Source organism: Cynocephalus volans, chromosome 6 (genome assembly GCF_027409185.1).
Source record: "Cynocephalus volans isolate mCynVol1 chromosome 6, mCynVol1.pri, whole genome shotgun sequence".
Lineage (NCBI taxonomy): Eukaryota > Metazoa > Chordata > Mammalia > Dermoptera > Cynocephalidae > Cynocephalus > Cynocephalus volans.
In genome coordinates this window covers 154,606,426-154,750,604 of record NC_084465.1, presented here as the reverse complement: position 1 = coordinate 154,750,604, position 144,179 = coordinate 154,606,426, and the positions used below count along the sequence as shown (strand labels likewise).

Sequence of the window (144,179 nt, the reverse complement as noted above, 5' to 3'; positions counted from 1 at the left end):
CAGATCAGTGTTTCCCACAGGAGAAATATGAGATGATTTTAGGCAGTACACAGAACATAGATGTTTTACATTTTAAGAGTTAGGTGTTTATTACAGCGTTGTGTTAGAAGCACATTAAGTAGCACATCAGACTTGAGTATTAAGAAAGTGAGTTGAAGACGTGAAACTGAATAGGAGGTATGCGAATGTCATGAAAATTGAAAGCAGTACTGGACTGAGTGAAGACTGGGAAAATCTTTGAGGTCTTTCCAAATTTGAGATTTTTGGTTCTTTGAATCTGGGTTTTAAATATGAAATGTTTTCCAGGTTTTGCAAGCAGAGAACTATAGGGGATATTCACAGCAGACGTAGATGCACAGTGTCATGGATGCTAAGGAGACACCTGCTTTTAACATTTTGGTGTCTACTCTGGGCAGTATGTGTGTGTATATGTATTTTTTCTAACAGAATTGGGAACATCCTGTACATACAATTTTGTACCCTGCTTTGTTCACCTGATCCTATAACTCTCTGGTCAGTGATCTTGTGCCCATTCTTGATTATTTTCACAGGATAAAATCCTAGAAGTGGGATCATTTGGTCATTATGTATGCATGTGTTTCAGATGTTTTATGTCTTACCCTATGCAACAGTGCCTGGCAGCACGACTGTGCCAGTTTAGGGTTCCAGTGGTGCTCGAGTTCCCTCTTCCTCATCTCCAAAGTTAAGTTCTGTTAAAAAATAGTTTTGTAGCCAATTTAATAGGAGAAATCTTGCTCTCTACTTTTGCTTTCATTTTGCTATTGATAAGGCTGAGGTTTTATGTGAGGTTTTTCTGTGTTCGTTGATCAGTTGTTTCTTCTTTTGTGACTGCCCTCCAATTTGTCTATTTTCTTCTTTGGGGATTTTATGGGTTTTTTTTTTCTTATTTATGAGTTCTTTGTATTGTAACGATATTAGTCCTTTGTGACGTGTTACGGATATTTTTCCTAGTTTAATACTTGCCTTTTATGTTTGTTCATGATAGCCTGACTTAACACTTTGTCTCGTTGTGAAGGCAGCATGTACTATATTTGATTGATTCTGTGGCACTCACGTTCTTCTACTTTAACTTTGAAAGCAGGTGTGACTTAATCTTCACGTGTCCTGCAGTCGCTGTCAGTCTTGTTCGAATTGTCAGCACCTGTCCACCTGGTTTCTCCTGTTTCTTATTCTTCTCAGCCCCCTGCCTGCTTTTCGCTCCTGGAGCACTCGAGACCATTTCCACCCCAGAGCGATTCTCTCTGCTGCTTCTCCTGTCTGGACTGCCTTTTGTACAGCTGACATTCCCCCATTTCCAGCACTCAGGTTGGCCACTTCCTCTTCAGAGAGGCCTCCCCTTCTCACTCTCATCCTCTATAGAGTCATATTCTCCATTCCTCCTGACCTTTTCATTATCTCTGTCCTTTCTCTTCTTCATTGCTCTATCCCTAGTGTCTAGCACTTAGCAGACGCCCAGTACATTTTGCTTGACTAAATCCATATATTGAATACTGTTGAATAATCCCGAGTTGAGAGGAACAGAAGCTGCTCTATGCTGTCCAAGAGGGCAGTAAGAAGTCCAGTAAGTTTTTTCCTCAAGATGGAGACGCGCTGATCAGTTTCTCAGCAGAGTTGCTGCACAGTGGAATGGGTGCCTTCCTTATGGAGTAGTCGGGCCGTGACTTGATGCTGTTGAAGTGGTTCTTGCCCTGGATGTTGGGGTTGGCTAGATGGCTTCTAAGGCCCCTTCTAGCCCTTTGCACTGTGGGATGAATGATCTCATCAGTGCAGTTACTGGTCTTGACATTCTTGTTTCAAGTGCAGCTATGACTTTTACCACCAAATGGCACCCGATGATTCCTTTGACATCAGTGTTTATCAACCTGCCACCCACAGTGAGAAAATACACTTTTCATTACACTTATACCCCACACACACGGGAACAAAAGTTTCATGAAGCAGCCTTAATCCTTACTATGTGTAACGCAGGTTTATATTTTCTATTCAGTCTATTTAATTGATTTTATGATATTAACACGTCACAACTCACTGTTCGAAAATCACTATTTTAGAGAACTGGACAAATTTACTGTTATAAAACTGTTAGTCTGCTGTTCCCTTGGACAGCTTATAGCCCATTGTGTCTGTTAATGAGTATTTTGCATGTTTCTGTGTTCAGTTGCTGTACTGATAATATGTGCTTCCCTATGGGTGTCTGTGGGTGTGCCAACATGGAAGAGACGGACTGTGGGAGGCATGTTTGTACAGAATTCAGTACCTATCGTAGTCAAGGCAGAAGTAAGCCTTGTCAGTAGATATAAAGAAAAAGATGTACTACCTGCTTCTGGGAACTTGGAATCTAGCTGGGAGACCTAACACACACACACACCCACCCACCCACCCTTAAATTTCAGTTTACTTATCAAGCAACGGAAATGAGGGTATTACTCGGGGTATCAGTTAGGATGCTTTAGGCTGTGTCGGGCTGGATCACAGACCCCTCAGCCTCATCCTGTGCAGGTCATGACTCAGGTAGTTGAAAAAAGATTTATCATACCCCCTGGTGACACACAATCCTTATACCAGTGCCACACAGGTTACTTATGTCCCTTAATTATCTGTATTGACCATAAAGGGGGACATCTCTAAAGTTTGTTTTTCACACCCACACTGCCATTTGGTTAAGTGCCTATGTGTCTTCCTAGGGAAGCACTTCTACTCGCTAACAGACTTCATTTATCACCCAGGTTCAGTGATGTTGAGTAATCAAAGGTAAAATGGGGAGGGCCTCTATGGGCCAAACTGCAAGTTCCCCTCCCCCTCTGCTCCACAGATATGTTCCCTAGCCAAACAACCCTCCTTGGACCAGGCACAGTTTATTTCCAGGTATTGGGTTTAGTTTTCTGTTGGCCCAAGAAATTATTCAGACAAACCAATGACAGCCTCCTGTGGGAACCAGGGGTCAGCACACCCTCTTGTTACTACAAAGCCTGCTTCCAGCAGCCCTTCCTTGTTCACTTGTCTGGAGTGTAACCCCAGTGTGACCCTGCACAGTGTGCAGTGTCCTCCTCCCCTGGGCCATGAATGTATGTGACTAATAAACTGCTGTGAATCTCATCTTTCCAGTGTTCAACCATCCCCTAAGTGTAGGGTGGGAATCACAGGGACCCCTCACCCCTACACCCCAGTGAGATGAGGAGGAGGTAAATTAAACACTTCTGGTCTAAACTTATTTGAAGGCATTATCCTGCTCTGATTAGGCTTATGGGCTTGAAGCTATTTGGGTAATAATTTGTTTGGATATGAAAGACATAGCATGTGGTGGCTGGAGAGGAGCCTGTGTGGGTGACTAGCAGAAGGTAATGCAAGGACTCGCAAAGACAAGGCCTTGAATATTGTGTTAAAGTTTGCATGCCAGGCAAATGGGGAGTCCTAAAATAATTTCAGGCAGGGAAATGAGATCATCAGATCTTCATTTTAGAAAGTTCACCCTCACAGTAGTGTGGTGAATGGATTCAAGGAAGGCCAAGAATGGAACCAGCAAGATCAGTAAGGAGTCTATTGCACCAGTCTGTACAAGAGACAGGAAGGGATAGACCAGAGCAGTGGGGACAGAAAAGAAGGGAAAGAATTAAGACATATTTGGTGGTTGATTGAAGAATATGGAGTAGGTGAGAAGGTGGGGTGTGGAGAGAAAGATACCATGTTTCTGAGGACTTTTGTTGGGATGATGGGAGGGTTGTATGTGAGAAACGCCCTCACCTGTCCAATGCCAAAGGATGGACATGGAGACATGAGGTTCAGTGAAGCAAGACTTTAATTACAGCCTTATAAGGTTCAGGTGTCTGAAGGGCAGGGACTTGGAAAAGGGCTGTAGCAAGCAATTTATTTCCTAGTACGTAACTACCTCCCCCCACTTCCTCATTGGCTGAGTACTACGGGGTGCACAGTCTTCCTGATGGCTAAAATTTATTACCCCCTTGCAATGCAAGGAATTCCTTTGTCTGGGGGCTCAGGACAAGCCTGTGAAAAAGGCCTGCCTAAGCCCTGTGACGGGAGAAACACAGGGAATGAAAAAACAATGGAGGGTGGTAACTAATTACCATCTCAATAAAACATGCTCAGATAATAGATCCTCTAAAGTATTCAAAAACCCGGAGTTGGCTAAGGAGAGAAAAAATTGTCAAAGGCCTGGTTTTGTAGAAGCAAAACTATCTCTATACCTTCAGATAGGTGTCACGGGCTGAAAAGTCTTATCTCTGGCACCTCTAAAGTTTGTTTACTTTATGAAGCCTCTAAAATGCAAGAGAAAGGGTTGGAAAAGCTGTCTCAAAATGTCTCAATTTGATAGTTTTTTATCTGCCATTTTCATCCAATTCATGTTTAGCTATTTTCACCCTTAGGATATTATGGTGAGAACATACATGATTCCTAAAAGTGATTGTACTTTATTTGTAGAAAATCATTTTTTTTTAAACATTTTAAATGCAGCTGAGATTTTTTTAAATGTTGATGCCAATTTTTAAAGAATTAAAAGAGGTGAAATAGTTTGGTGCAACTCTTGGGGTAATATATACAAGAAATTAGTCAATGACCTTTGGAATATTTGTATTTTCATCAATCCAGATAACAGGCTAATATGTCACATTCTTTCTTGTCAAATAGTACCATTTTCATTGAAAGTATACCTAACTTAAGGGAGGTATATTTGTCGAGCAAAAATTTAAAATGCTTAAATCACGGTAATGCCTTCCACAATAAATCAGAGAAATAAAATATTTTGTAGCCCCAACTCTTCCTCTAGAGTCCTGATCTCTCCCTCCACTTCTGATTTTGCATCTTGTTTCTTTTTCTGGTGACATTTGTATTTGAAAGTTTCTATTTATTATTTTCCATATGGCAACATCTTTGCTTTATATTTTATTTTCTATTTCAAAGTGAACCAATTTTTTTTTGTCATAGATCCTACGTTTGGAACCATATTTATATGAGTAAAATAAACTCACAAATTAAATAAACATATTACTCATTAGGAACCAATATATATTTTTAAAAGTATATATTTCTGAAGTTCTGATAGGATATCGGGAGTTCTTTAGTGTGGCAATTTCATTTGTAATTATATTTTACATGGCTTGATTAAGTAACAAGAAATGCAGGGAGTGTTTTAATGTGTTGACTAATCATTTTGCAGCTACTTTTAAGATTTTTTTCTTTGTCACTGAGTTTTAACAATTAACTAAGAAGTCTTAAGGAATGATTTTTAAATTAAAAAATTTTTTAATCCTGCATAATACTCACTAGAAATCTCTGGGTTAAAATTTATCATCCGTTCTGCAAAATTCTTTGCCAGTATCTCTAAATACTTTGAATGTTGCTTCTCCTTTATTCTCTTTCTTCTTTCCTGCTGGGACTCCAATTGCACATACCTTAGAAATTTTGAGCATGTCCTGCATGTCCCTTATGGTTTTGTATTTTTCTTCATCTTTATTTTCTCTTTGTGAATATTTTCTATTGATCTGCCTTCTTTTTCAATAATCCTATAAAATTTGCTCTTAAACTCATCCATTGTCAAAATTTCAGATAGTGTACTTTTCAATTCTGGAATGCCCATTTAATTTTTTATAGATTTCAATTCTCTGATAAGACCCTCTATTTTTTCTCATTTTTCTCTATTTCTTAAATATATTGATCAGTTATTTTAAAGGCTTAGTCTACCACATTAATTAGCTGGGTCACAGAAATCAGCCCACAACTTACAGCCAATTGATTTTTGACGAGGCACTAAGAACATACACTGGGGAAGAGACTGCCTCTTCAATAAATGGTGCTGGGAAAACTGGACATCCATATGTAGAATGAAAGTGACCCATAGCTCTTGTCCTGTACCAAAATCAACTGAAAATGGATTAAAGACTTAAGTAAACATCCTAAAACTATAAAACTCCTAAAAGAAAACAGGGAAGACACTTCAGGAAGTAGGACTGAGTGAAGGCTTTATGAATATGACTGCAAAAGCACAGGCAAGAAAAGAAAAAATAAACAAATGGGATTATATCAAACTAAAAGGCTTCTGCACAGCAAAAGAAACAATTAACTGAGCTAAAAAACCAACCTACAGAGTGGGAGAAAATATTTGCAAACTATGCATCTGACAAAGAATTGATATCCAGAATACACAAGGACCTCAAACAGTTTAACAGTAAAAAGAAATAACTCAATGAAAAAATGGGCAAAGGAACTGAAAAGGCATTTCTCAAAGGAGGATATATGAATGGCCAACAGACACATGAAAAAGTGCTCAGCAAAACTCAGCATCAGGGAAATGCAAATCAAAACCATATTGAGATATCTCACCCCGTTTAGACTGGCTGTTATCAAAAAGAAAGAATGACAGATGCTGATGAGGATACAGAGAAAGGGGAGCCCTTCTAAACACTGTCGATGGGACTGCAAATAGGTGCAGCCATTATGGAAAACAGTATGGAGGTTCCTCAAACAACTACAGATAGAACTGCCATGTAATCCAGCAATGCCACTGCTGAGTGTATACCCAAAGGGATGGAAATCATCATGTCAAAAGGTTACCTGCACTCCCATGTTTATTGCAGCTGTATTCACAATGGCCAAGTGTTGGAACCAACCTAAATGTCCATCATAATATGACTGGATAAGGAAAATGTGGTATATTTACACAATGGAATACTACTCTGCCATAAAAAAAGAATGAAATACTGCCATTTCACAGCAACATGGATGAAATTACAGAAAATTATGTTAAGTGAAATAAGCCAGGCACAGAAAGAGAAATACGACCTCTTCGCTTATAAGTGGGAGCTAAAAATAAACAAACAAGTAAATAAAATAAGAAAGAAAGATGTAACACTCACAATAATACATTGAACTTTCAAAAGGAGAGAACAGAACTGAGGTTACCAGAGGTGGGAGAGGGGCAGAGGGAAGGAGGTAAAGGAGGAATTGGTAAAGGGCCATACAAATCAATTACGTTGTATAATGTTGAATATCCTAATTGTCTTGATTTGAACATCACATATTGCACACAGGTATTGATATTCAATGCTGTACTCCACAGATAAGTGCAATTGACTGTGTTCCAATAAAAAAAAAATGTAGCTGGGTCATCTATGACTCTTTCTGTTGGTTTTTTCTCTTGGTTGTTGGTTACATTGTCTTGCCTCTTTACATGTGTGTAAGTTGACAGGGTGCGAGGCACTTACTTAGAGGATCTCAATGACATCTTTCACAATTGAGGGTGTCTTCTCAGTTAGGCACAAGGTGTGGGGGTTGACTGCCTACATCCACTGTTGGGAAAATATTTAAAAATAAAATCTTTTAAATAAGAAAACCTCCCCACAAAAGTAGGAGAGCAAAAAAGCCAGTTTTATTGTTGCATGTGCGTTAAATTAGACTGCAAGACACATCACAGGCAATCCACTACAAGATTGCAAAGACAGAAAGGTATCTCACCCTTTTATACAGCCAGATAGATACAGCCCATTGCAAACATGTGAACTCTATTTGTCTATTCAAGAAGAAAATGAAACTTCTCATATCTTTTCAACAAGCAAGAAGTTACATCTCAGAGCTAAGTGCTTAAGCTTGACCACCACAGGAGGCAGGGATGTTTATCTCTCAAAAAAATGACTCCAAGATCCCCATGAAAGGCATTCCTGGGCTGCAAAACTGGCAAGAGTCTCCTTTACCTTTTAAAAAGATTACTTACATCTCATAGAGGCATAGAGAGCACTTCCAATTTCCAGTTTTCTGAAGACAAGTGGGGGGAGAGAGAGTTTTATTTCCCTTATGGCACCAGGGAAATATTTATACTTACTTTTTCTCTTTTTAGATTGGTATTTACCCTTACGCCACTCAGAGTTGTGTTTGGTCGGGGCTGGGTTGCATCCTCAAAGGAGGAGGTAAAAGTCACATGAAAATTCAGGTGGGCTTTCAGACCATCTAACACAATAACATTCCATGAGTAGATGGTATTATCTTATTTTACTTTTTGTATCCATTTCATTGCGAGCAAGGACAAAAATGTAGCATCTATACTTTGCTTATCGAAACTGACAAAAGAGTGTTCTGCTTTTTTTATTAGTATTTTGTAAAGACTTTTTCTTAATTTGTGGGAAAAGTGTAATTTTAATATTTCTACTCAGATGCCAGTGTTTTGGATTTTTTTAGAGAAAATTTATTAAAAAAGAGTTTGTCCTTTTTTCCCAAATATTATTTCAAACAAAAAGACACCAAAAGACACCTCAAAACACCTGTAAAATTATTGCTTTTTTTCTCTAAGGCAGGTGAGGCTAAAAAAGGGAAGAGATTTGGCAAGTAAATTACAGTTTTGTGATTGCCCCCACTGCCTGACTGCATTCCCACGACTGCCAGACAAGGAGACAAGGGTCTCTCACACTCTGGTAGCATCGCTCAGCCTCCAGCTCTGGGGAAGAAAGCCATGCTGAAGGCACAAGGAAAACAAGTCAGTCTGGTCTAGAGAACCTCATTCAGGGAAACAGCACCAACACATTCTTAGAACACAGAAATAAAAAATAACTCCTTCAGAGCTACCTCACCTAGGAGCATTTTCAAAGTCCAAAATTAGTGCCATTCATCAGTGTCTCAGGTCCTGTGGCAGCATCTCGGTCACTTACTACAGGGAAAACAATGAGTTTCAAACTACTTCTATACATCAAAAGAATACATGGATAAAATATAGAGACATACAGACAACTGAGGAGCATAAATGAGTAGGATTGTTGCACCTAAATGAAAAAAAGGGGGACTCTCAGCCTCTGCACGAAGCAGTGGGTGCTGTATAAGTGAGAAGGCAGGAGCAGAGGGGTCGTGGAGCGCAGTGGCAGTTTGAGTTGCATAGACACTGTTGTGGCAAACCAAGCCTGAAGAACCACCTGTAAGGGGTGTAAACATGGATTCACAGTGTGAAATTCTGAGTGTTTTCACTTGTCAGAATGATTAAAGACTGGTTTGATGGTGCCTATTTGTCCATTGTAAATTCTCTCAAGCAAGGCTCAGAGTCCCATAGTTTCAAAGTAGGGCTTAGAAGCCCACGAAGAGGGCAATGCCCACCACGGAGAAATGATGCACAAGCTGTGAAAGTCTGGAGATTAGGCAACTAGGAAAGCACACAGAGGGGAAGTAATTTTCACCTGTCACAGCCTTCTCTGTGGTCATCACAATACCCAGTGCAGATGGCCTAAAGAAAGCTCCTGGATACTCAGAAAACTGACTTTATTTCACATACTATTTTAGTTTATGGGGATCTCATCTAGCATGTAACTGATTTAGAAAGTAACTCATGTTCATTTTAGTTCTCGATTCCGGGTCACCTTTAGTGTATGGTATTTAGTCGATGACATTTTCTAATGTCTGTTTTCATTTTTTTGTCTCTGGAGACTAAACTTTCTCTAAGCCGATTGCTTTTAATGCTTTTTTTCTCTGTGTCTGCTTCATTCTTGATGTTTTTCCTATTGGCTGTGCTGCATGAACAGGCTGTTGCTGCAATCTCAGCAAAATGATATTGAGGGAAACTGAGCTCAGCATATTGGCTCTAGACCCCTTTCAGCCCTTTGGACCTCTGAGCTATTCCATATGTCTGGAGAAGTTATTTCCACATCATCAGGTTGTATTTGGGAAAGGAATCCTTGAAAATATATTTTCTTTTTGTTTGATTATGGTTTAATATATTTTATCTTGGTTCCCTTGTGACAGTGGTAATGAAACCACATTTTTAAAATGTTTAAGAATAAATTGCAAGCAATGAGGAATGCATTTTCTAAATGTTAACAAACCAAAGAAAGAGTTGGATAATTTTTAGATGCGCAAGTATCTTAGTACATTTCAGGGGGAGGGAAAATTACTTTCCTTGTGAAGGAGAAGATTGTGTCATCGTACTTTGTAGCTGTTTTGATTTTCTGTAAACAAGATTATTTTGTATTTATGGCACAAATTTCTTAGCTTGGGGCGGTAGTAATTGTATCTTATGCTGTATGTTTCTCCTATTTTCCTCCTATATTACTGTTGAGTGGCAAACACGTAGAGGGGTACTTCAAAAAGATCGTGGAAAAATAGAATTAAGATGTAATAGAAATCTTTCCATGACTTTTCAACATACCCTCATATAAGAGAACATGTTGGATTACAAATAGGGAAAAGTATCAGGTGGGTTAGAAACCAAGTGTAATATTCAGTGAATTCAAAGGACACAGGCAGGTTAGGGACGGAAACCCTCAGTGGAACTCGGTAGTTCTGCTGTTGCTGAGATTGAAATTATGCTACTGGGGCACATTTCTGATGTGGTCACAGACATAAGAAAGTTTTGTCCTTCTGCAGTGTCGTCCTACTTACCATGTCTGATTTCTAAAACATCCTCCTGACCTGTGCATATTCTTTGGTTTTACTTATTTATCATGATCTATTGTTGCCAAGGAAGCAGGATAAGTTTTCCTTCTCATCAATGCTTCCCACTCCCAAACCATTATTTGGGAGACAATAAAACCAATTACTTATCTTCAAATATGTTTAAAATAATCAGTAATTTTTAGACAGCAAATTAGACATGGCATTTTTTTCAAAGTAAGAATTTATGATTGAACTGTAGAACTTTTAATTTCATTTATAAAATCTATTATTCCAGTTTCTTTTTAAAGAAGACTGTAGACTTAAACTTTCTGAAAATCAGCAACTCTTGGAAAGAAGTTATTTGTTTCTTTCATCCAGTCATTCCCTGGCAGCGTGGCTTGAAGCACGGGGAAATTGCTTTCATCCCTTTTATAAAATCTGATTGATTTGCTGGGGCTGCCTAAAGCCTCATCTCCACCTAAAGGGGAAGAATACAGGGATTGATCAGTCATGTTGCCAGGAGGACAGATAAAAGGAGTGCTGGCACACTGTAAAGCACCATTGAACACTGAGTCTTTACAGCCAGCATCTGAACACATGTCTAAAATCTATTCATTCTATGACCATCATGGCTCTTAGATTTAGACTTAGTGGGGCGGGGGGGGGGGGGAGAAGACATGAGTTCAAATCTTAATTTTTTTAAATACTATCTCTGGAAAATGTAAAAGCTATCTAAACTCTTTAAGGTGGAGTTCGATTCTTCGTGTATAAAATGAAAATAAAGATCACAGCTAATAGAGAGGTCTTAAGGATTAAATAACGGAGTACAACATTTGGCTAAGTGTAACAGCAGCAACAGCAACTAACATGTGCCAGAAATCAAAGTGTTTTCCTTGCGTCTAGCCATGTGTTATATATACTCAAAACATATTCGTTGTTTTACAATATTTTTCTAACAAACAAGAGACAAAATAAGTTTAGAGGAGCTTCTTGAAAAATAAAAATATAGGAGCCCTTTTATTTCATTATGTGCAGTAGAGTCTTTATATTCAAAAGAAGATTCATTAAGAGCTTTTAAAGCAAGGTAATAAGTGTAATCATGTACTTTTTAGGCAGTTTACAAGGAATTTCAGTAAAAATTATTTGGTAGATTCACGTGTAGATAAACCCCCCCTGCTCCAAACATGCACCCCTGATGGATAAAGTACGTCAGAGAAAAGCAAAGATAAATAGCCAAGATTATAAACAAAATGCACAATACCACCAAGACTGGGAGGTTGAAGTCATAGGACTGATGCCGGCCAGCTGGTGTCATCAGATCAATTCATATAGAGTACACGGGGGATGTGTCTTATAAAAGGCAGGTGTTAGTGCTTGCAACCAGGGCCAGGGTGGAACCTTCTACCTTCAAATGAGGCTGAAGGGACCAGCCGTCTGAGGCTACAACTTGTGTGGAACAACGGAACATGAGCAGGAGGAACTGAACCAAGCCAAGCCAATGCTGGTCCGTGGTGTGCCCAACACCAGCAAGGGTAGCTGGTTCTGGACTGAGAGCTTGGAAGCCTGGGGAGCAACTAACCCCCCAAAAGAAAAAACAGCATGCGCATGCGCACACACATGCACATACACTCACAGGTTGAAAATCCCTCTACTCAAATGAGCCTACAAACTAAATCTACAACATTTATACAGAAATATAATGCTAGTAAAGGAAAAATAGTGAAATTAAAACCAGAAAATTAGCTTAAGACTTGTAAGTTGAATTTATAGGACAGTTTGACAAGGTTTTTAACATCGGAATGTATGTAAACCTCAAGGACATAAGTGAAAGAGAGCAACAGCCATTAAAATAAGAAAATATGAACAGGATCTGAAACAAGAACAGCCTAACAGAAAGAGTGCCACGTAGAAAGTGTGTGTATTTTTAAGTGTGTGGAATTTGTAATAAAAACAAGTTCAATACTCAGCACAATAAAAAAGATAATGTGCGAAATGGTAGTGAGAAATTCATAAAGAATTAAACAGAAAAAGATTAAAATTTAAAAGATGAATTAAAAGATACAGGAAATGGTTTGAGAAATTTCAATATATAAGTAAGAAGAGTTATAGAAAAATAAATTGGAAGGAGTGAAGTGACATTGAAAAAGATAATTGCGAATTTTTCAGAATTGAAGAAAATATGCCTTTAAATCTAAACTGTAAATATATTTACTAAAATTAAACTTTAAGTTATAATGAAAACCCTTTGCAAATTAGAAATAGAGTGGCATTTTATTAACCCAGTAAATGAACTTAAAATAATAAAAATTAAAAAATATGTAGAGTAAACATTATGTTTAATGATGACATATTAAAAACTTTTTATGTAAAATCTGAAATGAAACAAGGGTGACTCCTATCCCTACTTCTATTCAAAATTGCACACAGGGTTTCACTGCATATAAACAGAATTCAAAGAAACTATAAGAAAACTCATTAGAATTATGAAGGGATTTCATGAGATTATTGAACACACAACTAGTAACCCAAAATCATCTGAAATTCTACACGCCATTAGACTTAATTCTTTATCTTCTTGTGGGAAACTTTGGTAATGTCTGTTTTATGATCATTTGAGACTATAGGTGTTTTTATTTGTTTGTAATACTTTAATACTAACCACAATGGCCTGCAAACCCTGGAGTCTGATGTGTACTAATTTTCCCTTCCTAAAGGAAGAGGGTCACTAATGCATGTTAGTAGGCTTCACCAACGGTGGTTACTCTCTTCGAATTGTTTTAAATATGTTTTAAATATAAAAGTATACCTAAAATTTATATTTAATTTAAAAAACATTTAAATAATATATATTTTATTAAATGTAACATTTAATGTATATAATTATAATTGTATAATACGTAATATACACTTAAAATTTTGTATTTAATTTTGAAAAGCTCTAGGTATGTTTAAAATTTAGAATATTCTTGTCCTGTTGCTAGTCTTAGTATGATGTTAGCTGTGAGGTTTTCTTTGATGGTATTGATCTGTTTTAGGAATTTCCCTTCCATTTTCAGATGAGGGTTTGGGTCATGAAAGTGTTTTGAATTTTGTCCAAACCTTTTCTGCATCTATTGAAGTAATCATGTTTTTGTCTTTGAATCTCTTAATACCGTGGTGTTACATTCATTAATTTTTAGAAGCTAAATCATGTTTACATTTCATGGTAGAGGAATCCAAACCGTGGAATCGTTACTTACTGGAGAATGTCTTGACCTTCTCTTTCAAAAACAAGAGTTTTCATTTTTTGGGGGGGGGGGGGATGTAAGTTTTGCATGTTTGCTTGAGTTTTCTCTTTAAAGATTTTCTTATTAACTTTCGCCTTCAACGTTCCTATTGCGATGTGACTAATTTTGGATCTCTTTGCTTTTATCCCTTGCTGAGCTTCTTGTTTGTGTAGACTTCTTTTTCTAATCAAATTTGAAATTTTTGGCCACTAATTTTAAGTGTTCTTTCTGCTCACTATTTCTTTCCTCTCCCCTTTTCTGGAACTACATTAGTGTGTAATGGTCCAATTGATGATTTCCCCCCAATTTCTGAGTTTACGTTTATCTATTTATTTTTTGCAGCAGCGGCAGCTTTGGGGCTTATGTTTTGGGGCATGCGCAGTTCCTTCTATACTCCCCAGTGAACTAAATTACTCTTCCTCTCCTATGCTGTAGCAGTCCCCTTCTCTAAGGAAGACAGGGACAGCGGCAGCGGCGGCAGGACCCTTCCCAGACGCCACCTCACTGCCGCATAGAGGCCGCCCCGCCCCTCACGCTCGGTGCTACCACACACGCCTGCCGCAGCCATCCGCCACCTGCCCCGGGTTACCGCGGGCGCCAGGCAGGAGCCGGAGGAAGCCGGAGCGGCGGGCGGTGCCGAGAGGGCGGCCGACGGAGCCCGCTGTGCGCCGGGGACTCCGACAGCTGCCGGCACCGCCTCCACGGAGCTTCTGCGTCCACCCGGGCAGCCGCCGCCCCTGGAACCGCGTGCTCGGCTTCCCGGCGGCGCTGGCCCGGGCTGCTTCCGCGGCGACGGGGCTCTTCGTCCTGGTCAGCGGCGGCACGAGTGGGTCCCACCGCAGTCCGCGAGCGCCAGAGCCGCCGCAGCTCGTCAGCCTCCTCTGCGAGGGCCCCCGTCCCAGTTCTGCTCCTGCCCCCTCTTCGTGGCCCGCTGCACCCGCAGAAGCGCATCCGCTGGCAGGTCCAGGTGAGGCCGCCCCGTCAGCCGGCGCCCAGGGCTGCAGCGTTCCCTGAGTCCCTCTCCCAAGGTGCAGAACGTCTCCTCCAAGCCACGATTCCACTGATAGTTCTAATTCCTTTTGCTGCCTGCATAGTGTCCAGTAATTTATCCAAGCCCTTCAGATGGTCCGCACACGCGCACACACACACACAAGTAGATCTAAGTGTGTGCACGTTATACAAGCCATGCAGGACTAGAGAGTCTGCCTGACCTTCACGTTTTCCAAGAAACGCAGATTTTACTTGAAATGGTCCTATTTAAAAAAATGCCAAGCAGAAAAGAGCTGCAGGGTAGATTCAGCTTTTCAGCCACCCATTTGTGATTTGAGCAATCATCTGTTTTGCTTTTTTTTTCTCCCCCAGCATTAGTAAATTTAATATTCATATAATAAATTTTTTCTCTGGAGTTTAAAAATCCCTTATTTAGCACAGAAACACGAACACTGCATGATCTCACTTCTACTTCGGATCCAAAAAAGTCAAAACTCATGGAAGTGAGTCACGGGTGGGGGTGGAGAGATGTTGGTCAAAGAGTACAAAGTTTCAGTGAGGATGTGTAACTTCTGGAGATCTATTTGAGCACTGACCTTTGTCAACAATTATCATACTTGTCTAAATCTCCCCAGTCCTCCTCCTTTTTTTAAAGTTAGACCTATCAGAGCTCCCTCTGTCTCTTCCCATCTGTCTCCCCCAACCCCTTTCTGTGATCAAACTGTTTCCACCTGCTTGAATTACTGACTTCATGTGACTTTCCCTAAATGCCATTATATACTCTTCCTTCTCATACTCTGCAGTATTACCTATTTTGATGTTAATACTAACCACATTTTATTCTGTTGAATAGAGGGCAGGGAAGCTGCTAAACATTCTACAATGCACAGAACAGCAGCCCCCAGCAAAAGTTATCTGGCCCAAAATATCAGTAGTGCCAAGGTGAGGAAATTCTGCTGTGAACAAATCAAATAATTCTAAGCTTTGGGTCTTTGTAAAGCCATGAAAATGTTTGAACTAGAGATTTCTGAGTACACCAAGAAGAAAAATAATTAAGAATAAAACTTGATTTTCCAAATTGAAATACACACATATACACACCCTATCTCTAACAAACTTTTAGACCCACATTACTCTCAACTTTTAATTCTTTCATTCAGGGTTTTTTTTTTTTTTTTGGTGATTTTCTTTGGTAGATCTTATATTTCCCCTAAAACTGAATAACTGCAGAAACCATCCTTCCATTATTCGCTCCTTGAGAAGGACGACCTCTCTGGGGTCCTCGTGGTTGTTAATGCCAGGTTGTATTTCCTCATAATGAGTTTTTAACATGGAAAAGAATACTGGAATTTTAATAAGTTGAAGGAACCTGGAAGATTCATCAGATTTTATTTACATTTGTACCTGGGCGGGTCACCCCATCAGGTTGGGTATCAAGGCAGAACTTGAGCCCGGATATTTTGATGCCCCTGTTGCTAGGGAGACGAGAAGGGAAGGGTGAGCTAAGGCCATGTAGGAGAGCTCCCACCTTTGTGCAGGTGTGAAGCTTGTTTTCATGGGTGTGGTTCCTTTATCGTCTATTTCCGGTCATTAATTCTAGTAATTAACTATTTTAATGCTGTGTGTGGTTTTGGGGAGGATTGAGGGATTGTTAATCATTTGCAAATCAGAGTTGTAGTGAATTAATAGCTCATTCATTTTGCTTTTTAATGCAAATTTGCAATCAGATCTTCTGATTCAAGATCTTTTATTATGAAAGTTGTGAGAAATGAGGTTAACTCTAAAGTGATGTCCAAAGAATTTTCTAAGGTGATGGAAATTTTCTTTATATGTGCTGTCCATTGAGTATGTCGGTATGTCAGCCACTGGTCACATGTGACCATTGAAAGCTAGAACTTAATTTTGAATTTAAGTTTTCATTCATTATAGCCACACACTGGCCAGTAGCTCTAGAAACTTAAGGGCACACATTTTTCTGTTGTAAGGCTCTATGGAGAATAAATTTTCCATTGTTAACTAAATCACCTGAGATTTTAAAAATACTATTCTCTAAAATACCTTATCTATTATAGAAACAAAAATCCTGATGGAATTTGAGTTGGATGAATGAGTTTGGGAAACAGCAGGAGAGGAATCCGTGGTCTTGGACTTCAAATATTTCAGGAGCACACAGTGCTTTGTGTGGTGTATTTTAGGAGAGAGAGTGCAGAGTTGGTGCTTCTCTGCTTCCTCCTCCGTGTGCTGTAGAGGTCTGAGGTGGCGTGGGAGGTTCATCATGGGGACTCAGCAGAAGTAAAGAAGCTTTGGCTAATAGTTTCCATCATGAAACAGGTGGTCTGTTTAGACCCAGTCCCAGTGGTTGTCCTGACGCTGTGTGCGGGACACATTGTGTGCAGGACACGTGGCAGTTATCCCAGGGTGAAGGTGTGTCCTAACACAGCCCCAGACACTGTGTGCCTCAGCAGGGAGGGAGGGAGTGGACAGGTGGGTGAGGGACAGTACTTGGCTTTTATCTTTTTACAGATCCTTCTGTATAGTTACCTGTTTGGTACATTTGGTCTGTTTTGGAGAAATTGTTTTGGTTGCCCTGAGGGTGGGCGGCTTCTCCCTGTCTCCCTCCTTCCCACCTTTTCGCTTTCCTCTTCTCTTTTTCCCTCTTTCCCTCTCTTCCTTCAAAATACCATCCCAGGGGTCAGCCAGCTTTGTGTATTTTCAGCAGGGTGATCTTTGAGCTTGACAAGAATCAAAAATTAATTTATAATTCTAGATGGGATCAGAAGTTTACTTACAGGATATGACTGAAATCTGACTCCCCGTGGAAATTTCTTACAGGAGCATGTGGTGCACATTTTATTAAGGTGCTTTTTGACTGTGCTGGGCGTTTCTCACATCTGTAGCTTTTTAGCTTCTGTACAATCATGTCTGCCTGTTGAGCATGCTGCTGCAGTTTGACCCCACACCTGATGGAGTTTTCTTCTCATTTGCAGAGGTTGCACAGAGCATGGAGGATCGCCATCAAGAAGTGATCAGCTTCCACAGAGAGAACGGTTTCCGTGGCTTGGTGGCATATGACTCCAATTAGGCACTGTGCAACATTCCTGCTATTTCAGTGCCCATGCCCCCGAAAACTGAACCAGAACGGGAAAAGTCCCTCAAGAAGCCAGTATCTGATGCATGCAATTGCCAGGCAACCGGACCTGAATCCAAATGTTTTTCTATTTTTGCTGCTCTGTTAGGTAGGTGGAGCAGTGTGAAAACTTAATTTTGTTTTATAAGGGAGTTATTATACCATGATCATATTGGTTTTTAAAATATTTCATCCGTGCTTGCGTGTTTTCCATGCACATCTTAAATTTAAGAGAACCAAGGAATGGGCTCTTCCTTAGTGCTCTTTATGTGCTGCTTTCGTTCTTAAGTGTAGGTTTATTTGGTGTTCTATCTGGACTGAAAAACTAATTTTATGAATAAATTCACTTAATATTTTGGAAAAATAACATTTCTGAATCAAACATGTTAGCACATGCTCACTATGAAAATTAGACATTTAAACCTTTGGCATGAGTTGTGTTAGAAAGAAATAGAAGCAAACGTGCTGTGGTGTTAGCACTGTTACATTTTCCCCTCATTTTCAGGATACTACTTTAAAAGACAACGAAAATAATCTAACTTACCTTGTTTCCTACACCTACATTTTAAGTAAATGGTATAAATGTCTTTAAAAATTCTGTTGGAGGAATTCCTTTTGCAAAATACCCAGAAAGGACAAAATCATGTCTTAATTAAGATTGTGTATATTAATTTCTCTTACTTAAAGATAATTTTCCAAGCGGTAATTATCTGCCTGTCACTTTCTGTCTGCGTTGTGTCGTTATTTTCTTTCTCTTCTCTTCTGTCCATTACTGTTTCTTGTGCTCTGAGCTGTGCCTGTCTCTAGCTACTTTAATATCCAGCCCCAATTTGCTGAGAGTTTTTAAGAATTGTGTCCAAATATAAGTAAATGTTATATAGTGAGGCACTCCTGTGATTACAGTTCAGGATTCTGATGGGACTTGGGGCTGTTCTGGGCACACAGGCCTATTTCTGAAAGCTGTGTGGTCTCCAGTGAAGTTATTGTGATTGCTCTGTTTGTATTTTGTAGAGGTGAGCAGCTTGATCTGGTCCTGTTTGATTTGAATTATATTGTGGGTTATTTTATAAAATTCTCAGTTATCAGAAAGATTTTTATAAACATTCCAAAACAATTTTACATGATTAGAAATTATGGTGAGTGGGTCACAAGTTTTATATATTATTTTTGGTAGTGATTCAAGTTTTATTATATAAAAGTTAACAAAATCCTGATTTTACAAGTTGTCTTTGTTTGCTTGGATCTAATCTTGAATATGGTTTCTTAGGCAACTCTTGTGATTTGGGGGATTTCAAGGACTAAAACTGATCAAAACATATTTTCAATACTAAACTATAAAATGCTATTCCCTCTGAAGTTTAAAGTGAGAATGTGAGGGTCATGTTGTATGGAAAGTTCCATATTTGCTTAAACGCTATGCAGATTAACTTCAGCATATTAGTTGACTTTCAGTGAATGCGAAAATGACATGCTCTTAGAGTACGGATGCCTTAGCTAATTCGCAGTATGGAAGAATATTTACCTTATTTAAGAAACTTGAATATAATTCATGAGAGAGAATGTCAGCTCAGTTTTCTAGCTAATAATTTTGTGAAACTTTGAAATAAATGAAAAACAAAATCAGTGTTTCATTAAATTAATTTAGGGCTTAGAATCTCTTCAGAATTTTAGGGAAGTTATAGATGAGCTCTTAATTGGGTGAGCTTTTTTATTTTAGATTTTCTAAATGTTTCCATGTCCTCAAATAGAAAGCGTATTTTTCTTTTGCCTTCTGTTATAGAAAGTATAGCTATGTAAGTTATTTTGTTTTAGCACAGTTACATGGACTATTCATTTAAGTCTTTGACCCAAGTTTTCACAGAGACTAATACTGATGTTCGAGTTGACTTGATATTTTTCAAATTGAAGATTCAAAAAAAATCTCAGACCCTTCATACTTCACGGTAAAATTGTGTTCAAATAACACAGAGCTGAGCACAGCAACTGTGGATAGCTGTGGCTTAGCTTTGCTGGTCTGGACACACTGATAGTTCAGTACCTCTTGTGTTATGAGTTTGTGTGTTTGAAATATTATCATGTAACAATGTTGCAGATGATCTAGTAACTAATGAATGAATCTGCTGTCTTAATGCAGAGGCGATTAAATCATGTTATACAGTCACAGTTATTTAGGAGATTACTTTTAAGCTGTGTTGAGATAACTAGCATACTGAAGATGTTAGTGTATCAGGCATTCAAGTACAACCATGAAAGTAGAGTATTCCCCCTGAAATGTAGTTTCTCAATCGAATACGGCTCTTGTTTGTAGACTGACAGCGCACTGGCAGTAGGATGTACAGCTTAATGGTGCTCATGAGTATTGTTGTAGGGTGTGATTTGTCACATTCGTGGGTGGTGATGGAGATTATGGGAGGAGGGTGTTGATTCACGTTATTGACCCACAGCCATTTTAGGAAAAAATGATATTTTGAGCCACAGCTGTTGCATGAGCAAATGAAAACTTGATTCTACTTGGCATTTGGCATCCTGGCATTATCCGACTGAGCTTTTACAAACTGGTATTTATTTTTGATACTGTGCTGGGAAGTTGCTCAGGTTTTATGCAGTCCTTAGTTTGAATGCTCTTGGAAGTATACTGGAAATTCACATACTTAAGGCCCCTGCAAGGAGTCTCTGCCTACTGTATGTAGTTTAAGTTAAAAGGTGGAATATTCTCAGTTTCTGTTTGGAAGTTTTATGTGCTGTATCAACAAGCAGAGGTGATCTATGCAATGAGATGAACACATGCGATGATTTTAAAAGTTTCCATGTGTCACTTATGATGAATCCTTTTACGTTATCCATGTTTATATTCTCGATAATCACATTTTCCTTGATGAAGATCTGGCTTCCTTTCTGTGCAGTTTACTTGGTCCAGAACATACACTAGCCTCAATCAAGGTACAGATTTCACCTCATTTCTAGTATTCATAATAATCAAGTACTGATTTTGCTATTACCTTAATAATATAAATTAAGTCCTTTATTACAGAAGAAAACATGTTACAAAGTTAGCAGTGTACTGTTGTTCCTTAATTTCAGTGTCTGCACTGCCTTAAGAAACAAACAACCCACCCATCCACCTTTTTTTGTTCCCAGCACCTATATGTTAGTAAGTTTATAAATGTCCTTGAAAATTTCCTTTGAGGAATTCTTCATGCTGTATACCTAGATAGGAGGAAACCTTTAAGCTCAGTTGTTTTATATTTTCTTAAAAATATTAGTTTCTTAAATAGGCATTATAATCATTTGTCGCTTAGATCAACATATTTTAGCATAGTGTAATAAATTTCACAACTTTTTTACTGGTTTTCTGCAATTATAAAGACGTCTAATTTAGGGTTTAAAGCTTTTTGGATGATGGGGGAGACCCAAACTCATTAGAGAAATGGTCTATGTGTCGTGTTGTATTAACACTTAATCTGTTTTCTTGTCTTTCTCCCTTTGAGTCCCTTCCTGTGTGCGGTAGTAGTGAACATCAGAGAAGAGGCACTTAACTCTCATTTTCTACGTGGGAAGGTTTGTGTGTTTTTGTGAGCATAGCAGTAATGAGTGGGATTGGTGTGTGCCGCTAGGACATTTGGATTTGTTAGTGACTCCTGTGACTGTAATTATCATTTGGTAGGTACATGTGCCTCTCCTGACTTGGGGAATTGGGAATATGGGGACTTAGACTTTGTATCTGCTTCCAGCTCTGGGACTGGCTTCCTCACAGTGAAGGGAGGAGGTTCAAGGGAGTGGTTTCTGCAGGCACACTGTCCTGTACAATTCTGAATTCTGTCAGATGCCCTCCCTCCATAAACTGTGTCAGTTAGTTTCAACTTGAAGTTTTTCTTCCTACATTTTAATTTACACTTAACTGCGGTGATTGCTAGAAGTTCAAGTGGAATTCTTTTCCCACTTGTCATTTTGTTGCTTGCTGTTAAAAGCTTTTCTTTTTCATCTCTTACTGCTGTGTTGTCAAATGTCTTCCTTTTTACTTGTGTAGTTCTTGGTATGGGCTGTTTTTAATGCCTGTTCATAAGTTAGTTTTTCTCCTTTTATTAGAAATTACTTGTTTTCATTTTTTCTTGTCTTTGAAGGGGAAAAGCTTCATATTTGCTATTTCCCTCCTGTATGATTTCATGAACAGACTGGTCTATATTCTTGATCCTAAGCTCCCTGTGATACCTGATTGCAGTGCAGACTGGGAAAGTGCCATCTGTAATCAGCCGGACTTCAAATTACTGCACCTGTGCTTATTAGATGTGTTCAGCATTATGCTTTTAAAAATCGGGACACATGGCCCATCCCGTGGCCCATTTGGGAGAGTGTGGTGCTGATAACACCAAAGCCATAGGTTCGGATTCCTATATAGGGATGCCTGGTTCACTCACTTGGGAGAGCCTGGTGCTGACAAGACCAAGTCAAGGGTTTAGATCCCCTTATCAGTCATCTTAAAAAAAAAATCGGGACACAAAGGAAGGTTTGTTTTTTTAGAGGATTTATTATGTATATGATTCAGAATCCTCGGTATGTTTGCAACACTGGATTTTTATTTTTATTTACTTATTTCGTGAATAAGTAGCATTCTTAGACTCATCTTTTAAGCATGTGTCTTTACCCACTTCCCTACATGCCTTACATCCATTCACTGTGAATTTTTGATTCTCCAGTATTATCCATCCAAGGATATCAGTTAAAAACCACAAAGTCATCCCTCACTGTCCACAGCTCTGGTAATTCCAAAAGAACGGCATGTCTGCTTTGGGGCTCTGTGGGCTAAGAAGCACAAGAAGAACCTGGAATGATTAGGGAGGACAGATGAGGTGATTAAATCATTGGCTAAAACAGTGACAGGCCGTTTCATGTCATGTGTACCATTCTAGGATGGACTGGGTGGGGGAGGAATTGTCTAGGATGCGGCCAGCTCTGTAAAGAAAGAAAGAAAATAGTTATGTGTTACCCTGTCTTCCAGGGGCCTGGCTGTTGAGGTCCCTCTCTGCAGTCCTGGAGGTCCCAGAGGCTGGGCTGGAGCATAGGCCTGCTCAGCCCAGGTCTTGCTGGACAGAGAGCCTGGAAGCAGCGGGAGGCTGAGCAGCTGGGCCAGGGGAGCCCAGACCTGAGGCTGCATTTCCCTTACATTGCTTCAGGTAAGTTCTTCTGTTTCTTTGGTTGTAGAAACTTAGGAGAATATTTCAGTTATCTATAAAAGTTGAGATATATACCTAGCATGCTGTATTTCCAAACAATGGAGAACCCTCACTTATTTTGACTTTTTTTCATGGAAGTATTTCTCAAAACAGTTGTACATCTAATTACCAAGATAAGTTGAAGATCTTTTCAATGTGTTTTTTGACTCTGTAATAATCATGATGATCCATTATTGCACTTTCAATAAGGAATAGTTTTGGCCTCTTGAAGATGCCCCCACTCCCTGTTCTTCCATGGGCTGCTGTGCTCCTTTGGTTTGCTTTAGTGTTGGCAGAGTGTTCTAGAAGAGAAAGGGAAGGCCACAGGCAGCCTGGAATTCAAACGGCTGAGCTGGGAGAGCACAGGCCTTGGAGTACATGAGCCTGACCTCTGCTAATAGCGCCTTAGGTTCCTCCTGTCCCCAGGGCTGGTCCGGCCACTGTGCTTGGGTATCAGGACAAGCAAACTCAGGATAGGGGGTGTGAGACTGTGGCGGTCAGCCCTGCCGCAGGGCCTCCTGACCACAGGTGTGTGCTAAATGAGAGCTTTTCTGTAAAGTGCGTTTGGGGTTTTTTATTTTTCTATGACTTTGTGCCCTAATCAATTAAGGGAATTTTTTATTTTGGGTAGGCAGTTTGTTTTACTTTTCAAAAAATGTTTTATAGGTGTTTTCTGGCTTTATTTTTTTTTAAATATGAATTCTTGAAGCATCTCGTTTTCTTATATTCATTTTAATGGTTTTGTGTTCCCAAACATAACACTCAATTTCATGTATTTTGAACCTCTGTCCCTGTCGGTTGTTTGTGACCCCCAGTTATTGCCAGCCACTGAGTCCTTGAGCCCCTTCCACTGTCCTAACCTCAGATGCCCAGCTTGAATGTTTTGTGCTGCCTTTTTCTTTCCCCAGAGGGACTAATCCTCCCCCCTTGGGTCCTAACACTTTGAGCATTTTTAAATTTTAATTTTTTAAATGATACATATTTATGGGGTACAGTGTTGTTTCAGTACATGCGTATGCATGTTATTGTGTAATGATCCACTTAGGGTGCGTAGCATGTACATTACCTAAAGATTTATCATTTCTTTGTGGTGATAACATTCAAGGTCCTTTTCTTTAGCCATCTTGAAATATACAATACAGTATTATTAGTTGCAGTCACCCTAGAACACCAAAACCTTGTCCTCCTTTTTCACTGTCAGTGTGTACTCATCAACCATCCTGTTCTCATCCCCTCTTCACCCCTCCTTTTCCCAGCTTCTTGTAACCACAGTTCTACTCTTCTATGTGAACACTTTTTCAGATCCTCATATAAGTGAGATCATGCAGTATTTGTCTTTCTGTGCCTGGCATACTTCACTTAACATAATGGTCTCCAGCTCCATCCATGTTGCCGCAAATGGCATCTTTTTTTTAAACGTGTACCTGAATAATCTTCCGTTGTGTATATGTACCACATTTTTTATCCATTTATTTGTTGATGGACGTTTTAGTTAATTCCATCTCTTGGCTATTATGAATAGAGCTTCAGTGAACGTAGGAGTGCAGATATCTCTTTGACATACTGATTTCATCTGTTATATATACCTAATACTGGGATTGCTAGATCCTAATGTAGTTCTCTTTTTACTTTTTTTGAGGAATCTTTGTATTGTTTTCCATTATGACTGTACTAATTTAAATTCTTACGAACAGTGTGTGAGTATTCTCCTCTCTCTGCGTAATCACCAACGTTCATTTTTTAGTTTTTTTTTTTTTTTTTTTCTTTTTGGTAATATCCATTCTAACTGGGCTCAGGTGATATCTCATTGTGGTTTTGATTTTCATTCCCCTGATAATTAGTGATTTTCAGCATTTTCTCATGTACCTATTGGCCCATTTGTTTGTCTGTTTTGAAAAATGCCTATTCAGGTGTTTTGCACATTTTTAAATAGAATAATTGGTTTATTTCCTCCTGGGTTGAGTTGCTTATATATAGTCTGGATGTTAGCCCCTTGTCTGATGTGTAGTTTGCAAAAACTTTCTCCCATTTTATAGGTTATCTCTTCATGTTGTGGATTGTGTGTTTTGCTGTGTAGAAGCTTTTTAGTTTTATTTCTTTATTTTTGCTTTTGTTGCCTGTGCTTTTGAAGTCTTGTTGAAAAGACCTTGCCCATTTCAGTTTCATGAAGCATTACCCCAAAGTTTTCTTCTAGTAGTTTCATAGTCTAGGGTCTTAAATTTGTCTTAAATCTATTTGAGTTGATTTTTGTGTATGGTGAGTGATCGAAGTCTCGTTTTAATCTTCTGCCTGTGGATATCCAGTTTTCTCATCACCATTTGACGAAGAAACTGCCTTTTCCCCAAATGTATCTTCTTGGCACCTTTGTCAAAAATCATGTGGCTGTCAACACATTGATTTGTGTTTCTATTTTCATTTGCCTCCAAGAGTTTCTTAATTTTAAAAATATTCTGCTTTGACCTATTGTTCAGAAGCATGTTGTTTAATTTTTATGTATTTGTAGAATTTCCAGTGATTTTTCTGTTGTTGAGTTTTAGTATTTTTAGTTTTGTTCCATTGTGCTTGGGAAAAAAGACTGAATATCAATTTTAAAAATAGTTTTTATTACTTGTTTTGTGACATATGTTGTTTCTTTTGGAAAAAGTTTCATTTCGTTTGTATTCTATAGCTGTTAAATAAAATTTTCTCTAACTGTCTGTTAGGTCCATTTAGTTTATATTTTAATCTTGATGTTTCTTGGTTAATTTTTTGTTTGGATCATCTATCCATTGCTGAAACTGGGGTGTTGAAATCCCTGTTATTGAAGTCTATGTCTCTGCCTTTAGATCAATATTATTTGCTTTGTATATCTGGGTGGTCTGGTGTTGGGTGTGGATATATTTACAATGCTTTTGTCCTCTTTGAATTACCCCATTTATTAAGTTTCTGGACTTAAAGAATGTATTATCCAATAAAAGTATAACTACTGCTGCTCTTTTCTGGTTTTTAATTGCATGGAATATCTTTTTCCATTCTATCACTTTTAGCCTTTGTGTGTATGTTTGGTTGAGGCAAGTTCCTTGTAGACCTCATATACTTGAATCTTGTTTTATAAAATATCCAGTCTCTGTCTCTTTTAATTGGATAATTTAATCCATTTACATTTGGAGTTATTATTGATAGATTAAAAACATAAAACTGTTATTTTCCTGTTTTCTGGTTGTTTTCCATATTATTTTTGGCTTTTTTTCTCTCTTACTGTCTGTCTTTGTGATAGTCATTTCTTCCTAGTAGTGTATTTTTATGTTGTGATATTTATTTTTAGTGTATCTGTAATAGTTTTTTACTTTGTGTTTACCATAAGTCTTACCAGAAACATCTTATAGTTACAGCAGATAATTTTAAACTATAAAAACTGATAACAATTTAAGTTTCATTGCAAAAAGAAATAAGATTTTTTAACTCTACACTTTGACATCATTCTTCACCACATTTTGACCTTTTCATGTCTCCATTTACATCTTTCCTGGCTCTTATACAATTTTCATAGTTGTTATCTTTAATGGGATTGTCTTTTTGTCTTCCTTCTGAAGACATCCTATAAGTTTTGGTATGTTTTATTTTCATTTTTATTTCTCTTTATTTTCTAATTTCCCTTGTGATTGCTTTTTTCAGAATGTGCTGTTTAATTTCTACGTATTTGTGAGTTTTCCTATTATTGAGTTTTAATTTTATCCTGTTTTGTTTGGAGAAGACACATAGCATAATATCTCTCTTTTTAAGTCTATGGAAACTTGTTTTGTGGCCTTAAATGATCTGTCCTGGAGAATGTCCTATGTGCACGAGAAGAGTGTATGTTTTAGTGTTGTCGGGTAAACCGTTCTGTATCTCTCTGTTACATATGGAGGTCTCTGGCTTACAATGGTTCGTCTTACAATTTTTCTACTTTTTGATGGTGCAAAAGTGATACATTCAGTAGAGGCCTGTTCTCCTTTGGGGGAACAGCTTGCCGGTACAAGGATCTGAACTTGTGACCTTGGTGTTTTAAGGCCATTATGCTCTAACCAACTGACCTAACCAGACAACCTGGTCTCATTCAGTAGAACCTGAACTTTGAATCCCCACACAACCATTCTGTTTTTCATTTTCAGTATAGTACACAATAAACTACATAATATATTCAACACTATGATAAAATAGACTGTGTGAGATGATTTTGCCCAGATGTAGGCTAATGTAAGTGTCCTAAGCACTTTTAAGCTAGGCTGGGTGTTACAGATTGAATTATGTCCCCTAAGTTTTAGGTATTAGAAGCTTGATCCCCACTGTGACTGTTCACCAGTACTGGCTGTCCTGTGGTCAGCGCCTCCTTCCAAGGATGCTGCAAGGGACAGGGTGAGGTCCTCAGAAGGACCATTGGAAACGATCATCCCTGGCCTGGCCCTCTGAGCTGAAGGCAGCCCTCCCAGGCCTGTGACCCTGGAGCTGGAGCATGGCCTTGACATGTCCCCTCCAGGCCTATGAACAGGGTGGGATGTGTGCAATGACAGTGTCCCCAGGCCACGCAGCTCTTTTTTTGCTCTGAGCTGCACAGTTCTCCCACATCCCACCCTTGGTCCTTTGTGTGCCTCTACTGGGTGTGACCGCACACATGGTCATGCCCAGGGGGTGCAGCAGGTGGTCCGGGCAGGGGCTGTCGGTGCTACTGGTGGCCTGTCCTCCCACTGCTCTGGACCGGAAGGGTGATGTTCCATGTCATGTCACCCAAGTGAGCTGAGAGGGGTCAGCAGGGCCTATGTCCATCCCCAGTCGCAGGAGAGAGGGACCCAGGGCAGACAAGTGTGTCCCTGTGAGAGTTCCAAGGTCACAATTCTCCCCCTGGACTTGGGGCCAGCACTGCTCCCCCAGACTTCCTGAGCTCACTTTGTGACAGATGAGGCTTCTTGACTCTGACATTCCAGGCCAAGGAGAATTGGCCTCTGTGGACCCATCCCCTGTGACACACCAGGTTCAAGGTCGAGGAAAAGCAGGGGAGATGGGTGAGCCCCACCCCAGGTGGGGTCTTCACGGGGTTTGCCCATCGTAACTAGTAATGGTTGCGTCATGAAAATGAGGTGGAGGGAGGGACTCCAGGGTGAGGGCGGGTCTGCAAGGCCACGGTCAGCCTCCTGCAGTCCCAGTCCCTTCTAGAAGCTGCACTCAGGAAGGGCTGACCCCTTTTCTAAGCCCCACAGGGAACAGACAGAGCCACTATCTCTGAGGAGGAAAAACATGTATTAGGAAACAGTGCATATCTTGGGGAGGATACATCAGCACAAAGAGGGACTGGTGACGTGCGGGAAAACAGATTATTTGAGTGGGGGCTGAAGGTATTCTGGGGGAAAACTTTTCCTACCCGGAAAGGGGTGAGAAGTATGAACTGGTTGACCAGACCAGACACCTCTCTGAAGATGACAGTGTCTAGGGCAGTGAATGGAGCAGCCTGAGGCTCTCACCGCCAGTGGCCTATGCTGGCAGGGACTCTTCCTGGGAAGTGGGGCCCCACTGCTGTTCCCATCTCTGATCCACCTGTACTTGAATGGATGGCTGTGACCCACTGGAGTGGCATGGTGACAGCAGGCCATACCTCTCACCACTGTTCTTTGCTCTGGGTAGGAGGGACCCCTGTGGTGGCAGGAACGCCCTCCCACTGGGGCTGTCAAGGCAGAAACTTCATGGTGAAGCCTCATTTTCTCCTCTAGGATCTGTCCAACAGCAGTCATGAGTGCCTGGGCTTCAGCCACGCAGTTGTCCACAAACAGTCCGCTTGGGACTGGTACCCAGCTCCGGGCAGGGGCTGATGCTGGCTTGCCTTTTTGCAGGGGATCTTTCTGCCCTTTGCCTTTTGCACTGGGTACAATCCACTGAAGAAAGCGCCTGATCCTTTTCTTGAAGTGGCTTTCTGGAGTCTCCTGTCCCTTCTCTGGTGGGAGCTGGGAGGACTGGCTACTTAACAACTTTACTGACTTCCTGTCCTTTGCGGGGGGGCTTAGTCCTAAGAGTGTTGGTTCATGCGTTCCTTGTGTGAGCCTCCTGTGGCCCCCTCTCTGGTCAGTAGGGCCAAACATCTGGCTCAGGCTCTTCTGTGGTTTCTGACATTTTGGGTTCCTGGGCCCCTCCTGCCCCTGGCTGCTCCTGGACATAGCTGGACTTGTACTCAGGTCTAGGCTGCCTCTCTCAGCCCCCAGCACATTCGCACTATGACAGGTTGTGCCCCTGGCATTACGTATGAGGGGCTGAGAAGGCCTCCTGCCCTCTTGTCCTGTCAGAGGGTCCTCTGAGGACCTGCACTTGTCACCAGATTTGGTCTCTGTGTTGTATGCAGACCTCTGGGCTTCCTTACACACAGGCAAGGGGACAGGGAGAGGATGACACAGGGTGGAAAGTGACGTTTTTGCTACCACCTTCTCTCCTGGATCTTTGTGAGGAGGTTCTCCTGGGATATTGGCAGCCTCAGTTCTGGATTTGGCCCCAGGTTCAGTGGTGGCTGATGAGGGAAAGGCAGGCAGTGGAAGGGACAAGCATTGAGCTTTTTGTACCTTAAGATATGGGGGCTTGTGGACCTTGAGGGTCCCGCCCCACTCGTGGCTTGCCTGAAAACTTTTAATATGTGCTTCCAGCACCTGTTGAGTGTGCACATCAAGGAAGGAAAGGTGCTGGGAGGTGTTTACGTGGGACACCTTGCTCTCAGAGGGCGCTAGATTTCCAGTTTCCATGTGAGTGTTTGAGTTTTCCAGAAACAAGACATGGCCACTAGCAAGACTGGGATGATGAACACCCACAGGGACCATGCCCTCATTGACCTCCCGCACTTTCCTGGGCAAACAGACTTCTACGATGTCTTCTAGATGCTTCATGTCTGGGCTCCTTGGTGAGTCCTTTCCTGAGTCACTTCCCAATGGCATCATCCAGTCCCTTTCTGACTTTTTCTCAGTGTTGGCCCCTGGAACTATCCCTGAGCTGCTTTCCGAAGCCCTGGGTAGATGTTCTAGGACCCTCCACAGACAGTGTTTTGTGTCGTTGCTTGGGATCTCCCCAAGATGGGATTTGGCTGGGCCCCTGGACTCCATTTTCTGCATGTTCTGGCTGCTCCCACCTACAAACACAGAGGGCTCGTGCCTGTCCTTTACTCGAGAAGTCCCTGGGAATTCATCCTGAGGCTGTATCAGGTCTGGAGATACGTGGGGCCTGCGGGACAGTCCACAGCAGTGTTGTGTGTACCTCTGCTGAAGGTCCTGAGGCTGTATCAGGTCTGGAGACACGTGGAGTCTGGGGGACAGCCCACAGCAGTGCTGTGTGAAGCTCTGTTGAAGGTGTTTCTCCAGTTGCTCCCGGAGCTCAGGGCTGATGAATTCCCCTGGGAGGAAGGAGACTGACTCGTTTTCTTGGGAGGCCTCACTGTCAGGGGTGAGTTGGCTAAAAGCTTCCTGAGGGTTCTTAACCATGGTGGGTAAATCCTTCCTACTTTCTTTTTCCTTCTTTGAAGGGTGACAGTCCACGCGTGGGATAGAAGTTGGGATAAGAGGTTGGGCCTGCTGCTGGTCTGTAGGACAAGCTGCTCCCCAGGCCACGATCGGTGGTGAGTAGCACGGTGGGATGGGGAGACAGGATGAGGTGTGGGGCTGGCTGTGGGTCTCAGCCAGAGGTGAGGGCTGGGACAGCGGCAAGGCTTGAGTCAGAGGTTGGGGTTGGGGCACATGGGGGGACCAGATTGGGGGTTGAAACAATTGTGGAGATAGTTGAGTCTGATTTTGTACTGGAAAGGAATGAGAGAGTTCATTGAATAAAACAGAGGGAAACTCCAGTGGGGAACCAGAGACCCTGATTGTCGCCACCAGGGACTCGCTGTGCAGAAACGGGAGGCCCCAGTAGAGCTGGCTGCTTTTCCACTGTAAATGGTCCTCCAAGACCTTGGGATCAGAGAGCTGCTCAGGACCAGGCAGCTGCTTTGGTTTGTCTTTCATGCCCCAGAAGGGTTGCGGGGTTCTTGTGTCCTGCTCATCACCCAGTGATTTTAATGTATTCCCCAGAGAATCCAGGGAATACTCTGATTTCTCTTTTTCTTTGTCATTCCTGATCTTCTGTCCTGTTCTCTTGGTGATTAGCCTCTCCAATAGCTTCTGGATATTAGGGTTGACAAAAGAGGGGCCACCAGCCTCCAGGTGGCTTTGTGTGGGGTCTCCCGAAAACGGGGCCTCTGGTGGGTGGTGGGAAACACCCTCTTGATGGGATTGACCCTGTGACGAGGTGGGGAGGCACGAGACCTTGGCAGCCACCTGCCACCAGGAGAGGGCTGGGATGGGACAGCTTGGGTGACTAAGGCTGGAGATCGCTGGGATGGGAGAAGTCAACCAGCAGTTGTGTGGAGACAAGCTCTGTGGGGTGGAGCCTAGCGGGAGTGCCATTGAGTTCAGCTGAGAAGTACTCAGGCAGGAGTCTGCTGGAGGCAAATGGGAGGCCACAGGGTCAGGGGTTTGTGATGGGGGAGGGACAAGTGTGAGTGGCGGGGTTGAGAGGCTGTCGAGGGGGAGCAAAGGCTCTGATGGCTGAGAGGCACTCAGGGGTGAGCATGACTCAACAGAAACGGTGGAAGTCCTTTGGCCTGGTGACAGGGTGGAGGCCACAGGTAGAGGACACTCGGCCAGAGGAGCCTGGACAGTGAGTGGGGATAAGGTGACAGGAGCAGAATCTTCCACATTCTCCCTGCACGGCTGGTGGGCTCTGGCAGGTGCTGGTTTGCACACCTCACCTGGAGGATTAGGGATCTCCGCCAGGTGGCTGCAGGAGACAGGACGCAGGTGCTGTAGCAAGGAGCAGACAGGCCAGGAGCGGCACCTGCACCCCGGGCCCCTCCACTGCCCATGCACTGGCTTCACAAAGCTCCTGCCTCCCCTGCCCCAGGGTTTTGGTCACATCCCATCCCCTTTCTTGGACTCTTTTCCCAGGTCAGCCCCAGGCTCTGGGGTCACATCATAGGCCCTCGTAGGAAGGAGGACATGGGAGAGAAAAGGAAAGTTCCTCACCTTTGCAGAAGTGAGATCAGGCCCAAAACCTCCTTCAGTTCCCCCAGGCCATCTGTACAGGCTGAAATGAGCAGACTTGGTTATGGTGGAGGGAGGGGCCTGGGCATCTTACAGGAGGCTGAATGGAATGTCCCTTTCAGGGAGATTGGGAGATTAGACTGTGGAGCCCCAGCATCAGTGTCCAAGGCCATATGATCTTGGGCAGTGACAGTAAGGTGCAAAGATGGGCAGCGCTTTGTAGTTTACAAAGTGATTCCACATCCAGCACCCCATGGTCCTCACAACCACTCTCTAGGGGAGGAAGGACAGGGTCATGGCAAGGAGGAATCAGCCTTGGCAAAGTTAAACAGCATGCCCACAGTTGGGCCCGAGGCCCCACCTCCAGATCCAGTACGGTTGGTCCACTACCCCCCACCCCTGGCCCTGCTGGGCAGCACCCCTTCCCTGGCCCATCCTAGCTTCCTTCCCAGCACAGAATCTGAGAAGTACCCCAGGTGCTGATCTCCTTCCCAGGGCCCTCCCTTTCAGGCCTCTGTAACGACATCCTCAGAGATGTAGCCCTTGTCACTCAGGGACACGTGTGAGGTCAAGTTTCCTCTGGGGCTCCGGGGGAAGGGCCGAGCCTTACCTTGTAGAGCGCCACTCTTCCTGCTCCTGCTGCTCCTTGTCTCCACCTGACACTGAGACAAGAAAGAACGAGGGGCTGGGACCCGAGTCTCACTCTCCTCCCCCTAGACAAGCTGCAGACGTGCAGTGTTCTCAGACAACACCACGTTCTGCATTTAGCTGATAGAGCTCTGTGCTCTTTTCTTGCCTTTTAGTCATTTTTAACGTGTATGTATAAAAAAATATTTCCTGTTTTCCTTTTGTGAAAAATGCAAAGAGGGGTTTTCTACATGAGATTCATTGTGGATGTCCTCAGTTCCTCTGCTTTGGATACCCAAAGGCTAGACCTGCATCTGAGCTGTTACGTAGGATTCTTTCTCCTCAGGCTGGAGACACCTCCATCCTCTGATGAGAGGCTGTTAGGAGCACAGCAAGGCCCTTAGATGAACCTGATGTGGAGGCAAGTCTTGGCCCAAGGGGCCTGTCATGGGAAGGCATTGAAGAGCCAGTGCTCAGCTCTCCTGCAGAGATCTCAGCTCTCAGCAATCCCAGCCTAGGCCACCAAGTTGAGTCTTAGTGTCTGCCCTTGCTCTGGCTTTTCTAGCTCAGCAGCACAGCTGTTCTGAGAGCTTTGGACAGAAACCGTAGTGCCCACTCTTACCCTTGCCCTGCCTGTCCCTAGAAGGATGATGTTCTAATCTTTCCTGACATTTCCCATCTCAGAAATCTCTCTAGGTGATTTGGAAGAGTGGAAATAGTAATAGGAAGGAAAGAGAAACTCATTGTCTGTTGGGTTTGTGCAGAGGTTTGCTTACCTTCCTCGTGTTTCTCTTTTTCCTATTTGATGGTAAGGATCCATCCTTCTGGAGACAGGGGAGTAATAGAAGAAAGAGCCCCACCCCACCCAGGAAGGCAAAGGTGATCTCCACCACCCAGGAAACGGAGCTGGGGCTCAGCCATGTGGCACTAACGCTCTTCAGAGTGAAGAGAAGATTCTCCATCTTCTGAATCGCAGTGCTGCCTTCAGGCAACTGAGCCCTGGAAGTTCCCTCTGGTTCTAAGGTCCAGGCCTGCATCACAGAGCTGTGGCGTCATCACAAAGAACTCCTGAGGGTGGGGTCGGGGGCAAAAATAGGAAGAGGCTGAATCAGAGCCCCTCGCCCTCCCCCCTGCCCAGCAAGTCCCTCCATCCTCCTGGGCCTTCTAGATCCCTCCTTCCAGCTCTACCTGCTCAACCTGTCACAGATAACCTTTCTCAAGTTTCTGTTCTTTGCTCTCGGAACCCAGATATTACCTGCTTCCTTGGAGATCTCCACTTGCGCTCCATCAGTTTCATAGTTTTTGATAATTTGGAGTTGTCCTTGAAATTTTTCTTATTTTCCAGGGATTATTACTCTCAGGATGTCCTCTCTTTGCAACTTCCACTTTCCACATAATATGTTCTTGCCTTGCATCAACTTGGATATAGAACTTAAATTTCTTTTATACTTTAGCTTTGTTTGAATAAAATTTTTATAATTGTTTGTTTCAATCTTTACTGTCTTCAGCTAGAGGGACTTAACAATACTTTATTATATGAAATTCACAAGGCTCAATAAGTACAGAAAATTGAAATGAAAGCTTCAAAGCACATTTTTCATACATTTCTTGTATTTTCGCTTCTAAAATCAATAAAAGTTACAGTAGACAAGGAATTTGGGAACATTTTATTTGCACACATATATACCGCCTTGATAAATCAATTCAGTATTTTCAAATCTAAGAATCCAGCATTATTTGAGTTCCAAGACCTGCCTTCAGTATTTCTTGTAAGGTAGGACTGCCAGCAGCACGTTGTTTTAGTCTGTTTATCTGGGAATTTCTTTTATCTTTTTTTCATTTTAAAGGGTAGATTTGCTGGACGTGGAATGCTTGGTTGACAATTTTTTTCTTTAAGATTTGAAAGTGCCATCTCACTGCTTTCCCCCATTGTTTCTGATCAGAAGTCAGTGGTTAACCTTATTGTGTTCTTTGTACAAGAAGAGAATTTTTCTCTTGCTGCTTTCAAAATTCTCTCTGTGAAAACACTTTGAGTATGATGTACCTAGGAGTGGATATATTTGTTTTTATTTTACTAAGGGTAAACATTGACTTTATAGATTAATGTTTAAAGTCAAATTTACGTTTTCAGTTACCAAGTATTTCTGCAAGTATTTTATCCCTTTTCTTTCTTTCTGAAACTCTTTTTCCACATATGTTGGGGTGCTCGATGATGCCTCGTGGGTCATTTTTCTTCGATCTCTTTTTTTCTTTGTCCTGATTCAGATCATGTATTCTTCAAGTTTACTGATTCTTCTGCCATCTCAAATTTGCTGTTAAGTCCATCAGTGAGGTTTTTATCTGTCATTGTACTTTTTAATGGCAGAGTTTCTGCTTTTTTAATAAATAATTTCTAGCTCTTTATTGGGTTTCTGTGTTTGTTCAGTCGCTGTCATTACACTTTCTTTGAGTTCTTTAAGTATGGTTTCCTTTACTTCCTTTAAGTACTTACACTTGCTGCTTTGAAGTGTAAGTTTTTGCTAAATACAACATCTGCGTACACTTAAAGAAACTTTCTGTTAACTGTTTTGGTTTTCTCCGCAAAAGTGTGGGTCACACTTCCTTGTTTCTTTTCATGTTTTATGGACTTTTCATTAAACATTGGATGTTTTAGATCATAGCAACTCTCCATTCTGATTTTTTCCTCCTGAGAGTTGTTCTTGTTGTTTTGTTTGTTTGTTTAGTAACTTGCTTGTACTAAATCTGTGAATTCTGTTAGCAATGTATAGCGGCAGGTGTCTCTGCTCAAATTTTTGTCTTGTTTTTATTGTTATATACATGGCTTCCCAGGAATTACCCGTTTGTCTGCATGCATGGTATTTGGTCAACAGTTGTCTGAATTTGTACTCAGACACCTTGAGTCAGTGAATCTGCCACTATTTGCTTATGATCTGTGTATGGACAGGGAGTGCGTTCAGAATCCCAGTGTCCCTGGTGTTTGTCTTCTACCGGGCTCTCCTCCTGCCGTGTCTTCTCTGCACACACACTCAGCTCCACCATTAGTCAGGGACGTATGGGTGGTTTGGGCAGGCTCTGGTCTCTGATGAGACTAGTAGAGCTGCTGGTCCTTCCTGTTTGTTTCCAGCAAATCACCAGTTTGTCTGAAAATTGTCCAAATTGTATGAGTCCCTCTGGCTATGACAGCAGAGCTGCTGGCTTCCTGGCTTTCCCCAGCCTGACTGAACTACCATACCAACGGAGCTGGGGCCTGTGGGCACTGTTAGCAGCCCCTGGAGGGAATGCCACAGTCTTGAATTGTTCTTGCTTGTAGTTCAGTAGTTTTCATGAGTCATCACTCCTCAGTTTGTTGTGATGTTTTGGTCAATTACCAGAATACTGAAATTGTTGCTTTTGGCAATTTTGTGCAGCTTTTTTACCTGCTCTTTGGGGAGAGAATTCGTTGATATCTTCATCCCGTCATCCAAAACTTGTGTTCCCCATGGGTACCCCATCCTGTTGTGTTTTTCTTAATAGACTTTCTTTTTTAGAGCAGTTTCAGGTTTACAGCAAAATTGAGCAGTAAGGACAGAGAGTTTCCATTTATTTTCTGTCCCCCTCCCACCCCACCTCTGTGTCTATTGACTTCCTACACAAGAGTATTACATTTTTTACATTTGATGAACCTACGTTGATGTATCAATATCACCCAGAGTCCATAGTTTACATTGGGGTTCCCTCGATGTTGGGTTTTGACAAATGTATAATGACAGATAATCCACCATGACAGTAGTAGGCAGAATATGTTCACTGTTCTAAAAATCATCTGTGCTCTATTTATCCCTCCTTCCCTCAGTCCCTGGCAATCACTTATTTTTTTACTGTTTCATAGTTTTGCCTTTTTCAGAATGTCATGTGGTTGAATCATGCCATATATAGCCTTTTCAGATTGGCTTCTTTCACTTAGTTATATGCTTTTAAGGTCCCTCTGTGTCTTTTGATGGCTTGATAGCTCATCTCTTTTTAGCTCTGAATAATATTCCATTGTGTGCATGTACCACAGTTTGTTTATCTGTTAACCTACCAAAGGAGTGCCGATTCTCCCAACTTTCGACAATTATGAATAAAGCGTCTAAAAACAACTGGGTGTAGAATTTTGTGTGCACAACAGTTTTCAGTTTTTTTGAAGAAAAACCAAGGGGTGTGACTGCTGAGCCACACAGTAAGAATGTTTAGTTTTGTAAGAAACTGACAAACTGTTTTCCAAAGACGCTGTGTACCATTTTGCATTCGTACTAGCAACTAATGAGAGGTCCTGTTGCTTCACATTTTCACCTGCATTTGGTGTCAACATTTTGGATTTTGGCCTAATTGCGTGTGTATTGATACCTCATTGTTGTTTCAGTTTGTAATTCCTTAATGACATATGATGTTGAGCATCTTTTCATATGCTTATTTGCCATCTGTATACCTTCTCTGATGAGATGTCTGTTCAGGTCTTTTGCCCAGTTTTTAGTCAGGTTGTTTTCTAATTGTTGAGTTTTAAGAGTTGTTTGGTTATTTTGGATAAGAGTCTGCTAACAGGTATGTCTTTTGGAGATATTTTCTCCCGTTATATGGCTTGTCTTCTCATTCTCATTGACATTGTCTGCCACGGAGCAGAAGTTTTTAATTCCAATAAAGTCTAGCTCTTTAATTCTTTCTTTTATGGGTCTTTGGTGTTGTATCTAAAAAGTCATCATCATATCCAATGCCTTCCAGATTTTTCTCCTGTGTTAGCGTGTTGAAGTTTTATAGTTTTGCTTTTACACTTAGGTCTTTGATGTATTTTGAGTTAATTTTTTTTTAATGGTGTAAGGTCTGGCTCTACATTCGTTTTTTTGGCATATGGATGTCCCGTTATCCAGCACCGTTCGTTGAAAGGATGTTCAACCACTGTTGTGTTTTACATTTAGGTCTGTGATTCATTTTGAGTTAATTTTTGTGAGTAGTATAAAGCCTATCACTAGATTCTTTTTTTGGCATGTGAATGTCCTGTTGTATCAGCACCGTTTGCCAAGTGGCCTATGCTTGTTCTATTGTGTTGCCTGTGCTCCTTTGTTAAAGATCAGTTGTTTGCATTTAGTGAGTCTATTTCTGGGCTGTCTATTCTGTTTGATTAATTAATTTATTACATCTTCAATACCACACTGTCTTGATTACCATTGTTTTGTAGAAAGCCTTGAAGTTGGGTACTGTTAGTCCTCCAACTTTGTTCTTCTCCAATATTATTTTGACTATTCTGGTATTTTTATCTCTCTCTGTAAACTTTAGAAGAGTTTTTTGGTATCCACATATTAAGTTGCTGGAATGTCGACTGAGATTGCATTGAATCCATAAAGCAAGTTAGAGCTGACATCTTGACTATATTGAGACTTCCTATGCAGCAGGTAAGTATGAAATATCTCCCCATATGTTTAATTTTTTGATTTCTTCCATCACATTTTTAGTTTTTCTCATATAGGTCTTGTACATATTCTGTTAGGTTTATATCTAAGTATTTTACTTTTTGTGTGCTAATATAGATCACATAGTGTTTTTAACTCTAAATTCCAGTTATTCTTTGCTGGTTTATAAGAAATAGATCAGATCAAGTTTTTGTATTAATCTTATATCCTGCAATTTTGCTATAATTGCTTATTAGTTCAAGGCATTTTCTTGTCAATTCTTTTGGCTTTTTTTTTTTTTCCATCCTGCCGATGTTAGTATACACTCTATTTTGAGAATGAAACCAAATAATAAGCAAAATATCTGAAGAATTTCAAATTGTACTGCAAAGAAAGTCCTGGCTGGTCCATTCTGGGAGTAATCTAACTTAAGCTGACCCTACCACTTGCTGAGTATGATCCTCTCTGTCCACGGGGCTGCAGTACCACTGTCTTGCTCAGTGTCTGCTATAGCAAGTCGAGACTGTACGTGTGGCTCTGCTGTCCTTCCTTGGGCTGGGATTCATTGGGTTAGTGGTTTGCTGCTGTTGTCAAGACTGTACCATCACTTTAAGGTGCCACATGTCAGCATAGCTTACACTGTAGTCTTTTAGCCCTTTATCCACCTCCTGTTTACTTAAATCCACTCCACACTCTTGAGTCAACCAGATTGGATCTTGTTCAGGCATTCCCAGCAATTTTTAGAGAACAAACCTGTCGATGCTGATCACTCGTGTGTCCAAACTCCATTTGGTCATCCAGGGAAACAGCAGTCTTGGGGAAAAAGGCATCAGTATCTTCTTGCACCATGTCCTGCAGCGTGTGTGGCCAGGGGGCGTGCTGGCCAAGTGTAGGTTGAAGAGGTGTTTGAGTTCTCTCAGTGTGAGAACAAAGTGTTTGTGAAAGGTGGCCGCCATGAAGGCCCTCAGTTCCTGGGCACAGCCTGGGGGCAGGTGCTCACTGAAGCTGTCCCTCCTGCTGCCCACCTGGCAGGCAGCCTGTCAGCCAGCCTGTTGTTGAGGCTGCCGCTCGGTGAAGTGTCCATGTGCTTCTCTTCTTCTGCTGCCTGCTCTTCCTTTTTCTCTCCCTTCTCACTCAGGGGATCCTCCTTGATCCTCACACCTGGCAGGACCATGGGCACCCAGTTCTGCTCCCTCTGCTGCTGCAGCTCCCATTCCAGCAACATGTGGTTCAGCCGGGCCTTGTTTTTGGCTGCTTGGACCCGTTGCTCAACAGGCCCTGATTGTCCATCGGGCTTCTTTGGCATGGTTTCCTTTACAAGATTATAGACTTTTTCTAATTTGCCCTGGATGCCCGTCCACATGTGCTCCTGCTGTACCACATCCAGATGTTTCTTGATGAACTCCCTACCTTAGGGCAGGATGACACCCCAGCCTGTGTTGGTCCTCAGCACGGCCATGTGCTCTAGACAGGCCTTCACGTCCTCCGTGTAGAGTTTGGTCAGCATCGCCACCTCTTTCCTCACCACCCAGTGGCTCTGCATAAACTTCTACATAACAGAGTCTTGGCCTCTGCAGAGCACCTCAGCAGGCAAGCTGTTGTGAGCGCTGGATGACTTTTTGGGGTACAGGATGTAGCTCTTCACTACCCAGTTTCTGTAGATTATCACTGCCACCTTCTGGATGCCACACAGAACAGTCCCAGAGTGGATAGAGGGGCATAGGAGACTCATCAGGTTGGCAAAAGGTATGACCTTCAAGTTTTTCATGAGGATCTTGATCTGATTGGCCAGGTGCAGGGTGAGCAGCTGGGCCATGGACAGGACATTGCTGGGGGCCACAGGATTGTCATCAATAGACTGAATAATTCACACACCTAGCTCTGTCAGAGAGTTTTGTGTATGTCACAAAAGAAATTAATCCATGTACTAAACTGCAAAACGCAGTTTTACACACAGTCATCACTATCCTGATGTATTCATGCATCTAGGAATCTTTATCACACTTTCAACATGACTAAACAGATAAAGGTGTTCATGCACCACAAGAATGCTTCATGCAGTAGTCACTATACTTATTCACTCACAAATATATCTAGCTTTGGTAAACACAGGTTCAGTATATTTTGTTACAGAACGTAGTCCATGCACCACAGCCCTAAGCACAGTGTTGAACACAGTGGTCACTGCACAGATTCATTTACACATCGAGCTCTGTTCTATACAGAATTTCAGTGTATGTGACTGGAGGAAGTATCTCATGCACAACACACTGCTAAGCACAATGTGTCACAGTTGTCACTATATTGATTCACTCACACATCCAGGCCTGTTAAGTATATTTTTGACATATGTCAATCACTAAACGAATTTTTTAATTTTTACATAAAAAGACTTTATTTGCAAGGGAACAGGAATTAAATTGGATGGGCCTAATCCCACGTCATCATCAGACTCTTTGGACTCCTACTTCTCATCTTTCTTCTCCTCTGCTTCAGCAGTAGCAGAAGCAGCAGCAGGATCCCTAAAGTAATTAATAAATGCTCCACACAGTGTCTTACACAGTTATCAATATACTGAATCACTCATGCAACTTGCCCTGTTAAACACAGTTTTTAAAAAATGTCACTAGAGAAAGTAGTACAAGTTCCACATGCCGCTGAACAGTATTTCGTAGATTGTCAGTACTGATTCACTTATGTGTCCATCTCTGATAAACAGAGTTTTTTTTTCTTAATTTTATTTTGTTGATATACAGTGTGGTTGATTATTGTGCCCCTTAACCAAAACCCCCCTCCCTCTTCCCTCTCCCCCCTCCCACCCAACAATGTCCTTTCTGTTTGCTTGTCATATCAACTTCAAGGAATTGTAGTTGTTATGTCTTCTCCCCCTCCCCCCCGGTTTTTGTGTGTGTGTGTGTGTGTGTGTGTGTGAATTTATTTATTTATTTTTAGCTCCCACCAATAAGTGAGAACATGTGGTATTTCTCTTTCTGTGCCTGACTTGTTTCACTTAATATAATTCTCTCAAGGTCCATCCATGTTGTTGCAAATGGCAGTATTTCATTCATTTTTATAGCCGAGTAGTATTCCAGTGTGTAGATGTACCACATTTTCCGTATCCACTCATCCGATGATGGACATTTGGGCTGGTTCCAACTCTTGGCTATTGTAAAGAGTGCTGCGATGAACATTGGGGAAAAGGTATACCTTCGACTTGATGATTTCCATTCCTCTGGATATATTCTCAGCAGTGGGATAGCTGGGTCATATGGCAGATCTATCTGCAATTGTTTGAGGAACCTCCATACCATTTTCCATAGAGGCTGCACCATTTTGCAGTCCCACCAACAATGTATGAGAGTTCCTTTTTCTCCACAACCTCGCCAGCATTTATCGTTCATAGTCTTTTGGATTTTAGCCATAATAACTGGGCTGAGATGTTATCTCAGTGTAGTTTCGATTTGCATTTCCTGGATGCTGAGTGATGTTGAGCATTTTTTCATGTGTCTGTTGGCAATTTGTATATCTTCCTTAGAGAAATGCCTACTTAGCTCTTTTGCCCATTTTTTAATGGGGTTGCTTGTTTTTTTCTTGTAAAGTTGTTTGAGTTCCTTATATATTCTGGATATTAATCCTTTGTCAGATGTATATTTTGCAAATATTTTCTCCCACCCTTTTGGTTGTCTTTTCACTCTGTTAATTGTTTCTTTTGCTGTGCAGAAGCTCGTTAGTTTGATATAATCCCATTTGTTTATTTTTCCTTTGGTTGCCCGTGCTTTTGGGGTCGTATTCATGAAGTCTGTGCCCAGTCCTATTTCCTGAAGTGTTTCTCCTATGTTTTCTTTAAGAAGTTTTATTGTTTCAGGGTGTATATTTAATTCTTTAATCCATTTTGATTTGACTTTAGTGTATGGTGAGAGGTATGGATCTAGTTTCATTCTCCTGCATATGGATATCCAGTTATCCCAGCACCATTTGCTGACGAGGCAGTCTCTTCCCCGGTGTATAGGCTTGGTGCCTTTGTCAAAGACCCGATGGCTGTAGGTGTGTGGGTTAATTTCTGGATTCTCTATTCTATTCCATTGGTCAGTGTGTCTGTTTTTATGCCAGTACCATATTGATTTAGTTAGTATAGGTTTGTAGTATAGTTTAAAGTCAGGTAGTGTTATACCTCCAGCTTTATTTTTTTTGCTCAGCATTGCTTTGCCTATGCGTAGTCTTTTGTTATTCCATATAAATGTCTGGATAGTTCTTTCCATTTCTGAGAAAAATCTCATTGGAATTTTGATGGGGATTTCATTGAATTTGTAGATCACTTTGGGTAGTATGGACATTTTCACTATGTTGATTCTTCCAATCCAAGAGCATGGGATATCTTTCCATCTTCTTGTATCCTCCCTAATTTCTCTCAGCAGTGGTTTGTAGTTCTCATTATAGAGATTTTTCACATCCTTGGTTAACACAATTCCTAAATATTTTATTTTTTTGGTGGCTATTGTAAATGGGTAGGCTTTCTTGATTTCTCTTTCTACATGTTCACTATTGGAGAATAGAAATGCTACTGATTTTTGTGTGTTGATTTTGTATCCTGCTACTGTGCTGAAATCATTTATCACCTCCAAGAGTTTTTTTGTAGAGGCTTTATGCTGTTTGATATATAGGATCATGTCATCTGCAAACAGGGACGGTTTGACTTCATCTTTTCCAATCTGGATGCCCTTTATTTCCTTCTCTTCTCTCTGGCTAGTACTTCCAACACTATGTTGAATAAGAGTGGTGAGAGTGGGCATCCTTGTCTAGTTCCTGTTCTTAAAGGAAAAGCTTTCAGCTTTTCCCCATTCAGGATGATATTGGCAGTGGGTTTATCATATATGGCTTTGATTATGTTGAGATACTTTCCGTCTATACCTAACTTATAGAGAGACTTTGTCATGAATGAGTGTTGAATTTTATCAAATGCTTTTTCAGCAACCTTAGAGATGATCATATGGTTCTTGTGTTTGATTTTATTAATATGGTGTATCACATTTATTGATTTGCGTATGTTGAACCAACCTTGCATCCCTGGGATGAATCCCACTTGATCGTGGTGAATAATTTTACGTATGTGTTTCTGTATTCTGTTTGCAAGTTTTAGTGAGGATTTTTGCATCTATATTCATCAAGGATATTGGCCTGTAGTTTTCTTTTTTGGTTATATCTTTACTTGGTTTTGGTATCAGGATGATGTTTGCTTCATAGAATGAGTTTGGGAGATTTGCATCTGTTTCAATCTTTTGGAATAGTTTGTAAAGAATCGGTGTCAATTCCTGTTTGAATGTTTGGTAAAATTCTGCTGTGAATCCATCTGGTCCTGGGCTTTTCTTTGTTGGGAGCCTTCTGATAACAGCTTCAATCTCCTTTATTGTTATTGGTCTGTTCAGATTTTCTACATCTTCGTGGCTCAGTTTTGGGAGCTTGTGTGTGTCCACAAATTTATCCATTTCCTCCAGACTTTCAAACTTGTTGGCATATAGTTGTTTATAGTAGTCTCAAATGATTCCTTGTATTTCAGATGAATCAGTTGTAATATCACCTTTTTCATTTCTAATTTTTGTTATTTGAATCTTCTCTCTTCTTTTTTTTGTTGGCCATGCTAATGGTTTGTCAATTTTATTTACCTTTTCAAAAAACCAGCTTTTTGATTCATTGATCTTTTGTATTGTTTTTTGGGTTTCAATTTCATTAAGTTCTGCTCTGATCTTAATGATTTCTTTCCGTCTGCTAACTTTAGGTTTGGATTGTTCTTGTTTTTCTAGATATTTAAGGTGAAGTGTTAGGTTGTTCACTTGCCATCTTTCCATTCTTCTGAGGTGAGCATTTAATGCAATAAATTTCCCCCTTAATACTGCTTTTGCAGTATCCCACAGGTTTTGGTATGATGTATCATTATTTTCATTAGTTTCAATAAATTTTTTGATTTCCTGCTTGATTTCTTCTTGGAACCATATGTCATTAAGTAGAATGCTATTTAATTTCCATGTGTTTGTATAGTTTCCAGAGTTTCGTTTGTTATTGATTTCTAGTTTTAATCCATTGTGGTCTGAGAAAATACATGGGATAATTCCAATTTTTTTGAATTTGTTGAGACTTGATTTGTGACCTAATATGTGATCTATCCTGGAGAATGATCCATGTGCTGATGAGAAGAATGAATATTCTGAGGTTGTTGGATGGAATGTTCTGTAGATATCTGCCAATTCCAGTTGGTCTAGAGTATTGTTTATATCTTGTGATTCTCTGCTGATTCTTTGTCTAGATGATCTGTCCAATATTAACAGTGGGGTGTTGAGGTCCCCTGCTATTATGATATTAGTGTCTATTTCCTTCTTTAGGTCTAATAGAGTATGTTTAATAAATCTGGCTGCTCCAACATTGGGTGCGTACATATTTATGATTGTTATGTTTTCTTGATGGATCAGTCCCTTTATCATTATGTAGTGTCCCTCATTATCTCTTTTTATGGTTTTTGGTTTAAAGTCTACTTTGTCAGATATAAGAATAGCTACTCCAGCTCCTTTTTCTTTTGCATTTGCATGGTAAATCTTTTTCCATCCTTTCGCTCTTAGTCTATGTGAGTCTTTATGGGTGAGGTGGGTCTCTTGAAGGTAGCATATAGTTGGGTCCTCCTTTTTAATCCAGACAGCCAGTCTGTGTCTTTTGATTGGGGAATTTAAGCCTTTTACATTAAGAGTTGTTATTGAAAAGTGTTGATTTATTCCTAGCATTTTATTGATTGTTGTTTGGTTTTCTTAGGTGTCTTTTCTTCCTTGTTTTCTGATTTACTGTTTGTTTTTTGTGTTTCTTGGTTCCTTAGGTTGTAGATAGCGTTTTTGTTTGTTTGTTTTCTCTTCATGAGTGCCATTTTTATTATACTAGTGGGTTTTGATTTTTCTTGGATTTTTATGGCAGTGGTAGTTATTTTTCAGGAACCAAACCCAGTACTCCCTTGAGGATTTCTTGTAAGGGTGGTCATGTGGTGGTGAACTTCCCCAATTTTTGTTTGTCTGAGAAATATACTATTTGCCCTTCATTTTGGAATGATAGCCTTGCAGGGTAGAGTATTCTTGGCTGACAATCTCTGTCTTTTAGTATTTTGAATATATCATCCCATTCCTTTCTGGCTTTTAGGGTTTGTGATAAAAAGTCTCATATTAGCCTGATTGGGGCTCCCTTATAGGTGATTTGACACTTCTCTCTTGCAGCTTTTAAGATTCTCTCTTTGTCTTTGAGTTTTGCCAGTTTGACTATAATATGTCTTGGAGAAGACCTTTTTGGGTTGAATACGTTTGGAGATCATTGAGCTTCCTGGATCTGAAGATCTGTGATTTTTCCTATTCCTGGGAAGTTTTCTGCCACTGTTTTGTTGAATATGTTTTCAGTGCAATCTCCTTTTTCCTCCCCTTCTGGAATACCCATGACTCGGATATTTGAGCACTTAAGGTTGTCTGATATCTCTCTCAGATTTTCTTCAATGCCTTTGATTGTTTTTTCTTTTTTTTTTTTTTGTCTGCTTGTGTTATTTCAGACAGCCCATCTTGAAGTTCGGAGGTTCTCTCTTCAACTTCGACAAGCCTGCTGGTTAAACTCTATGTTGTGTTTTTTATTTCGCTGAAAAACTTCAGTTCAGCAAGTTCTGCTACATTTTTTTTCAGGGCATTGATTTCCTTGTACATTTCCTCTTTCAGGTCCTGTATACTTTTCCTCATTTCATCATGATGTCTAGCTGAGTTTTCTTGTATCTCATTCAGTTTCCTTAGAATTATCACTCGAAATTCCTTGTCAGTTATTTCAAGGGCTTCTTTTTCTATAGGATATAGAGCTTGAGATTTATTATCTTTGGGTGTTGTACTTTCTTGATATTTCGTATTTCTGGTATCTTTTCTTTGATGTTTATTCATTTTGGCAGGGGGTTTCACAGTCCACAGGTTTGACACTATTGACTGACTAAGATGTTGCTGTGGTTGCCAGTTTGGTATGGCTCCCTCCGTGACTGCTCAGTTGGCCACTAGTGCCTTGTGTGTGTGGTTGCCTCGGGTCTTGGGCCTCTCTAGGGAGCCACCTCTCTGGTCAGCTTGGACTCTGCCAGGTTGCCGGGTGACGGGGCTGTACCGCAGGGTTTCGCTCCTGCTGCTGCCGCTTCCCCCGCTGCTGCCGCTTCCGCAGACGGGCGCAGAGTCGCGCCGTCAGTGACTGCAAGCAGCGGCAGCTCCAACCTTTCTAGGGGCCCGCTCTTTGGTTGGGCTGGGGCAAGTCACTACCTTTTCTTCCTTCCAAGTAGGCACTGTGATTTCTTCCAGTCCCTGGGGCCCCCGAGTCTTGAGTTTCTGCCGCTGCCTTCAGACGCCATCTTGCCGCCAGAAGTCTGCTTACTTAAGGTTTAAAGATGGAGAGTGGGACGGACTCAGCTATAGGACGTCTCAACTTGGCACCTAGTTTGGCCCCGCCCCTCCCTCATTGCCCACAGTCTGCAGCTAGGACAGGTGGGTATCTGTTAAACAGATTTCAACATATATCACTTTAGAAGGAAATAAATGCACCACACATTGCTTATCATGGTGTTTCACACATATGTCACTATGTAACACACACACCTAGCTTTGTTATGCACAGAGTTCCAACATGTATCACTAAACAAAGTAGCGTATGCACCACACATCACTAACTTGGTATTTCACACTTACATCCCTACACTCTGTAGCATACATATCAACTTCTGTTAGAATTTTCACATATAGCACTAAATAAATTGCTACATGCATTACACACTACTATCTCAGTATTTCACACGTATCATTATCCTTGCTGACACATACCACTGACTATCTTAAACAGAGGTTCAGCATGTATTACCGAACCAAAGAAGTAAATTTGTCCTACACTGCTAAGCAGCGTTTCACACATATACAGCTAAACAAAGCAATGTGTATACCACACACTACTGAACATGTTATCACACATATATCACTATAGTGGGTAACACAAGCATCTCATTGGTAAACAAAAAGTTTCAACATGCACCACCAAAGTGGTATGTGCACTGCACACTGCCGACACAATGCTCAGGCATATACCCCTGTACTTACTAACACACGTACCACGCTCTGTTAAACACAGAATTTCAAAGTCTATCACTAAACAAACTACTTCATGTTTCACGCATGTATTGCCAGTCATAACACACATGGCTAGTTACACACATTGTCAATATGTATAACTAAAGAAAATTGTACGCACACCACACACATCTCTCCAAGAACATAGCACATTTCGCACATACTGCATAACAAGGTATTTCTCCCATATACTTATATAACTATACTCAGTAACACACAAACTTAGCTCTTAAACCTAGAGTTTCAACATGTATAACTAAAGAATGGACTACACATGCCACACATTGCTAACACAGTCTTTCACATGTGTCACCATGCCAGTAACAGACACACCTATCTGTATTAAATACAATGTGTCAACATGTGTGTCTAAACAGAGTCCTACAGGCACAACACACTCTTAAACACTGTGTTTCACACATGTGTAACTGTAATAGTAACTCAAGCTCATTGTTCTATTAGAGTTTCAACATATTTCATTAAACAAGTACATGTGAAACTCTCTTCTAAACAGTGCTTTGCACTTACATCACCATTCTCAGTGAGACAGGCACTTAGCTTGGATAGCATTTGAACATATATCACTAAACAATGTACTATGTGCATTACACACTGCTAAATGCAATGTTTCACACACATATCACTATTCTCAGTATTGCACACAACTAATTCTGTTAAACACAGTGTTTCAACATTTATCAGAAAACAAAACAGTGCAGTCCCCAGATACTACCAAACAATTTCACACATATACAATTATATTCAGTAACACATGCACTCAGCTTTTAAACACAGAGTTTCAGCATATATCACTAAACAAAGTGTTATGTGTGGTACTTACTGCTAATCACAGAATTACATCCATAATTACTATGTTCAGTTTCACACATACCTAGCACTATTAATCACATTATTTCTCACATATGTAACTAAGCAAAGTATTACATGTATCAGGCATTCCTAAATGAAATGTTTCTGATACTTATCACTATATACAGTACCATACACAGCTAGCACTACCAAACAGTGTTTCATACATATATCTCTAAACAAAGTGGAACATTCACCATGCTTTCCTAAACACCATGTTTTTGAAATACATCAGGGTAAGTAGCACATCCACTTAGCACTATAGAATACAGTGCTTCACACACTAAACAATTACTACATGAACTACACACATATAATCTGTGCTTCCCTTTGTCACTACACAACAGCAGACAAACCCAGCACTGCTAAAAACAGTGTTTACCACATCTCTAAACAAAGTAGTAGATGAACCACGCACTCCTAAGCCTAGCATTTCTCAATACATCACTGAAGAAAGTAGTACATGCTCCATGTACTTACTCCTAACCCAAGTGTTTCATGCTGATATACCATACGTACACCCAACAGTATAAACATGTACATATCTTATTTATTTATTTATTTTGGTGGCTGGCCAGTACAGGGACATGAACCCTGACCTCGGTGTTATCACTGTTATCAGCACCATGCTCTAACCAAGTGAGCTAACTGGCCAGCCCCAATACATATATATCATTAAAAATAGTATTACCTGCAGTATTCCCTGCAAAACAAAGTGTTTCACTAATACATCACTATATACTGTAGCATGCTCTCTTTGCACTATTAACCACAGTGTTTCACACGTATATTACTAAACAATTGCACATGTACCATGTACAAAATGTCCAGCAACTGGTCAACAAATTAATACAAAATGGCATAATAGTGGAATGCAGTGTTGATATATGCTACCACATGGATGAATCTTGAAAACTTTATGCCAAGACGAAAATTGAGTCATAAAGGACAACATAGTGTAGGACTTCAGGTATAAGAAATATCCAGAATAAATAAATGTATAGAAGGAAAAGCTAGATTTCTGTTTGCCTAAAACTGGACTAGATGTGGAGTTTGGCAATGTCAGTTAAGAGGTGTGGGATTTCTTTTTGTGGTAATTAAATTTTTCTAAAATTGTGGTTAGGATTAACAACTCTGTGAATATACCAAAAACCTTTTAACTGTGTTTGTGTGTGTGTGTGTGTGTGTGTATCTTTTGGGGGGGGGGGGTCAGCTGGCCAGTATAGGGATCCAAATCCTTGACCTTAGTGTCACAGCAGTACACTTTAACCAACTGAGCTAACTAGCCAGCCCTAACTGTGTACTTTAAATACGTGAAATATATGGTAAAAGAATTATACATCGTTAGGGTTAGGGTTAGGGTTAAAGGCAAGGGTTAGACTTAGGCTTAGGGTTAGGGTAAGGATTTAGGGTTTGCGGTTAGGGGTAGTGGTAAGGGGAGGGGGAGGGTTAGGGTAATACTAGAGTAGGGCCCAAGGTTAGGTGTTACAATTAGTGTTAGGATTAGGTTTGTGGTGGGGTTAGGGGTTACTATCAGAGGTTTAGGTGGGGTTAGGTGTTAGGGGTTAGGAATTCGGGTTTGGGCTCGGGTTAGGGTTATAACTTGTTTGTATTGGAGTTAAGTTTGATGTTGATGATTAGGGATTTTAGATTTTAGTGTTTAAAGTTAGGGTTAAGTTTACAGTTAAGATTAGTGTTTTAGGGTTTAGTATAAGGATTAGTGTTTGGTTTCAGAGTTCAGGGTAGGGTTAGGGGTTAGGGTTAGAATTCTTGTTTAGAGGTTGGGGTTTAGGGTTCTTTTCTTGTCTGGGTTAGTGTCAGTGTCGGGCTCGGGATCATGGGTGAGGGAACAGTGTCAGTGTAGGGGTCAGGGTAATTGGCTTTTGGCTAGGGCTAGGGTTAGAACTAGGTTGTGGTTAGTGTTTGGATTAGGGCTGGGATTAGTTTCAGGTCTAGGACTAGGGTCAGGACTAGGGTCAAGTCAGGACTAGCTTGTGGTTTGTGTTAGGTTTGGGTTCTTGGTGTTTGGAGGTAGGGGTTAGGATTAGGGATTAGGGTTAGTGTTGATTGAGGGTTAGGATTTAGGGGTAAGTTGTGGTTGGGATTAGGGATTCATGTTATGAGTTGGAGTGTGGTTAGTGGGGTTAGTGGTTAGGAGTTGGCATTTGGGTTGGGGTAGGGGTTGAGGGTTAGAATTGAGGCTGGGGGTTGGGGTTAGGGGCTGGGAATTGGGGTTAGGGTTAGGGATGCACTCACATCTACACTTGTCACCCACAGGTTGTGCTCACAAAGGGTTTGGGGTTTAGAGGGCAGGTCATTAAAAGTACTGTTTTTCATATTCTAAATAGGAAAAGACTATGCTTTGGCCAAAGTCCCAATCATGAACAACTGATCACCATTAATTAGAGGTAACTTCCATAGGCACATGCCAATCAGCCATTCCACAGCATCCTGACTCTAGTAAGGATCTTCTGAGTCAGCAAATCAGTGACATTCAGACCTCGAAGATGAGCAGAGTTTAAGTGGTGGGAACAGCAAATAATCCAACACAGAACTGGAAGAAAAAATAAAATACTCACAGACCAGAGACAAAGTTTGATATTAACCAGTAAAGGTCTCATTTCACCAAAGAACACCTATAAAACCTAGAAGGACCGGAATTCCCCTAGGCTACCAACCAAGGAGGAGGGAGGGCTGGGGGCCTCAGCCATGCCCCCGATACCCACAACTAGCCCAGTGACAACCACAAAGCCACCATAGGTAGTGCTTCAGGCTCTCCTGAGCCGGGGTGGTGGGGTACCAAAGGGCACAGCCATGCCCCCCCCCAACACCCACAACCAGCCCAGTGATGACCAAACTGCTGCCCTGGGCTCCTGAGCTGGGGCAGTGGGGTGGTGAGAGCTTCAGCCACACCCCCCTGACATCTGCACCCAGCCCAGCAACGTCCAAGACACTGCTGGAAGCCCCCTGGTCTCCTCTGCAGGAATGAAGGGGGTGCCACAGGCCTCAGCTCTGCCCCTTCTCCTTCCTCCTCCCACCCTATTTCCTTCCCCCTTCCCTTCTCCCCCTCCCCGCCAACTGCTTTGCAACAACATCATAGAATGTAAAAGAATATCCTTAACAAAGCAATAAAAAAGAAAAAAAAGAAAGAAAATGTCTTTTTGGAGCTCTGTGCAATATGCAATTGTTCATTCAATGTGGAAAATGATAGAAAACCAGATATGAACCAGCAAATGCTAACAGCTCGGCAAAAGGTGTGGATGATTTCATCAACTAGTACCAAAGAAAGTGATAAAATACAGTTTTTTTAGTAAGAGAGATTCAGATGAAAATAAAATAAAATAATCAGAGGAGAAGTTAAAATATCCTTCCACACTGTATATCATCTTCAGGGCTTCTGCTCAAATAGCTGTTTGAACATGTTAATACCGGAAGTCTTCTGACTCTAAAATTGCAAGCAAGTTTTCAAGTGCCAGGAAGAAATCTACTGCAGTAAGAAAAAATGTAGCAGCTCCATTCACCATCACAGAGGTTATAACAGGTATTAATATCTTGCCTTTTTACAACATAGGCATGAATGCAAATAATCAGAATGCAGGAAAAAAGATCTCCTTTACTTTTGCAACATTTTTCTCATGAAAAAGCCTTATAAGGCTATTGTGAGTAACTTCCTTCCTGATGAGCATCTGATGTCCATTCTATTGATAATGAAGTAATTGTCATTAAGTTACCCTTACTTCAACATTTATACTGTTCAAACTGAATGAATTAAAGCAAAAATTGCATCCCACCTTATGACTTATATATAACAAGGGTTGGTTAGGATGTGAATAGGTGGAGTCCTCGGCACTGCTAGGGTAGTAGAAACTGCTGGACATTCTCCTGGAATGCAGTCTGTCAGCACCAGTGTGTCCTCTGACACGCAGCCCACTCAAGGCCATTCCCTGGGACTGTGAGAGGGTAGCTATGTGTGCGCTCATTTCAGCTTTGCTTGAGACCCTGGGAGTTGGAGGCACATTCTGCCACATCACAAGGGAATAAGTGAACCAAAATGGGGTGCATGCCTGCACAGAATATGCTGAAGTGTCCGTAGATCAACACAAAACAGCATTGCTGCCTAGGGGAAAGCTCCTATTATGTAAACCAAGAAGGCCCTTCCCAGGGCACAGGGAGGGGATGCTCAGTCAAGGGCACTCAGTCCCAGGCAAGCGATGTTGTGCAGTCATCAACACCCTCCGTCTCCGTAGCTCTTTTCAACTTGTAGAAATGAAACTGCTCCCATCAGACACTGAATCCTCATTCTCCCCTCCAACCAGCCCCTGGCAACCACCATTTGTTCTGCTTTCTGTCTTTCTCATTGTCACTACTCTTAGTAACTAACATAAGTGGAATCACATGATATTTGTCCATTTGTGACTGGCTTATTTCATGTAGCATAAAGTCCTCCAGGTTGATCCATAGATGTTCATGTTCAATTTTCCCCAGTGTCTCAAAATTTTCCCCTTATACCTGGTTTGTTTGATCAGAATTGTAACTAGTTCCATGAGTTGCATTCAGGTGATAATGCCTTTTACTTTTGCTTTCATCTAAAAACAGAACCCTCCCCTTTTGTCTTCACATCCTTTATCTGATAAAAAACTCAGGCCATTTGTATGTAGAGTTTTTTAAATTCTAGACTTGGTCAATTGCATCCTCAATCTGTTTTTGAATATACTGTACGGCCCTAGCTTTTCCTGTAAATAGATGGTTAAATATAGAGGCACATTCGATTCAGGTTCAGTTTCTAAGCAAGGTTTCCTCATAAGGGGTGTTGGGTTCTTCTTACTGCATCCCATAGAGAAGCACACATCTTGTTCCACTTTTAGTGTTGACTGGTCAGTGGCTCAGGAGGCATCATCTTTCTGTCTAATTTACTGGCTGAAATTCTTCTATGAAGAACTTTCCTCGTCAACCCTTGGTTCATCAGGAACTACAGACCGAAATTTCATGTAGAACAGGACCAACCTGATTATTGTCACCATATTATGACAAACTTTCATTACACAGGTATTGCTTATGTTTCAAGAGGTGTGTCTGAATTTGTGGTTCACCCCAATCTGTGGAGTAAGGAGTAATAGGAAGCTTTTTAAAATGAAAACTACAAAAACACAACAGCAGCACTACTGCATGCACGTGCTTTAGGAAATCCTTTATTTCCCTTAATTCTTACACTTTCAGTAACAAATAGTCCCAGTTTGCTGGTGAATAGGACCCAAGTTTATTGCTCCCCTTATTACCATATTCCTCTATTGTTGTCATGCTGATCCTACTTGATAAAGACACCAATTTAATACTATGGAGTTGTAATTTATTATAATGGACACTGAAAGTTTATAGGAATTAAATGGCCACCTCAAAGCGGCAGAATCAGGCTGAACAAGGACTTTTCTTGGCATAATTAGTACATATGCTCTATTTGTTTGTGAACTGCCCTGATGTCTCTTTAAGACCTTGGCAAGAGGGACCCTTCCCTGAGCCCTGACAGCCCACCACATGTGACACCCCCACTACTACCTGCCTCATCGTAGGCACGGGGTGCCTCTCTCTCCAGAACCCAGTGCTCAGTGCTGGCACAGCATGACCGAGAGCCCTAACCCCACTCTCGTGTGTAACACTGCTCAGCCAGGGAGAGAGTGTCCACGTCTCTTGATCTGTGTTCTCAAAACACAAGGCAACTGTGTGCAAAGGCTATGAGGGCTGGTGGGTGGTGTGCTACCAACATCAGTGCAGACCCTATTCCGACTAGAAGAAGGGTGTGAGCAGAGGAAGCTCTTAGGAAAGAGAAAAAATATCATTAACCTGCCACATCCTTACGCTTGGACAGCACGATGCAACAGGCTCTTGCCTAATTAAAATACTGGTATGCTGAGCATTCATTTGCTTTCTCCTTTTTCATTCCAACTCTGATTCTAGAGGTACTTCAGATTACTCTGGTATACACCACAGTTGCACAGGACATCTGAGAAACATTTTGTAATCCTGAATGATATGTAGTATTCTCAAATTTCTAAGTATGTAGGATTAGATGTAACAAGCATCAATACTGTCAGCAGAGCATAAGTTATATGTAAATTTTGATATGTTGGGTTTTTTCCCATTCTCACTAACACTCCTATGGAAATTTTTGACTGTATTTCTCTGTAGTGTATACTTGAAAAGATTGTTTATGTTTAAATTTATTTTTTCCAAGAGTGCCTCTAGTTTTCATATACCAGAGCTTCTCTTGCATTTTAGCTGCAATGGGCAAAGCAGCATCTCCATTCCTTTGTCAAAAATTTACTGAGTACTTACTGCATGCCAGGCACTGGCCTGAGCACTGGGAACCAAATGAATATAACATGTCTCCATCTTCCTGAATATAACATTTATAAGACTTGGTTCACTGGGTTTATTTAAGGATATAATTCTACACCAGTGGTTTTGTTTAGAGCTATCCATCTTACCTCACCCCTTTCCCAAATAAAGAAATAAGCACTGTACAATTTTAAGACTTACTATAAAGCTACAGTAATCAAGGGAATGTGGTATTGGAGAAGAAGTAAACATACAGATCAATGAACAGAACAGAGTTCTGACAAGGACTCTCACAAATATGGCCAACTGACATTTTCTAATTGTGGTAAAATACATATAACATTTACATATTAACCATTTTTAAATGTACAGATGTGTGGCATTAAGTACATTGGTATTTTTGTACAATATCACCAATCATCACCTCCAGAACTTTTTCAAATTCCCATTGAAGATTGACTCCTCAACCCCTATTTCCCCCTGCCCCTGGCAACTTCCATTCTACTTTCTGTCTGATTGTGACTATTCTAGATACCTCATATGTGTGGAATCGCACAGTATTTCTCCCTTTGTGGTTGGCTTATTTCACTCAGTATAACATCCTCAAGGTTCATCCATTTCATAGCACAGGTCAGAATTTCTTCCTAACTTTTTTTTTATTGAAACATAATTGATGGGCCGAGCCCATGGCGCACTCGGTAGAGTGCTGCGCTGGGAGCACGGCGACGCTCCCGCCGTGGGTTCGGATCCTATATAGGAATGACCGGTGCACTCACTGGCTGAGTGCCGGTCATGAAAAAATGACAAAAAAAAAAAAAAAAAAAAAAGAAACATAATTGATCACACATATTGTGGGGTACAGGGTTGAATATCAATACCTGTGTACAATACTTGATGATCAAGTCAAGGTAATTAGTATATTCGTCATTACAAAACATAATCATTCTTTGTGACCCTTTACCAATTTCCTGCTAAAACTCCATCCCCCTCCCCCTTTCTCACCTCTAGTAACCAACCGTTCTGTTTTCTCCTTTTGAAAGTTCGATGTATTATTGTGATTGTTGTTTCTTTTGTATTTATTTGTTTATTCTTAGCTCCCACTTATGAGGGCATGTGGTATTTCTCTTTCTGTGCCTGGCTTATTTCACTTAACATAATTTTCTCCAAGCTCATCCATGTTGCTGCAAATGGCAGAATTTCATTCTTTCTTATGGCTGAGCAGCATTTCATTGTGTATATACATACCACATCTTCCTTATCCAGTCATCCACAGATGGACATTTAGGTTGGTTCCAAGTCTTGGCTATTATAAACAGAGCTGCGATAAACATGGGAGTGAAGGTATCCCCTCAACAAGATGATTTCCATTCGTTTGGGTATATACGCAGTAGTGGGATTGCTGGATTGCATGGCAGTTCTATCTACACTTGTTTGAAGAAGGTCCATACTGTTTTCCATAATGGCTCTACTAATTTACAGTCCCACCAACAGTGTAGGCGGGTTCCTCTTTCTCTGCATCCTTGCCAGCATTTGTGATTCTCTGTCTTTTTGATAATAGCCAGTCTCACTGGGGTGAGATGATATCTCACTGTGCTTTTGATTTGCATTTCCATGATGCTTAGTGATGTTGAACACTTTTTCATGTATCTGTTGTCCATTTGTATGTTTTCCTTTGAGAAATGCTCATTTGCCCATTTTTTAATTGGGGTTACTTGTTTTTTCACTGTTAAGTTGTTTGAGTTCCTTTATATCCTGGATATTAATTCCTTGTCAGATGCATGATTTGCATATATTTTCTCCCATTTTGTAGGTTGTCTTTTCACTCTGTTGACTGTTCCTTTGCTGTGCAGAAGGTTTTTAGTTTGATATAATCCCATTTGTTTATTTTTTCTTTTGTTGCCTGTGCTTTTAGGGTCTTATTCATAAACTCTTTGCCTGATCCTGCATCCTGAAGTGTTTCCCCTATGTTTTCTTATATGAGTTTTATAGTCTTGTGTCTTACATTGAAGTCTTTAATCCATTTTTAGTTGATTTTGGTATGTGTCTGGTTTCATTCTTCTACACATGGATGTCCAGTTTTCCCAGCACCATTTATTGAAGAGGCTGTCTTTTCCCCAATGGATGTTCTTTGTGCCTTTGTCAAAGATTCCCTGGCTATGGTATGTGGATTGATTTCTGAGTTCTCTATTCTGTTCCCTTGGTCTGTGTATCTGTTTTTATGCCAGTACCATGCTGTTTTGATTACTGTAGCTTTGTAATATAATTTGAAGCCAGGTGGTGTAATGCCTCAAGTTTTATTTCTGCTCATATTTGCTGTGGCTATTTGGGGTCTTTCATTGTTCCACATTAGGGTTGCTTTTGCTATTTCTGTGAAGAATGTCATTGGTATTTTGATGTGGATTGCACTGAATCAGTAGATCACTTTTGGTAGTGTGGACATTTTCACAATGTTCATTCTTCCAATCCATGAGCAAGAAATGTCCTTCCAGGAAGATATACTAATAGCCAACAGACACATTAAAAAAATGTTCAACGTCACTCAGCATTAGGGAAATGTGAATCAAAACCACTTTGAGATAACATCTCAATCCAGTTAAGATGGCTAATATCCAAAAGACTGAGAATGATATAGCTGGCAAGGAGCAGAGAAAAAGGAACTCTCATACACTATTGGTGGGACTACAAAATGGTGCAGCCTTTATGGAAAATGGTATGGAGGTTCCTCAAACAATTACAGATAGATCTACCATATAATCCAGCTATTCCACTGCTGGGTATATACCCAGAGGAATGGAAATCATCATGTTGTAGGGATACCTGTACTCCCATGTTTATTGCAGCACTATTTACAGTAGCTAAGAGCTGGAACCAACCTAAATGTGCATCATCAGATGAGAGGATAAGGAAAATGTGGTATATCTACACAATGGAGTACTACTTTGCTATAAAAAAAAAAAATGAAATACTGCCATTTGCAGAAACATGGATGGACTTAGAGAAAACTATATTAAGTGAAATAAGCCAGGCACAGAAAGAGGAATATTGCATGTTTTCACTTACTGTGGGAGCTAAAAATAAATAAATAAATAAACATACAAATAAATGGGAGAGGGAAGAAGACACAACAATCACAATTCCTTGAACTTGTTAAGTGAACAGATATGATGTTGATGGGGGGAGGGAAAAGAGGGAGGGAGAAAAAGGAGGAATTGGTAAAAGGACATAAAAATCAACTACATTGTAGATTGATAAATTAAAAATTTTTTTAATGTTTAAATAAAAAATATGAAAACAAACTTCATTTCCCTTAAAAAAAATAGAAAGAAAGAAATGTCCTTTCATCTTTCTGTGCCTATTTAATTTCTTTCAGTGGTGATTTTTAGTTCTCATTGTAGAGATCTTCCGCCTCTTTGGTTAAATTGATTCCTAGTTTTGTTTTGTTTCTTTGGTGACTGTTGTAAGTGGGCTTGCTTTCTTGATTTCTTTTTCTGCTAATTGTTGGTGTATAAAAACACTGCTGATTTTTGTGTGTTGATTTTGGTATCCTGCAACTTTACTGAATTTGTTTATCAATATAACTCTTAAGAGTTTCTTGGTAGAGTCTTTAGGTTTTTCTATTTATAGGATCATGTCATCTGTAAACAGAGATAATTTGACTTCATCTTTTCCAACTTAGATGCCCTTTATTTCTTTCTCTTGGCTGATTTTCCTAATACTTCCAATACTATGTTAAATAAGACTGGTGAGAGTGGGCATCCTTGTCTTGTTTCTGTTCATAAAGGAAAAGCTTTCAGCTGCTCCCCACTCATGATGATGTTGGCTGTGGGTTTTTCATATGTGGCTTTTACTGTGTTGAGATTTTTTTCCTTCTATACCTAATTTGTTGAGAGTCTTTATCATGAAGGGATATTGAATTTTGTCAAATGCTTTTCTGCATCTACTGAGATGATTATATGGTTTTTGTCCTAGATTTTGTTAAAGTGGTGTACAATTTATTGACTTGCATGTGTTGAACCATCCTTGCATCCCTGGGATGAATCCCACTTCATCATGGTGTATAATCTTTTTGATGCACTACTGTATTGTTTGCTAATATTTTGTTGAGGATTTCTGCCTCTATGTTCATCAAAGATATTGGCCTGTGGTTTTCTTTTGTTGTTGTATCTTTATCTGATTTGGTATCATGTTGATGCTGGCCTCATAGAATGAGTTTGGGAGAATGGCCTCTATCTTAATTTTTTGGAATAGCTTGAAGAGATTTGGTATTAATTTCTCTTTGAAGGTTTGGTAGAATTCAGCAGTAAAGCTATCCAGTCCTGGGCTTTTCTTTGTTGAGAGACTGTTGATTACTACTTCAATCTTGTTACTCGTTATTGGCCTGTTTGGGTTTTCTATTTCTTCTTGGTTCATTCTTGGTAGTTGGTATGTGTCCCCAAATTTCATTTCTTATAGGTTTTCAAATATGTTAGTGTATAGTTGTTTATAGTAGTCTCTTAAGACTCATCATATTTCTGTGGTATTGATTGTAATGTTTCCTTTTTCATGTCTGATTTTTGTTATTTTAGTCTTCTCTTCTTTTTTTGGTTAGTCTACCTAATGGTTTGTCTATTTTGTTTACCTTCTAAAAATTCCCAATTTTTTTTTTTTTTAAAGATGACAGGTAAGGGGATCTTAACCCTTGACTTGGTGTTGTCAGCACCATGCTCACCCAGTGAGCTAACCGGCCATCCCTATATGGGATCTGAACCCGTGGCCTTGGTGTTATCAGCACCACACTCTCCCGAGTGAGCCATGGGCCGGTCCCAAAAATCCCAATTTTTGTTTCATTGATCTTTCATATCATTTTTTTGGTCTCTATTTCATTTAGTTGTCTTCTGATCTTAATTATTTCTTTCCTTCTGCTAATTTGGAGTTTGGATTGTTCTTGTTTTTCTAGTCCTTTGAGGTGAACATTAGGTTGCTTATTTGAAGTCTTTCTATTCTTTCGATTTAAGCATTTATTGTAACAAACTTCCGTCTTGGTAGTGCCTTTATAGTGTCCCACAGGTTTTGATATGATGTGTCTTTACTTTCATTGGTTTCAAGAAATTTTTTGATTTCCTGTTTAATTTCTTCTTGGACCCATATGTCATTCAGGAGCATGTTGTTTAATTTTCATGTATTTAGTTTCCAGAGTTTTGCTTGTTATTGATTTCTAGTTTTAATCTGTTGTGGTCTCAAAAGATAGGTTGAAATGACTTCAGTTTTTTTCAAATTTGTAGAGACTTGATTTCTAACCTAACACGTGGTCTGTCCTAGAGAATGTTCTTTGTGCTGAAGAGAGGAAAGTATATTCTGTAGCTGTTAGATGAAATGTTCTGTATATGTATGCCAAGTCCAATTAATCTAAAGTGTAATTTAAATCCTGTGTTTTTCTGTTGATTTGTTGTCTAGATGATCTGTCCAATGTTCAGAAAGGGGTGTTGTGGTCCCCCGCTACTATTGTATTTGGGGGTCTAACTGTCTGTTTAGGTCTAGTGGTGTTTGCTTTTAATGTCTGGGTACTCCAGTGTTGTGTGTGTATATATTTATGATTGTTATGTCTTCTTGCTGGATAGATTCCTTTATCATTATACATGGCATTTTTTGTCTCTTTATGGTTTTAGGTTTAGTGTCTATTTTATATGGTGTAAAAATAGCTACACCTGCTCATTTTTGGTTTCCATTTGTATGGTATATCTTTTTCCATCCCTTCATTATTAGTCTGTGTGAGTATTTACAGGTGAGGAGAATTTCTTGAAGGCAGCATATAGTTGGGTCTAGCTTTTTAATACAGTCTATGACTTTGGAGAGAGCAATTCAATCCATTTACATTTAGGGTTGTTATTGAAAGGCATTGACTTACTACCAGCATTTTTATTTTCATTTGGTTGTTTTAAACATCTTTTATTTTTCTTTATTTCATTTTTTTGTTTGTCAACAGTGTCTGTTGGATTTGTGAAGTGGTAAGATATAGTTTCTTTTTCTTTCTCATGTGCATATTTGCTCTACCAGTGAGTTTTGCTCTGTTTCAGGTGTTCATGGTGATGATTATAATTTTTTGGATTCTAGATGCAAGACTCCTTTGAGGATTTCCTGTAGGTCAGGTTATGTGGTAGTGAAATTTCTGCTGTTTTTGATGGTCTGGGAAATACACTATTTCTCCTTCATTTCTGAAGGATAGCCTTGCTAGGTATAGCATTCTTGACTGGCAGTTTCTTTCTTTCAGTACTTTGAATATATCATCCCATTCTCTTCTGGCTTGTAGGGTTTTGCTGTGAAATCTGCTGTTAGTCTGATGGGGACTCCTTTATAGGTGACTTGACACTTTTCTCTTGCTGATTTTATGATTATCTCTGTCTTTGAGTTTTGTCAGTTTGACTATAATGTGTCTCAGAGAGGAACTTTCTAGATTTAATCCTTTTGGGATCTTTGATTCTCTTGGATCTGAAAGTCCATGTCTCTCCCAATACCTGGGAAGTTTTCCAGTTTTATTTTTCGAATAGGTTTTCAATGCCTTTTCCTTTCTCCTCCTCTTCTGGAACACCCATGATTCTGATGTTTGTGTGCTTAAGGTTGTCTGGTAGTTGCTGCAGATTTTCTTCATTTTTAAAAATTCTTTTTTCTTTGTCTTCCCCCCACCCCCATCTGGATTATTTCAAAAAGACTATCTTTGAGGTCAGAAATTCTTTCTTCTGCTTGCTCTAGCCTGCTGCATAAGCTCTTGGTTGTGTTTTTTATTTCATTGAATAAATCCTTCTTTCTTAAGGTATATATCTCTTTGTAAATTTCTTCCTTGCTGGATAGTTTTTCTCATTCCATTGTGTCATCTGAGTCTTCTTGTATGTCAGTGCATTTCCTTAAGATTGTTGCTCAGAATTCCTTTTCAGTCATTTCAAGGATTTCCTGTTGTATGGAGTCTGGTACTGGACAATTACTGTATTCCTTTGGTAATGTCATATTTTCTTGTTTTTTCATATTTTCAGTATCCCCACATGGATGTGTGGTCACCTAGTAGGGTAGTTGCTTCTTCTATTTCTCTGGAGTGGCTTTTGAGACAGATTCTCTCCTGCAGTTGTGTTTTCTACCGACCACTGAGTAGGCTATTTTAGTTTTGGTTTTGGGTAAACACAATATTGTAGTCTGTGTGTGGTTACTTCACCATATTCAATGCTAGAATTGCATATGAGTGCCTCCATGGCCTAGGCACTGGGGTACTGAGTGATTCCTTGCTGAGGTTAGTGACACTATGTTGTGCCATCAAGGATGTGGGCAAGATCTCAAGATTTTACAGGAAGCGCCTGGGTGCCCTATCACTATTTAACTGGGGTGCATGGCCCTTGCAGGACACTAGCTAGTGTTCTGTGACCCTGACAGGTAAACTGGGGTATACTGGAGCTCCTCATTTTGAATGGGTGATCTTGGCCAGGATTCCTCTTTCCTCCCTCCTACAGGCAGAGGCTTCTCCTGAGTCCTTGCTTCCCCAAGTTGGGGGATTGGTTGGTGGTACTTGTGAATTTTCTACTGTTTTTTTTTTTTTTGGCTACTCTGGGTTTCTGCCATCTCTGAGGGCTCCACACATCTCTCCTCAGATGAAGGCAGTTGCATAGGCTATGCATGTAGCTCCCACCCCCAGGTGTGTGGCCACAGGGGCAGCATAATTCCCTGTGGGTTGTGCCACTGGGTCATGTGTCTGTGCTCACTCACCTCTTTCCAGCAGTTCCACCTGTGACCCTCCTTATGTGCCACTGGGTCATGTGTCTGTGCTCACTCACCTCTTTCCAGCAGTTCCACCTGTGACCCTCATTATGTCAATGCCAGTGAGTGGGTGGTGGCAATGTGACAGCCTGGCATGGGTGGCTGTGGCAGTTGATCACTCGCAGGCAGCAGTGACTGCCACCTGCACAGTGTGTTCAACTGCCAGGAGCTACAGTGGAAAGTGGGATGAACTGCTCTTCAGGAAGATGTGTAACAGTTCTGGGACCAGACAGTGACACTGATGACTGTGGTAGTGGTGGCAGTGAGCTTGTTCTGGTCTTCTTGTATAGGAGGAGCATACCCTGAGCACTTTTAGTCTGCCATCTTCCCACCTCTTTCCCTCTTTCTAATTTTTAAGGCTTATTAATATTCTGTTGTATGTATATACCACATTTTGTTTATCCATTCATTCATTGTTGGACACTGGGTTGCTTTCACCTTTTGACTATTGTGAATAATGCTGCTGTGATCATGGGTGTACAAATATCTGTTCAGTTCTCTGCTTTCAATTCTTTTGGGTACGTACCCAGAAGTGAAATTGCTGGATCACAGAGTAATTCTATTTTTATGTTTTTGAGGAACTACACATTAAGGAAAACACTATATTGTTTTCCTCAATGGCTATGCCATTTTACATTTCCACCAACAATGGAAAGGGTTCCAATTTCTCCACATCTTCACCAACACTCATTATTTTCTGTGTTTGTTTGTTTGTTTTATAGTAACCATCCTGATGGGTATGAGGTGATAGCCAGTTGATTTTTGACAAAGGTGCAACAGCAATTCAAATAAGAAAGGATAGTCTTTCCAAAAGCAGTGTTGGAACAACTGGACAACTTACAAAAAAATGGACCTTGATCTAAATCTCACTTTATATAAAAAGTAACTATAAATTGATCATATATGTGAATGCAAAAAGTAAAACTATAACATTTTTAGAAGAAAATCTTCATGCAGTGAGGTTAGGTTAGATTCTTAGATATGATATCAAAAACATGATCCATTCAAAAAGTGATTTAATTGGACTTTGTAAAATTAAATACTTTTGCTCTACAAAATGTACCACTAATATAAGCCACAGACTTAGGGAAAATGTTGGCAAACCACTTACCTAACAAAGATTTGTACCCAAAGCATATAAAGAACTCTCACAGGAAGAAAACAGTTTAAGTGAAAAATGGGCAAAACACTTGAGCAGATACTTCATCAAAGATGGCAAATAAGCATATGAAAGATTGTCAACATCACTAGCCATCAGGGAAGCACAAATTAAAACCATAGTGAGATACCACAGCACCAAGAGGGTTAAAATAGAAAATACTGACATTACCAAGTGACATCAAGGATGTGGAACAACTGGAATTTACCTGCACTGCTGGTAGGAATGCAGAATGGTGCCGTCATTCTGCAAAAATGTTCTGCAGTTTCTTATAAAGTTAAACACACAGTGATTATAAGACCCACTAATCCCACTCCTAAGTATTTACCTAGAAACAATGAAAACTTACACTCACACAAAAACTTATACGGAAATGTTTCATAAAACTTTATCTGTAATAACCAAAAAATGGGAAATAACTTTAAAGATATTCATCTGGTGAATTGATAAACAAACTGTGTCTTGTTTACAGGGCATGGAACACTACTCAGCAGTTAAAAGGCCCAACCACTTGGTGGGATGTCAAAGGCCTCATGCTGAGTAAAAAAAGCCAGTCTCAAAGGTTACACATTGCATGATTCACTTATATGACAATCCCCAAAACACAAAACCACAGGGATGGAGAACAGATTGCTGGTTGTAGGAGTTGGTGGGAAGGGTGTGACTGTGAGGGAGCAGTATAGAGATTCTCAGAGTGACAGAACTCTGCTGTGTCTGGATTATGGTGGTGGCTAAAGGGATCCATATTTTTTAAAACTTAATAGAAATTGTATCAGTCCGTTTGTGTTGCTGTAACAGAAAAACCTAAGACTGGATAATTTATAAAGAACAGAGGTTTATTTGGCTTACAATTCTGGTACAGCTGCATCTGGCACAGGCCTCAAGCTGCTTCTACTCATGGTGGAAAGCAGCAGGCAGCCAGCGGGTACAAGCAGATCACATGGCGAGAGGAAGCAAGGGAGAGGAGGAGGTGCCAGGGTCTTTTAAACAACCAGCTCTCATGCAAACTAATGGAGCGAGAACTCACTCACTACCCCTCCTCCCCCAGGGAGAGCATTAATCCACTCATTAGGGATCCGCCCCCATGACTCAATTAGTTTGCAACACTGCCACATTGGGGATCAAATTTCTGCATGAGTTTTGGAGGGGACAACACATCAAAACTCCATCAGAAATGTATACACAAAGTTTTACACTGGGTTAACTAAAAATAAAATAAAATACATAAAATAACAAGTCTATCCCATGTTAATGTTGTTAAATAGCATAGTTTTTGAAAAATAACTGACTTCCAGAAGAAAAGAAATTGGAGTGAGAAGAGGGGATTGTTTTATAATTTTGCAAATCTCTTTAATGTCTGCCTTATAGAAGACATTGGATTCTTGTATTGGCTTCTGCATTCAATCTGTTTTGATTTTATATGTCATGTATCCTCAAGAAATCTCTGCTGTACATGCTTGAGATGATGAGAGTGAATTAGGCAAATCATTCTTAGTATTATTTTAATACTCTTCATCTCCTGGACCACCCCTAAAAAAAGACTCCTGGGGTTTCCTAGATCACAATTTGAGAACCTGGCCGGCCCGTGGCTCACTCGGTAGAGTGCGGTGCTGATAACACCAAGGCCACAGGTTCGGATCCTATATAGGGATGGCCGGTTCACTCACTGGCTGAGGGTGGTGCTGACAATTTGAGAACCTGGCCTCTGTTATAACTTTACACTAGAGGAAGTGCTTTTCTTCTTATGAATACTTTTAAGAAAAACATTATTTTATCTTCCACAGAAATAAAATTACTTAACATATTTATGAATTGAATTATGCTATACAGTCATAATTTCTGCATTTATTTTTATTTATTTTTATTCTCCCACCTTCTACAGTCATAATTTTTAAATTCAGATGTTTATTGTAATTAAACGGTCAATTTGTTTATGATTTCCAGCCAGAATCAGTCTTAGCTACATGTGAAAGATATTATTTTCATTATATGAGAGTAGGAATATTAATTATTTACTGTCAAAACTTTAACATTGTCATTTTTTGTTTTAAGTGAATAATAGGATTCCTTGTAAGGAGTGACCCACTTGATTGAAAAGATGCTTCCAGATCCCATTTCAGGTTATAGGGCAATGTTATATAAGCAGCACTATTTTGCTTGGGAGCCTCATAAAGGCTATAACTCAGAAAGCTTTATTTCCTAAGACACTTCATGAAATCTATGAGCCACTTATTTAAGGATGGGTTTTTGTAATCTAAATATGAACCCAAATTATGAAATTATGACCCGGACTGATTGCAGCATCAGCAAGGAGGAGTTTCCTGCCTGTGTGAGCGTTGGACAATGAGAGGTTGGGGCAGGTACCAACAGCCTGGGGCTCCACTGAGCACATTTGCTTAACCAGTATCTTAGGTGAGAAGGGCAGTTACAGAGGACAGTTTGATTTGGTCTAAACTGTATTTGGAGTTGGCTGTTCCCCCAGTAAACAGGCTCCTTATCCAGAATGGGAGGCTTACCACTGAGCTAACATTTGTGGATACTTAGACTGCTTTTCCCAGCCAGTCTCTTGGAAGCAGTCAAGGCCACCAGGCCTTTGGTAGGAAAAGGTAAGAAGACAGAATACCAAGGATCTCTTTTCCCAGGAAATTGTGAATGAAAGGAACGTTTTTCTATTTTCATAAGGCCCTGTGGAAACACTTGCAGAGTCTGGACTCCCAGTGAGTGCCTGTGTCCCAAGATTTTCTTTAAAAGGAAATCCTGGGCCTAACATCCAAGACAACTCAACCACAAAAACATAAACAATTCAATTAAAATATGGGTAAAGGACTTGAATAGACATTTCTCCAAAGAGGATATAGTCAACAAGCACATGAAAAGATGTCCGACATCATTAGGTATTAGGGAAATGCAAATCAAAAAGTATGGAGGTACCACTTCATACCCATGAGGATAATTATAATAATTTTCTTAATGGATAATAACAAGTGTTGGTGAGAATGTGGAGAAATTGGAACCCTCCTACATTGCTGGTTGAAATGTAAAATGGTGTAGCCATGGTGGAAAACAGTTTGGCAGTCCCTCCAAAAAGTTAAACAAGAATTACCATATGACCCAGCAATTCCGCTCATAAGTGCATACTCCAAAGAATCAAAAAGTGTTAAAAAAAAAACGTATACATAAATGTTCACAGCAACGCTATTTGTAATAGTTAAAAGGTAGAAACAACCCAAATGTCCATCACATAACGTAAGGATAAAACAATGTGGTATACACATACAACAGAATATTATTCAGCTTAAAAAGAAGGAAATTCTGACACATGCTACAACATGGATGAACCTGGAGGACATTACGCTGAGTGAAAGAAGCCATTCACAAAAGGGCAAATACTGTGTGATTCCACTCATACAAGGTCCTAGAGTAGTAACAATCAGAGAGACAGGAAGTAGAATGGGGGTTGCCAGGGGTAGAGGGAAATGAGGATTGAGGAGTCAATCTTTCATGGATTCAGTTTCAGTTTGGGAAGATAAGAAAGTTCTGGAGATGGACGGTGGTGATGATTGCACAAAAATGCAAATGTACTTAATGCCACTGAACTGTACCCTGAACTGCACATCCATCAACAGAGGAATAGATGAAGAAAATGTGGAATATATACACAAGAGAATACTATCCAGCCATAAGAAAGAATGAAGTCCTGTGACTTGCAGCAACATGGATGGACTTGGAGCACATTGTGTTAAATGAAATAAGGCACGAACAGAAAGAGAAATGCCACATGTTCTCACTCATATGTGGAAATGAAGAAAGGTGATTGCATTGAAGTAGAGAGCAGAATGGTGGTTACCAGACGCTGGGAAGGGGAGAGGGGAGGAGGGATAGTGAGAGGTTGGTTAACAGATACAAAAACACAGCTAGATAGGTGGAGTGAGATCGAGCATTCTATAGCAGTGTAGGGTAACTATCATTAACAACAACTTGTAGTGTAGTTGCAATTAGTCTCAAGACGATTTTGAATGCTCCCAACACAAAGAAATGATAAATGTTTCAGGTAACGGGAAAAAAATCAGTACTTTCCAGAGTTTCAGGGGATGAGGGAGTGAGGGAGGGATGAATAGGTGGAGCACAGAGTATTTCTAGCACAGCAAAACTATTCTATATGATACTGTAATGGTGAATACGTGACATTCTGCATTTGGCAAAACCAACAGAACAGTACAATGCAAAGAGAACCCTAATATAAAATTAATAATAATATATCAATATTGATTCATAATTGTAACAAATGTACCACACTAATGTAACATGTCAATAATAGGAGAAACTGTGTGTGTATGGGGGAGGGTATGGAAATTATCTATACTCTCTGCTCAATTTCTCTATAAAACTAAAACTGCTATAAAAATAAAAAATAAAAATATGGTTAAAATGATAAATTTTGTTATGTATATTTTACCACAATTAAAAAAATAAATGAAGGACTGTTATATGCTACAATATGAATGAGCTCAGAAAACATCACGCTAAGTTGAAGAAGCCAAACACCAAAAGTCATGTATTGTATGATTCCATTTATATGAAACATTCAGGATAGGCAAATTTATAGAGAAAGAATGCAGACTGGGGTTGCCAAGGGCTGGCGGAGAAGGGAACAGGGAGTGACTGCTAATGGGTACAGGGGTCGGTTTCCTTTAGTGTGGATGAAAATGTTTTGGAACTATACAGAGGTGATGGTTCCCACAGCCTTCTGAATATACTAAGTGCTACTGAAATATACGCCTTAAAACAGTTAATTTTATGTTATGTGAATTTCATCTCAATTTTTTTTCAAATGCAGGAGAGTCTCCTCCAGTGTAAGCGAATGTCTGGAGACCAGCATGCAGATCAAGAAAAAGAAAGAAAAAGGAGAGAGAGAGAAAGAGAGAGAGAGAGACATCTGTGCATGCAGGTGTTAGCTGGCTAGGAGCTGGGAAGAGGCACCTGTGGAGGCACCTGGTCTCTGCTAACCATGTCATCCTTATCTGAAGGTTCGGTTCTATTTTGTTCTTTTTTTTACATAAAGTACGTAGTGTTATCCCCAAGCCTGTACTAATATTTTCTTATTGATGCAGCCAATATCTCACCTTCAGAATTGAGATGCTTGGGAAACCAAGACAAGGAATGTGTTGCACACAGCATCACCCTGAGAAAAGGAGGCAAGAGGTGATCTTCAGAGAATGGAGCAAGAACTGAGAACACAAAATGCAGAACAAAAGAGAGCTAAGAAGTCAGGCACCCTCCAGGAAGGACCACGGCACAAGCAACATTCAGAGGCCTGAGAAAGGTGAGACTTCGGCATTCACTCAGATGGGGCTAGACTCTTGTTATGTGGAAATTAAAGACTGGGCAAGTTGGGGACATTTGATTTGTACTGAGAAACATACAGATGTCTGCATGTGACTCCCCCAGCCACAGTGCTTGCCAATTTTGAGCAGAGTTGTTTCTCCATCAAGGCAACCACTCTCCTGTAACATCCAGGCAGATGAATTCACATGAGGGTCAAACTAATGTCTCCATACCTAGCTCACAGTCCTTGCATATTGGTGACACTTGTGGGTGAAGGATGACATCCCAAAAGTTGCAGACAAAAAGAGTCCTACTAGGAGGTGAGAAAGGTGGAACTGTCATTCGTTTCAGATGGAGGCAAATGTGGGATTTGGCATCTTGCCTTAGCATCAGGAACATGAAGCTTTCCAGTGTCCAGGACTGTTGATGATTTCAAGACACAGCTAGGAGACCCATGTGTCCCAGGCTCCATGCAGGCAGGAGCTCAGCTTATTCACAGCAACTTTCCACGCCAACTGGCATATAGCAGGTGACAGAAATAATTGAAAGTAGCTGAATGAGCAAGAGGCAAGAGAAAGGACTTGATCCCAGTTGCAAACTGAGACCTCATTAAAACCTAACATGTGAACCTGCCAGGAAGCACTGAAAAGAAAGCTCATAAAACTAAGTCAGGTCCACACTCCATCTCCATTCAAGGTGGGAGCGTCACTGCAATGCCTTCATTACGATCCACTCAAGGTTTTTTTGGTTTGTTTTTAATTCCTCTACTTTCAAGTACTAGTTTATCACTTAATGGCCCATAAAAATTCCATCCACACACACACAAATAGGAATCAGGAAAAGTATGACTAAAGTTTTCTGAACACTCAACAAGGTGCAACAAGTTTCCCTTTAAATATTGGATAAGTTCCAGCCCTGAGGATTGACTTCTAAGTGCAACCCCACTGGCCACACACCACGAAGGCCAAAGTCAGGGTGAGAGGATATGTGCTCTCATGTTCTCCTAGGTACCACGTGCTGTGAACTCACCACAACCCTATAGGGTTAGTCCTGCTTCACACATGAATAGGACCATCAGGGAGGTGGAGAAATTTCTTTCAATAGTAGTGAAGAAGCTAAGTCCCCTGACATCAAAGGTGAAGCTCTCACCCACGATCTCTCAGCTTTACCACCCAGTGGTGTGAGATCCTGTGTGGTCTTCCTTTCTAAAACCCCCTCTGCTCCCTTCTCAGGCAAAGATCTACATTTTCATTATTAAACATTGTGTATAGCATATAGGTAAGTCTATCAGATTTCCATGGCTATGTTTTTTGGAAGGCAACTTGGCACATTAATTAATTACAATTGATAACATATCCTTAGACCCAACCACCCATTCTAGGCACTCTAAAAATGACGGTACCTGATGATGCATGCGGCCTTATTGATAATGGGAAAAAAAAAAAAAAAAGCAAACAGTCAAAAAGATGAGCAAGCCATGATCTATTTATCTATGCAGACAGTGAGATGTATGGACACTGACAAAAATCCTCAGCTTGGCCGAACTTTAGTCAGCTCCTGAAACCTCTAGGCCCATCTATGCATGTCCATGTAAAATCCAGTTTTAGGAAGAACCCTGCTAAGTCAGATTGGCAAGAATCCCCCACCCTTGATATCTGCTCACCCTCAGTATCTGATCAGGTTCTTCATCCCCCACCATTCCCCCAGGTTGTGTCTGGCCACCCTGGTCTGCCTTCAGCAAGAATCCTGTTAGGTCAGTTTAGCTAGAACCCTCTTTACCCCTGATGTTTTCTCTCAGTCATATTCCACCCACTGACCCCCACCCTGATACCTGGCTAGGAATTTCCCCTGAGAATGGGTTGGGGCCCAAGGTTTGCTCTCGAGGGTGTAACTGGACTCCACCAGGATTTCAGATGACCTGGAACTTGCACCCCTCCTCAGCTCATCCTGCTCTGACCTCAGAACCATCCTGCATGTCCTCTGCTCACCCTGTCACCATCAGAGGACCTGCACACCAGCATCCTCAAACGGAAAATCCAGACTCTGCTCAGCCTCGAGTCTCCTCGGCCTCACATTCCCATCCCTCAGACTATTCTTCCAGAACACCTTCAGAATTCAGCTGCCCACCCTCCCACTGCCACCCCCTGCCTTGACCCTGGTCACATCTCCAAATTGGTCTCCTTGTGTCATCTCTAGTCCCTACACTCTGTTCTCCACACTAGAATTGAAAAAAATCATTGCAAAGCACAAACCAGTGTGCCATTCTTGAGCCCTTCAAAGGCCTCCACCGTGCATGGAGAGAAGCAGGTGTGCCTCACATGCCCCCCTGCATTGCTCTCAGTCACGATGCTCCAGCCATACTGGCCTTGGTCTCTCAGCCACCCCAAACTCATTCCCTTTTGGGGCCTTGCACAGGCCGTTTGGGACGCTCATCCCCACTACCCAACAGCTGCTTCCTCATCATCACTCAGATCCTTATTGAAATATCTGCTCTTAGATCCCAGGCTATCCCACACAGATTCTCTGCTTTGTCTCTTGCATGGTAATTATCAGTTCCTTAAATGATCTTATTTCTTTGTTTGGATGTTCATTCCCATCTTTTCTCAACCGAATACAAGCTCTTTGTGGGCAGGACTCTACCTGGCCTGTGTTTAGAACAATGCCCAGCTCACAGCAGCGTATCAATACATGGAGGAAGAAACAAAAGTAATACACCCAACTGTTCACTCTGGTCTTCCTGATCACAGAGGGCAGGGGAGATGAGAAAAAAAATACTGAAAAATAAAAAGAAAATGATAAGAATGCATGTGTAGGGATAAATGTTGGCAATACATAAACCTGAATATGTGTGAGTGTGTATGTGTTTATTAAGAAATAAAGGATGATCCAAAAAAGTCCATGGTGTTTATCAGGGTGGTGAGATTGCAGGTGATTTTCTTAATTATATGTTGTGACAGAAAAAAAACCCATAAAGTTATATTCATCGTGGGAGAAAGAAGAGCATGACTTTGGAGGCATAAAGACTGGGGTCAGGTTCAAACACAGGGCATCCTCTTTCTGGCTCTGGGATATGGGACATAAGCTCAGCCTCACCTTCTTCATCTGTAAAATGGTCCTGATTCAGCACCTACCACACAGGGCTGCTGTAGAATTATATGAGTTAAGGTTTGTGAAACATTTATCACAGTGAATTATATAGTTCTCAATAAAAAACAACTATTATTATTATAAAGTGGTTTGCACTTTGGTTTTCACAGAATATTGATTACTAGGTCATCTGTCTTTGTGTCTTTGAAAGTTTCTTGATGTCCAAGAATGCCCTTTTAAAACCTCAACATCCCTAAAGAGGTCACAGCTGGAACTTCAGTAGTTGGCATTTTTGTCAGTTACCCAAGTGCTGACAGCAATTCCCTTTAGGGGAGTATCCTTAGTATGAGTCACAGGGAGTACAATGAGAGGGTGTCAGGCAAGGAGAAGAATACCAAAGACAGAGTTGTCCATGACAGCCCTGCCCCGTTGCCCAGCAGCAGCCTGGTCATCTGGACAGAGAGCTAGAAGACATCCCTAATGGAAGAGGCAGGTGCCCCGAGATGCAGCCGACTCTTCAGCCCCTCCATTGGCAGTGCTGTGGCTGCATGGGAGAGCCTTAGGCAAGCAGAAAAAACCCAGGATAAAGAATATGCGAATCTTCTGCACATTTTAAAAGATCTAGAGGGTGGAGAGGACCAACCATCTGTGTGCCCAGGGCTGCCCTGGTATTGATGCTGAACGTCCCACATCCTGATCACCGTTAGTTCCAGGCAAATTGGGCCAGTTGGTCACCTACTTAGAGCTTACAAAGCAGGAAGTGGGTTTCAGCATCACCTTCTCCTTCCTGTTTCACTGATACCATGAGGTGCTAATGAATAAACCTGACTTGGTTTCTATAAGAGAGCCAGACATTGAGCTAATAGGTTTTGCTCCTATTTGGTAATTAAATTGAACCCTATACAGTCTGCATGTTTACCTTATTTTCCATTATATAATGACACCAAACATCACAATGATTTTTTAAAATTTGTGTCTTTATTAGTGGATTTCTAGGTGTTGAAATACTTTATAAAATACAAACAAAACCATCTGTAGTGGGAGCTGCTGTGATCGCCGTCTGCTGGGTGGGAGCATGTGCCTTCTTCTGTGGGCCTGGCCATGGGGCTGCAGCTCTCCCAGGAGGAGAGCATCACCCTGCACATGAGCACCGAAATTGTGGCCGAGTTCTTCTCATTTGGAATCAATAGTATTTTATATCAGCGTGGCATATATCCACCTGAAACAGTTACTCAAGTGCAGAAATATGGACTCGCCTTGCTTGTAACTACTGATCATGAACTCATAAAATACCTAAATGTGGTGGAATAACAAAAAGATAGGTTATAAAAGTGTTCAGTTCAGAAACTGGTGGTAGTCATCTCCAACAACGAAAGTGGTGAGGTCCTTGAAAGAGTCAGTTTGATGTTGAGTGTGACAAGATGGCAAAAGATGACAGTCCACCCATAGAGAAGTCTCAGGAAGCTACCCAGGATGAAATCCATTCAGTGATCAGACAGATCACAGCTACAGTGGCCTTTCTGCCACTGTTGCAAGTTTCCTGTTCATTTGATCTGCTGATTTATACAAAGATTTGGTTGTACCTGAAAAATGGGAAGAGTCAGGACCACAGTTCGTTACCAATTCTGAGGAAATCCATCTTCATTCATTCACTGCTACAATCTACAAAGTAAACAGCACGGTGGTGCCCACATCCTCCACCAAAAGAACAAACAAAACAGAAAAAGAAAATGAAACAAGAATAGCATGATGGCCTACAAAATTCCTGTCAATGACTGAGGCTGAGATGAGGAAAACAATGAAACTGTAATTCTCAAATGTGGTTTGAAACCAAGTCAGCGACGGTTGATATGTTTTATTTCATTTTTTTAAATGGGGAAAACCAACATTTACTTCACTAAACTGCATACTTGATCTTTTTTGTTTGTTTGTTTTGGTTCCTATTTGACTTACCACAGAGTTGACATAAGGAATTTATTGTACATTGTTCAAAAGGAACCAGCAGATTTTGTCAGCACTGTAATGTCAATTCCTTTGAAGGTGGTAACTGTAGATGGAAAAATTTTTGCTATAACGCTAGTAAATGCTTTCCTAAATCAGATATTTTGGTCAAGTAATCTGACTCAGAGAATAGGTAGAAAGATATTTAAATATAAGATATGGCAAAAGAAATCTGAATATTCAGAATCTTTGTTTAGATCCTGAAAGTAACTAACAGTAATCCATAAGTAATGAAATATTGCTCTATTAGGTCCTTTCCATTTACTTCATTGTATAGTTCCCATATTGAAAAAATTTCCAATTATTTGATTTTAATTTATTTAACTTGAACCTGTGAAACAATGGATATTTCTACTGTTTAATTTCCTGAGATACAGAATGCTTAAAAATGTTTTTTGTGTGTTTTATAAAATCAAGCTTTAAATGAAAATGAGGAAATAAAGTTAAATTTGTTCCTTTTTTTCAACACTTGTACAAAGAATTTTATACTCCACATAATATTTAGAAAAAGTTTACTCTGAAGTTCCATTACTAAGAGTTTGGGGTTAGAGTAGGTGGGAGACAATATCTCTCAGCTGTTACATTTTTTTTTTTTATTGCAGTGTCAATGAAATTACATCATCCCAGTTTTCCACACAGGATACAACTAGCCATTGGTCTTAAATTAGGTCATGGTAGAGCAGTTGCATTTCTATGGAAACAAAGCTAAACTTGGAACTGCACTCTGATCAAAGACTCACTAACACTGAATAAGTTGTAACCTGATAGGTAATGTCTTAAAGGTAAAAATCAATAGTAGTCCACCTTGAGCATTTGAAGGGTCATGCTCCCAGTTACTGTCCTTGAGATTACAAAAAGATAGTAGCAAACAGCTCATCCAACTACCTTATTTAATAGATGAACCCACAGGGAGGAAGTATCTTAGTCAAAGTGACACTGGTTTTAGTGACTGAACTTGTGGGAACTGGACAATAATGGGAGTCTTGCTGGAGCTTTACAATGGTCTGAAATCTGGTTTCAAGCCAGTGAGTCAAGTATGAGGGTGACAACTTCATGAACTCAACAGCAAGCATGTTCTAGGAGGAAATGAAAGATGATTCTATTTAGCATTATTTTTTTTGGCAAAAGATTTAAGATAAAGTTGGTGTAGTAAAAGAACTATGGAATACTCTTACAATTTCTTGAAGCTGTATAGTGAAACCAGAATATCCCCAGCTCCTCCAGCCTGTGAGTGGCAGTGCCATCACATGAGCATGATACTATAGCCTCACAGTTCTGAGATCCCCCTGACCCCCACACATGTCTGCTCGCACCAGCATTCAGTCCCTACCAAAGTGTCACCCTATTCTTGTGGCCAAGTCCCCAAGGACATGTCCAGCAGATTCCAGCACAAGTCCACCCATACTTGGGCCTCTCTCTGGTGGTGGTGCCTTTCACTGCAATGCTCCTGTGCACTTTGAGCCTAGCTGCTGCTGTTCTCCACCTCCTAGATGGGAGGGATGCCCCCTCCCATTCTGGGTCACAGCAGATCACCTGGGTCCTGGTCCCCTGAAAGCCTATTGAATCCAAGTCAAGGCTGTTTTGTTCATTACTCATCCAATTTGACAGATCCAGTTTGTTAGACAGTGTCAACTTGTAGTCAGGAACTTTGGGGTCATTCTGCCTCAGCCTGAATCCTGGCACCACCACTCATGGGCTGTGTGGTCTCGGTGCCATAACTAATCTAATTATGTTTCCCTGAATTTAAGATACAGATGGTGCCTGTAGTGTTGTCCAAATGACTAAATGACTGCATATTAAAGGGCTTGCCAGGCACAGGCCTGGCAAGCAGTTAGTTCTCTATAAATTTGTTACTATTCTTTCTGTATGGTGACACTGGATGTGCTATTGCGAGCAAGACACATACTTGTCCTCAAGATGCTTGCAGTCTAGTGGGCCAATTGGATTTACGTCAACTATTTGTTAACAAATGAAGAATGAAAAGTATTGTTCTCAAAAACGTTAAAGTCTACAAAGAAACAGAGGCTGGCTGATACACAAATAATTGTAATAAGGACAATAAAAAACAAATGTGCACAAGGTAGAAGGTGGCAGACACAGGGAGAATGACCAGGAAACAAAAATTGTAGTAATATGATCCAGGCTACATTGACCAAACACTCCATGGCGGAGCAGGCTGGGATCAACCCTGGGATATTCTACTCACCTGACTAAAGGCCATCAGCAATGGGAGCAGACAGAAAGTGAATTTTGAGCTAAGGCAGTGGCAGTAGGAAAGAGCAGGCACAGAATGACTTGAGATATAGAATAAATAGGGCACGATGGTTACTTGGGTATACGAGTGGGGAAAGAGAGGTAGGAGGTGAGAAAGGGCATAAGCAAGATTGGGTAATTGACTGTGTGGGGGTGGAAAGGAGGAGGAGGAGCTGGCCCACATCAGCAACAGTTCCTGCTCTGGGCAGAGATGGTATCGCTGCTGTTGTGAAGACTACAGGGATGGCAGGGCAGCAGCACGTATTTTCAGCATGGGAAACAGGGAGAAGTAGGACACAGACCGAGTCCTTAAATTCCTAACTTTTTACATGGTTCACCCATATTGGAGAATAAACCCTTTGTCTGCCTGGGTCACTCAAAATTCCATCCTTTCTTATAAGTTGTTTGCCCACTCAAACTGATTCCAGATCATCTTGGCGTTTATAACAGCCTGATATACTTATTTTCAGATGGTAAATCATATCTGCCTGTTAGCCTAGTGCTGGATGGAGTGCAAGGAATTGGAGAGATTCAGTAAGGATAGTTCTCCACCAAAAAACCCAGAAAAACAAAAAAGCCAACCTAAGCAAATCCTCTCAAACAGGATTGATACTTAATGATAAATATCGAAAACAAGTTTTGACTAGGACTTTATCTTAAACTAAAATTTACGAAAATAAGTTTAACACATTAAGCAATAATTGTGATTATGAACTAGTGCTTGAAACAAACAAAAATCAGTGAAGTGTGTTTTAAATGTTTAGACCAATATCATAAGACAGTCTGATACCACCTCACACAGAGGATGGTGCAGGGGTGAAGAAACAGACAGACAAAGACACCCTGGGGAGGTACAGCTTCATCAGCTTTGGCTTGCATCTGAGCTATGCAGGTGTCTCCTATGGACTTACGTCCCAGCAGACATGTGCCAGCACCAGTAGACTACTAGACATTACTGAACAACTCAACTGCATCATGCTTTTTAAGAGATCTGAATAATATAAAAAGTGATAAATTGAATAGAATGTTCCCCTTTCTGTTGATTACAAAATTACCATGCCAGGGAATCTGTAGGGTGATTGAACTATTCTGTTTGGTCTTGTGGTGGTGGATGCATAACTATCCATTTGTCAAAGCCCACAGAACTGTACACCACAAAGAGTTAACTTTACTGTATGCAAATTAAACACAGACCCAAGGATAGAATGCTGAGTGTGATGAATGAACTTAATTATATTACAAATGTATGACATAACCTTACCAAAGGGGTTGGGGAAAAAAGTTTAAGTAACTTTGGAGAACTGTTTTTACTGGATATTATAAGGAAAAAGACAAAAAGAACTGAACATAAACACTACACTCTAGTTGGTAAACTTGCTCCCACACAGAAATTCTGATATAGGGTGAACAAATAAACACACACACACACACACACACACACACACACACACACACACACACACAGAAATTCTGATATAGGGTGAACAAATAAACACACACACACACACACACACACACACACACACACACACACACACACACACACACACACACACACACACACACACACACACACACACACACACACACACACACACACACACACACACACACACACACACACACACACACACACACACACACACACACACACACACACACACACACACACACACACCATGGCAGATTTCTCCCTGCCAAAGAAGCAAGGGGGGAGGATGAAATGAACCTTATGTTGCTTCATTAGAGACAGAGACATCTGTATGAACTGATGTTTACACACACACAGAGCTAGACACAGAAATAAATATAGATATGTATATACATGAGGGTCTAGAAGCATTGACATAATCCTTGGTTTCTACCATTCTCTAATAAAAGGAACCAGAAATGGCTGATTCTAGGACTGGGCTGTGACTATACAAGATGAACCTGGAGCATCTTATAGTGTCAGAAAGTAACAAAGTTCTAAGAAAAAGAAAAAAAAAGTGGCAATTTGTCAAACGATACAGGAGAAAATCTGAAAGAGCTTGCAATGGCCAAAGAGGGAACTGGAGCAATTTGAGCAACAAAATAAATAATGATATAATTCTAGGTTGACGTTTTTTTTCCTTTCAGGTCTCTAAAGATGCTGCTCAACTGTCTTCCAGTTTGCATTGTTTCTAGTGAAAAATATGCTCTCAACTTTATCTTTATTGCTCTTTATATACTGTGTCTTTTTTTCTTGGTTTGCTTTTAATATTTTCTGCTTATCACTAGTTTTAAGAAATTTGATTGATGGAGTTCGGATGTGTTGTCCCCTCCAAAACTCACGTGGAAATTTGATCCCCAATGTGGCAGTGTTGGAAACTGATTGAGTCATGGGGCAGATCCTTCATGAATGGATTAATGCTCTCCCTGGGGGAGGGGGATTAATGACTGAGTTCTCGCTGGATTAGTTCCTGCAAGAGCTCATTGCTTAAAAAGACCCTGGCACCTTCTCTCTCTCTCTCTTGCTTCCTCTCGCCATGTGATCTGCTCATACCCACCGGCTGCTGCCACTTTCCACCATGAGTAGAAGCAGCCTGAGGCCCGTGCCAGATGCAGCTGTCTCAGAATCGTGAGCCAAATAAACCTCTGTTCTTTATAAATTACCCAGTCTCAGGTATTTCTGTTATAGCAACACAAAACAGACTAAAACATTGATGTACTTTGGTATAGTTTTCTTGATGTTTCTTGTTCTTGGGGGCTATTGAACTTCTTTGATCTATGAAGTTTATAGCTTTTATTATTTGCAAAATTTTGGCTACTATTCCTATGAGTACTTTGTGTCCCCCTCCCCATTCTCCTTTTGGTACTCAAATTATGTATCAGGTCACTTATGGTTGTCACTCATTGAGGTACTCTTCACTTTTATCCAGTCTTTTTTCATTGTTCCATTTGGCATACTTTCAATTGCTGTTTTTAACTTTACTACTATTTTCTGCCAAGTCTAAGCTGTCATTATTTCCATCCAGTATAATTTTCACCTTAGACATTATAAACTATTAACTTCTCCAATAGAAATCACAGTAGGGTTTCTTTGTTTAACTTGAAAGACTGACTATGATTCTCCTTAGAAAAGACCTGGTAGATATGATGGGTTTCTTCAGCACTGGCATTTTCCCAGGAGCCTTGCCTCTGAATAAGAAGGAAGACTGCAGGTCTGTGTACATGGGTGCAGAAGTGCTTTTGGGCAGGGGTGTGTGTGTGCACGTGTGTGTGTTAAGAGGAAGGTGATGGGGAGTGGGGAGACATGCTGGCATATTAAAGGAAGTAGGGCTTATTCTGATGGTGGGACCCTGGTGTGTTTCCCTCCTGCACTCCTGAGCACAGCTCCTTTTACTTTTATTTATGTTCTTAATGTCTGTCATTGCAGTTCACTTATAAAACCTCAGTAAATTGCTCTGTTTCTCTTTTATGCCCTATCATTCTGTCAGAAGCACCACTATCATTAGTAAGCAGTTCCCAGACTTTACCCTCAGTGCAAATGCTACTATTCTAGGTATTTATTCCAATTCTGCATGGAGGGCCTGAGCAACCTGGATGTTCCAAGTGTAATTTCATTAACTGCTCCCACATCCACTCCATAAGACACCCTCTTGGTCTGTCTCCGGTCGTTCCTTTCTCTCTGAGCCCATTACCATCACCATACCTTACCTGGACTATTGAAATGGTCTGTATGTGGCTCTCTTACTTCTGTTCCTGTCCTCCTCCAACCCAGCCCCTACAAAGCTAACGAATCATCTTTTAAATGTAAACCAGATTGTTCTTTTGTTTTACACTCTCTCATGCCTTTTCATTGTAATTAAAATGGCCTATAGGCCCTGCTTAACTCTCTACCACCATTTGATCTCATTCTGCCACCAATTCGCTATTCTTGAACTACACCACCCTCCTTTCTGCCCTTGAACAGAGGGTATTTAACACACCTTCTTCTGCTTGGAACATCCTTGTCTCTCTGCTTGGAAAGTGCTGATGCCTCTCATTCTTCAGGTCTCTGCTTACCTGTCGTATGTTGAGAGCATTCCCGACTACCCTACACAAAATAACACACTAGGACTGGCCGGTTAGTTTACTTGGTAAGTGTCGTGCAGCTAACACCAAGGTCAAGCATTCAAATCTCCACGCCCACCCCAACCCCCAAAATGACACACTACCTGTGGTTTACCCATTACATTCTCTTTACTTTCCTCATACCACTGACCACAATCCATATTCTTTAAAAATATTTATCCATTTAGTTATGACTTTTTTATCCACATAAATTTAAGTTCCATGAAGGCAAGGACCTTGTCTGTTTTATCGGCGTATCCCCAGTGGTCAGCAAAATTTCTCTGCCTTTATTTTTTCGCTTAATGTTCCTCAGATGCAGAAAGATGAGGCAATCACACTCCTCAGTTTATTGCACATTATTATCTTTAGTCCATACAAAGCCCTTCTCTTATATTTTCTTCTTCTTCCCTAGTCCTTACTGCAGTTGCCCTCCCTATAGGCATCCCCTCTAGGGACATGCTGGATAAATGTCTTTAAATGTGCATTTACCTTTGTAAAATAGCTAATGTGGGTTTTCTTTTAGTATGTATATTCTCAGTTTACACATATTGTACTATTTCTTTTTTTTCCCCACATACTACATTTTAAGACATTGTCATATTATTCTATGTACATAATCTTCTGCTTCTCACCGTTGCATAGTGTTCCAAGAATGCAACTGTCACGTTAAATTTATCCATTGCTCTCTAATGGAGATCTAGGTTGTCTCCAGCACTCTCCTCCCACAAATAATGTCACAACGAAAATTCTTGTTGATATCCTTTTACAGATTGGTATGAGAATTTCTCTGGGATACGTAAGCATGGGATGTTGGGTCACTGGGCAATGCACATTTACTTCACTAAGCACTGCCTGACTGTTTTCCAGAAAGGCCTTACCAACCTAAATTCCCACCAGCACGAGTAGACTATTGAGACTTGTATCTTGTTTCAGCAATTACTGACAGCAAAGCATAGGCAAGTTTCTCAATATGTCTCATTGAGTTTTCTCCATATGTAAATTGGAGATAAAAATACCTGTCTTATAATGCTGTGGTAAAGATTAAAGGTAATATAACAAGTGACTCACTTAGCGCCAAATAACCACTTGCCATATACTAGCTACATTATTATCATCTCTCTCCCATTAGATGGTATGCTCCTTGATGGCATGCATAAGTTTTCAACTGCTTTTGCCTGTCTCTCTCCTCTCATCCCTAATTCTCTGAGTTAGTAATTGCCATGGGGTACGCTTATTAATCTGACAATTTGGTTCTAGAAATGAAAGTAGCTGAGTTTGATTTGACAAGTAGAGTATCAAAACTCTTCATTCTAGCACATATCAACACATTTTGGTAAGAAAAAATCACATTAGAGTAGTTTATTTTATTAGACTTGCAGTAAAGGATTAACACAGCAGGCCTGTGTTATCCAAACTCTGCATCTTCCAAAGAAAGGTCTGACCCTTGACCAGCTTCTGGGAGACAACTTTTAAATTCTTGGAGTATCCTGCCTGATAAGAATGTCTTTGTTTACCTGGGGTTTTGTGCTGTGCTAGATAGTCTGTGTTAACAACATTGTTTATGATGGAGGCTTTGGGCCACACAGTATCAGTTTGATCTCTGGAGGGGCTCGAGACAGAATAGCTAAGGTCACCCACATGGGTGCTCCATGCCTCCATGACTGACCCCCAATAAAAACCCTGGACACTAAGTCTCAGGTTAGTTTCCTGGGTGGCAGTACTTGTGTGTACTGTCACACATTATTGCTGGGAGAGTTAAGTGCTTTCCACAGATTCCACTGAGAGAGGACAACTAGAAGCTCATACATGGTCTCTCCTGGACTCTGCCCTATGAACCTTTTACCTTTGCTGATTTTAATCTGTATCCTTTCACTGTAATAAACTGTAACTACGAATAAAACAGCTCTTCTGAGTTCTTCTAGTGAATCATTAAAATTGAGAGAGGTCTTGGGGACTCCTGACTATAGACTCTGAATCATTAAATATCTGATTTTAGCATAATGCAGCATTAAATTTACCCTAATCTTAAAATACAGCTGTAAGGGGCCAGTCCATGGCTGACTTGGGAGAGTGTGGTGCTGATAACACCAAGGCCACAGGTTCATATCCCTATATAGGGATGGCCAGTTAGCTCTCATGGGAGAGCGTGGTGCTGACAACACCAAGTCAAGGGTTAAGAGCTCTTTATTGGTCATCTTAAAAAAAAAAACAAACAGCTGTAATACTACAATGATTAATTAATTTAAATGGAAAAAAAAAACTCAACAAAAATATAAAATAGAAATTACCAAACGTCTTGAATTCCTCCTCTCAGTAGAAAGAACTGTATTAGTACATATTGCTCTGACATGGCAATGTCAACGATCAGATGTAATGCCATCATCATCCTGTAATAGTTTTAAAGCTTGCCTCTGTAGAATCCCACCTTGTTCTATAGTTTAAAATATACACTGCTAATGTTATAGGAAACCTTAGTGGACAGTGTGATAAAAACAAAATAAACTTTAAAAATCTCCATTGTGCCCTCTAGAACAACTTGATTTTGAGTCTATTTAAGAAAATAGTCTTGATATTGATGGGGAGCAAGAGAGGGAGGAGGAAGGGGGAAAAGGAGGAATTGGTAAAGGGATATGAAAATCAACTACATTGTATGTTGATAAATTAAAAAATAGAAATAAAATAAACACACACAAAAAAGAAAAAAACATTAGAAGATAGGTGGGGAACAAAGCAGGTGGTGACCATGGTAGCAGGAGTGGTGGGAAGCAGCTGCCGAACCTCCCAGGAGGCAAGTGTAAGGGAGGAAGGAATGTAGATCTTGCTCCACAATCGGGGACAGAGGTTGGGCCCTCAATGCACAGTAGTCACTCACCATACACTGCTGTCTGACAGCTGTTACGGTAGACATATACATCCAGCTAGGTTCAAGCTGTCTGTAAATGGAAAGCCTTTTGAAATAGAGCTCAAATTTTAGGAAAAAGGCTATCCAATGTACTGTGTGGAAGATGGCAAATTACAGTTTCATCAATGGACAAAAGAAAAAAAAAAGACAAAACTTGAGGTTCCATAGTGAACCTAAAAAATAAAACAAAACCAAAAAAGCACAATAGGCCAAATTTCGACCAATAATACTGCATGTTCCTACCTGAGTTGTCAATATTTTGTGTTCCCCAATGTTCATCGCAGCACTCTTTACAATAGCCAAGAGTTGGAACCAGCCCAAATGTCCATCATCGGATGAGTGGATACGGAAAATGTGGTACATCTACACAATGGAATACTACTCAGCTATAAAAACAAATGAAATACTGCCATTTGCAACAACATGGATGGACCTTGAGAGAATTATATTAAGTGAAACAAGTCAGGCACAGAAAGAGAAATACCACATGTTCTCACTTATTGGTGGGAGCTAAAAATAAATATATAAATTCACACACACACACACAAAAAAAAAACCGGGGGGGGGGAGAAGACATAACAACTACAATTCCTTGAAGTTGATACGACAAGCAAACAGAAAGGACATTGTTGGGTGGGAGGGAGGAGAGGGAGGAGGGAGGGGGGTTTCAGTAATGGGCCACAACAATCAACCACATTGTATATCGACAAAATAAAATTTAAAAATAAATAAATAAAAATAAAAAGGCTTTTGTTTTTCCACTCCAATCACTCAAATTTACCTGCAAAACAATATGAATATGAAAGAAGTGATAAACAAAAAGCAAAAATAACCCCTCCCCCCCAAAAAAAATAGATGTCAATTTTTTGTGGGGTATTGAGATTTCTGTATAATGATTCCTCAGGTTTGACAAGATAGATGAGTAGAATTGAGAGGGAAACTACAGGGACGAGCAGAGGCAGAATTTTTGTTCTCTGTGTCTGGAAAACAGAGCAAGCTCCTTTAGATATGTGAACTGTCTAAAACAGTATATCTTTACTACTTCTAAGCAATGGTCAAAGAGTATCGTTCTGAAAACTTCAAAACAACGTCAAGTACACCTATTTGAAGCAAAAATAGATATAGTTGACACTTGGGGGGAAAAAAAGGAAAGAAAATAGTTTACAAAAATTTCTATTCTATGGAACCAGGAATCAGAAAATGATACTCTTGCTCATAAGTGACATAAACATGATAATCAAACAACATGGCATATATTTTCCTTTTTGTTTTGAAAACTATTTGTTGCAATAAAATATTCATTCAGAAAAGTATACAAATCTTAAGTATATACCAGATGAATTTTCACCAAGTGCATACATCTGTGTAAGAAGCACCCAGATCCAGAAACAAAACAATACTGGCCCTGTACAGACCTTTAGGATAGTGATTAACCTGACTTCAAACACCACAAATTAATTCTTCCTGTTTTTGATTGTCATGGAAAATGAATCATATTGTCTATATTCTTCTGTGTCTAACTTCTCTTGTTCAATATTGTCTTTGTGAGATTCAACCATATTGTTGGTAATAGTTATATAGTTCATTGATTGTCATTGCTGTATGGTATTCCATTGTATAAACATACCATGATTTAGGAGACAATGCATATATTTTATTTCTAAAACAATATACTGACTGCCTTACACCATGCAAATTCCTTTGTGTAAAGCAGTATTTCATATTCTCTGGCTCTCTGTTAGATAAAAAGTAGTATACACTGCACAGTATTCTGTACCTTTTTTTTTAAACAACATATCCTGGGCATTACTCCAAAGCAGTATGTGGAGATCTCATTTTACTGCTATTAATATACCAGTAAGTGGATTTACTGTAGTTTATTTTCTCAGTACTCTATTGAATGAACAGAGTCAATTTTTTTTCCTGTTCCAGTGTTGCCATAGTCTTGTGCATATGACACCTCATAGTTTTGTCATTTTGTCTTTGGGACTAATCACTAAAGTGGGTTTGTTGCTTCAGAGGATAAATTTGTAAGTAATTTTGTTAGATGTTGCCACATTTCACTCCACAGGTGTTGTACCATTTTTCCTTCCCATATGCAGCATGTGAATGCTGCTTTTCATCAACGTTTTCAACAGAAGTATACTGTCATATTTTTTATTTTTTTCATTCTGATCCTGAGGAACTGTATCTGAATATAGTTTAATTTTGCATTTTTCTTATTACAAATGAAGTTGATGAACGGTCATTTGATTTCTTTTTCTATGAACTATTTACATTTCTTGCCTATCTTTCTATTAGGTTGTTAATCTTTTTCTTTATTTCTCAGAAGCATTTTACATGTTAGAGATTGTTGATTTGCTGACATAAGTTGAATTTTTTTTACCCATAGTTTGTACAGCTTTTTAATTACAGTTAGGTTCTATTGATTAAAACTTAAAATGTGTACAGTCTTTGACTTTGCAACTCCACTTATAGGAATTTACCCTAGAATGCTACCCAGGCATATATATAAAAAGATATTAATAGTCCTGGCAATACCACTCCTAGGTATATAGCCAAGGGAATTGGAAACATAAGTTCATTCAAAAACTTGTACATCAGTGTTTATAGCAGCATTATTCATAATAGCCACAAGTGGAAACAACCCAAGTATCCAACAATTAATGAATGGATAAACAAAATGCATTATATTCATGCAATGGAATACTATTTGGCTATAAAATTGAATGAAGTACTGATACATGCTACAACATGGATGAATCTTAAAAATATTATGCTGATTGGAAGAAGCCGGACACAAACGGCCACATGTTATATGATTTCTTGTACGAATTCTATTTATGTATGTTTCCAGAATAGGCAAATCCATAGAGATAGAAAGTACATTAGTGGTTGCCAGGGAATAGGTAGGTGGGAGAATGAGGAATGTTTCCTCATGGTTGTGGAGTTTCTTTGGGGGATGATGAAAATGTTCTGGAATTAGATAGTGGTGTTGGTTGTGTACCCTTGTTAATATTCTAAAAACCACTGAAATTTACACTTGAAAATGGTGAATTTTATGAGATGTGACTTATACCTCATTAAAAAATAATTTAAAATGCATAACCTCATCCTAATCATGAGAGAATATTAGACATATGCAAATTGAGGGACATTCTACAAGTAATTGGTGAAAAATATACTGTTACTTCTCAAAAGTGTCAAGATGATGAAAGTAAAAAATAAAAGTATTAGGAACTGCCTCAGATTGGAAGAGCCTAAAGAAATCTAAGAACTAATTCTGAACCAGAAAAAGAAAATGGGATAAGTGGCAAAATTAAAATAAGATATGTAGATTAAGGTATTGTAGCAATGCTAATTTCCTGGTTTCGATAATTATACCATGGTTATAGAAGATTTTAACATTTAGGGAAGTTGGGTGTAGGTAATACAGGAAACTTGAATTAGTTTTGCAGCTTTTCTGTAGGTTTAAAATTATCTTAAACTAAAATGTTTAAAAATAAAAAGTTAATTACAACAGTTTTACGTAAGGGGAAACTTCGCAGATATCTGTCAATAGTGGAATGGTTAAAATTGTACATTCATACAGTGGGATACTGAGTAGCTATTAAAAACAATGTGGATCTGCATACAGTAACATGGAAAAAGAAAGATTAAGGAAAAGTAATATGTATACTGTTACCGATTTTGTAAAAATATTTTTTAACCTATAAATGTACATATGTACCAAATTTCTAACCATGTGATTACGTATGGAAAATTGAATATATATATATATATATATATATATATTCCTTCAAAATTTTACAGCTTTCATATAGTCATGTAACAGTTACAATTTTTAAAAAAGTGTGTAGTGTGTGTGTACACAAGGGGTCTTCAAAAAGTTCATGGAAATGTTCGCATTATCTTTTAATTCCATTTTTTCCTGAACTTTTTGAAGTACCCTTGTGTCAGGCTGGATGACAGACCCTTCTACCCCATCCTGTGTGGGTCCTGAGCCAGGTAGTCAAAAGAAAAACTGAGCAGCCGCAGGCACAGTGGACATGCTTTATTTTTAGACGCAAGCTCTGCCCAACAGCGGTTCAGAGCCGCTGCCTTCCGTACTGAAGAGTACACAAAAAATGACAACAACCCCAAAGGTACGCGGGCACACGCGCGCACTGACTACTCTCACGCAGCTTGTGTACAAAGGACGTGCTCAATCATATCCAGTCAGATCTGATGCGAGGGGCCTGACTGTACTGACTCCACTTTCCTCACACCTTATGTTATTAGAAAGTAAAACAGAAGTCAACACATTTGACTGTTTTATAAAATGTTAGGTAGAAGAATAATACTAAACCCATGTATGTAGTTCCCTTAATACTGCCTTTTACAAATTTAGTATTTTGGTTCTTTGTATTTAATCTCATTAGCTAACTTTTAGGAATATTTGTACAGTGATTCATTGGTTGTTTACTCTGCCCTACTTTGAGTGAAATCCCAGAGAGTGCTTGTTTGGATGACAAGTTCTGATGACAAGTTACAAACTTCTGTTTACTCAGAGAGCTGTTAAACCCCTTCTCATATCTCCTTACAAGGGAGTCATAGTAGTAAACAGGGCTGGGTATAGGAGTTATTTTCTTCTTTTTTAAAATTTTTAATTAATTTTTTTAGTTGACAAAAATCGTGTGTATTTATGATATACAACATGATGTTTTGAAATATGTATACATTGTGGGTTGGCTAAATCAAGCCAATTAACATATGTTTTACCTCACATACTTATCATTTTTGTGGTGAGAACACTTAAAATCTACTCTCAGCAGTTTTCAAGAATACAATACATTGTTACTAGGAACGGTCACCATGTTGAACAGTAGATCTCTTGAACTTATTCCTCCCTGTGTAACTGCAATTTTGTATCATTTTACCAACATCTTCCCCCACCTCCAGCCCCAGCCCCAGCCCCAGTAACCACCATTCTACTCTCTACTTCTGTGCGTTCACCTTTTTTTTAATTCCACATATATGTGAGATTATGTGGTATTTATCTGTCTGTGCCTGGCTTATTTCACTTAGCATAATGTCTTCCAGTTCATCCATATTGCTGCAAAGGACAGGATTTCCTTCCTTTTTATGACTGAATAGTATTCCATTGTGTATATATATATTATATTTTCTTTATCTTTTTATCTGTTAAAACACAAGATCCCTCCAGTTTGTACCCTGGAGTACCCTAATGTGACAGGCAGCTCAGGAACAAGTCTAGACCTTTTATCACAGCGGCTTCCTTCCCTTCAGCGTTCGTGGCTTTTAAGGATGACTTCTCCAAAGGGGGAGGATGCTCTTTTGGGGCCCGCACGTAACTTTGGATACTCCACATGCACGTGTGTTTTTGTATACATAGTTTTTTAAGTGCGGTAAAATACACAACACAAAATTAACTGTCTTACCCATTTTTAAGTGTACAGTTCACTTTTGTAGAGTCCACATTATTGTGCAACCTAAGTGGTATCATACAGTGTCTGTCCTTTTGTGACTGGTTTATCTCACTTTACGTTCTCAAGTTTCATCCATGTTCTATAATGTTTCACGTGCTTATATTTTAATCTGTTTTTCCACGAACTTTTTGAAGTACCCTTGTATTTTAAAACAAATGACACTCATCCTCCCACCATCCCTCAGCACCACAGATACACAGAACTGTTTACATGTGTTTTAGGCTAGGCTTCTAAACGTTGATCTTAGCAGTACTTGTTGCCCCTTCTGACCACAAATGTCTGTAAAACATCTACTCTTTAAAATAGTAAAAAAATGATGTTTGAATGGAGAATATTCTTTCATCTCACAAATATTTTATTAAATATGGGGTGAGAGATAAGATTAGAAAGCTATGGAAGTCATGAAAGCTCATGAAAAGTCTTAAAAGAGTTTAATCTTCACTGTGAGGGCAAAGGGGGGTCATATCAGTTAATAATTTCCACATAAGAAACAAACCTAAAATTTAGTGGCTTAACCACCATTTATGACATTTCTTTGGGTTAGCAATTTAGGTGAACTCAGCTCTGGTTTGTTCATTGTTTTCACTTGGGGTTTCTCATGCTTCTGCAGTCTTCGGCAGGCGTGATTGGAGTTGGGTGATCTAAGATGACCTTGCTCCTGTGTCTGGCTGTTGGTGATGGCTGTTAACTGCTTGATCTACAAGGCCTTAATAGGGAGAAGCTCATGGGCTCTCATCTTCCTGTGGCTAGAAGAGATTTCTCTACGTGGTTGTCTTGAAGACCTCTGGAGGCCTAGATTCAGAAGTCCATGTTGTCACTTCCCCTAACTTTGGTTAGATCAAGTTAAGCCAGCATGCATCTAGGAAAGTGGAGAAATAGACTTTTGATGTTTCTTTTGATAGAATTGATAGAAAGTTGTTGTATAGCTCATTTTTTGCAGTAGCTCATTTTTTGCAGTATTCCATAGGATTGATAGGATAAGATTTGTATTTTTAGAAAGATCACTCTGAGTTTATTTTAAACAAATGATTGGAGGGGACAGGAAAAAGGAATCAAGGGCAGGTTTGTATGAGAGAGATGGTAGCATGAGTGTGCAGAGACATTATTGTATACTTTTTGTGCTCTGCTTCTAAACATGTCTGGAATTGGGATATCTTGAGATATTCCTTACTGATTTATGAAGGGGCAGAAATGGACTGGGGAGACATACAGCTGATCCAGAGAGGCTGAACTAGATCAGGCTCAACTGGAAATAATTGGTTAATTTTTGATAAAACCTTCCTAATTAGCTCAGATAATTTACAGGATTAAATTTTCTTTTTTTAAAATTAATCCAATTAAAAGTGTATGACTATTTTTTATCAGCATTCTGGTCATTGAGAGCTTAAAGTTGGAATGAAGGCAGATTTATTTTTGTCACCTTCCCATATCTGGTTGCCCTCACAGTTCCCCTCCATACCCAGGCCCTTCTGTTATGCCACATTTTTCTCCCTATCATTGTTCTCGGCTAGGGATGAATGATAGTTCAACTAAAGTAATTTATGCAGAGATGAGAGTGAAAAATTATTTGCATTCTAGAAGAGATGTTTCTTAAATCAAATAGTTTCTAATTGATAATATTTAAATATGTAATGTTAGTGAACAAAAAGGCAATTTGTTGTTTTTTTGCAAGGTGTTAAAAATTGCATAATAAAAAAGATGTGTGCACACAAACTACAGTGTGTATCTGTTTTTATATTTAATCAGCATTGTAGACACATGTATCTGCATTCCATTGGTCTTCATAAAGCAGAGCAACAATGCCTGGGGAAGAATACCAACCATGGGAACTGAAAATGAGAAACGGATGGGGTAGCCCTCTTATGCTATCCGTTGTGAGCTATTTTAAGAGTTTTTAAGATTTTTGTATGCATGATTCTTGATAAATAAAATGAATGATTCAAGATTAATACTTTGGGGTCTGGCATTTTAGAACACACTTATTCTAATACCAAGGTCAAGGGTTCAGATCCTCATACCAGCCAGCTGCTCAGAAAAAAAGTAACACTTAGGCCATTTATTGACGTATTCACCTACTGTTTGGAATCACTTGATTTGTAATGTGGATGGGTACCTATCAGAATTTTACCAGGATAATTAGGATATCATTAGTAAATGCATATAGGCTACTTACTCATACATCGCTTTTTACTCCAAGAATTGGACTTTGTTAAGCTACTTAACTGAGTATTAGATTTTAGACTTAAGAGTTTGCCAACTGCTGTCTAGCCAGAACTTAAAAGTACACAAATGTATATGTATTCTTTTGTAATCCAGTGTTCTATATTTTATGTGGTTCATATTGAAAATCTATTACTTTCTAATTTATTTACACAGAGGTGAAACTAAGTTCTCTTAGTAATCCTCTGTGACAGGTTAGACAGCTGACATTTTGGGGTTGGATATTAGTAAATTGACAGTAATCCATATTCTGCTTCCCAGTTCACAATTTATATACAGCTTTTTAAAAATTGATGTTTTCTGTGTTTTAGCCATGCCAGTACCATTTCCCCAGCACTCTAATATTAATGATTTTGTTGACATTTATTGAAGTACTGCTGAGTATAAATTTCAGTTTCCTGAGGTCAAATGTACCTGCTTCTTTTCCATGAAGAGGAAGTGCCTAAAACTTTCAGTCACTGAAAGTTAATTTCTAAACATAGGTGTAGTGGATAGGAGGAGCTGGTTCTGAAGGAATGCCAGAGAATTTATAAGCTGAATTGTACAAAGCCTAAGATAAACCCGGACTTGGAATAATTTTCTGTGAAATGTCATATTCCATCATTGATCTCCCAAACATAAAAAAAAAATCTGTTATTATGGAAGTTTTTATACACAGAGAAAAATGCAGTGACCCTGCCCTCCATGTACTTCTCACTTCTCTTCAGTAACCATCACTTTTCACTCTTACTTCTTCCATCTATGCTACTCCTCCTACTTTTGTTTTACTTTTATTTATTTTTTTTAGCTGTAGATTTTAAACCAGATTGCAGGCATCATCTCCTCTCACAAATAAGTATGTTAGTATGTATCCCTAAGAGATAAGGATTTCTGAAATCTCTAACTTCATACCATTGTTACAATAATTATGGCTCTGTAGTATCATTTAATAGCCAATTTATTTTCATATTTCCATGATTGTCTCAAAATTATCTTTTTTCCAGTGAGTTTTAGTCAAAATCCAAAGTCCACTCATTGCTTTTGATTAATATTTCTTTAATTTCTTGTAATCAATATACTGTATAGTTCCCTTTTTTCCTGTTACCCATGTCATTTCTTTGTTGAAACTAGGCCATTTGTTCCAAAATTTTTTCCACATTCTGGATTTTGCTTTTTAAAATGAAAGGGAACAGGAAAATTAGTCTCAGAAGAGATTCTTTTTCCATGCCACTAGTGTTTTGTTGAGTACTTAACTCATAGTGAGATAAGAGAAGGGCTGTTTGAAATGGATCATTGAACAAAACAGACAAAAATCCTTTTTTTCATGACATTTACATCCAGGGGAGGTAGACAATAAGTAAAAATGGATTGTAAACTTTGTGAGAAATTCTCTGAAAATAGTAGGGCATAACAAGGGGATAGGGAGTTGTAGGACCTTGTTGGACACGTAAGATGGCTGACTGAATGCGGTAGGAGCCAGGGAGAGTGGATCAGAAGGGGAACAGGATCTGATTTACATTTCAATGGATCACTTTGGCTGCCGAGCAAGTGTGGAAGCAGGGGACCCCTTTTGAAAGTATTCTGTAATCCAGGGAGGAGTGGGTAGAGGACCTGACCTGGGGAGAGCAAGCGAGCCAAAGAGTAGTCAGGCAGGGTTCTGACTCCAGCAGCTGGAAGGATTGAAGAGGAAGGAGGGGCACAGAGGGTCTCAGAAGGCTTTGTCAGAGGCAGAGGGTGAAGAGCTGCTCCATTTCCATTCACCGTTCTGTTGATAAAGGACTCGCAAAAGCCATTACTTTTTGAAGGGTGTCCTGGTATGTTAAGGGCCTTTTGATTTTGTTGAGTAGTTAGGTACTTAAATGATCCTTTTTTTCTTCTTTTAAACTTTGTGAAATGCTTTGTTTTAAAATGTTATTTAATGGCTTTGAAAAACTAACTGCTTATTATTAGACATTGAGAAATTTGCGGGTTGGAGTATTTAATAACAATTGTACTTGGCTATTTTTTTAAAAATTTCAAAACTATAAAGAATTAAAGAATAAAAATATGAACACTCATATTCCCTTCATCTAAATTCAGCAAGTAACATTTTGTAGCATTTGATTTAGAAAATATGTATGCACCTTTTTTTCCCCCAAACCATTTGACAGTAAGTTGCACACACCAAAAATACCCAATAAATTTAACATTAGTGCCATATGATCATCTAATATATAGTAATATTCATATTTTTCCTATTGTTCCCTTTCATCCAGGATCTAGTCCAGGAGCACCCATCTGGTTGTCATGACTGTGGTCTCCTTTACTCTAGACCAGTCTCCTTGCCTTTACTTTCATTTTTTTATGACATTGATATTTTAAGGAGACCAAGCCAGTTGTCTTACAGACTCTCCTACAATCTGGATTTGTCGGTTTCCTCATGATTAGATTCTAGTTAAACTGTGAAGGTGTACTTTTACCTTTTGAAGACTTGGAAATAGATGCATGGGGATAGTGTGGGTTTTACAAAGGCTTTTGTAAGTATCTCTTCCAGTTACTACCAAGTATTAGCAGAGCATCTGATCTTGCAATAAACATTGTCACAGAGTCAAAGAAACTCCCTTAAATCTGAGGGATTTTAGATTTTATCTCAGGAACTCACAAACTGCAGAAAAATACAGATTAGGCAGAAACTGAAAGCTGGATTTTGACACCTTTAGATATGGAGTGTGTTTTCAGATTTGACCTAGTCCCCCACTCCCATTATTTAAATAATGAGCTTCCCCTGAGGCTTCTGAGCATATGACCCCTATACCCATCTCTTTCATTTTATAGCTAAGAAAACTACAGGCCTGGAGAGGTTAAGTTGCTGACGAACACCTAATTAGTAAGGGACAGAATAGTCAGGTCCTGGACCCTTGGTCTCTTGAAGACCCAGTTGATTTTCTACCAGAGTTCCAGTGATTTGTATTGACTGGACAAGTAGAAAGTTTACAGTCTTAGCATCTTCCATGATTAGGGGAGGTAAAGGAATCAGAGATACCACAGAATGAACTTTTATCTTAAGTAATATAGGTAGGTCCTAAATTTATTTTACAAAGTTCTTTCTATAGCATTTTAAGACAGTGGATTTCTTACACAGGTTTAGTATCCTTTATCTGAAATGCTTGGTAACAAAAGTGTCAGATTTTGGAATATTTGGAGCATACATACCAGTTGAGCATCCCTAATCCAAAAATCTGAAATTCTCCTGTGAACATTGCCTTTGAGCATCATGTCAGTGCTTTAAAAGTTTTGAATTTTGGTTGGTTGGTTTTGGTGGCTGGCCAGTGAGGGGATCTGACCCTGTGACATTGATATGATAAAGCTGTGTTCTGACCAACTGAGCCAACCAGCCAGCCCCAAAAGTTTGGATTTTGGAGCATTTTGGAGTTCAAATTTTCAGGATAGCAATGCTCTACCTTGAAAGAAAGTGAGCTGAGGTGCCGGGTACTGTTCAAGCTTTATTAAAAGAAGAAAATCTGCCAAGCTATGCTCAAAGTGGCAGGCAGCCCAGGGCTGCCCTGAAAATGGGGACAGCCACAACAATGGGTTTGCAAAGGTTTATATTAACTTTTGGGTGCAAAATGTACAGGGGGAGGGACCATTAGGTTGATGTAACTGGCTGGAGAACTGCACCAATGCAGAAGCCAGAAAGTTGTTTCTAAGTCAGGAGGCTTCTGGTAAAGGGAAAAGGGGAGGGGCTTGGTGCTGGAGTGGAAGACGAGGCTGGCAGCTATTTCGTCCTGGTGCTTATTGTATGCACAATGGCGCTGGCCACATCCAAAATCCATCATACCTGTATCTCTTTACAGTATTTTTCATAGTAACTTTCTTATTTTTTTTTAGCTACAAGGCTTTGGCCGACCAAGTGTACACCATGCTGCTGTTGTCATCTTCCTTGAATTCTTTGCGTGGGACCTTCTGACAACTCCAATGTTGACTGTAAGTATTACTGAACTGGATGCTTATTTATAAGAGCAAGGGAGAAGTTCTGAGGCATACATCCCCAGGTATATATGTGTAGGTATATGGAATAGCTCTTGATAGTGACTTAAGAGTGCTCGTTCCATTGGGTTGTTTCTACTGTGTGGTCTGAGAACCACCTGCAGTGAAACACCTGGGTAAATATTCGGGGGAAGCACTGCACTCTCACTGAACCAGAGTCTTGGGAGTGGTGTTATATGAATGAACTGTATGTATTTAGGAAGATCTTTAAGATACTCTATAATAAATAATTGCAAAGCATTGTTGAAATTTGTAAAATCTTTATGTGGATGTTAATGGTCTTTAACTTAAGGACATAGTAAATAGGAGATTGGTAAGTACCTTGTAACATTGAAAGTAATAATGGTAAGAATGTCCAAATTTCTGTTTTTGGTAGCTTATCTACAACCATTTTCTTCAGAATTTCCTAGCAAGGACTTGGATGTTTGATAAATGGTGTGGTTATAAGGAAGAGAAATACCAAAAAAAAGATTGGAGGCCAGATTTTAGGTGCCTACACACTTAATTTTAATAAAGATATTTTAAATTGGCCTTAAGTTTTAGTTGTCTTAAATTTTCTTTGAAAATCATTGGTGGTTAAGTCTTCCCAATCATCACTTTGCCTTACCAGATAATCCCTTTGGGTACAGATATCTTTGCTCCCCGATTAAGTTTAGAAAATAGAGAACTTTAGATAGTGGCTATTAGCCAGCTAGCCTTACATAAGATTTTGGTATAAACTTCTTAAAATTTTTTATTCTTCTGGCACATTTAACACAGTTTGATTAATGAAAATTATAACTCTGGGTGAATAGTGGACTTACAAAAAATTGCCTGTATCTTTAATCCTCTTTTGGTCTTTCTTATTGCCCTTCCTTTTCCTTCCTAGTGCTTTACTACAGGTAAGTAGTCCCCATTCTAAGTTTGTTTTTTTTTTTGACCGGTAAGGAGATCACAACCCTCGGCACCGCGTGGTCCACGCCACGCTCAGCCAGCGAGTGCACCGGCCATCCCTATATAGGATCTGAACCCGCGGCCTCGGCGCTACCAGCGCCGCACTCTCCGAGTGAGCCATGGGGTCAGCCACCCCATTCCAAGTTTCATGAGATTCTGCCTTTCATCGCTGTGTCCCTAGTGCCTAGTGCTGCCTGGGACACAGAGTTGGTACTTAATGTGTTTCTCCAAGACGCATTTTTAGTATGAATATAGACATACCAGGCCACTCTTTTTTTTTTCCCCAATATTTTTTATTATGTTAAAATACACGTGACATAAATTTAACATCTTAACCATCTTGAAGTGTGTGGTTCAGTGGTGTTAAACACACTCATAATGCTGTGCAGCCATCACCCCCGTCCATCTCCAGGACTCTTTTTGTCTTGCAGAACTGAAATTCTTTACTCATTGAACTCGCTATATGCCCCTTCCCTCAGTCCCTGGCAATCACTATTCTTTCTATGAATTTGACTACCCTGACTGCCTCATATGAGTGGAATCATACAGTATTTGTCTTTTTGTGACTGGTTTGTTTCACTTAGTGTAATGTTCTCAGGGTTCATCCACATTGTAGGATGTGTCAGAATTATCTTCCTTTCTAAGGTTGAATAATGTTCCATTATGTGTATATTCTACATTTTGTTTATCTATTCATCCATTAATGGACACTGGGTTGCTTCCACCTTTCGGCTATTATGAATAATGCTGCCGTGAACATGGGTGTATGAAAATCAGTTCAAGTCCCTGAGTATAATTCTTTTTGATATATACACAAAAGTGGAATTGCTGGATCATAGAGTAATTCTTTTTTTTTTTTTTTTTTTTTAACTTTTAATAGTAGCTATCCTAATGGGTGTAAGGTAGACCAGGCCACTCATTTTAAGGAACTATTTTTTTTGTTTTGGTTTTTCAGTTTTTGGCTCCAGTTCTCTGATTTTCTTTTTCCCTCAGCTTTTTCCCCCTCCCCGCCCAATCATTTTGTGTTTAATAACCTGGCAGTAATTCAAAATATGAACAAAAGAGTCAAACTTCTTCCCTTTAAAGGGGATGCTACTACGATTGCCTCATACAAGCATGATCAAAGGCCATGATGGGACTGGATTCCAAAGAACATGGGTGATAAGGCTTCTGGCTCACAGATTGAAGAGTTTGGTTGCGGAGTCTCCAAGGGGTAGGAGGCAGCAGGTGAGATGTGGAACTTAAGGGACCCTCAGAAAACAGACTGTGGTTGCTGTGTCATACATAGCACCTTGAAGTGTTTCCTGATGATGATTCAGTGTCATGAGTATTTGTTGTCTGGGGAGAACTGAGATGGATGGTTTCAGCAGGTTTGTTGTTCCATAGGGTCAGATTTCTTTAATGTATAGAGCCAATCTCCCTGCTCATTGAGGTAATTCTGGAAAATGATAAACCAGATTTTCCAATTCTATCTGCAGCTCAGTCTGCCCAACTGCCTCTCGTTTTCCCCAGCTTCTTTAGGTTACAGAGTTTCAAAATAGTATCTTTCTGATGCAATCAGTTGCCTGTAATCTGTTCTAGTGGTTTGGTAGGTTTCTCAATATAGAAGTAATCCTGTGATCATTCTTTGTTTGGTAAGAATTAAATTGAAATGAAGAAAGAATACCTTAGTAAATTTGATGCCCTGTCAGAAATTCTAAACCCACCTTCCAGACCGTAAAAATCCTTTGGCCATTCTGACTCTCTACTAGATTGTCAGATCCCTTTTTATTTGAATACTTTTAATTTTAATAGACCCCAGAGATTGATGCACCTTCCTTGTAACTGCCCAAAGGAGATAGTTTTCCTAGGATTTCCATGTCCCTGGTAGACCCTGGAATGCAGTCTTAGCTAACATGCTGTCTACTGCCTCTTTAAGGTTCTGAGCACTCAGGCTGCTTGCAGACATTTGGCTAAAGTGAACGTTTAGGTATGAGGAGTACAGTGGCTTGCATCATTCTGTAGCATCGTGGAAGAAGTGTTGCTGAGTTAGTAGATGTGCTCATTCTGTTTTTCTGGCCTCCTTGGTGTGGTGTAATTAAGCTAAATGTCTTCTACTTTCCTGACTCCCACACCCTTCCCACCACAGTGTGCTAACCGTATATCTTTTTTAACTGGGGAGACTGGTTCACTCCTCTTCTGGAAAAAGGGATTTTCTCTGGCATATCGCCTCCACTTTTTGCCCTTTCTGGTTGAACAAAGAAGTGATAATGTTGGGTTGTTTGATAAGGAAGAGACAAAACTAGGGTTTATTTCTGTATAGCTGAAGTTCATTTATCCTCTTTTTTTATGCTGGAGTTTGCTGTTGTCCAGTTTCTAGTTCTTAGCATCTTGAATTCATCACCCACCATGGTGTAACTATTAACCTGTGTTCTTTTTTTTCCCCCTTACTGTAGCCAGTGGACAGCACTCTCTTATTTCCATCAAGGTGAGAATAATCAATCTTGAGAACATAATTTGGAAATCCAGAACAGTACATATGTATTAAAATTTGTCCAGTCTGAGTAATTGTGCATCTGGCACTAATTAGCACCTATTTGGTATAGTGTAGAACAATTTACTTCTTAGTCAGCAGTCATTTTCTTCTTGAGATTTGTTGTCTTCCTTATGTAGCCATGGCCTGGATTGCAACTTCATTTTGTTTATTAAGCACCATCAGAAAGATCTCTACTCTTAATACACCAGGGGAAAATTGTAAAATTGGCCTCACACAGTGGGCTTACTTGTAGTAGTAGTAGTAGTAGTAGTAGTAGTAGTAGTAGTAGTAGTAGTAGTAGTAGTAGTAGTAGTAGTAGTAGTAGTAATTTGTACATAAAAATGACCTCTTTCTTGTATTATGTTTCTGCCTAACGTTACTCTAGTCAAAACATACATCCTGAGGGCCTGACCTCAGTTTATTGTAAATAATCTGATTAAACCAATTTAAATGTCTTCATGTATATTTAAATTGAAGACTTCTTTCAATAAAAGTAGACTTAATTTTAGTTCCTGTAAAATGTAGGAGCTTCATTTCTTGCGATTTGTGGATTTTCTTTTGCAAGCTGACCTTCTTGAAATCCTGCTATAGATTCAAGGACTCAGTATTCCCCACTACACCTTCTTTTTGTGTGCTGATCTGATAAGCTAAAGAATGCTCTTTATACACTTTCCTGCCACATTTAATTTTCTATTCCTTCTTCCTAACTGACTCTCAAAATATGTGTCCATTCATTCATTGAATAAACATGTATTCTGTTTCAGCAGGCTCTTATTTGCTCTGCATTCCAGCCCTCCTATTTCTTTCATTTAATCATTGTTTCCTTTCAGGAGCTGGAGTGGTTGGGATGGGATGAGACTGTTGCTAGGCATTTTTGCAGCAGCTAACTCCAGCACTTTGTTGAATAATTTGCTCTTCACTTGAAAAGGAACTTACATGAAGACTGTCTTGCTTTCTGGAATCATTCCAGTTTCACCTTATGGTTTTGATAGTTTTCTAATGTTGACCAGAGTACCCGGAACCTGCCTGCTTGTGTGCCGTATAATTATTAAAATCAAATGAGTATTTACATCATCACTATTTGTTAAATCTTTGCTTTCTCTTGCACAGTTGATGGTTATGCTGTAAGGAGCATTAACCACACAGGTGCAATGAGCTTTGCTTGGCATTTACTCCTGTTTTATTATTGTGTATTGTAGTCTGTAGCATACTTTAAATCAGTAAACAAGTGAATGCTTAAAAAAAAGACCATTGCTGATCTCCAACTTTCCTTATTAACATTATAATTGTTATATTTGATATGGCAATATACGATAACCATTGGTGGATCTCCTTGTCTTAAAATTTGGTATATGAAACATTTGCTGTGCATTCTGATTTTGGTACAGATTTGTCAGTACTTTTAGTATATATCATTACATGGTTCCTGGCATCTCTTGTATCTGATGGGAAGTCAGCCGTTAATAAAAAGTGTCATTCTCTTTATGTCAGGGGTCTGCAAACTATGGCCCCTGGGCCACATCTGGCTCACCGCTGTTTTTGTGCTATCTTTGTGCCAAGAATGGTTTTTACGTTTTTAAATAGTTGGTAGAAATCAAAAGTGAATATTTAGTGGCGCATGAAAATTCATATGAAATGCAAATGTCAGTGTCCATAAATCAAGCTTTCATGGACCACAGCTCGGCTTATTGAATGTGGCTGCTTTTGTGCTACAATGGCAGTGCTGAGTAGTTGCAACACAGACCATGTTGCCTAGAATATTTACTATCTATCCCTTTGCAGAGTAAATGGGTTGCTTCCTGCTATACATGGTGATTCATGTTTTTCTCGTGCTGCATTAAGGGTTTCCTGTTTGTCTTTTGCAGTTTCTAGGCATGGATCTCTGTGTGTTTATTTTACCTGGGATCTGTTGAGCTTTCTGGTTTTGCAGATTAATACTTTTTATCATTTAGAAAGTTTTTGGCCATTATATCTTCAAATATTTTTGCTACTCCTTTCTCATTACACATATGTTTTTACACTTGATAATGTCTCACGAGTCTCTGAGGTGCTATTGTTTTCTTTTTTTGCCAATTTTTTTTTCTCCTTGTTCTTCAGGTTAAAGAATTTCTATTTATTTTTCTTTGAGGTTACTGATTCTTTCTTCTGTAACCTTAAATCTGCTGTTGTGTTCCTGTAGTGAATTGTTCATTTTCGTTATTGAACTTTTCAACTTCAGGACTTTTTTATAATTTTTATATTTTCATTGAAATTCCCTATTCACTGATTAATTGTCATTATGCTTTCCTTTAATTCTTTAAACATTGACTTCTTTAGATTTTTCAGCATATTTATAGTGGGTGCTTTGAAGTTTTTTGTCTGCTACTCATATATTTAACATCTGGGGACACTCAGAGATTGTTTCTATTAACTGACTTTTGTCCTGAGTGGGTTATACTGTCTTGTTTCTTTGCATATCTCATCATTTTTTGTTGAAAGCTGTACATTTAAATAATAAATTTTTACAACTTTGGGTTCTTACTTTTCTCCCAAGAGTTGTTTTTGTTTTACTTGTTTAGTAACCTGCTTGGACAAAATCTGTGAGGTCTGTCTCCTTTATAATATGCAGCTGTTGATGTTTTGCGTCCTTGAACTTTACTGTACAAATTTATGTAGTTTGTGTAAACAGCATTATTCACGGGGAACACCTTTCCTTCTCATAAACTGTGGCTTTGGTAACTGCAGTCATTCGTCGTGTGCCTATAACATCCCTGGACTCATAGGCTCAAGTAAGCCTTCCTGGTAGATAATATTTCACATGACACTGTTACAGTTCATTGCTGGAGGAATTAAATGCTTCCTGTGTGTTTCCACCTGGAGAAGATTCTTGGAAGTGTGTACCTGGTTTCCTCCAGACTTTGCCAGGTGTCCCTTTTCCCTTTGCTGATTTTGCTTTTGTGTGCTTTTGCTATAATAAATTGTAACTGTAAGTATAACAGTTTGAGTCCTGTGAATCCTCCTAGTGAATTACTGTTGACACAAATCCATTCTATTGTTGATGGACATTTGAGTTTCCAGTTTTTGCCTATTACAGATATTGCTGTTGTGATATTTCTTGTGTATGTCTTTTGGTGAATGTGTGTACATGTTTCTTAGAGTATATATCTAAGTGTGAAATTGCAGGGTTGTGTTCAACTTCAGTATATACTGCCAAAAGTTTTCCAGAGTGGTTGAACCAATTTACTATCCAACCAGGCAGGCTTCTCATCTTCACCAACAATTGATATTTCATTTTAGCCATTGTGGTGGATACATTGTGGTCTGTTAATTTGCATGTGCCTAGTGATCAGTGAAGTTAACCCCTTTTACATATACTTATGGGCCATGTGAATATGTCTTTGTGAAATGTCAGTTCATGTGTTTCATCCATTTTTTAAAAATTGGGTTGTCTGCCCTTTTTTTTTTATTATTTGGAGGAGTTCTTTATATAATCTGGATACAAGTTCTTTTTTGCATTTATATGTGTGTGTTTATTTGCAAACACATTTATTGCTTATATCTTTTCCCCGTCCTTGGATTATCTTTTTACTCTCTTACTAGTGTCTTTTGATGACACTAACTTTTAATTTAATTTTTATGTAATTCAATTAATTTTTTTTAATTAGTGCTTTTTAAAAATCCTGTTTAAGAAAATTTTTCTACCCCCAAAGCTTAATTGGTTTATTGTTAACACATAGGTCTACCATCCATATAGAAAAGATCATTGCGTTTGGTAGCTGTCAAGATGCATTTGAGTTGAATCAGCATCATTTCTTGAAAAAATTCTTCTTGCCCTACCATACAGTGTCAACTTTGTCATAAACCAGGTAACCATATACCACGGGTTTGTTTCTGAGTGTTGAATTCTATTTATCTACGTGTCTTTGTGCCACCACCATGCTGTATTGATTTCTACAGCAGTATCTGGTATATGTTCTGTAGCTTGATTCTTCTTCAAGATTGCCTTGGCCTAGGCATTTTTTATGTGCATATATATTTTGTAACTAGCTCTTCAATATGCACAAAATAATTTGTTGAGAATTTTGATTGTGTTTGCATTTACTATAGATTAATTGTGGAAGAATTGACATGTCTTCTTGTCTACATGGTATTATCCTCCTTTTATCTAGTCTTTAAAAATTTCTCTGAATAATGTTTTATATTTTTCTGTGCTGAGATTTGTCATGAGGTTTATTCCTAGGTATTTGATGTTTTTTGATGCTGCTGTAAGTAATGTAATTTTGGTTTTTTTACTTATTTTATTTTTTAAAAACTTTATTTAGTATTATTGCTATTACTATTTTTACATTCTAAGATGTTGCAGAGCAGTTGGGGGAAGAAGGGAAGGGGCAGGGGGATGGGTTGGGAGAAAGGGGGCATGATCAAGGCCTGTAGCACCCCCTCCTCATTCCCACAGGGGAGCCCAGGGGGCTTCCAGCAGCATCTCAATTATGGTTTGGCTGGATGTGAGCTTCAGCAGGGCATGGCTGAGGCCCGTGTCCCCACCCCAACATGGGAGCCCAGGGTGCTTCCAGCAGCTGCCTGGCGGTCCTCACTGAACTGGATGTGGATGTCGGGGGGCTGTGGCTGAGGCTCTTGGCCCCCCAAACTCCAGCTCAGGGGCCTGGAGTGATTCCAGCAGCAGTTCAGTAGTCATCGCTGGGCTTGATGCAGACTTTGAACATGCGGGGGGGCGTGGCTGAGGCTCTAAGCCCCCCCCACCCAGCTCAGAGGCTTGGGGGCTTCTGGTCCTTTTAGGTTTTATAGGTGTTCTTTGGTGATGTTAGACATTTACTGGTTAATATCAGAACTTTGATCTGTAGGTGTTTTGTTTTTTCTTTCAGTTCTGTGTTGGATTATTTGTTATTCCCACTACTTAAACTCTGCACTGGAACTAATTTGTTGTGCTTTGGTTACTTCTGAAATGGGGGAACTTCCTGTGGGAAGCAGCACTTGAGCCCTGTGGTTGAGCTAAATTGCTGCTTTGCTGCTAATTCTCTGGGGAAGGCTTTTTGTGCAGCTCCAGTTTTAATTGTTGACTCTGTAAGCAGTTCTGGGTCTTGTGAGGTCATATTTGTTGCTTACAGTTTCAGAGGCTGGGAAGGCCAAAGTCTGGGGAACACAACTGGTGAGGGCTTTGTTCTTGCTGGTGACTCTGTTCAGTGACTCAGGGTGTCACATGGCAGATGGAGGAGAAAGAGAGCTCCTCATGTGATCTCCTTTTAAAGCCCTCAGAATCATGTTCATGACCACCATTAAACTATCAAATGGATTAATCTGCTTTCTAGTGCAGGATCCTCACAATCTAATCACCTCCTCTAGGCCCCACCTTTTCAGTTACCGTAGTAGGATTTCCCACTGTCTTAACACTGTCACAGTGGGGGTTAATTTTCTAATACTCGGACTTTGAGGGACACAATTCAATCCATAGCAGCAAGTAATGTAAATGTGACAAGTGGGGTAAGAGTAGGTTATTTTTATAGTTGGAGTACAGACTCCTTCTACAGCAGTAGCCACTATCTACTTACTTAGCCAATTAGTGACATGGTAATTCAAGCCCCATGTTTTGAGATCTTCTGGCTTTCTATGTGAAGATAGAAAATCAAATGGATTTTGGTGAACTTTTCTTGAAAAGTTACATATTAACATCTAACTTACACTTTGAAGAATATGATATGAGTCAGTAGTACATCAGTGTGTAGACAGGTCATAGCCAATTTGCCAGCTGTGGTAGGCACCTCCGGTAGCTATAGTGTAGTTCTCCAGCCCAGGTGGAATGCTGTCAACATTTTTGTACATGTCTTTTAGTATTGGTGAGCATGATTTTCTTTTGTAGTTAAACATTGCTGGCCCATAGGTATGCAGAAGTTTAGTTTAGTGAGATTTCACCAAATAGTTTTTTAAAGAGATTGTACTAATATAGATTTCCAGTGATATATATATGATATCCTTTGGTTCCGTATCCTATCTAAAATTTGGTTTTAGGGAACACTGCTTTGCCTTTAGCTAATATATATAGCCCATTTGAATTCAGTTAACCATATTATTTTGTTCTTCATACCACAATTCTGTGTCTTTCTTTCTTTTTGCCTCTTGCATTGAGTAATTTTATATCATTCTAATTTTTCTCTTGCTAGATCAAGTTTTCTTCTCTACTCCTGTTATTTTTGTAGTATGGCATTGTAACAGGCAAACTCATTAAAGTCTAATCAATACTTTTACCCTTATGCACAATAGAAAAAGAATGTAGAACACTTTGAATTCAATTTTCTGATTTATGCTAATGTATCAGTATTTTAATTCTGTATAATTGAAAATAAAACCTACAACACACATTATTTTTCTTTTGTAGAATCACTTTTTACTTGTCTTTACCATTTTCTTTGCTCTCTTTTTCATTTTGTATCTTTGACTTTCCATCTGGGTTATTTTCCTTTTTTCGGAAGTTTTTTTTTTCTTTTTGGTATTTCATTTAGTTGTGGTCTCTAAGTTAGTAAACTCTTACAGTTTTTGTTGGGTCAAAAATGTGTATTTATTTGTCTTTGTTCTTGAAGGACATTTTAGCTGTGTGGCAGTTGTTTCGTTCTCTTTATTATATTGATGATATCACGTTCCCTGTCTGGATTTCATTTTTGCTGTTAAGAAGCTATTCATTAGTTCAACTCTTGCTCTTTTGAAGGCATCTGTCTTTCTCTGGCTACTTTTAAGAATTGGCCTTTGACTTAAATATAAGACCTGAAACTAACTCCTAGAAGAAAACATAGGGGAAACAATTTAGGATGTAGGACTAGGCAAACACTTTATGACTAAGACTCCAAAAACACAGGCAAGAAAGGAAATAAACAAACAAATGGGGTTATATGAAACTAGAAAGCTTCTGCACAGCAAAGGAAACAATCAACAGAGTGAAAAGACAACCAACAGAGTGGGAGAAAATATTTCCAAACTATGCATCCAACAAGGGATTAACATCCGGAATATAGACGGAACTCAAACAACTTAACAGTAATAAAACAAGTAACCTGGTTGGAAAATGGGCAATGGAGCTGGATAGACATTTCTCAAAGACATACAGATGGCCAACAGGTAGGTACATGAAAAAATGCTTAACATCAGTAATCATTAATGAAATGCAAATCAAAACCACATTGAAATATTATCTCACCCCAGTTAGACTGGCTATTATCAAAAAGACAGAGTAACAAGTGCTGGTGAGAATGCGGAGAAGGGGAACCTTTCTACACTCTTGGTGGGACTGTAAATTAGTGCAGCCATTATGGAAAACAGTATGGAGGTTCCTCAAACACATACAGATAGAACTGGGAATGTTTTCAACATCTAAAATTCCTAGGAGCTTAAAACGCTTCCCTTACCCAGGGTTCCCTTTCCCAGGCTTGCCAGGCTCCAGCACAGCAGCTGTGGGGACGAGTCCTGTAGTTTTAATTTTATTATGAGTATAGATTTCTTTTTGTACTGCTTAGAATTTGTTAGGCCGTTTTAATCTCTGCATGGATGTCTTTCATCAGCTTTGGTACATTCTCAGCCATTGGCTCTGAAAGTATTCTCTCTGCCTCATTCTCCTTTTAGGACAAGTTTAATTGAACTTGTGTCAGACTTCCTTTTTAGATCCTGTGTCTCTTACTCTTTTTTGTCTCTTCATAAAGAGATAGCTTCTTTATGGCTTATGCTGTGATTTGAATAGCTGCTTTTGGCTTATGCTATGGTTAGAACGTTTGTCCCCTCCAACACCCATGTTGAAATTTAATTGCCATTGTGACAGAATTAAGAGATGGGACCTTTAAGAGGTGATTAGTCTATGAAGGCTGCACCCACATGGGTAGGATTAATGCTATCATAAAAGGGTAAGTTCAGCCCCCTCTTACTCTCTCTTGCCCTTCCATCACGTAATGACGCAGTAAGAAGGGCCTCATTAGATTCCGACACCTTGATCTTGGAGTTTCTAGCCTCTGAAACTGTGAGCCAATAAATTTCTGTTCATTGTATATTACCCAGTATTCTGTTACAGCAGCACAAAATGGACTAAAACTGCCTACTTTTCTGTCTGGCAATTCTCTCTTCAGCTATGTCTAATCTTCAATTAAATATATCCATTGAGTTCCTAAATTAATACATTTCTTCTGTTCTGGAATTTTTTTTTTCCTCTCTTTTAAATCTGCTATTTACTTTCTACAGTTTGTAGTTCAAGAGTTTTAAGCATGTCTTCAATATCTTGGAACGTAGTAAGCATATTCATTTTAAAGTCTGTGTTGGGTAATTCCAAAATATGAAATCTTTGAAAATCTGTTTCTGTGTGTTTTTTTGTCTTTGTTTTCTTTTTTAGTTTTGTTTTGTGTTTGTTTCTTGCTTGCAGTTTATTTCTTTTTATATATGGGTATCTTTGATTGTGTGCTGTCATTATATTTGGAAAAAACATAAGTGTGGTCAATTTGAAGCCTCGATCATGGCCTCTTTAGGAATGATTTTAGGTTTTTTATACTAAGTATCTGGAGGTGCTACCAGTCTTGAATCACTATAATGCAAATTTAAGGCTTGAAGTTTTCTGGACTAACAAGGTGTTGTGAAGCTGAGTTCACACCTGAGTTTGTATAACCCTTTGTGGGTGTCCACTTAAAGTTGTTGGTAGTTGTGGGAAGTAGCCAATAAACTATTTTTGCTGCACATGTTTTATGGCAAAAGCAACTTTAAGTGCTGAGCTTACCTTTTTGGATACTTGCTTTTCATTGCAGAGTTTATCTTATTTATATAGCCTGCCATTAATAAAGGCAGAAATCTTTCCCTTTAATTTGTATTTGAAATTGTCTTGATGCTTGTTTGGTTTTTTGTAGGTTCTACATGAAACATTTCCTCAACACACATTCCTCATGAATGGTCTCATTCAAGGTGTAAAGGTAAGAACAATTTTTGTGTGGTTTATAAAATACCAAAGCAAGGAATTTTTAATAGTTTAACTCTGGAGGCTTACGTGGGACTTGGAGAAATGATTACTATTTGTTCTGGAGACTTAAATTTAAATTTTTAGCTGGTTTTTCAAAGTCAGAATAAAATACATTACAAATTCATAATGATTTAAATTCATAGAATGATTCACTGGTAAAAGTGGTGCGAATACTTTATAGGCCTCACTTGATTTTTATTAATGTGTACAGAAAACGTTCGTGCCTCATTGCTCTGGCTAGAACCTTCAGTCAGTTTAGCCTGTTGCTCTCATAGAGCTAACAGCCTCCTCTTAATTGCTTACAAGCAAAATCTGCATTGTTTTTGACAATGCCCTTAAGTTTGAACTTTCCCACAGCGTTTCAAATAAAGTTGGTTCTTTTGGAAATAACTTTGGAGGTTTCTTTTGTTGTAAACTGCCTCTCTCCATGGGCAAAATTTTTGAGCCACTACTCCAGGCACCAGCTTCTGTGTTTCTCAACTGAAACCACCTCTTAGGAGTGAGCGGAGTGAGGTGAAGGCTGTTGGTGCTCTAGTGTCCTCAGTCTATTGTGCCTGGGGTAAGGCTTCCACACTATGAGTGGGGGTTGGATGGAGGAAGGGATCCTCTTAATTCTCAGACACACTCGCTAGGAATTTAGCCTTTGCAACTTGGATTCAGAGGGGATGAGAAATGCTGGTGTCCTGCCTCTTCTGTTGAGATACTGTATCATTTGAGAGCTAAAGGAAGTGGGAGCCCCATCTTTTTGGTCACATCCTCCCAGAATAGAGCTTCCATCTGGCTCACTAGCTCAGAGGTTGGGGAATGGAGTGGGTCAGGCACATGCCACAGATTCTCACTGTTGTTACTGAAATTTAGTAGATTTTCTTGAATAAATGTTTCTTTATTTGTTATATGCCCTTAGGACATTTTCTGGAAACTTTAAAAGTAATTTTTGCCATTTTTCCTGGTGAACAGGTCCTCATAGCTCCTTGCATTGCCATTCTGGACGTGGAATCCCGAGTGGCCTGTCCTTTTACTTGAACCTATTTGTGTCTTTACTTCAAATTGGGTTTCTTTGAGGCAGCATATGAGTATATTTGAGTCTTGCTCTTTAAACCAATCTTACAATCTTTGTCTTTTAATGGGGGCATTTAGACCCTTTATTTTTACCATGAATATTGATATGTTTGGGTTTACATATTCCATCTTGTTATTTGTTTTCTATTTGTTCCATCTATTTGTTCCCATTATCCTCTGTTTCTGCCTTGTTTTAAATTAATGTAGTATTCTAGTGATTCCATTTTATCTCCTTTGTTGATTTGTTGGCTTATTTGATGTGCTTTTATTTTTTAGAGGTTGATTCAGGGTTTATAGTATACATCTACAATTTATTGCAATCTACTCTTAAGTAATACTATACCACTTCAAGTAGAGTATAAGCATTTTACAACTGTATAGTTCTATTATTATTGATTTTTAAAGTGTGATTATATACTGCAGTTCTGTCTTTTTTAAGAGTTTTTATCTTTCAGAGATACATACTGAAATACATACAGATGAGTGCTATGATAACAGGAATTTACTCAAAATAATCCAGGGGGATGGCAGAAAGTGGGCGGGAGGTACAAATAAGATTGGCCATGAGTTGTTGATTGCTGTAGCCAGGTTTATTGTATATGTATTAAGCTTTTCATAGTAAAAAGTTAAAAAAAAAAAAAAATAGATGCCTGAAATAGATTAAAATGTTCTGTTTTTACAGCTCTTTATCTTGGATAAAATGCATGGCGTTTTTTCCTATTAGTTTTGCTATTTCCATTTAATTTTTAAATTATTACTATTTTACATGTTCATAATATAATTTTATGTTTGTTAATAAAAATAAATAAATGACTTTGTACTTTATTCTTCATTGGCGCCACTGTCCCCTCAAATTCAGTTGTGAAGTTAGTTATAATATTTGTAGGAAAACAAAAAAGAGTCTAGTTTTAAAGCTTTTTAAGAGTATTGACCCAAACTGTTTTAGAAAAATATTTTGCCGGTTGCATGTTTTAAGTAAAATTTGTGCTTGAAACCTTTATGATGGCTGTATAAATTGTAAAACTTATATAAATACAAATAAATTGTAAAATTTATACACATTTGCTTCAGGAAAGCTGTATTTGCCATTCTTTGTATGCATTTAAAAATGTTTTAGATAATTACATTTAATTGAACAGTAAGCTTTAATTGCTATTTTGTCAAATTAGAACCTGTAAGGCTATATCAGAATTACTAGCCAATTAATTATGCCACCTTAAGCACCTACTTGGAAGCTAACTGTACTGAAGTGCCTGTGATTAACTGTTGGTTTTGCCTTCCACACCATGTTTTATCTCCAGTACTTGTTGGGTTACGGTTGCATAATATAAGTACATTCAATCCTCATTATTTGAGGATCCCATATTTGCGTATTCACTTACTGGCTAAGTTTATTTCCAGCTCCCAAATCAATACTCACAATGCATTTGTGGTGACTGGCAGACACGCCCAAAGCAGGGGAAAATTTGAGGGGCCTATTGTGTATGTTTCCAGCTGAGGTTATTAATAAGGCCACACGCTGCGTTCTTGTTTCTTCTAGGAGTGATGGTTTTGTATTCACTAATTGAGTGTTCCTGGTGACTTTATAGAGCATGGCTACTTTGGTTTTTTAAATTAATTAATTTATTTATTTTTACATTCTGAGGTGTTGCAGAGCAGTTGGGTGGAAGGGGAGAGAGAGAGGTGGGAAGAGGAGAAATGAGGGAGTGTGGGGCACGATCGAGGCCTGTGTCACCCCTCATTCTGGCAGGGGAGCCCAGGAGGCTTCTGGTGGCAGCTCAGTGGTCATCAGTGGGCTGGATGCAGACATTGAGGACATGGCTAAGGCCCTCAGCCCCCCACCGCCCTGGCTCGGGGACCCAGGGTGTTTCCAGTGGCAGCCTGATGGCTGTCACTGGGCTGCAGAGCACAGCTACTTTGAGTAATGAGAATTAACTATATTTCAGGTAAAGACTGGGGCTATGATGTCAGTCTAGTTTTAATTTTTAAACATTTTGTTCTTACTTATAAATTAAGCTCTGTAACTTCAGTACTGATGAAGTACTGGCCTAGTCAATCAAGGCGTAATATGTCCTACTCACTAAACAGCTCTGATAATGGGGTCTGATGGGATCTAGGACCAGTTTGGGTAGTAAAGAAAAAACTGTGGAGAGAAGAAAGCCTTTGATTTTTTAGGAAATACGAGTTTTCCAAAAAGGCAAGTATTTAATTGTTTTTTAGCATCTTAATAAAACAGTAGGTTCTCCCAGAACATATTTTCAATATCTCTTATTGTCACGAAGAATTTGATTTCAATAATATTTATGTAAAGAGTAGATTAAAATACAGTTTAAATCCATAATCTATAAGACTATCTTTTTGTGTAAAACTGCGTGATTTTAACTATAAATTTAATACTTGGCTATTCATATCTTTTGTTTATAAATGGTGTACGTTCTATTTTTTAAACATTGTATGAAATCTGAAATCAGAACTGCCCAAAAATTTTTCCTGGGTTCTTTGTGTTTAAGAAGTTTTTGTTATTGTTTTTGGTGTTGGTTGTGATTTCTACTGCCTTGCCTCTTAAATTTCTTTACATTATTTTCTTGACTAATTTTATATACTACCTAGATACTCGTGTATTTTATATTTAATTTTGAAGCAACATATAAAAGGTTTTCTTTTCCGAAATTCACGGAGCGGATTGTCAGTTCCTGAACCTTAGCCCTGCTTCCACAGGGCTTCTTAGTTAAAGGAAAATCATTTAATCCTCATCTGTTAACTCTCTTGATATGAGAGCAGACCAGATGTCGTTGAAGTCTCCTGTGGCTCAGGAATTGCAAGGGTTGATTCTTGGGCCATGGATAATTTTTTTTATTGCAGAGGAGCCAAAAAAGCTTTTGTGTCTCTCCACTGAGTCCTCCTTTCAACTCCCCTTACTTCAGTTTACCTGTGTCTACTGTCCTGGACAGTGCATGCTGGGTTAACTGATGGCCCATAGGGAATTGGAATCTGTTCCTTTTTCTTCCAGACAATGTGGAAACCTCTGTGAGTTGATTTCTTCTTAAAAATTCTATTCAATTCACCAAACATCTTCAAAAGCCTGTATTTACCAGGCCCTGTGATAGGCACTAAGGAAGGGAACAGAGATGGAAAGATTCCTCATCCCTCTGATTTTAATCTCAATTTCTAATCCAATAGAGAAGATAGACAAATAACAAGTAATTTTAATGGAGTGTTGAAATTACAATAGAAGAGATGTATACCAGGTGGGGGAAGTCTGTTTTGTGTCTCTTTCCCTGCAAATGGTGGTATTAACTCTACTTGAGTAGCTGAGAGACTAGATACAAGAGGAGGTGCTTCTCCCTACCAGTCAGGAAAATGACTAGCAGTTTACCGGGTCTACGTGTGGGAAGGGCATGCAGGCACAGCAAGGGCCTGTGTGAAGGCCCATTGGCACAAAGGAACATGGTGTGTTCAGAAAACTGGAAATATTTCGTATAGCTACAGCACATAGGATGTGTGTCAGGGGCCAGATTTTGGAGGGTCCTATTTGTATGTTACTCTGAGGAATTTTTAAAATGTGTTGTTATGAAACGTCAGTACACAAAAGACAAATATAATGAACGCCCATGTACTCAATCACTCACTTCATTTTTTATCAGCATTTCTCTACTCTTGTCTCATCCATCCCCATTTCTCCCCTCACCCCCTTATCTGCAACATTGATATGACAGTGGCCAGCCGGCAGAGTGACTGGCAAATAGTGGGCAAATAGTAAATGTGAGTTTCTCTACTCTCTCTGCTTCGGTGTGGTGTTATGTATCTCACTCGCTTCCCCTTAGCTTCAACTCTGTTGTTCAAGTGGGATTATCTCCTTCTTCCTAAACTCACTGGGCAGAGAAAAACTTCACATTGATCAACAAAGAATCTACTTTTCTGTTGGACATTTAGTGTTTGCACACTCATCTTTTGAGGGTGTAAGGTGTATCTCCATGTGGGTGTCCTCATTGCACTAGTTAACACAGAGCTTTGCACAGAATAGATATGCCATATGTGTTTATAAGAACGAATAAAGTTTCTGGCTTCTTCCCGTATGCTTGGTGTGTATTCATCTTAAGGGCCACCATGGGGTATGTGTATATTTCATATCATCTCTCTTTTTCAATTTTCTTCTGGAAAACAAGTTCTTTTACCCCCTCCTGCACTTTCTAACAGCATGCTTAAAATTTTTGTTAGAATTTTTAAAAAAATAGTAGTTTGCACTTAATGTTTCAAATTGCAGATTGAGTATATCCTATCTGAAATGCTTGGGACCAGAAGTGTTTCAGATTTTGAATTTTTTCAGATGTTGGAATATTTGCATTATGCTTACTGGTTGAGCATACCTAATCCAAAAATACAAAATCTGAAATGCTCCAGTGAGCATGATGGAGGATAATTTGCGTGTTATGTCAGAGCTCAAAAAGTTTTGGATTTTGGAGCATTTCAGATTTTTGGATTTTGGATTTTGGAGCATTTCAGATTTTTGGATTAGGGATGTTCAACCTGTGTTCTGTTTTGGGGCCAATGAAATGAATTGGAACTAATGCATTTAGAAAATGAGAATGACAAGTAATTTGGGGATCAAATTATAAATCTAACCTCTCTTCCATTTTCTTCTTCAGGGCCTGCTGTCTTTTCTGAGTGCCCCGCTCGTAGGCGCTCTGTCTGATGTGTGGGGGAGGAAGTCCTTCCTCCTGGCCACTGTCTTCTTCACCTGCTTCCCAATCCCGCTGATGAGGATCAGCCCGTGGTGAGTGGCTCAGCCCTTCACCATCGTGACTGCTTTAAGTCACGTGTAAAGTATACTTACATCTGCAGAGCACTTCTTCACCATTCCAAAGCAGCTGTACCTGTGTTTTCATTTGTTCTCTTTGGTAATACTGAAAGGCAGTTTGGGCAGTTGCCATCATGCCCATTTTATAAATGGAGAAATGAGGACATTACAGAATTAAATCTAAGATAAGTTGCATAGGTGAAGAAATAAAAATAAAAGAAGCCTCTAAGGGCACTGTTGTTGCCATGATGTTAGTTATAGGATTTCAGTCCTGGGAGTAGGCCAGCAAACTTCTGTTCTCACCACTATGGCTCATGTACAAGGTTCAAAAACAATGCACGGGGTCTTCAAAGAGTTCAGGGAAAAATAGAATGAAAAGATAATCTAAATCTTTCCATGAACTCTTTGAAGACCCTTGTATTGTTTTTGTCAGCTCGTTGCTTTGGGGCACTGACATGAACACAGTCTACATCATGATAGGCAGGGGTGTCTTTTGTGTATACTGTAGTAAAACTGATAGCCTATTCTAAATCATAATATGAATTTGAAAGGGAAAAATGAACTCGAATGTGATAAATTGAGAGAGAGTAGTTAGCATGTAACCAAAGTCCATTTAGTTATGAAAGATGGATTGCAATTTGCACATGAAATGTAACAGTTTTTCTGGCAGCCACAGAGGGTGGTATTTTGGCCAGTATTCCCGTTGCTAAGATGCTCTTCCTGTGTGAAGAATACACTTAAATATGGAGGTTTTAGTTTTAATGCTATTAATAGATTTTCTTTGTTGGCTCACGTGAAAATATTTTCCTTTGGTTTATCTGATACGAATTTTATGTCACCATTTGTCACAGTCTGAGTTTTTTGGGTACCCATAATCATTTTATTTTCTTCCAAGTGATGAATTTTTATGAAATACTTTTTGGTATTGAGTTTTTTTGTCCAAGAACATGTCATGCTTTTCCAATGATTTAATGTTCTTTTTAATGTCCTTTTGAAAGCTTAAAATTCTTTTCTTTAGATCATATACATTTCTTGTTAAGTTTTTGTGTGGAAAAAGCGAAGCACACACACAGACTGTGTGTTTTCCTCTGCTCCCACAGCACAGTTATCAACACAGAAGACCGACTCTGGCTTATGTGACCAAATGTGTGGGAGTTTTGTTCCCACCAGCAAACAAGCAACCAATTCTGCAGCGGGCACCAGTGCCCCTCCAATTCAATTCCAATTCAATTCCGACATTATCTACCTGGAGATAGCATCAGATCCCACAGATCAAAGGCTTAGTCCCCAAGAGTGCTCCCCTCCGTCTTCAGATGCCAGTCACAGGTCCAGGGTTTTGGTACTTCTGACCAACCAGCTATTTAATCAGGGTTCCCACAACCCACTCCTCTTGTTCGATTAATTTGCTGATCGGCTCACAGAACTCAAAGGAACACTTGGATTTACCCATTTATTACAAAGGATAATTTAAAGGATACAAGTAAACAGCCAGATGAAAAGATACATAGGTTGAGGTCTGGAAGGGTCTCTAGCACAGGAGCTTCTGTCCCTGTGGAGTTGGGGTGTGCCACACTCTTGGCAAGTAGAAGTGAAAACCCCCATGTTTGCTATCTGGAAGGTCTCCAAACACAGGCCTTTTGGATTTTACGGAGGCTTCATTACATCAGCACGATTGATTAAATCACTGGCCACTGGGGATCAACTTAACCTTCAGCTCTCTCCCCTCTCTGGTCCCACCTTGGTCTTTTCTGTGACCAGCCTCCATCCTGAAGCTATCTAGGGGCTGCTGGCCATCAGTCAACTCATTAGCATATGGAAAGACAGCACTTGGAGATTCTAAGGATTTCAGGAGTGTATGTCAGGAGACTGGGACATGGACCAATATATATTTTTAGTATATCGCAGTTTTATTCCTATGCAATTTATCCTTTTTGTTTGATTACAGAATGGGCTTTTCTTTCTTTCTTTCTCTCTCTTTTTTTTTTTTTTTGTGACCGGTAAGGGGATCGCAACCCTTGGCTTGGTGTTGTCCGCACCGCGCTCAGCCTGTGAGCACATCGGCCATCCCTATATAGGATCCGAACCCGCAGCGGGAGCACCCCTGAGCTCCCAGCGCCTCACTCTCCCGAGTGTGCCACAGGATCGGCCCCAAAATGGGCTTTTCTAATTGCTTGGTTTTCTAGGTATTTTAATGTCATCTGTAAATAATTTTACTTCTTTCCTTCCAGTTTTCATGTTGATCACTGCTTTTGCTAATTAAACTGACTAGTGAATAATGTTAAATAAAAGTGATGATTATGGACTCAGTCTTTTTCATGTACATAAAAAGTGTGTTGTAATGTTTCGTCACTAGGCATTAGACTAGCTTTGGTGTTGAAAAATACTTATTTTTATTTTATTCAGAGATTTTCTTTTTTAAAATCAAGATTGAATGTCAAATTTTATGACTTTGTAGTATCCATGGAGATTATTTGTTTTCCCTCAGAAAAAATGTTATAGTTAATTATATTATAGATTTTCTAATATTGAAACATCTTTATATCCTGGAATAAACCCCACTTTTTGTTCTGTAAGATTCTGTTTGCTGGTATTTTAACTAAGTTTTTTTTTTTAAGTATCTATGCATGGGATAGAAATTTTTGGTCTTGATTACATTAATATTTTTTGTTATACTTTCTGCTTTTGTGTAGCTCTTTTAAAATCATTTGTTGCATGTGCATTTTTCTTAGCCAAAACTAGGAACCTGAAAAGTTTTTAGTCCTGTTGGCTACCTTTAAAACTATAACACTTGCTTAATTCTCTTAATTCTTTGTTTTTTCTCTCTTCATTTCTTTCTCTTTTTAGGCCACATATACTGACCCCTTTTGAGCAGTGACAGAATTACTATGCTTCTGCTTTCTCATCTTGATTTTAAGTTTATTTTTCTGTTTTTAAGTATATATAGATACAGATGTTTATTTACATATTTCTTGGTTTGTAATCTTTACATGCTCTCTTTGGCTCTGGTTGTAAAAGTGTGCATACACTGCTTCTCTCCTGGATAATTAAAATAATCTTTTTATAGGTGGTATTTTGCGATGATTTCTGTGTCTGGAGTCTTCTCGGTTACATTCTCTGTGATATTTGCCTATGTAGCTGATGTCACGCAGGAGCATGAGCGAAGTACTGCTTATGGATGGGTAAGATAACAGACTATATAACCAGAGCAATAATTAACTAATTAACGTTCTATTAAAAATTCACCAGATTTAACATTATTGGTAAATATTGATTTATATAAAGGAAATCTAAAGCAAATGAAACTTTAAAAGGGCTCTTATATAAAGTTAATAATAGTGAGATAGAAATTGCTAGTAATTTGTTCTCTGATTTTAGGGTTGGAAGATCAACAGGAAAGATGAGTTGTCAGTTGCAAAGTTTTTTTAAAAGTTGGTTTGATTTGTTTCTTGTTAGCTGATCTCGTGAGGAGCCTTAAACAGTAAACAGGTGCTAAAATCAGAAATCTGTGTGCACCAGCTTTGAATAGGAGAGGTGTTAGAACCTCAGCAATATTAATCCATGGTTGTTCTATTAGTGGTTGTGTGTCTTAGGCACTCATTTGGGACATGGCAACTGTAAAAAAAGGACTACATTCATTCATTCAGCAAAGAAGTATTGAATAAATAACAAAGTTGCAGGAGACTTTTTTTGATAATTCAGAATTAGGCAATCTTTCTAATTTTCTCAGGCATGATAATGGTATTGTGAGTATGTAGGAGAAGAAAGGCCTATTAGAAGATGGCAGCTAAAGCATTTTTGGTCAGTGTCACATTACTCTGCAAGTTACTTTTGATTGATTCAGGGAAAAGTTAGCTTGTGAGCATGTGTGGGCACATGTTCAGTACCTGGACCTGTAGAAACATGGAGGTGTGTGTTGTATCCTCTCTGCTTTCTCCATGATTGAAAATGTTCACAGTAAGAAGGTGGAAGAAGAAAGATGATCTGGCTGGATTGTGGGAATAGATGGGAGGGAGATTGAAGGCCAGAAACCCGGGTTATTTCTCTCCTTTACTGGGTCTTACTCTTTCTTTTAAATCCTAGTTCCTGGAATAGAGTAAGTGGTCACTCATTGCTGACTAACTGAATGAGTAACTTCATGAATCAGTGGTAGACATATAAGTAAGTTACTGCCGTTCACAAAACACAGTTTTTACTTTGTTGACTTTAGACATCAATAGTTGGAAAACATCTTTCAATCCCACTTGCCCTCTGACTACTACCTGCTCTCTCTCCCTTCCTTCTTCCCTCCTTCCCTGAATCTCCCTAATGCCACGTCCTAAAATGGGGTGGGAGGTGGCGGCACATCTCCATGGTGCTGTGGAGGAGGACAAAGGGAAAAGCTGATGGGAAGGCTTCAGAGAAGGCAGGATGTTCAAGGTGGGCTCCTCAAGGCTGGCCAGCAGGGAGGTGAGGAGCCAGCTTTCTTCTATACCACGGGAAATACCCATTGAAAGACTCATTTTCCTGCAATTTTATTAGATTTTTGTTCCATGCTTTCAGCTGGAAAACTGTTTACAAAACTGTTGTGCTAAGCAGTAGTACTTTAGGGAAAGATTTCAGAGAGATAGTCTGGAACCAGAAATTACCCTCTCTGGCTCAGCTCCTCACTGTAAAATGGCAGTTAGGGTTAATGCCTGATCACAGGGGCAGTGAGAGAAGTCAGTGACGCACACATGGTTGAGACAGTGCCAAGCTCAGGTGTGATCCAGCCAGCATCGGCGAATCAGGACCTAAGACTGTCTGGATTTGTCACAGGACCTAGGATGCTGGCCACTGACTACTTTTACATTTGCCCCTATACGCCAGATGTTAAGATTACAGAACTAAAAGGGAAAAAAAGAAAAGATTGCAACCTGTCTATCTTACATATATAGGGAAATTTATTGCAATTAATTACAGGATGTGTCGATCAAGTTCTGAGGAGTATTTTGAGACCCATTAAAGAACAATATATAAAATATATGCACCTTTCTTGCTGAAACTCTACCAGTAAACCAAGAAACTGGTAATTCTTTTCAGGGCCGCAGCAGTGAATAGTCATATTAAGAAGTAAATTAATGCTCACTGAGAGTTTGTTGTGGTGAACTCATCCTTTAGGTTTATATACCAGAGCTATATTGAATATTAAGTGAGAGAGGGGTTTAGATAAATACACAAACAAAGCAAGCAAGATACTTTAAGTTTTAAGACACATCATTTTGCATAGTTTTGTGGGGTCATAGACCCCATAGTATCTGAGGACATTGCATCATTGCTCCCTTGACACCAGAGAATGTTGGAACAGTGCTCCCATAGCACCTGAGGACCCTGCAGCAGTGTTCCCATAGGTGCTTGCATGTGATTGCAATTTATAATGCAGTTATGTGGTTGCCTTGAGCTTCCCAAAGTGGGAGAACCTGAAGGGCAGGAGTTTTGTTGTTTTCTTCATCTGGTACATAGTAGGTACTCAGTAAATATTGAATGAAGGAATTCCTGTTCCCCAAATTGGAATCTCCTCATCCTTTTTATTTTCCCCCTCCAGAAATGTTTTTGTTTGGTTTTTAGCTTTTACAGTATTTTTACTGTAATGCTAATTTCAGATATTTTATTTTTTATATTCAGTTGGGGAGTGATGGATGAAGGAAGAATGTAATTGGCTTACCAGGAATCATAGTTATAATCATAGATAATGATTTCTGTGGTTTCTATTAAAATCCATTAGAAGTTTAAATAACTAACATAGATAAGTATGCTTTTGCCGCTTATTCAGGTTAAAATTTGGAGACTGCCCATTAAGCTTCTGAACATTTAGATTGCATTCTAGAATAAAGTGGACATTCCACATGCTTACAGGTGTGCAGTGTGAAGAGGCTCAGTGTGGCTTCAGGTTGCAGGCGTGGTCCATGGGCTCTGTGGTCTCTGTAGTGGACAGTGGTCAGATGGTAACAGGGCTGATAGAAATCCACAGCCCTCTAGTCAAGAAGCTTTAATATCTCCCTCAACAAATCTCTTTGTTCTTTTTTAGTTATAGTTTTTTCTCTTTCTAAGAATAACAGGGTTTTCCACCCCCAGTGCTAATGAAATAGTCACCAAATAATAAAATGACAAAACACTGCAGTGTTTTTAGAAGGTGAAATCAAGCACAGTTCCTGAGTAATTTATAGATTTTATCATCAGCCCTGCAGGGATTTTTTTAATACCCTTCTTCCCACATCCCCATTCCCCAATTAAAGAGAAGACCAAAGAGTGAATGTTTCATTTATGGGGAAGGTTTTCACTGTTTTTATGTCTGATAAGATTGTTATTTTGGGGCTGGCCATTTAGCTCAGTTGGTTAGAGTGCGATGTTATGACACCAAGGTCAAGGGTTCAGATCCTCATACCTCATATAAAAAAAAAATCATTATTTTTTTTACTTTTGTGGCTCTGCAGGATACCTCCAGCTAGTTAACAGTTTGTAAACAAATAATTAAAACAAAATTACTTTGTCTTTTATTCTTAAAATTTGTATGCAACACATTCCTTTTGTTTAAAGTCAGAGAAGGATGGCTGCAAGTATGCACCTGTTGGACCCTGGATAAGAGCGTGCTTTCCTGCAGATGTGCACCTGCAGCACTTTGGACCCTGAGTAAGAGTGTGCTTTTCCACAGGTCTCAGCCACCTTTGCAGCTAGTCTGGTCAGCAGCCCAGCCATTGGAGCATACCTTTCTGCCAGTTATGGAGACAGCCTTGTTGTGCTGGTGGCCACAGTGGTGGCTCTTCTGGACATCTGCTTCATCTTACTGGCTGTTCCAGAATCTCTGCCTGAGAAAATGAGACCAGTTTCCAGGGGAGCTCAGATTTCTTGGAAACAAGCAGACCCTTTTTCGGTAAATAAAAACTTGAAAGTATTTACTTTCCTAAATACCTTCCTAAGCCAACCAAATAAAAATATATATGCATCCTTAAGGATCTCAACAGTTGTTTATCCATTTCTTTCTCTTATAAAAGTAGAAAAAATTTAATTGTAAGTAAGGGCATGACCTGGGGACCCTGCCTGTTCTGTTTTTGCCACAATGTCAGACAGTGAAAGAGGTGTTTAGAGAAGGAAGGCAGGAGTGGGCCTGGGAGCCAGCTGGTTAGACCTCCCGCCTTATCCTGTAGTGATCAAGTTATGTGTGGAAACTCATCTGTGAGGTGGAACTACTATTGACTAACCTGAATAAATTAACTAGTCTAGTGTCTGGTGTGTAATGTAGCAAGGTCTCAGTAGACATTTGCTGCTTTTGCTATGAATTACGTAAGGGTTATCGTGTGATGACCTAGAAGCTCTGCAGCACTTTCCATTCCTCTGATTACAGTGTACCTTTTGGTTCTGTTCAGCAATCCTATGTGTATAAGAAGGATTCTTCAACAAGGTTGTGACATTCAAAAAGGTCTTACTGGTCTGACCCTATGACTAGAGCATACTTATTTGTCTACCAGGTTTACAGGCAAATCAAATATTAACATTTTGAAGAACAGAGTGAAATTACATCTAATGAAAACCCTGTACTAATAGGGCTTTAAAAGAAGTGATGTTTTTGAAAGGTTCTGTAGGAATGTTTTTTCAGGGTCCGTTCATAGGATGTTCAAGATCTGTTTAGGGATGTGAACCAATAATGAACAAAGATGAGCAAGTGTTTTTTTAAAAAATAAGTTACAATATTTGAAACATATACCTCTGGAATTAGGGCTTATAACTTTCACAGAGAGATAGTGATAGATTTAATGTTAAGATTCGCTTCCTTTTATAATCTATTTGACTTTTTAAATCCACACTAATAGGTCAAAATAGTGAAGCCAATATCCTGCAGTGTTGGCACATTAGTGTGCATTGTCTTCTCATGTGTTTCCTTCTGTTCATTCTCAGTCATTGAAGAAAGTTGGAAAAGATTCTACTGTCTTGCTAATCTGCATCACTGTGTTTCTTTCATACCTTCCTGAAGCTGGACAGTATTCGAGTTTTTTTCTCTATCTCAGACAGGTGAGTCGTAGGCCTAGTAGCCTTCAGTAGCCTTTGAACACAAGGAAAATCAGAGATTGGGATCTGTAAAGATATTTTGGGGAAACCATTCTTGAGAAAAAAACTTGCTTCTGGTTATAAATGTAGGTGCTGACATATAATTAGTAGACAGGGAATCTTTAATGCAATGATGACTTAAAGTATAGTAAGATATTTACTGTGGAAAAAATATCCTTGATTATTATACAGAGGAAGAATTAGCAGAAATAGAACTTATCATAATTTTTCTTGATTTTTTTAAGACTATTTTTTTAGAGCAGTTTTAGGTTCACAGTAAATTAAGAGGAAGGTACAGAGACTTCCTGTACATACCCCTTGTTCCCACACACGCACAACCTCCCCCACTATCAACATTTTGCACCAGGGGAACATTGTAACATTTGTTACAGTGGATTGGCGCATTATTATCATTCAAAATCTATAGGTTATATTGGGGTTCACTCTTGGTATTGTATGTTCTATGGGTTTGAACAAATGTATAGTGATATGTATCCATCATTATAGTATCATACAGAGTAGTTTCACTGCCCTAAAAATCCCTTGTGCTCCACCTGTTCATCCCCCTCCTCTCCCCCAGTCTCTGGTAACCACTGATCTCTTTATTGTCTCCATGGTTTTGCTTTTTCCAGAATGTGGTATGTTTGGAATCATACAGTATGTGGCCTTCTTAGATTGGCTTCTTTCACTTAGTAATATGCATTTAGGGTTCCTCCATGTCTTTTCATGGCTTGATAGCTCATTTCTTTTTAGCAATAGACTGGATGTACCACAGTTTATTCATTCACTTACTGAAGGATGCCTTGGTTGATTCCACGTTTTGGTAATTATGAATACAGCTGCTATAAACATCCATTTATCATAATGTTTTAAATCTTTAATGATATCTATTAAATTTCACAGACCTGGGTCTCATCCCATCCAGCTTGCTGAGTCGTCTTCAGTAGGCTGTAGCTCAGCTACTGCTGTAGATTTGAAGGTGGCTTGTGAGCAGTAATCAAAATCTTTCCTCTCCTCTGATGTTTTTCTCTTTAAGAATTTAAACCCTACTTTGTCCTCCAAAATCGATCATTGGCTTAAGGCAATTAAAACACACACACACACACACACTCTCTCTCTCTCTCTCTCTCTCTCTCTGTCTCTCTCTCTCTCCCCCCCCTCCCCTTTTCCAACTGTTCTTGAGGTCTCTGGGTTTGCTCAAGCCTAACCCACCTTGCCATTGTGTCCTGCTCAGGCCTCTTACCGGTTTCACTGGAAGGAAAGCCTTTTCCAGATGGTTTATTCCACTAGGGCAGAGCAGGACTCCTCCTAAGATAAATCTCTTTATTTTTGGAAATAGTTTTGAAGAAAACTTTGTTAAATTTTCCGTTCTGGTAGTTTTCCTCAGAGTATGAGACTAATGTAGCATATAAGTAAAACTTTCTTCCAAGCATTTCTGTTTTGCTTTGCTAATTTTTGGTGGGTGGATGCTAGAGATTTAGAGGGAAGAGTGTCAAGACAATATTTGTTTAATGTGGAAAATTATACATGCATTGATAAATAAACTATGCACTAAGTTAAATATGCATTTAATTTAGAAATTAATGGAGGAAAGATGGGAAAGCCCAAGGAAGAAAGTTTTAAAAAATCATATTGCATCTCTTCACACAGATAATAAACAATTGTGACAACTTTATTCTTCTAGCCTTTTTTCCTATATATATATGCTTATGTCACCATCACCACCACCAATTATAACAAATTGGAATCATTCCATGATATTTTGTATTTGTGTTCACTTTTGAGAGTGATTCTCACACATACACAAATTTTAGGTGAAATTTCATTCAATCTTTGAAAATTGTATATCTGATAAAGAACTTTTATCCAGAATATATATAGAACTTTTATAACTCAATAAAAAGACAACCCAATTGAAAAGATTGGTGAAGAATTTTGAGATTATTTTTCTAAGGAAGATACACAAAAGGCCAATAAGCACATGAAAAAATGTACAACATTATTAGCCATCAGGAAATGCAAATCAAAATAACAATGAGATACAACTTCACAGGCACTGGGATGGCTATAATTAAAAGAACAGACAAGGATGTGGAGAAATCAGAACTCTCACACATGCTGGTGGGAATGTAAAATGGTGCAGGCACTGTGGAAGAGTCTGGCAGTTATTCAAAATGTTCAACATAGAGTTACCGTATGACCGAGCAAATCTTCTCCTAGGTATATACCCATGGGAAATGAAAACACATATCTAACACAGAAACTGGTACACAAGTTATTCATAACAGCAAAAAAGTAGAAACAACCCAAATGTCCATCAGCTGATGAATGGATGAATAAATATGATCTATCCATATAATAGAATGTTGTTATTGGCAGTAAAGAGCAATGAAGGACTGATATGTGCTACAACATGGGTAAACCTGAAAAACATTATGCTAAGTAAAAGAAGCCAGTCACAAAGGACCACATATTGGGTGATTCTATTTATATGAAATGCCCAGAATAGACAAATCCATAGAGACAAGAAGTAGTTTAGTAGTTAGGGGAAGGGTAGGCTGGGGAATGGAATTCCTAATGGGTGCCGTATTTCTTTGAGGAGCGATGGTTGCCCAAATCTGTGGATCTACTAAAGCCATTGAATTGTACACTTATGATGGGTGAATTATATGGTATTTAAATTTAAATTGTATGGCATTTAAATTTATTTACAAATGTAGGCTGAGAAACAATCCCTAAAAAAACTTCATTTTCAGGTTCCAGTTATTTTTTATTGCATATGATTAAACGGTAATAGAAGATTAGCCATGTCAGCAGCACTGGACTGGGCAGCCAGAGGCTCTAGCCCTAGCTCTTTCTTTAGCTACTTGTGTGACTGGAAGCGAAATATTCATTTATGAAATGAGAATACTGTATAAAATAACTATTAAGGTTCTTATTCCATATTTTGTAGAATTTCAATATAAGGCAAAATAATTTAACTTTTTTAAAACTTGATACTTAAAACATAAAACTTCTAGGCATTTCACAGCTGCTGTTAAGGTCAGAGGCTTAGAAATCATTGCCAGCTAACTTTGGCTGCTCATTAAAATCACCATGGAATCTTTTTAGAACTTACCTGTGCTGGGCCATACCCTCAGAGAGTCTGTTTAACTGGTGTCTAGTGTGTTCCAGCATCTCACTGCTCCCCTCTCAACTCGACCCTTCTTTCCCCTTCTCTGTTGTCCACGTGATTTCAGTGCGCAGCCAGAGTTGAGAGCCACTGGCTTCACTAATGAGCAAATTCTGAATTGGCAGCATCAAAAGTCAAACCATTTTGTTTCATATTCACTCTGTTCCTTGATATCTTCATGTTTGTCAATTTGTGGGTGGGGACAGAGAGGGAATATGAAACAATAGATAGACATATAAGAAAAAATATCTGAAAAAATATTATCCAAAAAAATATTTTGTAATTTATGTTGTACCTGCTTATAATAATTCCTTATATCAGATTTAGATAAAAATAACTGGTGAGATAGGTTCAGCTTTTAGCACTGCCTTATTTTGCAACTGTTTTTATGAACTTTCCTCGGCTATTTATCCTATCATTTTAATAGAACACAGCATGTCTTATTAATTATTTTTAATGTTGTCTTTTTACTTCCATAGGTCATAGGTTTCGGATCTGTTAAAATTGCAGCATTCATAGCTACGGTAGGAATTCTGTCTATTGTGGCTCAGGTGAGTGTCATTTTACCCATACTTTTTTTTTTAAACACTTTTACCCTGATAACCATAGATTCACAGGAAGGCACATATAAAAGTTCAGGGAGATCCCCTAAACTGCTACCTCCATCCCATATCACCTGCCATGGTAATAACATCTTTTACAATTATAATGTAATATCAGATCCAGGAACCTGACATGGATATAGTCCACAAAACCATTCATTTTTTAATAGAATGTTGACATTATGATTTAGGAGGAATTAAATACAACTTTCAGTGCTTTTTAGAATATTTGTCGTAACTCTGCTGAGCCAGTTCTTTTGCTTTTACAATGACCAAAACCATAAATAATTACAGTTCTGGGGGACTAAGGGCAAATATGCTTGTTATGACTGTCCTGCACTGAAATCTACCAAAGCTAATGTTTACTTTGTGTAGATTCATTTGTTTATTCTCCCCCAGTGAAAAGTGTATTTTGATAGACAGCATTTCATTTTGTAAAAACACTACGAGGTATTGAAATATCATTGATTTTGTTTATTCCTTTAACATGTAATTAAAATGACATATAACATAAGTCATTTCTGGTAAAATAGCCAGTGTTCAATTTTGAAAGACAGGTTAAAAAAAAAAAAAGTATAGGAGAAAGCTGAAGAATGAACATTTTTAAGCTAGTACATTTTCCTATAAATCAGAAAATTGGGTAGAAGCTTGCATGTATCTGTGAAAACATCATTAAAATCTTTTTTGCAAAAACTTCTTTACAATTAATCTCTTAAACATAAATATAAGAGCTGTGCTGCTGTGCTGTAACTTCACCTCCTCCCTGCCACTGATTTAAACATCAGTGGGCTTAATGTGTTCTGGGCACATATCTCCTTGTATTTGAAATACACATGGTTGCAAATAGCAGGAGTCAGATCTGTGCGCACCTCTGATCTGGCCCTGTGAGCTTTGCCAGTTGTGTCCACTCACTTCCCTCACTTATAAAATGAGGGAATGGGTCTTCTGAACTCTGTATAAGTACCGCACGCTAACCGATTGCGCCACTGGAGCTCCGGTCTTCTGAACTCTGAAGTGTCCCTTTCAGCTTCTAATTCATTTGGTTCTGTTCAGCATCTTCACATTTACCTTCTCCTGATGAGTGTATTTGGCCATCCAAGCCTTGCATTTTTTCATAGTTTGAACTTTGCATGTTTGCGGCCTGACAGTATTTCTGAATTGATCTTTTGACTAATAGGTATAACCCTCTTGTTGATTTTCACTGAGATTATATGGTTCTGTTACTCCGTAAATTAATCTGAAAGTCTTCTAAAGTAACTGGGGTGATCAGCTTGTAAAAATGTTTGTTCCCTTTTGCTTTTGTCTCCAATGTACCTCCTTAATCCTGCTTCAACTTGATTAAATAATCTTGAACAGTGAGAGTAAGGTGTAGCCTTGTGACTAAAGACGAATAAAAAAGAAAGAAAATGAAGCTGAATGAGCATATATTTTCTGTCCATCCTGGAAAAAAACAAATAAGTGATCTGTTTTTGTGTTTGGTTGTCAGGGGTAAGAGCTATTATTTTGCTTGCTTCTTTGTGAGAAAGGCCAATTTGAAAATGACAATTCAACCAACTTAGGTTTGTCCAAAATAAAAGTATTTTTGTTTAAAAGAAATGGGCTCAATTGTGAATTTGTTCCTACTTCACAGGAAGCCAGCTGGATTTCCAGATGTCAGAATTTGAAAGGAGGAACTGAGCTCAAGATAAAAAACAAACAATTTTAAGAGAAAAGAAAGGTTACATGGAGAACAGTTTGGGGGAGTAACCCTCATACTAAAGCTTACTGGTGGGTGGTTCAGGCCTGGGAATTAGAAAAGTTTTTCTGCTAAAGACATTTCAGTTATATGTGGACTCTGTGGAGAAGGGCTCAGGGGTCGGAGGCCCTTGGGAAGGGGATGGCAGCATATAGTTGTGGCACACTGAGGAGTTTTACATGTTAAGCTGTAGGAATGAAAAGTCAATTCATTTACAAATATTGATTGCACACCCATTCGGTCCACACACCCTTGCAGGCAAATGGGATGCAGCAATGAAAACATACAAGTGTCTGTCCTCGTGATGTTACCTTTCAGAGAGTGGAAAACACAAAATAAGCACAATGTATTTACAGGAGCAGGTGGTATTAGTAACACAGGCAAAAATAAAGCCAGGTATGAACATAGTAACGAATGCCGTGGATGCTATTTTTGAATAGGGAGATAAAGAAAATCACAGCTGAGGAGGGATCATTAAGGAGAGGATAATGGCTGAGTGTGCCTGGGGGACACGTGACAGATGAAAAGGGCTGTGTGTGTCAAAGACCACACCACATGTCAAAGGTCACTCGAAGATGTTACACTTCATTCAGACCACATGGCAAGAACAAACACAATGACATTTACCTCTGAAGAAAACTGTTGTGTATTACTCGAACTAAATGTATTTAATACTTTTTTGTTTGTTTTAGTAAACCATATTATGATGATTCTTCAATATAAAAAGTCATGAGAATACAGAAAAAATGATTACCACTCATTACAATGCAGACTTAACCATTGTTAACATTTTGACATACTTTTCAAATGTTTTTAAAATATGCCTATACTTTTCACATCATTAAGTGTAACATTAAATTTCCATATTTCAAAAACTCAATATATAGCAAATAAACCCATAGTACATGTAACCACTCTAATTCCTCACAATGTTTTTCCTCCCAAAGGCAAAGGAACATTAAAAATTTGGCTGTGTATCCAGTCTTTTTTCCACATTTGCATGTGTACATGCACACACACACGTTTTAACTTTGCAGAACTGGTAGGGTCCTATTTGCCTCATTCTGCAACTTTCTCCTGATACCGTGCGATATATCATCGTGCTTCTGACACAAGGATGGACTTTATTGCTTTGCACTGCAGTGCAGTATTCTATTGTCACATGTTGATGTGTGTGCGCTGCGTATGTGAGTGTTTGCCTGTGCATATAAGTGCATTTGCTTGTGCATTAGTGCACTCTTATTTAGTGGCTCTGACTCAATAAATGAGGCACAGCATGAAGCACTTTTAATTAACTTTCCTACACTGTCTTCAATTATGTTATTGAAGCTTCTTTCCTCATTGTTTAATGACATTTCCCACGTCCCCCCATTTGCTGGTCAATTTCACATGTTAAAATTCAGTTCGAAACTTCAATACAATATTTAATCTAACTCTCACTCCTTCTCATTCTCAACACAAGCTTGAGCTGAGCCCCTGACCGCCTGAAAGGCAAGTGCCTCCCCCGGCCTCAGGCCCAGCTTTCTTCCCCTCTTCGATGGCCCTCGCTCCTGCCTGAGCAGAACGCCCCACAGACTTCCGAGGGAGGCTGCCATCTCCTCGTCCTCCCTCAGGCCCTCTGCATGTGTGAGGCACTGCAGTGCTGCTGCAGCCTGTCCGTGGCCACATCTCGCGTCCTCCTGGCGCACAGAGGGTCCCAGCAAGGCTGCACCCTCCCTGGCATACTCTCCTCTAGGTCCCCCTCACCAGGCCAGGGGTGGAGCGACCTCCCACCAGGGCTAGTGCGACTCCGGTTCCCCAAGGCTCTCGTCGCCCTCCAGCCAGCTCAACAAGCTGGGAGAAGGGGAGGGCGGGGAGCCGGGAGCAGCGGCAGGGAGCAGGAGGCCAGGCCGGGTAACCCCGAGCAAGCCTCCGGGAAGGTGGCACGAAGGCCACTCGCAGCTTCCATTGTTTTCCACTGCGGGCCCTAGTGCCCATTCAGGAGCTACAGGAAGAATTTCCCTCCACAATTACCCATTACCCTGCAAAAAGCGTTTTGATATTATTATTATTAGCAATTCTGCACAGATTATTCCAGTATAAGTCTCATTGTGCACATGTGAAACTGTAGAGATAGCTGGCCCAGAGGAGATGACTGACGGGTTACATGTTAAAGCTCCTGCCAAGTCACCTTGCAGGGGGGCACTGCTCCCACCAACACTTTCAACAATGGTTGATGTTTTCAGATTCACCATTTTGCCAATTTTAGTGGTAAAAAGTGATGTCTTACCGAGGTTATAATTTGCGTTTCTTTATTGCCAAGGATTCTGAGAATCTCTTAGTGTCATTAGTCATCCTGTCTGTGCTGTTGCCGACGTCTTAATTTTTTTTTTTTTCACTTTTCTCACTGACATGCTGGAGTTCTTTAAGTATTTCTGATATTCATTCTTATCTATCCACATTGAAAATATGTTTTTTCAACACTATTTAAAAATAGTATTCCTGATATCTTCTGTTGTGCGAAAGATTTAGTTTGAAGTAGCCCCATTTATCAATCTTGTCTTTTATATCCGTGCTTTGTGTGCTTTGGTTAAGAAATCTCCCCACCCCACCCCACCCCACCCATTCTCTTTAATAGATTTAAAGTTGGTTTTTTCCCCCCACATTTACTTATATTGTCCACTTGGAATTTATATTGTGAAATTGTACGAGGTTGGGATCTAACTTTAGGCATTGCACGTGGAACGCCAATTGTTCCACAGCCGCCCGTCACATAGTCCATGCAAGGCTAGGTGTCTGCTATTAACAATAATTTATCATGTGTTTTCAAGTGGCTGGAAGAGAGGACCTCAAATGGTCTCATCATAGAAGAATAATAAATTTTTGTGGTGATGGATATGCTAATTACCCTGATTGATCACCACACAGTGTATACATGTATCGAACTATACTCTGTACCCCATTATGCACAATTATGACATGTCAATTAAAAATTAATAATAAAGATTTCTGTCCATATTTGTATGTAACCTTTCAGTGTAACAATTTCCTTTTTGTATGGAGTTGCTCCTGAGTTGTGGAATTCATTTCACTGATGTTTGTCTCTTCTTACACCAATGACAATGACAATGAGATCTTATTGCCAAGCCCTAATTTATGCTGAAATAGGGTATCTTTCAACATGTGCTTCCAGCATTAGAACCAAAAATGAAGTTCTAGAAAACTTTTTATTAAAGTCAGGAATAAGTCAAGGCTTTCTATTTGTACCACTCTTCCACATTGCATAAGAGCTCTTAACAACAGGACAAGAGGAAGAAACTAAGTAAAAGAATTGAAAAGGAATAGGCTCAACTGTCAACATTTGTGGTGAAGTTCAATAAAATGAGCTTTAACAGATAGTGTGACATTCACCAAGTTTGCTCGATACGAGATCCATACGCAGAAATCAAAATCTTTATATTTAAGAATGAGTATGATAATGTAAAATATTTGGAAAAATAACTGAGTCAATGGACTGATACTTTTTTTATGTTTTGAAGGCTACTATTTTGAAGAAATAAATATCTCCAAATTAATCTTATATCCAATTTTATTCCTTTGTAGAATATCAGAAGAATAAAAGGACATCATAAGAATACTATAGGCTACCTATGCTCATAGGTAAAAATACTAACATTCCAAGTAAAATATTAGCAAATCAAATGCAAAATGTATGTAATAAGTACTGGTGTATTATAAAGACAAACACATTATTTTTAAGTATTTAAACAGAATTCAGCAAAACCCATCTTTGAAACCACTATCCATTTTGAGCTAGATTATTGGTGTGTAAGCTTATAGATGTGATAGAAGTTTGTTTCAGAAGCACAGAATAATGAAACTGGATCATAATTACTTGATTTGACCACCATTAAAACTTAGGTAATTACTATTTTCTAACCACCTAATCAAATAGTTTTTTCATACTGAATCCGTCTTACTTGTCAGTGAATAATTACCAAATGCTCACTATCCAGTCAACCCTGGTGGTTATTCACGCCCCATCCTGGTCAGCGAGTGTTCGTGGAGTGCCAGACACATTCTGATATATCCTGGGTCCACACTCAGAAGCTACACACTGTGTTAGGATACTTTTTAGGCTAAAATCACAAATCTCATTCTGATATCAGGTTTAACACATTTTCTCTAAATCTGCTATATAGGATTAGAAAGGGAAGTTTTTAAAGTATCTGATTTTCCAAGTTCAATTGTCAAAAAAGTGACATTTCACATTAGTATGTCTTCTGATTACAAAGAGCTTTTTGGAAATATATTTTTAAAATTATCTTTTAGTCACATTTTCGTTGCTCATAGCTTTAGTGTCAATTATCAGGATTTCCAAGGCCAGTCGGTGCCTGAGAGACACATTTTCGCTGGAGCTGTGGAAAGAAGGTTGCACTGCAGCTTGACCGTGTGGGTCGCACTCACTCTGGCTTTCACTTGGTTTATCCTGCCAGGTGCAACCCACCCTCGACCTGCATGCAGAGAATGGGCAAAATAGTTCTGCTTTCCTAGGAGAACCTTGAAAGAATATTTTTGCTCACTTTCTGAAAATAATCTACTCCTCAGCATACATTGAAGTAATATAATTTTAAAAACATAGAGATTGCCAACACATTAGTAAAATCTTCGAGGACTGGGCCTGCAATATTATTCAAAGTTTTCAAACTTTTTAAAAACTAACTGCCTAAAACCTACCATTTCTTTGTTAAAGTCACTGTCTGAGAGGAGTAGCACTGTGAAGTGTTATCTGACTCTAACAGTTCACAGCAGTCAGCATGCTGCTTACTGGTCAGTCAACCTACGGTGCACTTAGAAGATGGCAAGGGAGACGGAGGAAGACCGCCCTGGGCTGGGGTGGGATAATCAAAGTCCATCAGCACAGGGTGCAGTGGAACCCAAGTTATTACTGAAAGGAGAAGTACGGAGTGGAGACAATGCACACCGCTTTACTAGGGAACATCCCTGATGTCCGTTATACATAAACATGCATAGATAGCCACGCAACATGGCAGGCAGCTGTGGATGTGTCTGCCTGCAGTTGAGCTTATGTGCATCTACCTATGCGAGTGAGTAATGGGATGAATCTAGAGTTTGCACTTGATTCAGAAAATGTACCAGAGGACGTCACTGGCATATGCAAAAAGATTTGAGAATTTATCAAAACATGTTTATTACAAGTCAGCGATAATGTTGAACCCCATAAAAAGGAGATGAAATTCTCTACTCGGTATGGTCAAAGCAACCTGACTGTGGTGGCAACTGTACTTTAGGAAAGATATAAAATAATGCACGTGGAGAGGACACTCAAAATTGTGCTGATATTCTGACTCATAACCCCTGAACCCCACTGTGTTCATTAGCAGCAGAATGTTCTGGAAAAGCGGACAACTTCCCAATTCAGGGGCCTGTCTCAAGGGCTAGAGCTTCCCCCAGCACCCCAGGAGCATCCTGAGCCACTTCTGAGGGGGACCCTGAGATGGGAGGTGGGTAACACATGGCAGATGGCGGGGTGAAGTCAGTGGATACATGCCCCAGGCCCCCACACCCTGACTGGAATACCTGAGGTATGTTCCTCATGGTCTTTCAGAGCATCCCGAGTCAGGCTTCAGTTCCAGTTGCTCACAGGGGTAACTTGGAATTAGCACACACATCACCAGCTTTCTCCTCTGCCCATGTCTCTCCCCAGCTCCCTCATTGGGTTTTCAAGGGTCACCACCTGAATAAACTACAGACACCCAATTCCTCATCTGAGGGTTCCTTTCTGGTGAAACCTAAACTAAGACACACATCAAATAGCCTTTAATAGAAAAAACTGAGAATGAAAATGGAGAGAAAAACCAGGGGCAATAATAATCAAGTTTTAACATTAAAGTTTTATGAGGAAGAGGAATGAGGATTCATTTGTATGACCCTTTCAGGGACAGATAGTAACAAAAGCATGCATGTGCACGTGTATGCACACGTGTGCAAGTGTGCTCACATGTGAATGTGTGCGCACGTATGTGAACACGTCTGTGCGTGTGTACATGCATGTGAGTGCACGTGTGCGTGCATGCAAATGTGAATGCACATGCGAGTGTGCATGTGCATGTGTGGCATGCACACACATGTGGGGTCTGCAGATTGGTGAATGTTGATTTGAGATACACAGGAAATGTTCATAACCAAATGTGTTGCCTTGTCTTGTAAGAAAATGAGTTCCTCTTTCTGAAGCTGGTTTATTCCATCCTGGATCAGGAACTGAAAAGAGCCAAGGAATGAAGAGTACACTCAATCACCACTCATCACCAACATGCCTTTGAGTCCCTGAAAGTTAAAACATCAAGTTCTTCAACCACAAGGATCTCAGAAAATAAGGAAATTTTAAGGTAACATCTCTGAAACACTGGATTCTTTAGATGTAAGCAATTAGTAAAATAGAAAATTACTTTTAAAGAATTAAGTGTAAAAAAGAGAGAAACAAAGCTATAATTACCATTTTCCCTTCTTTAATCAAGCAAGCTATGAGCAAGATTACTTGATGCTAATTTACACTTTTTTAAAAAGTAAGGAAGTTCCTTACAGATAAAATTTTAGAGTTGCTTCCCTTTCAGTATTTTTTTTTAACCAGAAGTGAACTAAATAATAGAAAAACTACTATTCATAATACCTCTATATAAAATAGAGAAGCTGTTGGATTTGAGTCATATATATTGGCCTGCATGACTTCGGAGCAGAGGCCTTCAAATTTTTTATTAAAATATTCAAATAGGAAATAAATTTGTTGGGAAAATGCCAAAATAATTTTCTCATAAGCCTTGAAGTAATATTTTGTCTTTGAAACAATATTTTCTTGTTACACTAGTCTGGCCTCTAATCACTACTTGCATTTTTGGATAGGAGCTGTTATCCTTAGTTTAGTAAACATTTGAGCATCTTCTTTTTTATTTCTTTGCGAGCAAGACAGCAGGTTGGAAACTTCAGAGCCCAAGGAAGTAATGGAATCTTTGAAGCTCTTTGCACGTGGTGTGGGGGTCGCAATCAGACAGAGCTTCCAGCTGGCTCCTCTGACAGCCCAAAAGGGCCTGTGTCCCTGAGATAATGACAACGTTTCCCATATCAAAGAGCCAGACTAAACCTTATAAAGTGTAATAAAAATTGTGGATGTTTACATGAAAAGGATTATTAAAAGATAAAAATTCAATGGTACAATTTAGGTACATTTAATAATTATTTTGTGTGTGTGTGTGACCAGTAAGGGGATCGCAACCCTTGGCTCGGTGTGGTCCGCACCACTCTCAGCCAGTGAGTGCACTGGCCATCCCTATATAGGATCTGAATCCTTGGCCTCGGCACTACCAGCGCCGCACTCTCCTGAGTGAGCCACAGGGCCGGCCCTAATAATTTTTTTTTTAATGCAAGGATGTACAGATTTCAGGTTTTGATACAATATTTGATTATTTAAAATTGGAGCCACCCTGGAAACTTTAAGTTGGGCATTCCAACCTCGCATCTTTATATTTCTCATAACACCTAGGTGCTCAGAAAATGAAAGAGAGAGAGAGAGAAGCCAAATTCAGAGATAAGTGGAGATGGTCTCTATTGTTCAAAATATAAATGATCTACTGCTAATAATTCCTCTTTCATTTCTAATTTCCTACTGGTCTTTAGAGTTGCCATTATCATTGCCCAAATCCACCCTTTTCGGTATTCACACATTATGAAATCCTACAGACTAGCTTGAGAGGGTCCTGATGAATGATGGGGTCCACTAAAAGTGCTGCCATGCAGAGTACCTGCTACTTTTGTTCTCTACTTTTTAAGAAGCATATTTTTAAAAGCTATAATAAGCTCCACTTCCATCTCATCTCCTGTCCCATTATTTCTCGCCCTTAAAATCTCATTGAAGGATCCGATCAAGATGGCAGAATAGACAGTCTGCAGCGTCACTCTCTCCCACAAATCAACCAAATTTACAACTATAAAAATGTAACCTCAGCCAAGCCGGGGCCGCTGGAGCTCAGGGGAAGAGGAGGAGAGACCTATGGAGTTCATGAAGGCAGAAGAAACCACGATGAGAGAAAGAAAACACTGCTCTGAGCATTTCTGGCCGCAGCTGCTTTAAGGCTCGAGCTGATAAGCGCATGGAGCAGGAGCCGGCAGAAGCTGCAGCTGTGCCTTTCAGATGGAGTTACTTGGAGGTGGCAGGAGAGAAGAGGAACTTGGCGGCCCCCATGACAGCAAGACCACTAATAGGGTTCACGTGGACCCACGCAGGAGCGAGGAGCCAGAACGACTGAAAAAAGGGAGCCACTCAGAGCCTGGTGAGTCATCGCAAGGGACCAGCGCAGGACCCATCCCTTGGGAAGTGTTTGCAGCACGGGCAGTGGGGGCGATGTGCCCACCAAGGGAACACTGGGACACAGCAATGACAGCTGATCTGCCCCCCAATCAGCACAGGACCACTCAGAGGAGACTAGTCAGGAATGCAGAATTGCATGGGGTGCAGTTTGATGAAGAAACTCAGGCCCAGATCAGAGATTCTGCAGAACACAGATCCACCGGGTCTCTGGAGAGCCAGAAGTACCTATAAAGTCAACCATTAAACCCTGAGCTGCTCAAAAAGCCTTCCCTAGGGAAACAGCAGCAAAGTAGCAATTTAAACAACCACACACCTCAAGTACTGGTTCCCACAGGAAGTTCTCTCGTGTTAGAAGCAAGGGACAAGGGCCGACCCCATGGCGCACTCGGGAGGGTGCGGTGCTGGGAGCACAGCAGTGCTCCCGCAGCAGGTTCGGATCCTATATAGGGATGGCCGGTGCGCTCACTGGCTGAACGCGGTGCTGCTGGTCACAAAAAAGACAAAAAAAAAAAAAAAAAAAGCAAGGGACAAAAAATTAGTTCCGGCCCAGGCACACCACCAGCACCTTGGGGCCTGCCTGGGAACTGGAGGCTTGGATCTAGGGACCGGACCCCACTCCCACTTCCAGGCAAACTGCACCAGTGCCTCGGGGCCACAGTGGGGACCTGAAGCATGAAGAAGGGGACAGGACCCCCCCTCCCACAACCAGGCACACCACGCCAACACCTTGGGCCCTGCCCAGGAACTCGAGGCAAGAAGGGGACCAGACAACCTTCCCACAACCAGGCACAATGAGCCAGTGCCTTGGGGCTCACCCAGGGACCTGGGGTACAGAGTTGGAGACCAGACCACCGTCCCACAACGAGGCACACCATGCCAGCACCTCGGAGCCCACCCAGGGACCTGGGACATGGAGAAGGGGACGGGACCTCCCTCCCACAACCAGGCACACCAAGCCAGTGCCTTGGGGCCCTCCCACAACCAGGCACACCATGCCAGCACCTCAGAGCCCACCCAGGGTCCCAGAGCATGGAGAAGTGGACCAAATCTCTCTCCCACAACCAGGGACACTGTGCCAGCACCTTGGGGCCTGCCAGGCTGAGAGGCATGCAGAAGGGGACTAGACCCTCCTCCTACACCAGGCACAAAACGCCAGCACCTCGGGGCCCACCTGGGTACCTGAGACATGGAGAAGGGGACCGGACCCTCCTCCCACAATCAGGCACACTGCACCAGTACTTCGGGGCCCGCCCAGGGACCCGGGACATGGAGAAGGGGACTGGACCCCTCTCCCACATCCAGGCACTTAGGGCCTGCCCAGGGACCAGAGGCATGGAGAAGGGGACCAAACACACCCCACAACCAGGCATACCGCCAGTGCCAAGGAGCATGCCAAAAACAAGCACCTCCACGTGGGTGGCCCACCACAATAACCATGGCTGCTGCAAAAGCGGCTAGACACCACTGCCACCATGCAGATGGTCCACCAACCACTGGAGTGCATTCACACAAGTGTCACCGGCAGAGAAAAAGAGAAGAAGACGATGTCTCTTTCCACAAAAACCATTTCAGAGTGACAGACGAAGCATCTGCTCTGTGATAATATTGAGGGACCTGATCACACCTCTCAGCATTGGACACATCATCTAGGCAACAAGTTAACAGAGTAAACATTATTCTTTCAGGAGAGAAGACATCTACGGCAATTAGAGGGGGGAGGGGGAGGGAATGTGAAAACGGCAGAGGTTGGACAAGAGGCATAAAGAATAATTACGATTTGTAACAATATATATGCTAGTAATATTGATTTAATCAACATATCTCAATGTTCAACCCCAAAAAATGTATAATCGACTTTGATTCAATAAATAAAACAATTTTTTTAAAAAAAGTATTAAATTTTGCCAATGTTTCTGCATCAGTTGAGATGATCATACAGTTTTTGTCCTTTATGATGTTGATGTGGTTGATTTATCTTTAGATGTTCAGACTTGCATAACCAATTGGGTATGCTGTATAATCCTTTTAATATGTTGCTGGATTGACTTGGCTATTATTTTGGTGAGAATATTTACATTTATCTTTATAAGAAATACTGACCTGCTGTTTTCATTTCTTGTGACTTTCCTGTGTGGTCTGATGTTCACTAGTGTCAGAGGTTGAATTGTTGCTCCCACCCCCACTCCCTCACTAGAGATATGCCGAATTCCTAAGCCTTAGTATCTCAGAACCTGACCTCACTTGAAAATAGCATCGTTGCAGATAGTTAAGGTGAGGTCATATTGGACTCGAATGGGCTCTCAGTCCAGTATAATTGGTGTCCTTATAGGAGGAGGAGAAGAGACACAAGAGGAAGGCCATGTGATGACAGAGTCAGAGACTGGAGCGCTGCATCTACCAGCCAAGGAATGCCAAGGACCACCAGCAAACATCAGCGGCTAGAAGCCACAAGAAATGTCGTCCCCTGAAGATTTCAGAGGGAGCATGGCTCTACCGCCACCTTTATTTAATGCTTTTGGCCTCCCAAATTATGACAGAATAAATTTCTGTTGTTTTAACCCACCCAGTTTTTGGAGTATCTTACAGCAGCCCTAGGAAAGTAACACTCATTGTATGTTGCAATTCATTTTTCTCTTCTGCATTTTTCAGGAGAAAAATGAATCATAACATACAGTGTGTGTTAGTTTTGTGGTCTTTGTTGTTGGCTTTCAGCACTTTTGCCATGTGTCTGGGTGTGGGTCACTTTGCATTTATCCTACTTGGAGTTTGCTTTTTGAATGTGTAGATAAATGTTTTTCATCAAATTCAGGAAGTTTCAGGCATTCTTTCTCATAGTACTTTTCTGCTCCCTATCTTTTCTCCTCTCCTTCTGGCACTTTCTTTACACATACGTTTCGGCATCTCACATTTCTTTAAGACTCTGTTCATTCTTATCTATACTTTTTTTCCCTCTGTTTTTCCAATTCCATAATCTCAATTTATTTATCTTCAGGTTTGCTCATTCTTTCTTCCACGAGTTCAAATCTACTGTTAAGCCTCTCTAGCAAAGTTTTTGTCAGTTCCAGAATTTCTATTTGGTTCTAACTTGTAATTTCAAACTCTATATTGGTATTCTTGATTTGACGAGATATTGTCACTTTGTCTTCTTCTTTATAAATGATTTCTTTTAGTTTTGAGGACATATTTTGAAGAGTTTTTCTCTTAACTCCAGCATCTGGGACCTCTTACAATAGTTTATATTGGCTAATTTTTTTTTCTGTATACTGGTCACACATTTCTGTTTCTATGCATGTCTTGCTAATTTTTGTTGAAAACTAAACAAGGTAATATATTGTAGCAACTCTGGCTACTGATCACTCTGGGTCTTATTTTTGTTATTGTTTGCTTATTATTATTATTATTATTGGTGACTTGCTGGATTATTTTAGTTAAGTCTATTTCCCCTCGCCAAACCCCAGGAATCCTATGGCATTGTTCCCCAGAGAGTTCACGCTTGTGCATGCACACATTCATCTGTGAGGCTACTGGTGTTAGTAAGGCTCTGCTCAGCTGCTGCATTCCCTGATCTCTCTGTTGAGCTGACTGCCTCTTTTGGTATCACACCCAACTGTTTGTTTCTGCTAATCTCTAGTTAACTGGCATATTGTTTTGGGCTATGTTCTGAAGCATAAACTGCTTCACTGTCTTATTTAATAAAATTTGTGACCCTTTGCTGGGATAGTCTTTGAAGTCACTCTTTGAGGGTTGTCCTGACCCCAGTAGCATTCTTAGTGGCAATCTTTTCCCCAGGATCTCCCTGGTACACGAGCTGGCCTACAGCTTACCTTGTTATTGTCATAGTGTCCAGTCTCCCCTTAATCACTTGTCTCCAAAATCTCTCTCTACTACTTTTCAGAGTGCCCTCAAGCCTGAACTTCACCATAGTCTGCTTCAAACATGTCAGTTCTTTTGGGGAGAGCCCTTTGTTTTTGTGGACTGCCTTCTCCAGGGACAGGGTGTCTGAGTCAGGTCTCCACAGTTGAAGGTGGACTGACTTCCTCCCTTTGTGAGAATGCCAGTCTGGCCTTTTTGGCTTACCTCTACTTCTCCAAGCATGGACTATTGCCCTATGAGCAAGCTGGGACAGAGTGGTTGGGGCACCCTATTCTCAGTCTACCATGCCTGGGACAGTATCTGCTCTATAAGCAGGGCCTGGGTAGAGGAAGGGAGCCCCCAACGCCTCACAGAAACTTAGTGTCTCAGATCAGGTGATGAAAAATGCTTACAGCTTGTCCCTCCTGTTCAGATTCCATATCCCTTGACTGAGAGCTGAGGGGAAAGGGAAACCCAACTTTCTGGCCACATACACCCACCTATTCACCTGGGAGACATGAGAAATAAAGGGAAAGAATTCTGGCTCAAAAACCACAGAGTATTGCTGTTCTTATTAAGATTACTAGACTTTTCTTTAATAAATGTCTATTGAATGCTCACAGGGAAACTTCCAGAAACTTTAAATTGTGCTTCTCATGATTTTCAGCTGTTATTTTTGTTTCGCTGGGAACAGGCCTGCAGAGCTTCCCAACTGCCATTCTGGAAGTGGAACTCTCCTGATGGGAAAGATTTAACTGTGGCCGGAATGTGATATGTGTAAGGACCTTTTTTGCAATGTATTCCAAGCACCTAAATTAGTCTGGTACATGGAAGCCTTATGTAAACATATGTGGGAGGAAAAAATGAAAGAAACGAGGGAGGAGGACAAGTTGAAATGGGGGAGAGGGAGAAAGAGAGAGAGAGAGAAAGGAGGATATAAACTAATTTGAAAAATATTTTTCCATATGGGCAACTCCTTGAAAAATAAATCAGGAGAATCAAATCGTGTTTGAAGTCCAACTGTATGGAACAGATCCTGATTTTATTTTCACATTTTAATTAACAAATAGTGCAGATCTAGTGAGCTTTTATTTCATCTGTGTGTATTTAAATTTGAGATAAATGTATCCTAAATCACCCACAAAAAACTGGATTAATATATGCTATTAATATATATTTAAAATATAAGTGTAAAACAAATATAAAATAATTTTTATAACTGTAATATCATGTATTAAGCACCATGAATAATATGATTAGAAGGTTAGTCTTTTTATTTGATTGCTATTTCTTGACTTTTGTGCTAACTTGAAAAATCACCTTCAATTACTTCAGTATTATATTAATCATGTAACACATTTAACTAATTTTATACTACTTCTATTAAAAATTTTGCTATATTTGATCAATAATGTTTTACTACTGTGACCTTTTACATAATGAATTGCTCACAAATGCAACTCTCCCCCCACCCATTCCAACAGCTCTTCCAGAGCCTTCCTTGTGTTGAAATGATTACTTGGGAGGCCATTAGACTGGCAGTCACACTGGCCCAACCCTGTGTAGGTTTTCAACACAAGGTTTTCAACATCATTTGGTGGATTGGACATTCAATGGTCTTCACCTCAAAGGAAGCTTACCAGACCTTTATGAACAATCCCAAACCAACCAACCCTTTTATCATTCTAAATTCCTTCCATCACCAGTGTATTAGTCTGTTCCTGTTGCTAATAACAAAATACTTGAAACTGAGTGACTTATAAAGAAAATGAAATTTATTACTTAGTTTCTGAGGATAGGAAGTCAAAAGTCCACCTGGTGGTGGTGACAGTGACCCAAGGTCTCACATTGCAAAATGGTGACAGCAGAGAGAGCAAGAGAGAGAGACAGAGAGAGAAAGACAAAGAGACTCTCCTCTTCTTTTAAAGCCCTCAGAACCATGCCCCTGACAACCATTTTCAACCCGTTCACTTCTGCAAGTTCCTACAATCTAATCACCTCTTCAAGGCTTTAATTTATAAAACTTGTTTGTTGTTATCACTGTAAAATGATGCGGGAAGAAAAGCTCTAAAACCCATTTCATGTGCCCTTCACTACCAGAGGTGTGCGAGCTTTATGTGGTGGTGGGTGTGTTTTGTTTGACAACAGAGGGGTGTCTTCCTGCTTGAATTTGCTGTTACATCCAGTTTGCAGTCACAGGAGAGTGAAAGATCACTCTGGGCAAAGAGAACTCAAATAAAATTTTTGAAACTTTTAAATTTTGATGGAATTTCAGGCTTACAAAAAATCTTTTCTACCCTTTACCAGATTCACCTCTTCTTCATTTCCCCATTTGATTTTTTTTATTCTCCTGGATTTTTAAGAGTAAGCTGCAAATGGCATGTCATTTTACCCACAAATAATTTGTTTTGCTTTTCCTAAAGACAAGAACATTTTCCTCCAAAAAACTGTACAACTGCAAAAAACCAGGAAACTAGGCAATTTACCATTGATATAATGCTCTTATCTAATGCATCATCTACACACAAATTTCATTTGCCCTGATAATGTCTTTTATAGCTATTTGTGTTTTTTTATCCTGGATCACACCTTGCTTTTTGTTGTACTGTACCTTTAATGTTTTGCTGTTTTTCTCTTCCAAAAGAGCCCCTCTTTCTTTGTATTGGACATATTTCACTAATATTGGCCAGTTAATTCGTAAAATTTCCTTTGTTTCAATTCGTCTCATGTTTCCTTATAATTAAATTCAGGTTATCCATTTTGGGCAGGAATACGAGAGATGTTATGTTATGTCCTTCTCCATGCAGGAGCATGAGAGGTCACAATGGACACAGTGGCCAAACCTCCTGCAGAACCCTGGTGGGGCCCCAGGAGCAATGGTGCCAGGCACGGAGGGGGTGACCAATAAGTAGCCAAAAATCTTCAAGAAGGACAAATATTCATTCTCCACAGTAAACACAGCAGATGGCAAAAGCCAGAGAGTTAGTAACGACCACTGGGGAAGCCTACTAACATGCATTAGTGCCCCTGTTCCTTTAGGAAGGGAAGGTTGTTTCATACCAGACTGCAGGGGTTGCAGGCCACTGGGGCTAGTATTAGAGTATTACAAACAAATGAACGTGCCTTGCTCTGAACAGTCTCAAATGATCATGAAACACACATTACCAAAATCTCCCAAAAGAAGATCAAAGAATTAAGCTTCATAGTATGTAGAATTTCAATTGATTTTTGGTTACTGACTGAATGTTCAATAAATCTCATAAAGACCCTTCTTAATTCTAATACGTTTACTTATAGCTGTTTTGAATTCTGTTTATATACAATGATGTCATGTGTTCAACTTTAAATACAAGTGGGTATAGTAGTCATCCTTGTTTCATTCCAAATTTCACATAAAGATTTTAATATGTCAGCCATAAACATGTTTGCTCTAGATACATTTTATTATTAGTATTTTAAATTCATTTACTGGTTTAATAAAATGCCCTTCTATTTATACTTTACAAAGGGTTTTCATTATACCTTAAAGTTTAATTTTCACAAATATAGTTTAGATTTAAAGGCATATTTTCTTCTGTTCTAAAAAATTATGATGACATTCTGAAAAAGGCAAAAGAATGAAACCCATAAAAGAAAAATACAGGATTGCCTGGGGTTGGGGGAGGGAGGGATGAAAAGAGCACAGATGACTTTTAGGATAGTGGAAATACTCTGAATTATAGTGTAGTGGTGGGTATCTGTCATCATACATTTGTCCAAACCCATAGAATGTACAGCCTCAAGAGTGAACCCTAATGTAAACTGTGAAGTCTGGCTGATGCTGCTGCTTCAACACAGGTTCATCAATTGTCATGTGGGAAGCCAGCATACAGGGAGGTGGCATGTGCAGGGGACACAGTAAGTGGGAACTCTCTGTACTTGCCACTCAATTCCACTCTAAACCTAAAACTGCTCTAAAAAATAAAGTCTATTTAAAAAAACAAAACAAAGCACCACAACAGGATGGGGTACCTATGAAGAACACTAGTTTTGGATGAGGAGATTAAAGATACCAGCAAACCCTCTCCCCAAACACCAAGTATAAAGTGGGAACTCTCTGTCCTTACTGCTCTATTTTGCTGTGAACCCAAAACGGCTCTAAAAAAGAAAGTCTATGAAGAAAAACACAACATCAGGATGAGGTACCCATGGGGAACAATAGTTTTGGGTGATGGGATAAAAGATATCAACAAATTCTCTTCCCAAAGAGCAAGTATAAAGCTGGACAAAATTGTCAAGAGCAACAAGTTCAGTATTCTGAAACTGACCAAATTCAGTATTCTGGTAATTGACCAAAACATCACAATAAACTAAGAAGTGATGACTCATGACAACTACTGAACTACAAGTCAGAACAATTCAAGACTGTGGCATTCCCTCGGGGTCTGCTAGCAGTGCCCATAGGCCTCACCTCTGTTGGTTTGGTAGTTCAGTCAGGCTGGGGAAAGCCAGGAAGCCAGCAGCTCTGCTGTCACAGCCAGAGGGACTCATACCATTTGGAGAATTTTCAGACAAATTGGTGATTTGCTGCAAACCAACAGGAAGGACCAGCATCTCCACTAGTCTCATCAGATACTAGATCCTGCCCAAACCACCCATACGTCCCTGACTAATGCTGGAGCTGAGTTTGTGTGCAGAGAAGACAAAGCAGGAGGAGAGCCCGGTAGAAGGAACAGCCAGGGACACTGGGATTCTGAACGTACTCCCTGTCCACACACAGATCATCAGCAAATAGTGGCAGATTCACTGACTCAAGGTGTCTGTGCACAAATTCACACAGCTGTTGACCGAATACCATGCATGCAGATAAAGGATTAACTCCTGGGAAGCCATGCCTGACAAGAACAAAAATTTGAGCAGAGACCCCTGTGGCTATACATTGCTAACAGAATTCACAGATTTACTACAGGCAAGTTACTCAATAAACAAACAAAACTTGATAACAAAGACTCTCAGGAGGTAAAAATCAGAACGCAGAGTTGCTACAATATTTTATCTAACACATCCAGTGTTTAATGGGAATTCACACAACATAAAAGAAACAAGGAAATATTTATCTGTACCCGTGTGGAGAAATAATAAAAAATGATTAGTAGAAACTGTCTTTAAGTGTACCCAGGTGTTGTATTTGGTAAATAAAGACGTCAAAGTAGTGTAAGTACTTAAAGGAAGTAAAGGAAACCATAGGTAATAACCAAAAGAAAGTGGAATGACAACGGCTCAACAAACACAGAAACCCTAGAAATTATTTGTTAAAAAAAATAGAGATTTTGCCATTAAAAGTATAATCACAAATAAAACTCTCACTAAAATGTAACAGCAAATCTGAGGTGGCAGAAGAAAGAATCAGTAAACTTGAAGATGCATTAA

The 144,179-nt window shown here is 39.7% G+C and overlaps 1 protein-coding gene and 2 pseudogenes across 1 annotated transcript; 2 read left to right on the top strand and 1 right to left on the bottom strand.

Annotated features, from left to right (window-relative positions):
- Positions 1-38,651: 38,651 nt before the first annotated feature.
- LOC134381092 (DNA-directed RNA polymerase III subunit RPC5-like) lies at positions 38,652-50,797 on the bottom strand (annotated as a pseudogene).
- A 22,070-nt stretch (positions 50,798-72,867) lies between these two features.
- On the top strand, positions 72,868-73,545 carry LOC134381306 (mitotic spindle assembly checkpoint protein MAD2A-like; annotated as a pseudogene).
- A 9,292-nt stretch (positions 73,546-82,837) lies between these two features.
- On the top strand, positions 82,838-128,526 carry LOC134381091 (hippocampus abundant transcript-like protein 1). Its single transcript, XM_063101153.1, has 9 exons — positions 82,838-82,888; positions 94,552-94,647; positions 107,023-107,085; positions 112,838-112,965; positions 116,054-116,168; positions 119,657-119,875; positions 120,898-121,011; positions 124,699-124,770; positions 128,071-128,526. Exons 1-9 carry the CDS (start codon positions 82,838-82,840, stop codon positions 128,524-128,526), a joined length of 1,314 nt encoding a protein of 437 aa, XP_062957223.1.
- The last annotated feature ends 15,653 nt before the right edge of the window (positions 128,527-144,179 follow it).

What these genes read in the sequence shown, in the direction of transcription:
- LOC134381091 (XM_063101153.1), top strand. Translation starts at nt 82,838, where the DNA reads ATGGTAGCAGGAGTGGTGGGAAGCAGCTGCCGAACCTCCCAGGAGGCA. An exon ending in GAAGTACTGCTTATGGATGG is followed by an intron (nt 116,169 to 119,656) that starts GTAAGATAACAG and finishes GCTTTTCCACAG; the next exon opens with GTCTCAGCCACCTTTGCAGC. An exon ending in AACAAGCAGACCCTTTTTCG is followed by an intron (nt 119,876 to 120,897) that starts GTAAATAAAAAC and finishes GTTCATTCTCAG; the next exon opens with TCATTGAAGAAAGTTGGAAA.